This window comes from Salvelinus namaycush, chromosome 25, assembly GCF_016432855.1.
Source record: "Salvelinus namaycush isolate Seneca chromosome 25, SaNama_1.0, whole genome shotgun sequence".
Lineage (NCBI taxonomy): Eukaryota > Metazoa > Chordata > Actinopteri > Salmoniformes > Salmonidae > Salvelinus > Salvelinus namaycush.
The window spans coordinates 39,170,467-39,312,737 of record NC_052331.1 but is presented as its reverse complement, the minus strand read 5'-3'; the positions used below and the strand labels follow the sequence as shown (position 1 = coordinate 39,312,737).

Sequence of the window (142,271 nt, the reverse complement as noted above, 5' to 3'; positions counted from 1 at the left end):
TATGAATTGGTTTGAATGCGGTGTGACTATATGCAGGTTGCTCATAATAAAAATGAAGGGTGTTCTTGTAACGATTTTTGTCCAAATATAATTTGGATAACTCAATTTGCGCAGATGTGAGATGGCATCAATGCAATTCGGCTTTAGGCTATTTCAGTGATATTATAGTAGGGGCGATGCGCCTATAGCCTATGCAATAGCCACATCAACGTTTAGGGTAGGCCTGAGTCAGAGATAAGGGCTTTACTTGTAGATAGTGTAGATTTCTTGTGTCTCAGACAATTATTGTAAAATATATATATATATACATATTCAAAAAATAATTGCACAGCAGACATACATGTCTGATGAAACCATAACTGTGACACATTTTGCAGGTTGTCCAATTCAAAAAATGTAGTTTGTTTCATCCGACTGGTCAGGTATAAGGACCTCTCTGTATTCAAAATGGTTTATTAAACAGTAATTACGCCAAGCAGTTTGACGGACCGGAATTCTGCGCGAGATTATGCCAAAACTACCAAACCAGTCGGACGCAGGCCTACAGTTACACATGAATAGGAAAATCAGACTTCATGGGAACAAAATTCAGTTTTTTTTTGCAACACTCCTTTTTCTGCTACAGCTGTGGAAATATTATCTGCTATACAGGGTCTTGTTGTAATTGTAGGCCAGGAGACAGAAGGGCGTGATTTAGCCTAATCTTAGAAATGCTGAGTCTGCAGACCTATGACTAGACATTTTCTACATTAAAATATGATAAAATGTCATTTGATACAGAATTTTTCAAATGAGAAAGAATGCAAGGTTCCGTTGTTATTTAAAAGCAAAGCTAGTAGCTAAAGATGTGTAAAGAATTGTTTCGGGCCACTGGAAATAGTTGTTTTGATAAGCTTCTATATCCTGAGTGAAAAGGTTATCAAATGTAATTCTTAACCGTCAGTAGGTTACTCTATCGCCTCCATATGTATAAAAAGAGGTTAAATCAGGACTTTGTGGTTGTTCTTTTGTTTGTGTATGTAATATCAGAGCTCAACTCTTCAAGTAAACAACCCTCCTTGGGTGGTCTCATCAGGTAAACTATTCGCTGCCTTTCTCATCGACATTGTGAAAAATAGTTTCTGCACCAATCCTGCCCACTACAAGTATTGTGTGTCACACATTCATTTTGTACACTGTGGACAGTGATTAAAAGGGGGAAGATGTCAGCCCTGGTGTCTCAAAGTATCACACGCACAGGGATTCAGGTGGAATGCAAAAGGGCCATGCCACCACTTCTTGACAATAAGCCTGTCCTGCTTATTTTTTTTTCATAAAGAAATGTACAAATGATACATTTTGTGACATCAATATTTAAAAATGGTTTAAAATAATAATTCAATACATTAATATGAGATGTGTATGTAAAACATTTACATTTGACATTATAGTCATTTAGCAGATGCTCTTATCCAGACCGACTTACAGTTAGTGCATTCATCTTAAGACAGCTAGGTGAGACAACCACAGTCAAATATACAGCATACAAACATTCCATTCCAGCTAAACAATGGATATATAGCGTTTTGCAACAAAAAAACTAACATTTTCATGCACATCTAAAATGAATAATAATAATTAAAACAGTCATATTTTACACATACATGAACGTACCCATTTTTTCTGATGAAAAAACAGAAATGTGAAACATTTGTGGATATAGCGTTTTGGAATCAACTCTTTATATTTAGGCCTAGTATACCTGCTGTTGAGGCCTACAATGTGAATATGTTGTTGTTGGGGTATTTGGTATTTTATTAGGATCCCCATTAGCTGTTGCGAAAGCAGCAGCTAATCTTCCATAGGTACACCTCCAATTGACTCAAATGATGTCAATTAGCCTATCAGAAGCTTCTAAAGCCATGACATAATTTTCTGGAATTTTCGAAGCTGATTAAAGGCAAAGTCAACTTAGTGTATGTAAACTTCTGACCCACTGGAATTGTGATACAGTGAATTATAAGTGAAATAATCTGTCTGTAAACAATTGTTGGAAAAATTACTTGTGTCATGCACAAAGTAGATGTCGTAACCGACTTGCCAAAACTATAGTTTGTTATCAAGAAATGTGTGGAGTGGTTGAAAAACGAGTTTTAATGACTCCAACCTAAGTGTATGTAAACTTCCGACTTCAACTGTAGATATAATGTGGAAAAGAGCAAACATAGCAAGATGAAAAATATATACATTCAGTCCATAAAAAATTATTTTGTGTATGTGTCTTGCGGGGCTACGAACCCATAGGCTTGGTCTCATCCCTTCCAGGCTTTTGGGAGGGAGGGTGGACAATGAGCCTGTCATAGTGGATGTAAGCAATGTCCCCACGCTTTCTGGCAGCTTTCATGGCTGGGATCAGTTCTTTCCTCTGCTGGTGCACAGCTTCAGGATAGTCCTCATTGAGGAAGATATACGTTCCTCTCAAGTTCTTGGCTCTTTCCAGAACAGCTAATCTTCCTGTGGTCCATCTTCAGTTTCTCCGAGATCATTTCCCTCACTTTGTCCTCAGAGTCCGTCCAGGTCTCATGTGGAGATTCTGCAATTCCGTCCACAACCATGTTGTTCCGCCTTGATTGTCCTTCGAGATAATCTGATTTCTCCGTTATTGTTATGTATTCACATACAGAATGGATGTCCTCTCTCAATGACTTACAGATTGCTGCCATCTTGCCGTTCTCCTGTTTCAACTCGTCGAGCTGACCCTGGGAGATCTGCAAACTGTTCTTCATGTCCTGGACCTCTCTGGTCAGGTCGTCCATTCTTTTATTAGTTGACTCAACCCGCATTTGGACAAAACACTTGAAGCTATTTGCTTGTTGTTGTAGCAACTGCTTGTAGAAATATTTCTGTTCATTTAAAAGATCCTTCACCACTGTCCTCAACGGTACTCCCGCTTGCTTTGGTCTTTGGCATGGTAGCAACATAGGTTACACCGTTACTCCTCGCAGTTCCAGAAAGGGCAGGTCGCAGGGAATAAAGCACGTCTCAGGACTTGTCTTGGGAACTCATACTGTACACTCTTAGAAAAAAAGGGTTCCAAAAGGGTTCTTCGGCTTTCCCCATAGGATAACCCTTTTTGGCTCCAGGTAGAACCTTTTTGGTTCCAGGTAGAACTCTTTTGGGTTCCATGTAGAACCCTCTGTGGAAATGGTTCTACCTGGAACCAAAAAGGGTTATTCTATGGGGACAGCTGAAGAACCCTTTTGGTTGCAGGTAGAACCCTTTTGAGTTCCCAAAAGAACCCAAAAGAGTTCTACCGGGACCCAAAAATGTTCTACCTGGAACCAAAAAGGTTCTACCTGGAACCAAAAAGAGTTCTACCTGGAACCAAAAATGTTCTACCTGGAACCAAAAAGGTTTTACCTGGAACCAAAAAGAGTGTAGGTGCATGTCATGTCCTCTAATAGGAAGCTAAGAGGAAGTTACAGTGTATCTTGGCTGTAACAAACCAGTTCACATAATGGGACTGTTATTTACATTCCTCCTCTACAGGGCCTCATAAACATGGATTTAGAGTTTTGAAAGTGTAATGGAATTAGTTCAGGGTAAATCACTGTTGTAGTTGCTGGGTATCTCAGGCCAAGAATGTAAAGCTCCCACAGCAACTGTTAGCAAGCCAAGCTTCATTGTTTCTTTCTTTTTATATGTGTAATCATTAGTTGTTGTGTCACCGGATAATGTCAAACCTGTCGAGCAATATGTAATGCCCTTGTTGAATTGTTAACTCAGGGGCAAAGGTGTTGAAAGAGAACAATTCACCAAACACCTACTCACAATGTGGGATGGTTGCCTTGGTTAAAGAGAATATTCCAAAATAAATATATTTTCCTAAGAAATTGACTTGTGGAAGCTAACCAATTTGGTATTTTTTTGGGGCACAAACACAAACACACACACACACAGGGTCAGTCTAGCAGACTGGAAGGCTGCTCGTACACTACAATGACTGCAATGGAATATATATATATATATTTTTAATGCTCAAGAACAGGAGGGATAATAAAGTTCCTTTATTTCTTTTCCTCACAGGATTTCAGTGAAATGTATCATAAGCGGAATACATATTAGGAACTTCGTTCCTCCTCAGACCTAACCCCTCTGCTAGTCAAGTCTCAACAATGCACCAGTGAAGCGCCACCCTTCCTTCTAAACCTTTCCTAGGAACTTCACCTTAATATGTGAAGTTCCTAGGAAAGGTTGGGGAGGAATGATGGTGCTTGACCAATATGTAGTCCGTACACACCACCTGGGTCCCACCTGCAAAGACACCACCCACAGATCCAGATCCCATAAACACATCAGTTAATGCCAGGCTGGGAACTGTGTGTGTGTGTGTGTGTGAGAGAGAGAGAGAGAGTGTGAGAGTGTGTGAGAGAGAGAGAGAGACATTGAATGTTTCTCACCAGATGGGCACAGAGGATTCTCATGACTCCCTGCCTGACTACCGGTAATCACAGAGCAAATATAGTTTCTTGACTCCCCATTACATGAACGTAAACATCAATTCCCTTTGTTTCTGAGGGAGACCCCACTAATCCTTAATTGGCAACGACTCTTCTGCTCAAATGATGTCTCAGAAGTCCTGATCTTCTTCATGGGAAAACCAATACTATCTGTGTCTGTTTTTGCATGGGTGTAAATTCATCAAGTCTAGACTAGTGATGAAATGTGGTTATCAATTTAGTAAAATTGTCATTCAAGTCCAGGCTCTAATCCAGGAACTACACAGGTTTTGTTCTTCCCATTTGATGGTACATTCTTCTGCAAATGAAATAGAATTGCCAGAGCTTCCAACTGTCAGATTTATGCGTAGGGTGTTTTTAGGCTGGGCCTTTGTTAAATCTTCTCTAAGCAAAACAGTAAATTCTTAATTTGCCTTTGAGGAAGTGAAATGAGTACAGCAACAAACACCTGCACCCTTAATGACATACACAATACATTTTCCATGCACTGTAACCAATGATTACACTAATAGTCATTGGTGGTACATTTTACTTATTTTGAAACCTGAAAACCTCCAGTTGGGCTTGCTGAGTGGCGCAGCGGTCTAAAGCACTTTGTATCAGTGCTAGAGATGAAACTACAGACACCCTGGTTCAAATCCAGGCTGTATCACAACCGGCCGTAATTGGGAGTCCCATAGGGCGGCGCACAATTGGCCCAACGTCGTCCAGGTTTGGCCGGTGTAGGAGGTCATTGTAAATAATAACTGACATTTTGTTTTTTAACTCTTCTTTGTTTTACACGGTAAAGAAGCAGTTATTCAAAGCTCTTTGCCCTCTTCATCTAAAAATGACTCCACCAATGTCCACACCCCCACAACAATACAAAAAAAATCCAAGACATGTAACTACATCAATACATCGCTACTAGAGCTGCGAAACACCTGAAATCTCCAACACAGTTTACCAGCTCTACATTTATCTTAATGGAACACCTCAACCTTCCTGGGGTGAGTTTCCCCAAAAACACATCAAGATCCTCTTCAGCATTAGGATCAATGGACTTAAAATGATCTTCGAGCTAAAGACAATGTTTGTATTTGGGAAACTCAGCCCAGGTGTTCCCAGTATGATTCATACTGGCTGCTGATGTTCTCTCCACTTGGTTAACGTTGGTTAAGTCTGCCATAGGCCTCTCCTGCTGCTCTGGATGTGGTCTTTGGCTCATGTTTCTCCCGGCAGGAAGCACGGGTCCAAAGCTTTGCTGGTGCTGACACAGACAAAGTCCACCACAATCCACCTGGAAGGAGGGCCTAGCCATACAGTCTGGGAGAAGGGCCTAGCCAGACAGTCTGGGAGAAGGGTCTGGCCAGACAGTTCCCCACAGCTGTTTCAGAAACAAGTGGAAAGAGATTCTGTGGTTTGTTTTCCAATAGAACAGTTTGCCGTGTTGGAGAGAAACCACAACCTCACCACATGACCTCTCACTAGGTGTCTTTCCACCACTATTATAACTGGACATGGGTTTTTGGAAGTTTTACTAAACAATTTCATCATTGTACAATGCAAGTTAACACAGGTGCACAGGCATAGCAAAAAACATGAGGTCTCCCCTTGTCATGCTCTGTACAAAACAGTTCGCAGCACATTCTGAATGTATCGTTTTTTATTTAAGGGAGTTTTTCTGGACTTTTGGTGGAAGATGTTATGTTATTGAGCAGGCAGTTTAGCAGCCCATGCAGGGGTCCAACACAGTACTGAGTTGGAGTTTGTGAGACAATGCACTGCACTGTGTACCTTTGTTGACATGCATGTACATTGAATAGTTGCTTTAGATAGGACCCCCTGTAGCTTCAAAATAATCCCCACATAGCGTTCTATAAGACGTGGGGTCTTATAGAACGCTATGTGGGGATTCTTTTGAAGAATCTTCTGTGTTGACATTCTTCTCTTTGGTCTCTCATAAGACTGCCTCACTTTTCTCGTTCTCTCGCGCATGAACGCACAGACTTTTATCCCGCCTTTTTTTTTTTACTGCAAACAGTATCAGCTTAGTCACCCAACAGTAAACTGTCACTTTCCCAGAACAGAAGTCCTTATCACAGTCCCACCCATACGCCTGGGGAAGACTCCTACATACAGTCTGTCTGCAGCAGTAGCATTCACTCGTCACCCTGTGGGATGTTTTGCACAATGGTTCCATTAAGCTAATACAAAACAGCACTGAACTGAGCAAAAATTACAATAAAACTGTTTCTTCACGTAATTACCATAAATATATATTTGTTTTATGTAAATTAGGTATTGGCTTTTCATCAATGAATAAAGTCATTGAGCCAATGTGTGCGTGCCAAATGGCATCCTATTAAGTATATAGTGCACTACTTTTGACCAGAATGGCACCCTATTCCCTATATAGTGCACTACTTACAGGTTGACCTGGTCAAAAGTAGAGCACTAGGGAATAGGGTGCCATTTGAGATATCTCTGTGACTTGGCCCTATAGGCTCCACAACACAAAAGGGGATGTTATACATTAAGAAAGAAACGGCTGCTGATGCACTGTGGTTTGGTGTGAACACAACAGTGAGCGGCGGACAAATGGGAATTTTGAAAAAAAAAACATGAATTCCTTCCTCTTCCTCTTTCCATAAACTAAGCAGGTGAGGAGGGGAAAAAAGAGGAACAAGAAAGACAACCAAACACTAAAGTAGACTAAAGACGATACACATACTAGACATGCATCGATGACTGTGTCGTTTTAAAAGACACACACAAAACGTTGTGTAGAGGAAGTTTTAAAGATGATGCAATCCAAGGCCAGGATTGTGTAGGCGTGTTTTTTTTAAAACCCCAGGGTGGGTTAAACACGGTCAGATGCCGTGTAGAGCACTGATATGTTATCAGCAGCAGAACAGGGTCTTTTTCAAGTCATGGTACATGTTCGTAGGTTACATAAGCCCCGTTAGTGTGAAAGCCCTCATTCATAAATTAGTTTTTTCTCAAACGTTACAGACAACTGTCGTGGGGTTGTCATGTCCAGAGGACATTAAACAAGAAACCATCAATAATATTAATTATTGAATCAGACTGCTGAATCCTAGGAACATTGGACAAATGGGTTTGTTAAAAAGACAACTGAACATATACTGAACTAAAATATAAACACAACATGTAAAGTGTTGGTCCCATGTTTCATGAGCTGAAATAAAAGATCCCAGAAATGTTCCATACGCACAAAAAGCTTATTTCTCTCAAATGTTGTGCACAAATTTGTTGACCAGTTCTCCTTTGCCAAGATAATCAATCCACCTGACAGGTGTGGCAAATCAACAAGCTGATTAAACAGTGTCATCATTACACAGGTGCACCTTATGCTGGGGACAATAAAAGGCCACTCTAAAATGTGCAGTTTTGTCACACAACACAATGCCACAGATGCAATTGCAATTGGCATGCTGACTGCTAGAGAATTGAATGTTCATTTCTCTACCATAAGCTGCCTCAAACGTCATTTTAGAGAATTTGGCAGCACCTCCAACCGTCCTCACAAACACAGATGTATGGCGTCGTGTGGGCGAGAGGTTTGCAGATGTCAAGGCTGTACGGTCAGCTGCCGTGTAGAGCCTGCACCATGAGCGTCCCATGGTGGAGGTGGGGTTAAGCTACGGGCAAGCATAAGCTACGGACAACGAACATCGAAGTAAAAAATAGGTATTAGGTGAACAATAGATAAGTAATAAAAAACAACAGTAAAAAGACAGTGAATAATAACAGCTATATACAGTAGAGAGGCTATAACAGTAGAGAGGCTATATACAGTAGAGAGGCTATAACAGTAGAGAGGCTATATACAGTAGAGAGGCTATAACAGTAGAGAGGCTATATACAGTAGAGAGGCTATAACAGTAGAGAGGCTATATACAGTAGAGGCTATAACAGTAGAGAGGCTATATACAGTAGAGAGGCTATATACAGTAGAGAGGCTATAACAGTAGCGAGGCTATAACAGTAGCGAGGCTATAACAGTAGAGAGGCTATATACAGTAGAGAGGCTATATACAGTAGAGAGGCTATATACAGTAGAGAGACTATATACAGTAGAGAGGCTATAACAGTAGAGAGGCTATAACAGTAGCGAGGCTATAACAGTAGAGAGGCTATATACAGTAGAGAGGCTATAACACTAGCGAGGCTATATACAGTAGAGAGGCTATAACAGTAGAGAGGCTATAACAGTAGAGAGGCTATAACAGTAGAGAGGCTATAACAGTAGAGAGGCTATATACAGTAGAGAGGCTATAACAGTAGAGAGGCTATATACAGTAGAGAGGCTATAACAGTAGAGAGGCTGTATACAGTAGAGAGGCTATATACAGTAGAGAGGCTATAACAGTAGAGAGGCTATAACAGTAGAGAGGCTGTATACAGTAGAGAGACTATAACAGTAGCGAGGCTATAACAGTAGAGAGGCTATAACAGTAGCGAGGCTATAACAGTAGAGAGGCTATATACAGTAGAGAGGCTATATACAGTGGCGAGGCTATCACAGTAGCGAGGCTAAATACAGTAGAGAGGCTATAACAGTAGCGAGGCTATAACAGTAGAGAGGCTATAACAGTAGCGAGGCTATAACAGTAGCGAGGCTATAACAGTAGCGAGGCTATAACAGTAGCGAGGCTATATACAGTAGAGAGGCTATAACAGTAGCGAGGCTATATACAGTAAAGAGGCTATATACAGTGGCGAGGCTATATACAGTGGCGAGGCTATATACAGTAGCGAGGCTATATACAGTAGAGAGGCTATAACAGTAGAGAGGCTATAACAGTAGAGAGGCTATATACAGTAGAGAGGCTATAACAGTAGAGAGGCTATAACAGTAGCGAGGCTATATACAGGAGAGGCTATATACAGTAGAGAGGTTATAACAGTAGCGAGGCTATATACAGTAGAGAGGCTATATACAGTGGCGAGGCTATAACAGTAGCGAGGCTATATACAGGCCCTGGTTAGTCGGGCTAGGTATGGTAAAAGTGACTATGCATATATGACAAACAGAGAGTAGCAGTAGCGTAAAAGAGGGGTTGGCGGGTGGTGGGTGGCGGGACACAATGCAGATAGTCCGGGTAGCCAATGTGCGGGGGCAGCGGTTAGTCGGGCTAATTGTGGTAGTACAGTTGAAGTCGGAAGTTTACATACACCTTAGCCAAATACATTTAAACTCAGTTTTTCACAATTCCTGACATTTAATCCTAGTAAAAATTCCCTGTCTTAGGTCAGTTAGGATCCCCACTTTATTTTAAGAATGTGAAATGTCAGAATAATAGTAGAGAGAATTATTTATTTCAGCTTTTATTTCTTTCATCACATTCCCAGTGGGTCAGAAGTTTACATACACTCAATTAGTGTTTGGTAGAATTGCCTTGAAATTGTTTAACTTGGGTCAAACGTTTTGGGTAGCCTTCCACAAGCTTCCCAAAATAAGTTGGGTGAATTTTGGACCATGTCTCCTGACAGAGCTGGTGTAACTGAGTCAGGTTAGTAGGCCTCCTTGCTCACACACGCTTTTTCAGTTCTGCCCACAAATTCTCTACAGGATTGAGGTCAGGGCTTTGTGATGGCCACTCCAAAACCTTGACTTTGTTGTCCTTAAGCCATTTTGCCACAACTTTGGAAGTTTGCTTGGGGTCTTTATCCATTTGGAAGACCCATTTGCGACCAAGCTTTCACTTCCTGACTGTTGTCTTGGGATGTTGCTTCAATATATCCACATAATGTTCCTCCCTCATGATGCTATCTATTTTGTGAAGTGCACCAGTCCCTCCCGCAGCAAAGCACCCCCACAACATGATGCTGCCACCCCCGTACTTCACGGTTGGGATGGTGTTCTTCGGCTTGCAAGCGTCCCTCTTTTCCTCCAAACATAACGATGGTCATTATGGCCAAACAGTTCTATTTTTGTTTCATCAGACCAGAGGACATTTCTCCAAAAAGTACGATCTTTGTCCCCATGTGCAGTTGCAAACCGTAGTCTGGCTTTTTTTTATGGTGGTTTTGGAGCAGTGACTTCTTCCTTGCTGAGCGGCCTTTCAGGTTATGTCAATATAGGACTCATTTTACTGTGGATACAGATACTTCTGTACCTGTTTCCTCCAGCATCTTCACAAGGCCCTTTTCTGTTGTTCTGGGATTGATTTGCACTTTTCGCACCAAAGTACGTTCATCTCTAGGAGACAGAACGCGTCTCCTTCATGAGCGGTATGATGGCTGCGTGGTCCCATGGTGTTTATACTTAAACTTGCGTACTATTGTTTGTACAGATGAACGTGGTACATTCAGGTGTTTGGAAATTGCTCCCATGGATGAACCAGACTTATGGAGGTCTACAATGTTTTTCTGAGGTCTTGGCTGATTTCTTTTGATTTTCCCATGATGTCAAGCAAAGAGGCACTGAGTTTTAAGGTAGGCCTTGAAATACATCCACAGGTACACCTCCAATTGACTCAAATGATGTAAATTAGCCTATCAGAATCTTCTAAAGCCATGACATCATTTTCTGACATTTTCCAAGCTGTTTAAAGGCACAGTCAACTTAGTGTATGTAAACTTCTGGCCCATTGAAATTGTGATACAGTGAAGTATAAGTGAAATAATCTGTCTGTAAACAATTGTTGGAAAAATTACTTGTGTCATGCACAAAGTAGATGTCCTAACCGACTTGCCAAAACTATAGTTTGTTTACAAGAAATTTGTGGAGTGGTTGAAAAATTAGTTTTAATGATTCCAACTTAAGTGTACGTTAACTTCCAACTTCAACTGTAAATATAGGACAAAACACACATCACAACGAGACAACACTACATAAAGAGAGACCTAAGACAACAACATAAGAAGGCAGCAACACATGACAACACAGCATGGTAGCAACACAACATAACAACAACATGGTAGCAACACAACATGGTAGCAGCACAAAACATGGTACAAACATTATTGGGCACAAACAACAGCACAAAGGGCAAGAAGGTAGAGACAACAATACATCACGCAAAGCAGCCACAACTGTCAGTAAGTGTCCATGATTGAGTCTTTTAATGAAGAGATTGAGATAAAACTGTCCAGTTTGAGTGTTTGTTGCAGCTCGTTCCAGTCGCTAGCTGCAGCGAACTGAAAAGAGGAGCGACCCAGGGATGTGTGTGCTTTGGGGACCTTTAACAGAATGTGACTGGCAGAACGGGTGTTGTATGTGGAGGATGAGGGCTGCAGTAGATATCTCAGATATGGGGGAGTGAGGTCTAAGAGGGTTTTATAAATAAGTATCAACCAGTGTGTCTTGCGACGGGTATACAGAGATGACCAGTTTACAGAGGAGTATAGAGTGCAGTGATGTGTCCTATAAGGAGCATTGGTGGCAAATCTGATGGCCGAATGGTAAAGAACATCTAGCCGCTCGAGAGCACCCTTACCTGCCGATCTATAAATTATGTCTCCGTAATCTAGCATGGGTAGGATGGTCATCCGAATCAGGGTTAGTTTGGCAGCTGAGGAGCGATTACGTAGAGGAAACCAAGTCTAGATTTAACTTTAGCCTGCAGCTTTGATATGTGCTGAGAGAAGGACAGTGCACCGTCTAGCCATACTCCCAAGTACTTGTATGAGGTGACTACCTCAAGCTCTAAACCTTCAGATGTAGTAATAACACCTGTGGGGGGAGGGGCATTCTTCTTACCAAACCACATTACCTTTGTTTTGGAGGTGTTCCGAACAAGGTTAAGGGTAGAGAAAGCTTGTTGGACACTAAGAAAGCTTTGTTGTAGAGCATTTAACACAAAATTCCGGGAGGGGCCAGCTGTGTATAAGACTGTATCATCTGCATATAAATGGATGAGAGAGCTTCCTACTGCCTGAGCTATGTTGTTGATGTAAATTGAGAAGAGCGTGGGGCCTAGGATCGAGCCTTGGGGTACTCCCTTGGTGACAGGCAATGGCTGAGACAGCATATATTCTTACTTTATACACTGCACTCTTTGAGAGAGGTAGTTAGCAAACCAGCCAAAAGACACCAATACTCCTTAGCCGGCCCACAAGAATGGAATGGTCTACAGTATCAAAAGCTTTGGCCAAGTCAATAAAAATAGCAGCACAATATTGCTTAGGATCAAGGGCAATGGTGACATCATTGAGGACTTTTAAGGTTGCAGTGACACATCCATAACCTGAGCGGAAACCAGATTGCATACCAGAGAGAATACTATAAACACCAAGAAAGCCAGTCACTTGACTATTGAGTTTTTCCAACACTTTTGATAAACAGGGCAAAATAGAAATAGGCCTATAACAGTTAGGATCAGCTTGATCTCCCCATTTAAATAAAGGACGAACCGTGGCTGCCTTCCAAGCAATGAGAACCTCCCCAGAAAGGAGAGACATGTTAAAAAGGTTGGGATAGGCTTGGTGATGATAGGGGCAGCAACCTTAACCCTTGTGTAGTCTTAACATTCTGTATACTCCCCTTGTTCTAAGGGTAAAAAATGACCGGCCTTCACTAAACCACTAAAATAAAGCAGCTTAATTGAATTTTAAACCCCAAATCTATTTTGCATGAAGAAACAACCTGTCCTTCATCACAAACTTTGTGAATATCTGGGATTTCCCTCACAATGCAGAAAGACTGCATTTAATCAGTGGACACCACTCGTTTTTATTACAACACACCTGTCATAATTGTTTTCTTTACTAAAGTAGAGGTTTATTATTATTATTATTGCTAAAGGTACTGCATAGGTGTAAACATATTTTTTTTTAGCAAGAGATAGCACTTGTATAGCCTAAGAAAGTAGCAGAAATGTGCAGAAAGTAGTTTTTAATGCATTTTATTGAAGGGAAACAATAACAGTCTTGAACTTTTTTGGCAACATAGTGATATATTCTTACATACTGTACAATGAGGAATTAAACTACAAAATACTAGTCTTCTCCCATTTTTTAACTATTGCCTCCACCCACAAGGTGCATAAACAACAACAATAAATAAGAACAAAATAAGATAATAGATACAAAATAAAAACGTGAAGAACATAAATCAATCAACTCTAATTAGCACATGTAGGACAGTATGCAAGTGTGTGTGCATGGACTTTGCAGATGTATTTCTCACATGTGCAGCACATAGTATTTGTTTTACAGTCTTTCTTTGGGGGGCAGAATTAGCATCTCCTCCTCTTGCCTGCCCCAGCTGCAGCCTCAGGTGGCTCAGGACAAGATTCAGCCCCCTGAACAGCTTTCACAAGCGCTGCAGAGGCTGCTGTGCGAGGGAGGCGCTCCCTTCTTTGAATGTGTGGGGCTACAAGTGCCTTTCCCAGCTGCTCCAGGAACACCCTCCTCTTGTTCTGCTTATCAGGCATCTAGGTAGGGTTGATCTTGTTTCATATCACGAAGGCATCGTATGAGGACACATCAATGATGTTATGGAAGATGACCAGGGGCCAGCGGGCAGTCATCCTCCTGCAGCTTTAAGTTCCAATCACCTTGTCCAGGTTGTCCATGCCTCCTTTGTTGTGGTTGTAGACCAGGATGATGGCTGGCTTCCTGTCCTCACGATCACTAGTCTCAGCCGTTTTGTGCAGTGTGCTCAGAAGAACCACATTCTTGTTCCTCTTTGGGAGGTAAGAAACTAGAGTGGTGGTGGGGGTGAAGGCAAACATTGATGAGAAGGCCTCTCTTCGCCTTGTTGCGAAGAGTGCAGGGGGAGGTCAGGCTTGTTCTTTCTAACTGTGGTGGTGATCTTCCTGTTCAGGAGCTGCTGGCTGAGTTCAAATCAGTAGTACACAATCTCAATTTCTCATTGTGTGTGTGTGTGTCTTTGTGGTTTTTGTGGTGTGTAAATTATTCAATAACTGCTGGGTCAAAAATTACCCTAAGACAACATTTGTACCCTGGTGGTGTACAGCCTTAATGGAAATAGGAACAAAGGCGATGTTTCACTTTTTATAATGTTTATAATGTCACTCTAGGAAAAGTCATCAAATTTCAAGTTGAAAAAATATAATTTAGGGGGTTTTCTCTGCTGTTAAACATAGTGGCGGGTCATCTTTGACCATTAAGACGACACAAGGGTCTTAAACCATCTGACCCAGATGTTTTTATGAGGTCAAGTTTAAGGAGCTCCTTTAGCACCTCGGACTCTGTGACTGCCTGCAGGGAGAAACTTTGTAGCGGGGCAGGGGAAAAAGAGGAAGAAGCATCGGGGATAGTCGCATTAGAAGGGGTGGGAGATGAGGAAATGTTGGACGGGCAAGGAGGCATGGCAGAGTCAAATAGGAATCCTGACATAATGAAGTGGTGATTAAAGATTGTCAGTAACAACCACATCATCAACATTAAGGGACATGGACAGAGGAGGAGAGTTTATTATCCAGGTATTTAACCGTTTCCCAGAACTTCTTGGGGTTAGACCCACAGAGAGAGAACTGCTCCTTAAAGTAACTAACTTTGGCCTTTCGGATAGCCTGAGTGCACTTATTTCTCATTTGCCTGAACGATAGCCAGTCAGTCTGAGTATGTGTGTGCAGAGCCTTTCACCAAATGCAATTAAGGTGGAGTAACTCTGCAAGATCACGGTCAAACCAGGGGCTGAACCTGTTTTTAATTCTCATTTTCTTTATGGGGGCATGTTCGTTAACAATACCACTGAAAATATCAAAAAAGAAGGTCCAAGCTGATTCTATACCATTTTACAGAGGCCAGTTTATGAAGGAAGGCTTGCTCATTAAAGTTTTTAGCAAGCGTCTATGACAAATCAGGACAGGTTGTTTCACTGAGTAGCCATTACGAGCACAGACTGTAAAACAGTGATCACAAAGGTCCTTACAGAAAACACAAGACTGATACCTATCAGGATTATTTGTGAGAATAATTGCTTTAGTACCTGGTCAGGTGGTTTAAGCATGTCCCAGTTTAGGTCAACAAGCAGGACAAATTCAGACTTAGTTTAAGGGGCCAGAAGAGAGTTTAGGGTGGGCAGGGTACAGACTGGTGCTGATGGAGGACGATAGCACCCAGCAACAGTCAACGAAGAGCTATTTGAAAGTTTAATGCTTAAAACCAGCAAATCAAATTGTTTGGGGACAGACTTGGTGGAGACAACCGAGCACTGAAGGTGATCCTTGGTAAAGATTGCCACTACCCCACCTTTGGAGGATCTGTGAAAGAAAGGTTAACATCAGTATTCAAAGCACTCTTCCTTAACCACGTCTCAGTAATGACCAAAACATCTGAATTGGAGCTGTGAACCCACACGTTAACGTGCAGAAAACCCAGGATTTTAACGAGAGCAGAAATCAGTGAAGCAGATATCAGAGCACACGTCAGAATTGGGGCTAGCAACAGTAGATGGGCCATTTTCATCTAGGTCATGGGGAGGGATCAACCAATGAAATATACTCCTAAAGGCCTAAACTCACTGAAGTGCGTGCAATTTATTTTGGAATGCATTGTTTTGAATGATAATGACCCAACTGGAGCCGACGGGTGGGCAGCTAACGTCTGTCCGCTTTGCTGCTGCACTCAAGTAGAAAGTTTCTCTATTTTTGCGTTTTATCTCTGGCGCTGTAGTCACACAAAACACAAAAAAAGTTTGTCCTTATAAAAAAAAAAGAGGGTAAGAGTTGAGGCTTTACCATACATGCTAATTAGATCAATTAACACAACATCACTATCAGCAAATCTGATTGGAGATATGGACTATCCTGCTAGCATACATATGGACTATCCTGCTAGCATACAGTCAAAGCAACAGCCAGAACTATCACCGGAGGTGTATTTGCCGATGTTGAAAGAGAGGGAGGTGAAAATGTACAATTTATTTCAATGTAAGCTGTTGAAAAGTAAAACTTTTTTGAGGGCGTACAAAACTGTATATATTATTCCCCAAATTGCTAAGCAACCATATTTTTTTATTTTATTTTATATATATATATATATATATATATATATATATATATATATATATATATATATATGTATTTATATATATATTTTCTTCTTTTCAACAACAGCTTAATAATGATGGTATTAGTATGCTGATACTACACATAGCTGACAGGGATTCGTTCATTTGAAGTAGCAGTTATTTATCGAATCTTGTTAGCTACCAAATGCACCACCAGCCAAGCTAGAATCGCAACGATGTTCACGCTGTAGAGGTTTTACCCCTCCCATCCTCTCTGCCCGCCCCGCTCCGCCCGCTTCTGGGGAGTTTTGCGCCCGAGGAAACGTTCCATAACTGCAGGTGACAGTAAATTAACAACCTTGGTTTTATACTTGTTCAGACACACACACTACAGGTACAAATTGTCCATTATATTAACCAGATACTGTAGTGGCCACTCTAACAATGAAAAAGAAATGTCTTCAAAAATGGAAGGCAGTCAATGAGGAGGCAAGATCAAGTTGGACCATTCTAGGCAATGAGGGCAATACGCGTGTGAACAACCTAAGCATTACGAAACTTCTATTCGATCAAATAAGCCATACATTGCAAATAAGCCACACCATTTTTGTTAACCAAATTTGACACTTACATTTACCATACAACAATTCCTTGCTTGGTGAGTGACACCGCCTGCTGGAGAATACAGGTATATCTCTCTCTCTCTTCGCCTCTGCTACAGTAGGCAGTACGTAACCTTTCACCAAAATGGAAACAACGGAGCACGTGCGTCACATTTTCAGACAAAATACATCAATTGTAATACTTATACTACTAAAAAATACTTTAAAAAAAAACGTGACAGGCGAAATTATATTAAATTACAGCAACTTTATTGCTAGGTCTCGAAAAGGAATGAGTTTCTATGAGAGCAACATTTACAAACCATCTCACGTCAAAGCTTCCATTCGACGCCGTTGTATTCGCAACTATTCATTTTGCCCCTGTAGCTACTACTTCTTCTTCTTTGGTATTATGGCGGTCCGCAAATAAATGTTCTAGGTGTACTATTCTATAGTGTGAATGTATTACACTTAGTGAAAAAATTGCCCTACCAACTAACCCTGCATCCATTAATACCTCACCACTATACCAACTAACCCTGCACCCATTAAAACCTCACCACTATACCAACTAACCCTGCACCCATTAAAACCTCAGCACTATACCACTACTTTGGCCCTGTCTGATCCTACTCCAGGCCAGCAGCCTGGGAGGACGGGACGCTATCGTTCAAAACACCTTGTAACTCTTCTGCAGTAAAATCTCATACACCCAAAGTACTTCTCTGCAGCTGCCCCCACAACATCTATCCTCTGTGATTTACGTTCCATTCCTGCGGTACAGTTGACAACCATGACCATAAACGCCCCCCCCCCCCAAAAAAAACTTACTGGAGGCACATGTTATTCCTATCACTCTCTATTGGCCTCGGCCTACTCACAGGGATCCTCTTAGGATCCCTCACCCTGGACCCATCTTCCTCTACTACTCTCTTCACTGCCTCAGCATACAACACCTTCTGCACTACTCTGATCCTGGCAACCTGAACTTGCCTTTCTCTCACCGGACACCTCTGATCTCCAGCATCATGTGTACCCCTACAGTTAACACACACACAACTTTTTCCACCAATACAACACATTCTTTGTCTCATGTCCCCCTGCACACTTCTCACATCTCCCTCCTGCACACTGCTTGCCCCTATAGGTGTTTGGCATCTCTGGTATAGAGCAGGATTTGGATGGGTCTGTGCTCTCTGGGATGACCCTAACCTAAACTCTACCTAACCTTTTTATTTAACTAGGCAAGTCAGTTATTTACAATGACAGACTACCCAGGCCAACTGTGCACCGCCCTATGGGACTCCCAATAACGGCCAGTTGTGATACAGCCTGGAATCGAGGCAGGGTCTGTAGTGACACCTCTAGCACTGAGATGCAGTTCCTTAGACCGCTGCGCCACTCGGGAGCACAAAACCTTAACCCTTACCATTTTATAAATGTCTACTTCAATGGGGTGATAGAGTCGTCCCAAGGATCCCGGATAGCACGGAGCAGGTGGATGTATACACAGGAAATAAAGAACCTTTGTAAGAAGTTCGTAAACACTGGTCTGTGTTCATTAAATGGCTACCACCTACTGTACTGTAACAGTAGCGCACACAAGGAAAGGACAGGGCAGACAGGGAATGGATGGATCATGGACAGTCACATTCCCATCTGAAATGTTTAAAACATTGCACCCTCCTGGGCAGAGTTGTGTGGGGAAAAAGGCTAACAGATTGTGGTGAATGACATTTTATTTTTGTGTCAAATTGCCAGTTGGCAACCAATCCCTTACAGGATTAAACTGACAACAAACATTACAATAATTCAGTGATAATACTTCCTGTGTTCTGTGCAGTGCACATCACATAAAGACTGAAGAAGAAATCAATACATAATAGTAAATAAGGTCACAACACATGAGCATTGTTAAACAGAATAACAAAATGGAGGGGTGACAATGTATACTTGTTTCCATTCAAAATGCATACGGTCTACCTATGTTGTGCTTATTTCAATCTCTCTTGTAGACTTACATTTGCAGTTTGTAAAGGATATTGTCAATGGGTTGCTGTACAATGCTGACAGAAAAAGTCAACATTTGACACAAAACAGAAAAAAAAAATATATATATAAATATATACAGTGGGGAGAACAAGTATTTGATACACTGCCGATTTTGCAGGTTTTCCTACTTACAAAGCATGTAGAGGTCTGTAATTTTTTATCATAGGTACACTTCAACTGTGAGAGACAGAATCTAAAACAAAAATCTAGAAAATCACATTGTATGATTTTTAAGTAATTAATTTGCATTTTATTGCATGACATAAGTATTTGATCACCTACCAACCAGTAAGAATTCCGGCTCTCACAGACCTGTTCGTTTTTCTTTAAGAAGCCCTCTTGTTCTCCACTCATTACCTGTAATAACTGCACCTGTATAAAAGACACCTTGCACTGGCTTGAGCCCCCCGCAAGGCAGTGTACCTTGCGTGCGCTGCAGGATTTTAATCCATGACGGCGTAGTGTGTTACTAATGGTTTTCTTTGAGACTGTGGTCCCAGCTCTCTTCAGGTCATTGACCAGGTCCTGCCGTGTAATTCTGGGCTGATCCCTCACCTTCCTCATGATTATTGATGCCCCACGAGGTGAGATCTTGCATGGAGCCCCAGACCGAGCGTGATTGACCGTCATCTTGAACTTCTTCCATTTTCGAATAATTGCGCCAACAGTTGTTGCCTTCTCACCAAGCTGCTTGCCTATTGTCCTGTAGCCCATCCCAGCCTTGTGCAGGTCTACAATTTTATCCCTGATGTCCTTACACAGCTCTCTGGTCTTGGCCATTGTGGAGAGGTTGGAGTCTGTTTGATTGAGTGTGTGGACAGGTGTCTTTTATACAGGTAACGAGTTCAAACAGGTGCAGTTAATACAGGTAATGAGTGGAGAACAGGAGGGCTTCTTAAAGAAAAACGAACAGGTCTGTGAGAGCTGGAATTCTTACTGGTTGGTAGGTGATCAAATACTTATGTCATGCAATAAAATGCAAATTAATTACTTAAAAATCATACAATGTGATTTTTGTTTTAGATTCCGTCTCTCACAGTTGAAGTGTACCTATGATAAAAATTAGAGACCTCTACATGCTTTGTAAGTAGGAAAACCTGCAAAATCGGCAGTGTATCAAATACTTGTTCTCCCCACTATATATATATATATATACATACACACACAAAACTGCTAGATATTACAAATATGCAAAAAGGGAGAGTAGCAAAAGATGGATGCCTATTTGTCTGTTGACTAGAACCTAGAGCCAATTGCAAGCCATTAATGTTATCAACTAAATGTTGTCAATGTTGAGCGAAAAAAGTATGACTGAGTCTGCATCTCAGAAGGCAGTGTGTAAAAGCCAAGAACTAAGAACACGAATCTTGCTGATGTTTCCTCAATGTGTTTTTCCGTTGAAATGTCTTCCCACAAGCCAAACACTTATGAGGCTTCTCTCCTGTGTGCCTCAACATATGTCGTTTTAGATGAGTCTGAGTGAAACAGCGTATTTTACACATTGTGCATGCAAATGGCCGCTCTCCTGTATGACTCTGTTGATGGACTTTCAGGTTACCCTTCAGACTAAAACTTTTGCCACAGTCTGTGCAAATGTACGGCTGTTCTCCTGTGTGTACAAGTGTGTGTTTTTTCAAGTTAGACAGAGATGTAAAATCTTTACCACATGTGTCACATAGATGTCGTCTGTCAATATGAGAACGAACATGATTGCGTAATTTCTTATCTTCAGCAAATATCTTGCCACAAAACCTACAGGTGAACCCCTCTCCTGTGTGACATACCATGTGTGCTTTCATTTTTTTTTCACTCGTGTACTGTCCCTGACAATGGGGGCAGGAGAAGACAGTTTTTTGTTCTGTGGGAGCATTCTCAGGTACGACGAGATTACGATGATTTGGCCCACAACCGCTCTTAATTCCCTGATGTCTCTTCAAATCACTGGCGGTACCAAAGCTCTTTGAACATATGGTGCACATGAAGGGTCCCTGACCCTGTGAATGACGTCTCAGATGCTGCATCATGGTCTTTTTATAAGCAAAACATTTTGAGCACAAAGGGCATGTTCTAGATTTTAGCGAGGCTGGGGGGGAGATGCCAGGTGGCTGCGTCTGAGTGGGGGGAGCATCGGAGGTTGTTGGGTTCTGGGGTGAAGTGCTATGGCTCTGGGGAATATCTGTCCCATTCTCCCTTGGAACCAGAGACTGAGGGATCTCCATCTCATTTCCCGCTGCAGGTAGTTGCTGTTGTCTTTGGTTCATCTCCAGACAAATTTTTGCCTGCGGTTGCGTTGTTTGGGGAGTAATTTTCCTGCACTCATGACATTTTCTTGAATCTGGAATACTCAAACAATTCTTTGAGTGTTTCTGAAGATCTAATTTGCTTGGGAAACTTTCCCCACAATCGTGGCACAAGTAAGACAGTATATTGTGTTGAAATCTTAGGTGCTTTCTCATGGTCTCTGCAGTATCGAAAGTTTCACTGCACAAAAGACATGTTCTGTAGTCATTGTAGAACTGTGCCTGAATGGGCAGAGCATTGGAGGTTGTTGGGTTCTGGGATGTAGTGCTAGAGGGCTGCGGTATCACTGCAGCTGTAAGTGTGTTGGCCTCTGGTTGTGCCTTCCTGGGGAGTTGCTGTTGGTTCACCTCACACTTGTTTGGCTCAGAAAGATCAAAGGACTTATTACACATAGTGCAACAGATCATATTTTTGTTTTTCTTATGCATCTTCAGGAGTTGACCGTGTTTGGATTCCAGGTGCTTTCTCAAATAATTTCTGCATCCAAAGGTCTTATTACACAAAGAGCAACAGAAAAACGTTTTGTGTTTCTTCAGGAGTTGACCATGTTGGGATTTCAGGTGCTTTCTCAAATAATTTCTACTATAGACAGTTTTATGACACACGCGACATGTCCTAGCTTTGGACGACTCTGATAGCTCTGTGCATGCTAGCTCCGTCTGATCCTCCATGGATGTCGTAGACATGTTGTCCTCTTCTGTTTGAGCTGCCTCCTCACACACATTCTGCTGATGTTTCTGTAAGTCATCATGGTGTTCAAAGTCTTGTCCACACTGGGTGAACTTGTAAGGGCTCTGCTCATTGTGAGATCTCATGTGTGCCGTCAAATCCTTTGCTTCGTTGAAAGTCTTTCTACACAAGGAGCATATTTTGACACGCTTGCTTCTTTTAGGCTGCCCTGAGGTAGGGGATGGGTCAGGGGCCAGAGAATACTGAGGTTGACCATCAGAGGGCTCTTCATTGATATTCCTCTCACTCTTTCGTGATATGACCTGTCCTCTTCTCTGTCCTTGGGATCCCACTTTGCCAATCTGAAGCCTCTCTCTCCTCGGTGTTGAAGAGACCTCGAACACAGGTAACAGCATATCAGTAATGTCAAGTCTGTGCAGCAGCACTGTTGGCTGATGGAGCCAACAGGAAGTAGACAAACAAGAAATGTCCTGCACTTCCTGTTGGCTGCTGTGGGCTTTTCCTTGGATTTTCAGCCCACTGTCAGTGTTAAGGTGGTGATAATATGTATCATTTTTAATGTCTTTTGCTAGCTCTTTACCTGGTGTGTTGTGTTTAATGTTTTTTTCTGTAGTTTCATTGTATATATGCCCTACCTCTAAAGAAGCAGACTCCACCTCTTTGTGCACAGGCTCCACCTCTTTGTGCACAGGCTCCACCTCTTTGTGCACAGGCTCCACCTCTTTGTGCACAGGCTCCACCTCTTTATATACAGTTTGGTCTGAATCAATCCCCAGTTCCAACAAAGGGGTCATCTCTGACTCATTGTCAGATGAGACATGGCGCATACATTGCTGCACAGGTTCTGATTGGACCTCTGGGTCAGCTTTGATTGGGATTTGATTGTCGCCAGAAAACAGACCTGAGGAACAGGATGACAAGAAAAGTCTATATATAAAAAATAAACATTAAAGGCTAACATGTTATATCCTCATATGGAGTGGTTGCAGATCTGACTTTTCTAGACCCCTCTTCCCGACGGCTAAAGGTCCAGAAGATTCTGTGCATGTGCGAGATTCTCTAGTCTACGCTGTTTCTCCTCTACTCCTAGAGAACAGGATGCTCTGGTGAATGGTGCTTGTTTAATCAAGTTAAATCAAAGTCTGAATCAAATGTCTGCAAGATCACATAATGATAGTATTCTACATAACTAGAGGTCGACCGATTATGATTTTTGCAACGCCGATACCGATTATTGGAGGACCAAAAAAAGCCGATACAGATTAATCGGCCATTTTTTAAATTTTATTTGTAATAATGACAGTTACAACAATACTGAATGAACACTTATTTTAACTTAATATAATACATCAATAAAATCAATTTAGTCTCAAATAAATAATGAAACATGTTCAATTTGGTTTAAATAATGCAAAAACAAAGTGTTGGAGAAGAAAGTAAAAGTGCAATATGTGCCATGTAAAAAAGCTAACGTTTAAGTTCCTTGCTCAGAACATGAGAACATATGAAAGCTGGTGGTTCCTTTTAACATGAGTCTTCAATATTCCCAGGTAAGAAGTTTTAGGTTGTAGTTATTATAGGAATTATAGGACTATTTCTCTCTTTACCATTTGTATTTCATATACCTTTGACTATTGGATGTTCTTCTAGGCACTTTAGTATTGCCAGTGTAACAGTATAGCTTCCGCCCCTCTCCTCACCCCTACCTGGGCTCGAACCAGGAACACATCGACAACAGCCACCCTTGAAGCATCGTTACCCATCGCTCCACAAAACCCGCGGCCCTTGCAGAGCAAGGGGAACAACTACTAAGGTCTCAGAGCGAGTGACGTCACCGATTGAAATGCTATTAGCGCGCACCCCGCTAACTAGCTAGCCATTTCACATCGGTTACACCAGCCTAATCTCGGGAGTTGATAGGCTTGAAGTGCTGTTTGAATGAATGCTTACGAGCCTGCTGCTTCCTACCACCGCTCAGTCAGACTGCTCTATCAAATCATAGACTTAATTATAACATAATAACACACAGAAATACGAGCCTTTGGTCATTAATATGGTCGAATCCAGAAACTATCATTTCGAAAACAAAACGTTTATTCTTTCAGTGAAATACGGAACCGTATTTTATCTAACGGGTGGCATCCCTAAGTCTAACTAGGCAAGTCAGTTAAGAACACATTATTTTCAATGACAGCCTAGGAACGGTGGGTTAACTGCCTTGTTCAGGGGCAAAACGACAGATTTTTACCTTGTCAGCTCGGGGATTCGTTTTTGCAACCTTCCGGTTACTAGTCCAACGCTCTAACCACCTGCCTTACATTGCACTCCACGAGGAGCCTGCGTGGCAGACTGATTACCCGTTACGCGAGGGCAGCAAGATGCCAAGGTAAGTTGCTAGCTAGCATTAAACTTATCTTATAAAAAACAATCAACCTTAACATAATCACTAGTTAACTACACATGGTTGATGATATGACTAGTTTATCAAGCATGTCCTGCGTTGCATATAATCGATGCGGTGCCTGTTAATTTCTCATTGAATCACAGCCTACTTCGCCAAACGGGTGATGAGTTAACAAGCGCATTCGCGACAAAAGCACTGTCATTGCACCAATGTGTACCTAACCATAAACATCAATGCCTTTCTTTAAAATCAATACACAAGTATATATTTTTAAACCTGCATATTTAGTTAATATTGCCTGCTAACATGAATTTCTTATAACTAGAGAAATTGTGTCAATTCTCTTGCGTTCCGTGCAAGCAGTCAGGGTATCCATTTATTCCTAACAAAGACCGTCATTAATTTGCCAGAATTGTACATAATTCTGACATAACATTGAAGGTTGTACAATGTAACAGCAATATTTAAATAAAGGTATAAAAAAAATATAAAAAATCAGCCACAATCGGTGTCCAAAAATACTGATTACCGATTGTTATGAAAACTCTATACATAACACAACCAAATATAATAGCATAGTATAACGTTAATAAGCATAGTATAATGCTCACTGTAGGCTATCTAATTCAAAACTACACTGTAGGCTACTTAATTCAAAACAACACTGTACAACTCAAGAAGATCTAACTGCATATCTCCATGAACTCTGAGATGACATGGTTGGTATGCAGAGATGCTGCACGGACGTTGCACTGGTAAAACTTTAAGAATTTTCATTCACGTCTGACAGTCAGAAATGTGAAGGGAGGTTTTCTACTAGTAGAGCAGAAGACACAGTAGAAGAAAAAAAGTCAATATTAAAACATTAAAGCCAAACATTAAAATGTTATAGGCTTTCTGATAACATTATTTCCTGTCCAAAGTGAAGGGAGGTTTTCTACTAGTTAGAGCAGAGACTGTGTGTAAAGTAAAGAATCCCCCACAGCGCGCAGAAGCTTCGGGACCTTCAGCTGTCGGGAAGAGGGGTCCAGAAAAAGTTTAAAATCACATAACATTATTTCCTGTCCAAAGTCTATTTCTCCTACCATTGGTGTCTACATGTCCACATGTGTTGTTGTGGTGCTGGAGAAGGGTCTTCAAAGGCTGAGGGTGGGATACACACTCCACACACTCCTCCAAGACAGAGGGATCAGGTAGGAACCAAGATGCAGTCTAATGGGAAGAGAATGGCTTTTAAAAAGACCAATGTATCCCATTTTGTATTATAACATAAAAACACATGGTAGCTTTTAAGAAATGTTTCTTTATGCATATTTTCACTCTGTTATAAGCATCTAGTTATTCACTTAAAGGGCATTTGTCTTTTAAGGACAAATATCTTTGTACAGTGAAATTTAAAAACAACTTTTATGGCAGTATGCTGCTGAATGTCATAAGATGTTAGCATGGTCCCTGATGAAGGTCATAAGATGTTAGCATGGTCCCTGATGAAGGTCATAAGATGTTAGCATGGTCCCTGATGAAGGTAATACGATGTTAGCATGGTCCCTGATGAAGGTCATAAGATGTTAGCATGGTCCCTGATGAAGGTAATAAGATGTTAACATGGTCCCTGATGAAGGTAATACGATGTTAGCATGGTCCCTGATGAAGGTCATAAGATGTTAGCATGGTCCCTGATGAAGGTAATACGATGTTAGCATGGTCCCTGATGAAGGTAATACGATGTTAGCATGGTCCCTGATGAAGGTAATAAGATGTTAGCATGGTCCCTGATGACGGTAATAAGATGTTAGCATGGTCCCTGATGAAGGTAATACGATGTTAGCATGGTCCCTGATGAAGGTAATAAGATGTTAGCATGGTCCCTGATGAAGGTAATAAGATGCTAGCATGGTCCCTGATGACGGTAATAAGATGTTAGCATGGTCCCTGATGAAGGTAATACGATGTTAGCATGGTCCCTGATGAAGGTAATAAGATGTTAGCATGGTCCCTGATGAAGGTAATAAGATGTTAGCATGGTCCCTGATGAAGGTAATAAGATGCTAGCATGGTACCTGTTGAAGGGTTGGTGCTGGAAGCAGCTTCTCCAGCCTGGAGAGGAACTCCCACACCAGAGTCTGCAGTGCTGAGTCATACTTGGGGCCAAATTCCTCTGGAAACACACTCTAAGAAACAAACAAGTAGAGGCTATTCAGTACTTTTTTTCCCTTCAAAATGTTGTGGTATCCAATTGGTCGTTACAGTCTTGTCTCATCGCTGCAACTCCCGTACGGACTCGGGAGAGGCGAAGGTCGTGAGTCGTGCGTCCCCCGAAACAAAACCCAACCAAGCCGCACTGCTTCTTGACACAATGCCCATTTAACCCGGAAACCAGCTACACCAATGTGTGGGAGGAAACACCGTTCGCCTGGCGACCGTGTCAACATGCGCTGCGCCCAGCCCGCCACATGAGTCACTAGCGCGCGATGGGACATGGTCATTCCTGCCGGGCCAAACCCTCCCCTAAACCTGACGACGCTGGGCCAAATTATGCTCTGCCCCATGGGTCTCCCGGGTCGCGTCCGGTTGCAACAGAGCCTGGACTCGAACCCAGTAACTCTAGTGGCAAAGCTAGCACTGCGATGCAAGGCCTTAGACCACTGCGCCACTCGGGAGGCCCAATATTCAGTACTCTTTAAAAATCGAATAATAAGTTTCACTTCCTTATAAAAGCATTCACTCTTGGAGTCATCATCATCAAGGACTCTTGGAAGATTAGAGCGAATGAGGACTAAATGAGATCCTAATCAAATAAAATCATCAGCAGCTCCTTAGTTACAACACTGACCTGAAAGAAGTGTTCCTTCTCAACTGGGTCTTCCAGCAGAGTTTGAATCAGCTTCAGGAAGTTTGATTCTGACGCTTCCACCTCTGGATCAGAAATCTACAGCAAGTATGGATAGCTCAGTCAATAAATTCAACTAAGTAGCAGCGTTACAAGTCTTGATCTGTTACTGGGTAGTACTAACCTCCTTGTCACTATGAGTGATGATACAGGTGTTCATCCTGTTCAGGTGTGGCTGGATGGTCTCAGGGTTGGCTAGGTGATCAGAGCGACACAACTCCAGAACCAGCTGATGAAGTAAAAAAAAAACAGAGCACTGACATCAGGAGTTGAGGAACTCTGGAGGCTCCCTCGTCTCCACCCTTCAGCACCATCTCTCACCTGTGCTCGCAGCCCCATGATGAGTTGGACTCTCTCCCTGTAACTCATCATATCAGGAACTATCTCCAACACAGTGGTGACAAACTCCTCCACCAACCCGTAGTCCATTACGTCTCTCTGCTGAACAACTTGCCATAGAGCTGCAGACACCAGCCGCAGTGGAGGAACTAACAGACGCAGAGATGATAGGGGGAGAGGGAGACCTACAGCAGATACAAATTCAGTTAGTTGGATAACAGAGATGATAGGGGGACCTACTGCAGGCACAAATGCAGATAGCTGGAAAACAGAGATGATAGAGGGACCTACTGCAGGCACAAATGCAGTTAGCTGGATAACAGAGATTACAGGGGAACCTACTGCAGGCACAAATGCAGTTAGCTGGATAACAAAGATGACAGGGGAACCTACTGCAGGCACAAATGCAGTTAACTGGATAACAGAGACCTTCCTATAAGCCTGTTCTTTGATAACCCTTTCTTGGTAGGTATCTTATGAGTAGTCCAAGGAAAAATTCTAAGATCCGATGACAGTATTGGGAATGTATTTTCTGACCCTCCCTTGGTCGTATTCCCGCGGTGCAGAAATCTCAGAGATCAATTGGTAAAACTCTGATTTACCCACAATACCCCTGCACAACGTCTATTTGCGCCTCTTCCAGATGGAACCTACAAGTGTAATGGCTGCGCTCAATGCAATGGCACTTACAAATGTAGATCCTTCAAACACCCCCAAACAGGGAAACAGATCCCAAACAAAGTTGTTATCAAGTGCTCCACTAAGGCAGTTATTTATCTTATAACTTGTCATTGTGGTAAAAATGATGTGGGTAAAACGAAGCGCAAATTAAAAGTACGAATCTCGGAGCATCTTAGCACCATTCTTGTGATTTTGCTAGTCATTGTAAATGTTTGTAGGCTTATGTAGCCAAATTGTATCTATGATGGTATATCCATTTATGTTTTTTAATATGTTCTATTTATATCTGTAAAGCAACCAATGATATCAAGCCACACCCGGCCATGATTAGACACCTGTGTGTCCTTTGACACTATATAAAACTAGTGACCCGCAGTTTTTGCCATTATACCCCGAGGAAGACAGCTTAACGGTCGAAACGTTGGTTATTGGGTTATTAAATGATTGCATCTGAGCTCAATTTCTTTTTCAAGCGTTACATTCCGCTAGCCAGCACCTCGCCTAAACAGCTGTGCGTTTCTTTCGCCTCCAGGTCAAGTATTTCTCTCGGATTTCTACTATATGAACAGATAACTACAGCTGGTTGGTGGAAATGTGACTTAAATGCCTCTAAATATCAGACTCGTGAGATTATGCAAACTGAACTTCAACATTGCTTTACACAACCCTTAAAGAACGTGCAACCAAAATGTAAACAATGGAGCGTATGAATAACGTTTTCAGACAAAATTATACACCAAATGTATGCTAGGTCTCGGACAAGGAATGAGTTTCTATGAGTAAAATTACTAACCGTTTCTCGTCAAAGCTTCCATCCGATGCCGTTTTTGCAACTATATAGCGTTGGGCATCTCTGGCATTGAACAGGGTTTGGATGTAAACACGGGAAATAAAGAACATTTGTCGTAAAAAGGTCGTAAACACTGGTCTCTGTTCATTCATTGGCTGAAACGTCGTAACCAACATTGCACTGCCACCTACTGTACTTTTTATTCATAATTGGGCCCTCCTGGGCAGCGTTTTACCGGAAAAAAAGCTTTACTAAAATATAAATATTTTATTTTTTTATTTTCTCCAACACCACTTCCAGCATCTGGTCTCCCATCCAGGGAACAACCCTGCTTAGCTTCAGAGGAAAGCCAGCAGTGGGATGGTATGCTGCTGGCAACATGAACCATATAGCTTCTTACATCCTTTGCAAGTCATATCTTAACAGGCATAAGCTTTCTGACATATCTAGAGGTAAACCCAGCTCTATGCTTCTCTTATAACAAAATGGAGGGGTGAAAAAATCAATTTGTTTACATTCAAAATGCATATGGGCTACTTATTTTGTGCTTATTTCAATCGTGTAGACTTACATTTGCAGTTTGTAAAGGATATTGACTATGTGTTGCTGTACAATGCTGACAATTTAAAAAAAAAAATTTAACAAGAAAAAACCCAACATTGTCCAGTAGTGGGAAAAATACTAAATTGTCATACTTGAGTAAAAGTGAGTCACCCAGTAAAATACTACTTGAGTAAAAGTCTAAAAGTATGATTTTAAATAAGTATATTTTAGCATTTAAAATCAAGTAAGTTTCCTTATATTAATCAAACCAGATTTACAGAATAAAACACTCAGACATCATTTACAAACAAATCATTTGTGTTTAGTGAGTCCACCAGATCAGAGGCAGTATGGATGACCAGGGATGTTCTCTTGATAAGTGTGTGAATTGGACCATTTTCCTGTCCTCCTAAACCTTAAAAATGTAACAAGTACTTTTGGGTGTCAGGGAAAATGTATGGAGTAAAAAATACATTATTTTCTTCAAGAATGTAGTGAAGTAAAAGTTGTAAAAAATATAAATAGTACAGTACCGAACCAGGGACCCTCTGCACACATCAACAACGGTCGCCCACAAAGCATCGTTACCCATCGCTCCACAAAGGCCGCGGCCCTTGCAGAGCAAGGGGCAACACTACTTCTAGGTTTCAGAGCAAGTGATGTAACTGATTGAAACGCTACTAGCGCGTACCCGCTAACTAGCTAGCCATTTCACATCCGTTACACTCACCCCCCTTTCAACCTCCTCCTTTTCCGCAGCAACCAGTGATCCGGGTCAACAGCATCAATGTAACAGTATAACTTTAGTACGTCCCCTCGCCCCGACACGGGCGCGAACCAGGGACCCTCTGCACACATCAACAACGGTCGCCCACGAAGCATCGTTACCCATCGCTCCACAAAGGCCACGGCCCTTGCAGAGCAAGGGGCAACACTACTTCTAGGTTTCAGAGCAAGTGACGTAACTGATTGAAACGCTACTAGCGCGTACCCGCTAACTAGCTAGCCATTTCACATCCGTTACACCAACAAAGGGTATATAACAAAGTATTGAGATAAACTTTTGTTATTGACCAAATACTTATTTTCCACCATCATTTGCAAATAAATTCATTAAAAATCCTACAATGTGATTTTCTGGATTTTTCCCCCTCATTTCCTCACCTATGATGAAAATTACAGGCCTCTCTCATCTTTTTAAGTGGGAGAACTTGCACAATTGGTGGCTGACAATACTTTTTTGCCCCACTGTATACAGTGGGGAGAACAAGTATTTGATACACTGCCGATTTTGCAGGTTTTCCTACTTACAAAGCATGTAGAGGTCTGTAATTTTTATCATAGGTACACTTCAACTGTGAGAGACGGAATCTAAAACAAAAATCCAGAAAATCACATTGTATGATTTTTAAGTAATTCATTTGCATTTTATTTATCTATATATATATATATATATATAGATCGCCTGGACCAATATACAGTACCAGTCAAAAGTCTAGACACACCTACTCATTCCACGGTTTTTCTTTATTTTTACTACTTTCTACATTGTGGAATAATAGTGAAGACATCAAAACGATGAAATAACACATATGGAATCATGTAGTAACCAAAAAAGTGTCAAACAAATCAAAATATTTTATCATTGAGATTCTTTAAAGTAGCCACACTTTGCCATGACAGCTTGGCACTCTCAACCAGCTTCATGAGGTAGTCACCTGGAATGCATTTCAATTAACAGGTGTGCCTTGTTAAAAGTTAATTTGTGGAATTTCTTTCCATCTTAATGCGTTTGAGCCAATCAGTTGTTTTGTGACAAGGTAGGGGGGTAATACAGAAGATAGCCCTACTTGGTAAAAGACCAAGTCCATATTATGGCAAGAACAGCACAAAAAAGCAAAGAGAAACGACAGACCATCATTACTTAAAGACATGGTCAGTCAATCTAGAAAATTTCAAGAACTTCAAAAGTTTCTTCAAGTACAGTCGCAAAAACCATCAAGCGCTATGATGAAACTGGCTCTAATGAGGACCGCCACAGGAAAGGAAGACCCAGTGTTACCTCTGCTGCAGAGGATACATTCAGTAGAGTTAACTGCACCTCAGATTGCAGCCCAAATAAATGCTTCAGAGTTCAAGTAACAGACATCTCAAAATCAACTGTTCAAAGGAGACTGCGTAAATCAGGCCTTCATGGTCGAATTGCTGCAAAGAAACCACTACTACAGGACACCAATAAGAAGAAGAGACTTGCTTGGGCCAAGAAACACGAGCAATGGACATTAGACCGGTGGAAATCTGTTCTTTGGTCTGAGGAGTCCAAATTTGAGATTTTTGGTTCCAACCGCTGTGTCTTTGTGAGACGCAGAGTAGGTGAACGGATGATCTCCGCATGTGTGGTTCCACTGTGAAGCATGGAGGAGGTGGTGTGATGGTGTGGGAGTGCTTTGCTGTTGACAATGTCTGATTTATTTAGAATTCAAGGCACACTTAACCAGCATGGCTACCACAGCATTCTGCAGCGTTACGCCATCCCATCTGGTTTTCGCTTAGTGGGACTATAATTTGTTTTTCAACAGGACAATGACCTAACACACCTCCAGGCTGTGTAAGGGTTTTAGAGAATTTGGCAGTACGTGCAACCGGCCTCACAACCGCAGACCACGTTACCACGCCAGCCCAGGACCTCCACATCCGGCTTCTTCACCTGCGGGATTGTCTGAGACCAGCCACCCTGACAGCTGATGAAACTGTAGGTTTGAACAACCAAAGAATTTCTGTACAAATGGTCAGAAACGGTCTCAGGGATGCTCATTTCCGTGCTCGTTGTCCTCACCAGGGTCTTGACCTGACTGCAGTTTGGCGTCGTAGCCAACTTCAGTGGGCAAATGCTCATTTTTGATGGCAACTGGCACGCTGGAAAAGTGTGCTCTTCACGGATGAATCCCAGTTTCAACTGTACCGGGCAGATGGCAGACGGCAGACGTGTTTGTGAGCGGGTTGCTGATGTCAACATTGTGAAGAGTGCCCCATGGTCTCGGTGGGGTAATGGCATGGGCAGGCATAAACTACGGACAACGAACAAAAATTGCATTTTTATCAATGGCAGTTTGAATGCACGGAGATACCGTGACGAGATCCTGAGGCCCATTGTCGTGCCATTTATCAGCCACCATCACGTTTCAGCATGATAATGCACAGCCCCATGTCGCAAGGATCTGAACACAATTCCTGGAAGCTGAAAATGTCCCAGTTTTTCCATGGCCTGCATACTCACCAGACATGTTACACATTGAGGATGTTTGGGATGTTCTGGATCTACATGTACGACAGCGTGTTCCAGTTCCCGCCAATATCAAGCAACTTTGCATAGCCATTGAAGAGGAGTGGGACAACATTCAACAGCCTGATCAACTTTATGCGAAGGAGATGTGCCGTGCCGCATGAGGCAAATGGTTTGTCATACCAGATGCTGACTGTCTCTCTGATCCACGCCCCTACCTTTAAGGTATCTGTGACCAACATATTCATATCTGTATTCCCAGTCATGTGAAATCCATAGACTAGGGCCTAATAATGTATTTAAATTTACTGATTTCCTTATGAACTAACTCAGTAAAATCTTTGAAATTGTTGCATGTAGCATTTACATTTTTGTTCAGTGTAGATCTACGAAATAATGGTATTGAAGAGACAATTTTAATTGAACTGTTGAGAAAACCTTCAGTTGATGCAATATTTAATTATGTATTTTGTTTCCTTAGGGAGTTGGGATTAATGGGTAGGGTCTAGGTATTCATTAGTAGGAATCTGATTAATGAATATACCCCTGGTCTAGAGACCTTCCATGTCTCTTGTCCACACTCCAGTCCAGTTGGTGGCGGTAATGTACCTTTACATTTAAAAACCACAGAAGAAGAAATGACAGGGTAAAATAGGAATCGTTGAACAGGACGGGTCAGGTTCAGAACATTGTGACAAAAACTGTCCCAACAAATCACGAGGCAGACATGCCAGTACGTCACGATTTGAAACCAAAGTATGCAGGCAAAACCTATGTAGTGGTTTTAGTGAAGGTAGTTGATGTAAACTAGCCACTTCCAAAATGCACTCATTTAAAATAACCTCTGTGATCTCCATCTTGCTAGCTACTATTTAGTATTTTATTCAAGCGGATAAGGTTCTCTATACCAAGAGTCCATCATTGAAACCAGATCCTAGGCCTTTTCTCATTTGAAAATAGGTTTGACAAAAAGATGGACAGAACTCAGTGCTTCAGATGTCCTGAGTGACATTCCATCATAGGGACACTGACTTGCTTTGCTATGGAAAAAAAACAGCAATATGGGTTTTACATGTTTTTATTGATACCAACATAAAACATAATGACTGAAATGTAAACAGGTGGATTTTGAGAAAAGTTACAAAAAAATGGGCAATGTATAGACAAACAAAATAAGGGAAATACATGTTTTTGTGTACCATACTTTCCTACCTCCTCCCACGATCCCAAATCCTGAACTAGTTGTCACATCCAAATCAACTAAGAGCTGTAATCTGGGGGGCATTTTCTCTTAAGGTGTCAGATGTAATAATTAGCTTTTCCCTCTTTTGACTGACAAATTGCAGTGGATTGGTATGTGCTCCCCATAGCTCTGTTTACACACTTTTTTTACTTTGGGAATAGCTTTTACACCAAGTGTTGTTCACATAAGTGTTTATGCTACTTTTACACCAAGCGTTGTTCACATAAGTGTTTATGCTACTTTTACACCAAGCGTTGTTCACATAAGTGTTTATGCTACTTGCTGCCCATCAACTCAATAGGTGTTCATTCACCTTCTTTTTTGGCCTCTTCATCAGATGGGATCCCTCCAGGAAGCACATGGACAGTGTGTGGTGCTTCTCTCATGTTCATGTTCTTTCTGGAGGGATCACGTGTGAGCATTTACCACAGATGTTGCAAAAAATGCAGTGACTTAGATAAAAAAAACTGATACAAGACGTTTTCCCACACGCAGGCCACACATATGATTACTCCCCTTGTGCGAGTCCTCATATGCTTTGTTAGACTTGACTTTTCATGGTAGCGTTTGCCATATTCACTGCATGCAGTGTTTTTTTTCTCCTTTGCGAGTCCTCATAGGCGCATCCAGGTATCCGTCGCCACATTCATGGCAGCAAAATGGTTTCGACCTTGTGTGAGTTATCATGTGCGCCGTTAAAGACTTTGCTTTACTTTGTAGCACTTGCCACATTCATTGCAGCAATACGATTTCTTTCCTGTGTGAGTCATCATAGGACAGTCCAGGTACTTCTTGGTTTTGAACCATTTGCCACATCCATGGCAGCAGTAGGTCTTCTCTTTAGAGTGAGTTAACTGGTGGAGTTTTAGAACATTAGAATACATGAAAAGGATTTCTCACATATATAGCCTCTCCCCTGTGCGAATCCTCATATGCCCTGTTAAGACTTGGTTTTTCTCTGAACCAATTTGCCACATTCATTGCAGGAACATTTTCCCCCTGTGTGATTCTTCAACTAACTGGTGCCCCTGCACATTGACTCTGTACCGGCACCCCTGCTGTATATATTGTAAAACATTTTTTTTACTGCTGCTCTTTAATTACTTGTTACTTTTATCTCTTATTCTTTTCCGTATTTTTTTAGAAACTGCATTGTTGGTTAGGGGCTCGTAAGTAAGCATTTCACTGTACCTGTTGTATTCGGTGCATGTGACTAATACAATTTGATTTGATTGACCAATAGGTTACGCACTTTGAAGGATTTGCCACGGTTTTTCCACCTGTGTGAATTCTCAGATGACTTTTGAAAATCGCTGACCTTGAAATAGCATTTACTGTACACAGGACATTTGTGTGATTTCTCCTCTGTGTGATACTTCGTATGAACGACCAGCAATCTCATACATCTGAAGGATTTGCCACATTCTTTACACTGATATGGTTTCTCTTTGTGTGCATTCTCTGATGCTTATCCAAACAGCTAATGCTAATAATAGTATTCACTGCACACAGGACACTTGTGTTTTTTTCCCCTTGTGTGAATCTTTGTACGAAAGGCCAGGTGTCTCTCAACAATAAAGGATTTGTCACATTCTTTGCACTGGAATGGTTTCTCCCCAGTGTGTTCTCTCTCTATATGCATTTTTTTTTTTTACAGAGCTTGGAACTGAGAAGCATTTATTGCACACGGGACAACTGAAGTATTTCTCCCCTGTGTGACTCCTCATATGCCTGTCTAGTTTGTAATTACAGTCAAAGGGCTTTGCAACGATATGCTTTCTCCCTTGTGTTAATTCTCTGTCTTATTAGAAGGCTTGATTGTTTAAAGCTTTTACTGCACATGGAACACCTGAATAATTTCTCCTCTCTGAAATTTCTCGTGTTTTTTTCCCTATATATATATTTTAAATGTATTGCTCTAATAAAGCCCATACTGCACACACGACACATGGGAAGTTTCTTCCCTGTGTGAGTCATCAATGGTGCTTTGAGCTCACTGGTTGTCTTAGCTTTTGTGCAGATATAAGAACTTTGTCATTTCTTTCCCAGTGTCTTTAATCCTAATAATAGTCCTTCACACTCCTCCCCATCAAGAGTTACACTGATTTCACTCTTTACTGCAGAACAGTCTGGATTTTTGAAGCGGAGAATCACTGGTCAGTCCTGTATATGTACACACACACACTACCGTTCAGACGTTTGGGGTCACTTAGAAATGTCCTTGTTTTTGAAAGAAAAGCACATTTTCTGTCCATTAAAATAACATCAAATTGATCAGAAATACAGTGTAGACATTGTTAATGTTGTAAATGTCTATTGTAGCTGGAAACGGCTGATTTCACATGGAATATCTACATAGGCGTACAGAGGCCCATTATCAGCAACCATCACCCCTGTGTTCCAATGGCATGTTGTGTTAGCTAATCCAAGTTTATAATTTTAGAAAACCCTTTTGCAATTATGTTAGCCAAGAAACTGAAGATCTCGTACAACGCTGTGTACTACTCCCTTCACAGAACAGAGCAAACTGGCTCTAACCAGACTAGAAAGAGTGGGAGGCCCTGGTGCACAACTGAGCAAGAGGACAAGTACATTAGTGTCTAGTTTGAGAAACAGACACCTCAAGTCCTCAACTGGCAGCTTCATTAAATAGTACCCGCAAAACACCAGTCTCAATGTCAACAGTGAAGAGGCGACTCCGGGATGCTGGCCTTCTAGGCAGAGTTGCAAAGAAAAAGCCATATCTCAGACTGGCCGGGCAGCCAGCTCTAGGAAGAGTCTTGGTGGATCCAAACTTCTTCCATTTAAGACTGATGGAGGCCACTGTGTTCTTGGGGACCTTCAATGCTGCAGATATGGAGTGGTACCCTTCCCCAGATCTGTGCCTCGACACAATCCTGTATCGGAGCTCTACGGACAATTCCTTCGACCTCATGGCTTGGTTTTTGCTCTGACATGCACTGTCAACTGTGGAAACTTGTAAAGACAGGGGTGTGCCTTTCCAAATAATGTCCAATCAATTGATTTTACCACAGGTAGACTCCAATCAAGTTGTAGAAAACATCTCAAGGATGATCAATGGAAACAGGATGCACCTGAGCTCAATTTCAAAGTATCATAGCAAAGGGGTTGAATACTTACGTAGGTAAGGTTTTTCCATTTATTAATTTATTTTTTAATACATTTAGAAAATCCTGTTTTCACTTTGTCATTATTGGGTATTGTGTGTAGATTATACGATTTTTTAAAACATTTGATTTAATCCATTTTATAACAAGGCTGTAATGTAACAAAATGTGGAAAAATTCAAGGGGTCTGAATACTTTCCAAAGGCACTGTATATAAAACGCAGGGGGGGGGGGGGGGGGGGGGGGGAAATCAGGTTTTTGACTGCACTGGGCCTTTAATGTCTAAACCCAGACTGTCTACTACTAATACTAGGTTAATAGTGCTGCATTTACGCAGACAGCTCAATACCTGATGTTTTCCACTAATTGGTCCTCTTTTTCAAAGCTGATCTGATTGGTCAAAAGACCAATTAGTGAAAAAAATTATCACAATTGGGCTGCCTGTCTAAACGTAGCCTAAGACACTTCACACAGCCTACTACATGAATGTGTTTTGAAGTAGTCGGTATGGGTCAGGGGAGAACGACTGCCCAGTCATTGAAGCCATGGAAGTTCAAGGCCGACCTCGGTACTGCAGGCATTGTCAGCAGAAAACAGGATCCCCATTATAGTGAATGGAAAAATATTTGTGTAAATAAAATGTTTTGAAGACAATTATGGTACCAATAATTGCTTCTAATACACCAGATGTATGTCCTTGAACCGATTATTTTAACATCGCACAGAAGAAGTTATAAGAATAATTGAGTTGCTAACGGCAGCACTGAGACCGCAACGTCATTTCCTGGAGTAGCTCAAACAGGGTCATGTCTAGTTGGGATTTTTTTTCTTTCTCGCATTTTAGCTAACCCTAACCCTTTTTCTAACCTTAACCTAATTCTCCTAACCTGCTACATTAAATTATCCTAACCTGCTGCGTAACTTCACCTAAACCTGCTATGTAAAGTCAATTTTGACAAAAGCTGTATCCCTTCTAGACAAAAACCCTCAAACTGCACATGTTATGTCTCCAGGAGACGCCATCTCCTTTAGAACCAACTTCTCTGGTTTTAAAACGGCCTGTGGCATCGATGTGAGTCAAACATTAATTATAGTGTCAAAACTGCATTGCCATTTTGACACTATTTTTAGCTTTATCTGGGTCAAGTCTGAATCACTGTCCACATTAACTCAAAAAAAGTTATTTACCAAGTCAGACATAGTGTAGTGGCAAGAGGAATTTAGTCAATAAATGATTTGCTATCCTTTTTCTGTGCCACCAAACATTTGCAAATAGTCTACTGGTAATGTTACCAGGTCAACGTTCAGTTGAAAAAAAAGGTTATTAAACATTGCAGATAGAAATACCATGAATACAGCCAACGTTGATCCAGAGAGGCATGTTTGTTCTGCATAGCATATACCTGAACGTTCCAAAACGCACCCCAGGTTGTTACCTATAGCTAGCTAATGATGTAACATGACTGAACAAGGTGTAGCCTAAACAAATGGTTAACGATCCGGTCGCAAAGTAGCCTAGTTTTACAGCGGCGTGCGATATGCTTTTTGAATGTAAAATGCGGTCCACCAATGCAAGATAGAAATGAATCAAATGTAGCACTGGTATTATGGGTGAAGTATTTTAAACGGTAGCCTTAAAGGGCTAGAATCAAGCCGTTATCTAAGGAGAAGAGGGAGACTTGGCTATGTTGGCTACAGAACCTGTATATGAAATGTAGTGGGAAAAGTGGAAGGGTTGATTGCCTACTTTTCTATAGCCTACTCAAGGGAGAGAAAAACATAGCTAGACTGTTTTACTATTACACTTAATGCTGTTTTTAATTTCTTAAAGCAGCTTGTGTTTCTTAACCAGGCAAGGGTAGCTACTAGAAAGCTGGTGGGGACTGGTTAGTTTAGGTGAAGCAAGAGAGTCGGCGGTGCGATGTGTTATAAATCGGAGGCAGAGCTGGAGCCAGTCTGTCCACACTCATATTTCGGTCGAAAGAACAGACGACTCTTGGTCGAACAATACTTTATTTTAGTCGGACAGCCCTGCAGAATATAGAAATGGTCATATTGCTAGCTAGCCAATATATGTTAAACTGTTAGCGTCAGCGCTAGCATAACAGGCTAGCTAGCTTTATTCCTAACCTTGCTTATCGTGGCATTGGCTACTACCTAGCAGGGTAACCAAATGTAACAGTATAACTTTAGACCGTCCCCTCGCCCCGACACGGGCGCGAACCAGGGACCCTCTGCACACATCAACAACGGTCGCCCACGAAGCATCGTTACCCATCGCTGACTGTTGTTGATGTGTGCAGAGGGTCCCTGGTTCACGCGAGGGGACGGACTAAAGTTAAACTGTTACATTGATGCTGTTGACCCGGATCACTGGTTGCTGCGGAAAAGGAGGAGGTTGAAAGGGGGGTGAGTGTAACGGATGTGAAATGGCTAGCTAGTTAGCGGGTACGCGCTAATAGCGTTTCAATCGGGTACGTCACTTGCTCTGTCTGAGACCTTGAAGTAGTGGTTCCCCTTGCTCTGCAAGGGCCGCGGCTTCAAGGTCTCAGAGCAAGTGACGTCACTGATTGAAAGGCTATTAGCGCGCACCACCGCTAACTAGCTAGCCATTTCACATCCGTTACACAAACACACCAAACGACAGGTTTGATAGGATAAGGATATAGCTAGTTTACTAAATGGTTACCGTTGTCGTTAGCATAAAAGCTAGCTAGCTTAACATGCCAATGGTATTTCCTCCTAGCTAGCAGGCTAACCACACACACTAGACAACGCGTTTGATACGATGTAGGGTGTTCAATAAAAACGCATCTTTTGACCAATGGGTAAAATTGTGTAGATAATCCTCTAATAAGACCAAATGGTCCAAACCTCATGTCGCTATTATAATCTGTAAAAATAAAAGTTATTGGAGTTTTTACCCTTGTAGGATTGCCAGAATTGGGGTGACTAAATCAATGGAGGCCAGATAATTTTGGGGGGGGTCAAAAATCATGAAAACTGCATCGGACCAGGCAATGTTTTTCCACTCCTCAGTTGTCGGTGATGGTGTGCTCACTGGAGCTGCTTCTTCTTGTTTTTAGCTGATAGGAGTGGAACCCGGTGTGGTCGTCTGCTGCAATAGCCCATTCTTGACAAGTTGTGCGTTCCGAGATGCCTTTCTGCACACCACTGTTGTAAACCCTAGACACTGTCGTGCGTGAAGAGGCCAGCCGTTTCTGAGATACTGGCACCGACGATCATACCACGCTCAAAGTTGCTTAGGTCAGTCACTTTACCCATTCTAACATTCAATTGACCAGTAACTGAATGCCTCAAAACCTGTCTGCCTCCTTTATATAGCAAGCCACGGGTCTCACTGTCTGTAGGAACTAACCATTTTCTTGAACGAGGTGGTGAAACGTCAGCTAATAAACTGGCCACTCAGTGTAATTTCCCTATGGTGGACAGAACGTATTACTACACAGACTGTTTTCACCACAACATTAATACTTACATCACCAATCTGAGGTAAAGTTTCTCATCACGATCTCACAAAATCAATTGCTTGAAACAGATCAATATCTTTGGTTTAGTACCAATGTTTTTGTCATACGTCCCAAACCATAGCGGGACTTCGTTCAGAATGCAGCTGTAATTTTCAGACCAAGGTTTGCGAGAATTTTTTTTTATAAAATCGGGAGCTCCTCTCACAAATCTCTGGCCTCACATGAATTCATGGATTTGAGGGTTAAACTATCATTCAAATGAAAGCCAACCCCTGTCGCCATTTAGAAACCGATGTGAGGTGGTGATTTGTTGAAGTTGTGTTTCCTTTTCCGTATTGGCATTTCATTTTGTATATATATATATATATATATATATATATAATGAACACAACAAATACAAAAACAGAAATATACAAGCAAGAGTACATAAACCTAACAGAAAGGGGTATTACATATCGAGATACATTTTAAATTTGTCAAAAAGTGTTATGGTGCGTATTGGTTTTTTGTTTTTACATTTACTGATAATTTCAAAATAATATTTAAATTCTATCTTAAATAATGCAACGAGGGGTTTGTTCTCTGTCACACTTCATTTTATGGATAAAGAATCTTCCATGAAAAATAAACAAATTAACAATGAAAGTTAAATCAGGGTCCATATCATTTGGATCACAATAAAATATAATATCAGAATCTCTCAGATGAACATTAATAATCGTTTCTTTAAAAAATGTAATATTCTAACTCACTCCAAAATATTCTGACATAAGAACAGTCCTAAAATAAATGGTCAAGAGTTTCTGGGTCACAAACACAAAATACACATTTGTTATCAATAGCTATTTTAAATCTGTGCATAATAAAGGTATTATTATTATTATTGGCCATCTACCGAAATAATTTTCTCACAGAGATATACGTTGATAAATGGCTACGACAGGTTGTCATCTATCAACAGATATATGTAGTATACCCAAGTTCATTGCGGTTTGTCTGTTAGAAGGGCGCCAAGGCTTCACGGAGTACTGCATTAGTCTTTCAGTATTGCGTTGCAGAGGCAGTGTGTTCGGTGTTCTAGGTGGTCAAATTGCATGCGAAGACTTGACAGAAATAGTAGCAAAATGGGAATGTTGAACTTTATTTTATTACTTTTATTTTTTTACACTCCCCCCCCCAAAAAAAGTATACATAAGAACAATTTACAGACTCACTCATACACCAACTACATCTCATCTTCCCAGACCAGCATGCTCACAGCCCATCCCTAGTGCCTGCATTATTGTTTGCCACTTGGCCTTAAATTGTACCAATTTGTTTTTCTCAGTCACCCCATGCTATTTCAATATTTCAATAATAAATCATTAGATTTTTTCCATTGTGTCAATGATGGCGGATTGATTCACTTCTAAGTTTCTAGTATACCTTTTTTTCGTGATGGGAAGAGAATCGTCCAGCCCATTGGGTATCTCACTACACCCCCATATACCATGTCGTGAAATATGCAGACAGCCGGATTAAAAGTAAATTTACATTGTAATACTTGACAGACAACTTTCGAGTTTCACCCACAATTTCCAGACTTTGTAGCATTCCCAGAAAAGCATGGATTAATTGCATTCATATATTTTAACTGCATGCTTCTTGTACTTAATTTAATATTTTTATTATTATGTTATTTACAATGGTACTTATTTTATTACTATGACACCATTGCACTGTGTGAGAAGTCTGCAAGGCCTTGACAATACAATTAGATTTGGCTGGGATTTGATTTTTAGTCATTAGTGGATACACGTGACCAGGACTGCCCTCGTTATCTGATATTTTGCACACACAATATTTGACAGTACTTTTCCAAATGAACATGGCATCCAATGCAATGCAATATATATATAAATATATATAAATAATTTGCGATAGGGAGTAGGCAGGCAGCTGGCTTGATGCTGAAACGGCGTCTTGCCACCGACTAGCGGCAGTAGCGTCGCTGATCCGGAGAACGGCGGGCCATGGGCTGCGTGAGGAAAACCGCACGTGAACACGAGCTATGTACTATGACACCGTTGCACTGTGTGAGACGTTTATTTTCTAACGGAGATTTACATTTGATGCACCTGTAATGTACAGCAGCAGTCATTACTGCAGCAGCGAAAAACCGGACACTGTCATTCCCAGATAGTCCCTCGCGCGAGACAAATGCCGCGTTCAAAACAACTGGAAACCTAGAAGAAGGGGGGGGGAAGAAATAGGAGGTCAAATAATGACGTCAGTGATCTTCAGATCGGAGCTCCTGAAATGTCCCGAGTTCACAAGTTGGATGACCGTTCAAACCGATTTTTCCCAGTCGTAGCTCGTTCGCCCCCTCGAGTTCGCAGTTGTTTTGAACGCACTGAAGTCGGAGATGATCCAAATCAGTTCCCAGTTGTTTTGAACGCGGCAAAAGGCTCGTGGGTAGCTGGTGCTTCCGAGGGTAGCTACAAGATAGCTTAGAACGAATTGGTTGTGTAACTTATAATGTATTTTTTTTTGTTCGGTACAAACCTGCTCCAAACTTCAGAAGAAATACCCGTAGACGTTCGTTCTCCATTTTTTAACTGGAGATCTCTTCCTGGTAACGTTACTCTGCTATCGTCTTTTCCACTGCCCTGAACATCTCACCAGCCACTGTTGTTTAATCGTTTTTGATGCTCCTCTGCAACCTTCTTTCCCACTGTCCCAAATAACTCAACAGCTACTGCTGTTAATTGCTCGGTAATAAACACATTCAACAGCTGTACTTTAGACATTTTGGAAAAAGTACACTTCAGATGCTCATCAACAAATCAACTGAAGGTAGTCGTATTGACCGCGGGCGCAGATAATCACTTCCGGCACAAGGTTTTTGTATTGCCCTTCAAAATAGAAAATAAAGACATTGATGTATTCAATACATATGCGAAAATATTATAATTAATAATATTGTTGTTATGTACAACTTCCCTTTTATGTTGAACGTTTTTTGATTACAGGGAGTGACGTGTTTTGGTCTTCCACCAAAACTTCCGACGGGAATTGTAATGTATTTTAAAATGGCGTTACCCGCTGTCACTCGTGCATTCTTTTCTAATAGGAATCAAATAAAGCAATTTATGTCAGAGGGCTCCCGCAACCTGTCTTTAGATAGTCGAGTTCATGCGAGGACACAATCATTGAAATGTCTGAAAAGGACGACTTCTCAATCGAATGCTATCCATGCTACTGTGCACAGAAGGTCACCGCTATACCGCAGCTGCGAAAGCAATGGCGATGAAAATAGTCGTGCTACTAGAAACTGGACTTATGCAATGGGTAGTGTAATTGGTAAGTAAGTTATTGTCATGTTAGATGTGTTTTAAAATACTCTTCCCTAGTGTGTGTCATTGTCAGTACATGAAACTTACAAGAGACTATCATCGATAATCTTTTACATTGATGTGCATATGATTTGCATCATTGAGAGTCCTTCAACATGTCATTAAAAGAACGTGGTCAACGTTCACAACCGGTCATAGGAGTCATTGAGTGACCTAAATGTTTTGTGATATACACCCCCCTCCTCCTCCTCCTCCTCCTCCCTCCTCCTCGTTCATAGCGTTCTCTCTCTTCAGCAAAGCTGAGGAGGACACCAGAACTGATGCCCAGAAGAAAGAAGATGAGATTATTTTACTTTTGAAGAGAGCCAAGGTAACTAATTGTCATTGATGCAGGCAACTCCTCAATCCAGTTTCTACCTAGAATCTTAATCTAAACGAGAAGTACAGTACCATGCAACTGTATTTGCCAAGAGATGATTTGCAATCTTCTGAATCTCAAGTGTCATCAACGTAACAGCATTTTAATTGTATCAATTCAGACCCAAATGTTTGTCATATCTGTCCTAGACATTTATGTTTTGATGAAGTGTCATCAATTTTACATGTTATGTCTGAGTAACATTGGTGTGTGTTGTGTTCAAGCTCGGTATGATGCGGGGGCAGTTGCATGGAGCCAATGGATTCCTCCACCAGGCCATCAAGCTGGCCCACCAGACTAACAATACACAAGCTATCATCTACACCTACAGCTTGGTAAAAGCCTTGCCTATTTAACAGGATGTTTTTAACTTGTTCAAATGTGCTTCAAACCCAGTGTTTATTAGCCTGCACAGTGAACTTGTGGGAACACATGTGGTTGACTAGACTTATTTGACACGTGATTAGTCTTTGCTTCTGCTGTGCATTACAGAGTGAATTTAAGAATCGCAGCCTCTTGCAATAGTGATATTGCACACACATTGATTCATGTTGTGATAACGATAGTTTTGAGGTATCACTCAATACACTTTGATGGAGTAATGTGCTTTTCTCAGGAATTTCTGTAAGCATTTTTGAATGTAATGCCATGGCATTAATGCCACAGTTGCCACAGAAACTCAGCAGCACATCATTATTGTTGTTTTATTGTCCCCGGTCTCTACAGATGGCGAACCTTGCCTATGTCCAAGGTCAGCTGGATAATGTGAGTAATAGCAGAGGTCGCCATCTCTTTCTCCTCTCTTCAGTGAACCCCCACCTGCTGTCCCACTTTTGGAATCGTGCTTATCAAAGTTAAAATCTGCAAGGAGGACTGCCACTATTGACGTTTCCTAATGTATGTGTTCTTCAAAGGAGGGCACAAATTGAGAAGAGCCAATAGGGGAAGTTTTGGCATTTTTTAAAATCCTGTTTTTGTTGATGTCTGTAAGCTGGAGGTGAAGATGATGTCATACTGCGGAGTCTACCTTTGAAACCATTCAGTTGTACTAAGCTCATGAGGCATTCTTAAGTATTTTCTTCAAGAATTCGTGGTACATCATTCATTGAAATGACAATTGAGCAGAGGTTAATGTGATATTGTACTTTTCTTTTTAAATGCTTGTGTTTTGAGCTGTTTTGCTGACTTCCAGTGACCCCTGTGCTCTTCTCCCCCAGGCAGAGAAACTGTTCAAAGTGGCCATGAGTTTCATGTTGTCCGGAGGAACACCACAGGTGAGGGTTGGTCGTGTGTCTCTAAGTAAGAGGTTAAGTGTGGTAAATGTATAAAAATGTATGCATGCATTACTGTTAGTCACTTTGGATAAAAACGTCTGCTACATGGCATATAATTTTATTAATAGCAGAGGAATAGAATTGTTGTGACATCTGGACAGTAGAGTCGCTGGGTACTGAAGCAGCTTTTTGATTTTGAAATGAAGAGGACAATCTATCTATTGTCCATTTGAGGAAAGAAGGACTGTCTGGAATAGTTTTAGGCTCAGCTCCGTCAATTCAGAAACCATTGGCAGTGCATTGTGGTCCAGACACTCAATGCTATATTGCTACTTCAGTCTTTTTCTCTCTCCCTCGGGTTCAAAGGATGACAATGGTGTCATTGAGATGTCCTTGAAGCTCGCTACCATATATGCCGGCCAGGAGAAGTAAGTGAACTTCAAAAGTGGATGTCTTCATATGGGTTTAAATGGACGTTGGAACAATTGAATCAGCTTCAAGGTTTAAGCCAACCAAATTAGTTCTAGTGGTCCTTACCTCTTAAATAATGGACATCGTTTAAATTAGGAGGCACCTTTTTGATGCATACTTTTAATAGATACAAATAAGTCTCTGATAGGAGCCAGCCAGCTTAGTTGATGAAGAGTGTGCCTATACACCATTAGAAGGCCTCTCTACTCAAAGGTTTTCAGTTGAGAATGTTTGTTTTCTTCTGCGGTTGGTTGTAGTCCTGTATTATAGGACTACAGTTTCATGAACCACCCCCCAGGTTCTACATACCACGGTGCACCATTTACCAACTGTAACCTGTTTGTTTCTCCTCAGGAATGACTTGGCAAAGATGGGTTTCCAGTTTTGCACTGAATCCCTTGAAGCCAAGTTGGAGAAATTCAAGGAACTTCCTGCTGAGGAGCAATCGGGTATCTAACGACCAAACCTTCAAATCGTTTTTGCTGTAATAGCGTAAGATTGTTTGTGTGACTGGAGGATGTCATCATTGTTGTCATCCAGAGTCACATTTATTTATTTTCCAAGCTGTGTCACACTACTTTACATACAGAGTCTGCTTCGTTTTTTTCTAATTCATTTTCTGCCTTTGAAAATAATATCACGATACTGGTATCGTCACAGCCCTAATCAGGATCCTCGTCTATCTCCTGTCCAACACTGCTCCTGTGTGTGTATGGCACAATGCTGTCTGCTAAAAATGCATATCACTTGACTCAAACTTGCCTGTAGCTCACATCATTATCACAAATCTAGGCTTACATTTTAGTCAAAACCCGCAAAGCAACTCACACATTTTTAATGCCAAAACATACTCTTCCGCCACTGTTTTTCCCGCAAAGCTCTTTTACCCTGTCCGTGTGATGTACGGAGAACCCCGTGGGCTGTGTAGCCTGATCTAGCACCTCCCCTGATAACCAAGTCTGTGAGACAGATTATGTTAGTGTCTTGTATATCTGGTAGGAAATCTGAGCTCACAAAGTTTATTGTCCAGGGACTGTACAGTATCAGGTTATATACTAGAAAGGGGAGGGTGGTTTAATTAGACTACAACTCCAGCTCGCCTTCCCCTCCTCTGGCGGCATCTTTTTGGAAAAAGGGCTCTCGTAAGCAATGGAACTGCTTTGGGTAGTCTAGACGGAGTATCCTGCTCCGGTAAGACTCATTTGTCTTGAGTAATCTAGATCTAATGTCCAGAAGTGCTTGTCGGTGATGGGGAATAATACTAGAAACTCTGATCAAATAGTTTAAAAAAAAAAGACACTTCAAATAATCAAGAATGCTCAATTGGCAGGGAGCTAGCAACAGGGCGACCATCGTCGGCGCCATCTTGTTTTAAAAGCCAGTCCATTGTACTGTTCAGTAAACAGCAGACTGTCAGTTCATTGTAAAGTTCAGGCCTAGCCTCCTCTTTAGCTGTATTGGGCCTTATGGTGTCTTCTCTCTAGTACAGAGTGTGTGTGTGTGCGCTGTCCTTGTGCTCCTTTCTTTGTAAATGTTGTCCAATTACAATATTTAAACCCTCATAATGTCATCTGTAATCCGGGGCGTGACAGAACAGCACAACAAACACTGCTCCCTGTGAACTGAATGTCTCAAGCAGACTGATGCAGCTTTTCCTCTAGGACATTTCATTCCCTTTTTTTACTTTTCATTCTTAATCCTTCCAAATCAAGTCCCCGCCAATGACAGGCATTACCATTGCACGATGCAGCCACAACCATGCTGGAAATGGTGTGGCCTGGCTGGTGTAGTGGTGCTGTCTCAGGCACACATTATGTACCGTGACGGTATAGGCTAGAATCCGGCCTAATACCTTGTGACGTAGAGAGAGGATATCTTTCCCCTTGGTCACCCTCTCGCACGATCTGGTCAATAAAATCAGAACATTTAAATAAAGAGGGCGATGTTATCTTCTGAAAAGTTGTGTAACCTTGCTTTTAGTATGGTGTGCATTCAACTTGTGACCTTTTGATATTGAGCTTGCTCGCTGACAGCATCCATCCTCGTGTTTCTCCCTCTCTTCAGAAGAGTTGAGGAAGGAGACCCGGCTCCTACTGGGCCTGACCCTGGACTCCCACGCCCGCTACATGGTCGCTATACACCGCCTGAGCCAGGCGGTGGTGGACTACAAGCAAGCCTTGCTGATCTGTCAGGAAGAGCAGGGACAGACTCACCCACAGGTACCAGTTGGCCAGGAAGAGCAGGGAGAGACCCGCCCACAGATGCCAGGAAGAGCAGGGAGAGACCTGCCCACAGATGCCAGGAAGAGCAGGGAGAGACCCGCCCACAGGTACCAGGAAGAGCAGGGAGAGACCTGCCCACAGGTACCAGGAAGAGCAGGGAGAGACCCACCCACAGGTACCAGGAAGAGCAGGGAGAGACCCACCCACAGGTACCAGGAAGAGCAGGGAGAGACCCACCCACAGGTACCAGGAAGAGCAGGGAGATACCTGCCCACAGAAGACTGATGTAGTCTAAATGCTTTGCAGTTATGCATCTTGATGTTTTGTAACCTAGAAGTTAATCTGTTCTTACTTCTATATTATCTGGAAATTGTTTTCTGCTGTCCTGACTACAGTCCTTGGTGCTGATGAGTGACCTGGCCACCATCCTGGACATGCAGGGTCGCCACGACGAGGCTCTGCCCCTGGTGAAGCAGGCTGTGGAGCTGAGCAGAGAAAACGGCCACCCTGACCAACATGTGCTGCTGGGAAACATGGCAGGCATCCTACTGCACAATGGTAAGGAGGGATGAAAATGAGGACAACCTCTAAGAGGGCCTTGGTTTCCTCCAACACAAGCCAGTTTTCAGTGTCACAACATGAACTTTTATTGTGGATTTGCTAAATTACAAAATTAATGTAACTCAGTTGGAAGAGCATGGCTCTTGCAACGTCAGGATAGTGGGTTTGATTCCCGGAACCACCCATAAGTTAAAAAATATAAAATAAAATGGTTGCATGCATACAGTGATGTCGTGGTAAAAAACAATAATGGATGCGTTACGGTGAAAAAAGTAACGTTCCCTATAGGCTTACTTTCAATATGCCTTTCCACAGAAGGTGGGTAAACTGTTGAAAGAAAAAACAAGTGGGTAAACCTGTGTTTAAGTTTCTGGATAAAAGTGTCTGCTAAATGGCATCTCTATGCATGTGCATAATATCCCCCTGGCACAGATTTTAATTTTAAATTTGTTTATTTAACCAGGTAGGCCAGTTGAGAACAAGTTCTCATTTACAACTGCGACCTGGCCAAGATAAAGCAAAGCAGTTTGACACATACAACAACACAGAGTTACACATGGAATAAACAAACAGCCAATAATACAGTAGGAAAAAAATCTATATACAGCATGTGCAAATGAGGTCGGATAAGAGAGGTAAGGCAATAAATAGGACATGGTGGCGAAGTAATTACAATATAGCAATTAAACACTGGAGTGATAGATGTGCAGAGGATGAATGTGCAAGTAGAGATTCTAGGGCGAAAAGGAGCAAGATAAATAAATACAGTATGGGGATGAGGTAGATTGGATGGGCTATTTACAGATGGGCTATGTACAGGTGCAGTGATCTGTGAGCTGCTCTGACAGCTGGTGCTTTAAGCTAGTGAGGGAGGTAAGAGTCTCCAGCTTCAGAGATTTTTGCAGTTTGTTCCAGTCATTGGCAGCAGAGAACTGGAAGGAGAGGCAGCCAAAGGAAGAATTGGCTTTGGGGGTGACCAGTGAGATATACCTGCTGGAGCGTGTGCTACAGGTGGGTGCTGCTATGGTGACCAGTGAGCTGAGATAAGGCGGGGCTTTACCTAGCAGAGACTTGTAGATGACCTGGAGCCAGTGGGTTTGGCGACGAGTATGAAGCGAGGGCCAGCCAACGAGAGCATACAGGTCGCAGTGGTGGGTAGTATATGGTGCTTTGACAAAACGGATGGCACTGTGATAGACTGCATCCAATTTGTCGAGTAGCGTGTTGGAGGCTATTTTGTAAATGACATCGTCGAAGATCGGTAGGATGGTCAGTTTTACGAGGGTATGTTTGGCAGCATGAGTGAAGGATGCTTTGTTGCCAAATAGGAAGCTGATTCTAGATTTAATTTTGGATGGGAGATGTTTAATGTGAGTCTGGAAGGAGAGTTTACAGTCTAGCCAGACACCTAGAATATGTGGACAACTACAAATACCTAAGTCAGAACCGTCTAGAGTAATGCTGGACGGGCGGGCAGGTGCGGGCAGCGATCGGTTGAAGAGCATGCATTTAGTTTTACTTGCATTTAAGAGCAGTTGGAGGCCACGGAAGGAGTGTTGTACGGCATTGAAGCTCATCTGGAGGTGAGTTAAGTGTCCAAAGAAGGGCCAGAGGTATACAGAATGGTGTTGTCTGCGTAGAGGTGGATCAGAGAATCACCAGCAGCGAGAGCGACATCAATGATGTATACAGAGAAGAGAGTCGGCCCGAGAATTGAACCCTGTGGCACCCCCATAGAGACTGCCAGAGGTCCGGACAACAGGCCCTCCGATTTAACATACTGAACTCTATCGGAGAAGTAGTTGGTGAACCAAGCGAGGAAATCATTAGAGAAACCAAGGCTGTTGAGTCTGCCAATAAGAATGTTGTGATTGACAGAGTCGAAAGCCTTAGCCAGGTCGACGAATACGTCAGTTTGAGTAGGTGCAGCTGCATGAGTAACTGTACAGATATTAACATTAATGAATAACATTTAGTTCAAGGGGGTACAGTGAAGACTTTTACGACTGTTGATCATCTCTGTAGTGTTCACTAGGGCGTGCAACAGAAAATGCTTCAAAGCGTTTTTGCAACAGAAAACAACCATGTGTGTCTTATCGGAAAAGGCCAATCCCAGGTAGTCCCACCTGTTTTTCTTCTGTTTCGTGCCAAATGAACACAATCCTTGTCTCCTTCTAGATCTTTTTGAGGAGTCTGTGAAGCTGTACAAGGAGTCCCTGGCTCTGGCCCAGTCTGCAGGAGACGAAGAAGCACTGGAGCAGATACAGGAGGGACTGAAAGAGGTGGCCAACAGGAGGAAAGCACAGAAGGCAGAAGAAGCAGCCAAGAATAAGACCGACTGACCGGTTGGATCAACTAAACTAATCTTATTAACACAACTCCAAGCAATCTCTCTGAACTCGTCTGACCACTCGGGTCCCTTCAGCACAGTGTTATTACAAGTTATGGAGTACAGGGCATTTAGCTCAGAAAGAGAAGAAGAAACACACAATAACATCGCAACGGATGTCTTGGAACGGTTTCTTACAATGGGCAATTAACAATTTCATCTGTGAAACCCCAATGATGTTTTGTTTGTATTGTGGGAAATGTCACTCCTTCAATGTGGTGTCTGTTTGTTGTCAGATTGGCTTAAGATGTAAGGGGAACACCTCAAGGCTTAATTAAGTCCATTGCCAGAATTCAATCAAAAGGTGTGTTGTCGACAGGCGTAATTGCACTTGATTTTTAAATGATGACTTTATATTTACGTTTGTGCTGGCATCTTCAGAGTTGGTCATGAATGCGATCTCTCCACGAACGTCGAAGGGGGAAATGCACCCGGTTACAAAGGCACATTGTCGACAGAGCGATTGATGACAATGTGTCTTGTTTGAATTCCATCCTGAATGATGGCGCCTTAGTCTGATGACTTGCCATTGCTGTCTGAATCACTATAAATGACACTGTAAGATATGTAAATGTTGTATATACAAAATGTTTTATGGGCTAGAATGTGATATAGGACTTAACTGGCAGCTTCAAGAGTGAAAGGCCTAATCAATAACCTTTGTGTGAACAGAGATGTATCATAATAAATACTGTCTTTGAGATGGTGTATATATATATTACATACAGTGCATTTGGAAAGAATTCAGACCCCTTGACTTTTTCACCATTTTGATACGTTACAGCCTTATTCTAAAATGGATTAAATTGTTTTCCCCCTCATCAATCAACACACAATACTGCATAATGACAAAGCAAAAACTGTTTTTTTTTAGAAATGTTAGCAAATGTATTAAATTTCACATTTACATAAGTATTCAGACCCTTTACTCAGTACTTTATTGAAGCATCTTTGGCAGTGATTACAGCCTTGAGTCTTCTTGGGTATGATGCTACAAAGCTTGGCACACATGTATTTGGGGAGTTTCTTACATTCTTCTCTGCAGATTCTCTGAAGCTCTGTCAGGTTGGATGGTGCACCGCTATTTTCATGTTTCTCCAGAGATGTTTGATCGGTTTCAAGTCCAGGCTCTGGCTAAGCCACTCAAAGACTTGTCCCCAAGCCACTCCTGTGTTGTCTTGGCTGTATGCTTTGGGTCGTTGTCCCGTTGGAAGGTGAAACTTCGCCCCAGTCTGAGGTCCTGAGCGCTCTGGAGCAGGTTTTCATCAAGGATCTCTGTACATTGCTCCGTTAATCTTTCCCTCGCCTGACTAGTGCTCAGAGTATCTGCGAGAGGCTGGACTGAGGGCTTATAGGCCTGTTGTAAGGCAGGTCCTCACCAGACATCACCGGCAACAACGTTGCCTATAGGCACAAACCCACCGTTGCTGGACCAGACAGGACTGGCAAAAGTGCTCTTCACTGACGAGTCGCGGTTTTGTCTCACCAGGGGTGATGGTCGGATTTGCGTTTATCATCGAAGGAATGAGCGTTACACCGAGGCCTGTACTCTGAAGCGGGATCGATTTGGAGGTGGAGGGTCCGTTGTGGTCTGAGGCGGTGTGTCACAGCATCATCGGACTGAGCTTGTTGTCATTGCAGGCCATCTCAACGCTGTGCGTTACAGGGAAGACATCCTCCTCCCTCATGTGGTACCCTTCCTGCAGGCTCATCCTGACATGACCCTCCAGCATGACAATGCCACCAGCCATACTGCTCGTTCTGTGCGTGACTTCCTGCAAGACGGGAATGTCAGTGTTCTGCCATGACCAGCAAAGAGCCCGGATCTCAATCCCATTGAGCACGTCTGGGTCCTGTTGGATCGGAGGGTGAGGGCTATGGCCATTCCCCCCAGAAATGTCAGAGAACTTGGTGGTAGAGTGGGGTAACATCACACAGCAAGAACTGGCAAATCTGGTGCAGTCCATGAGGAGATGCACTACAGTACTTAATGCAGCTGGTGGCCACACCAGATACTGACTTACTTTTGATTTTGACCCCCTTGTTCAGGGACACATTATTCCATTTCTGTTAGTCACATGTCTGTGGAACTTGTTCAGTTGTTGAATCTTATGTTCATACAAATATTTACACGTTAAGTTTGCTGAAAATAAACTCAGTTGACAGTGAGAGGACGTTTCTTTTTTTGCTGAGTTTAGTTTAAGTAAATGGCTTAATCTGTGAGATGACTTGCATGAGTCAGGGCTCCCGAGTGGTGGGGCGGTCTAAGGCACTGCATTTTAGTGCAAGAGGCGTCACTACAGTCCCTGGTTTGAATCCAGGCTGTATCACATCCGGCCGTGACACTGGCACCCAATTGGCCGGGGTAGGCCGTCATTGTAAATAAGAATGTCATTAACTGACTTGCCTAGTTAAAAAGGCTTAATTTAAAACATTTACAAAGTGAATCTGACTGCTATCAGATAAGTGTACATACAGTGTAGTGAGTCTTAACTTTAATACATTTATTTAGTAATATTACAGTTGATATAGATTATAAACTGATTTTTAATGAATTTAAGGCAAAGAACCTTGGCTGTGGGTCGGGACTTTTTCCTATTTCGAAAACGAAGGCCACATTTGACACGTTGATCCACCAGACCTTCCGAGCATTGGGCGGAATGGTCTTTTGAACGGGATTAGGCTTCATGGTGTGTTCGATGTGTGAGAAATGGCAGGCCCACGTGTGTAATAACAGAAGCCACAGCTCAACTCTAGGGCCCAGATTTTCAGTTAACACAAGAAAAAGAAAAAAACAAATGCAAGAATCCGTGTCATTATTGCCTCATCTATTCTCATTAATACTTTTATTGTACAATATTTTACATGAGTTGTACAAACAGAACAAGGCAGAAGCAACTCAATACAAGGAGAGCTGTAATTTAGCTAAACAGACAAAGGAGGAGGATATGTTTTTTTTCTCTTCAGTTTAGTTATTTTTCAATTATCGATACAGCCTCACCCCTCCAAATTTTACCAAGAAAATTATCATTGTCTACAATATGGAATGTAGACTTTAAATCCATCGGTGTGTTGAAATGAGTCGAGAACCTTATTTGAACGACTTCAAAAAGCCCCGTTTACACCTGCCATTAACACGTGTCCTTCGTCCTGATCTTGTCTGTTTACACTTATCAGATCACAATGCATTTTTTTTTTTTTTTTTTTTAAATCGTCTACACTTGTCCCCCCCCAAAAATTGGGCAGAATCAGAATGTGGATAAGAGCAGGAAAAAGGCTGCATGTTAGCACCAGGTATAAACAGGGTTAGAGTGACTTGATTGCAGCATGCTCAAGTACAATTCAACTCAGACATCCACTCCTGTATACAATGTGGACAGGACATGCTTGACCCCCCACAAACAAGGTCAACGGAGGTACAGTACCGACCAATTATGGCAACGGAGTAACAAAGATTACTTTGATCAAATTAGTTTGTTAACAATCATCATACAACATGCCAGCACATTGGTTTTGATAAACTGGACGGCTATATAATTATAATCAAGTAGATATTACAACGTAAGCAGTATCTGATAATATTTAAAGCGGAACAGAACCCACAATGGTTTACAAATCCATGGCATGAAGTGTACTAAATGAATGCTGGCTTACAAAATGGAAATTGAGGCTCATGCATGTTCCATACAGCCCAGTAAAGGAGCTCAATGGCAACTAAAATTGCATTAAAAAGTTGGTTTGTGTAACACTAATTCAGGGTTTCCCCCAAACTCGGTCCTCGGCACACCATGGGGTGGTGCGCTTAGTTTTTTAGCCCCTAGCATTACACAGCTGATTCAACTAATCATCAAGCTTTGATTATTTGAGTCAGCTGTGTAGTGTCGGGGGCAAAAACCAAAACGTGCACCCCTTGGGGTCCCGAGGACAAAGTTTGGGGAAACACTGCACTAGTGTATAGTGAGGCACTTAGACTTGATTGCAGCTAAAATTGATTAATAGCATGTCATGCATGTGTAATGAACCATACAGTCAACAAGCTAAAATCTGAGGTAAATAATTAGCAACTAAACTTCCATAGTGTAGCCTAACAAACCAAGTTTTAGCAAATGCAAAATCACCAAAAATGAATATTCCAATGTGGATACATATAACATTCGTTCATCCAGACTAAAAACACACAGCAACATGGGAAAGGCATATTGCATTTTCTCAACAGTGAATTGAATTCAGAAGCTCTTGTAGGCCTATGACTTTCCACTGAAAGACATTAAAAGGACAGAGCAAAATCTTAAGATCGGACGAATGATGATCATATCAATGAGGCAGAAAAATGTATGAATTCAAATTGTGAGGTAAGTCTTCCTCGCAGCTTGATAGGGGATAGGATTTTCATTCTTAGAAAGAGAAACACAGCATACGGTGTTAGAGATTGCTGGAAAATTATTCTATTGTCTCCAGTTTAAAACTTGAGTTACTTTCACAGGTTCAATATGTCTGACATTTAGTATGGAAGATCTGTCGTTAACCCAGACTTTCCCTGCAATTGAGCAAAGGTGTTAGGTCGGACACAAACACGTAAAAGGCAGAAGTAGTGTTTGATTTATGGCATCAACCCAGTGGACATTTTGCTCATGGTCTCTTTACGACATTTTCTGGTTGTTAACTAGTTTTCTGGTTGAGAAGACGTCCTATAACCAGATTACAACCAACGGGTCTCTTTTACAACCAGGTAAAGCAAGAGAAACCGAGAAAAAATGTTTTCATGACATGGTAAAGACGTCATGGGAAAGACTGCATCTGACCAAATCACAACCAAAATATACTATGTTACAACCAGATTAACACATGATTTAGTTTGCTAAAAAGACGTTAACAAAAACAACCACCCTTGTTCCATGTTCTGTCTGCAGGGAACAGACACGGTCTCCTCAGAAACGGTGATGGTCATAGAGTGTGACCTATGAAAGACTAACACTTGCGGTGAAGTGGCCATGATTGGAAAGTAACAAAGCAATACAACATGCATGCTAATTTTGTGCATCTTGTTTGTAGCCGTATAACATTGAACACATACCGGGTCACATACGCAGCGTAGCCTCGGTAACGTTTGAGAAATAATCATCGAGATTGAATTACGCGCTTCACATTTTTAGTGTCATGTGCTTCAATGCTGTTTCAATAATCTGCTTTCTCACAAAATAAAAATTACAACACGCATAAAGGGGATGGCCACACGGAGACTAGGGTTGAATGGCGGGATCCCGGTTACTGAGATTCACGACCCAAATCCACACCCTTTTCCCGGAAACCGGAAAATTATTTATATTAACAGCATGGCGTGAATGGAACTGTTAAATTATACGCAATGTCTAAAATATGGCTTCTCTATGGCCTCTGCATGATGAATCAACGCCCAGGGTAGGGACAGACAGCCCATCAGTATGGACCGCAGTTCAATGTATGTCACCATGGGGGAAAAACAAAATATATATATAGTGATGGTAGGCCTACATGCTGCAGTAATATAAAGACCGAATGTGCGTCTAATTTACCCATCTCCATCTGGCTTTAGGGATCACATTTTTTTAATTGTAAAGATACATTTTTTTATTGCAGCTGCAGTTTTAGAAACAACCTATCACTCGAATAGCTTTGCTTTAAAATCTGTGCATGTGCGAGCCCTCACAGTCCTTCTCGCTCTAACTCCATTCAAATTGCATCCAAAAATAGATAATCATGTTTTAGATTGATATATAGCCCTATATATAGATGTCCTGGCCTACCTCTTTCAGGTAATAGATTCAATGCAGTATTAGACTTATATTTAGCTAATTAATGACGGGTTATGCATAATTAGGTTCTAATTTATAGCCGCTGTCTCTTGCGCAATACGCACACACCTGTGCTCCGCTGGACTCTTTAAACAACGGTCCTTAGCTGTTGGAGTCCCATGCAGGAGAAGCTAGATTAGAATAGCTTGTTGGACATTTTTTTTAAGCATTTCTTATACCGATAGACTATTTGAAGAGGGACTGAAGCTCTTATTTGCTGAATGGTAAATACAGCAGCCAGTAGAACTAATTTGAAAGAAGAGCGAACGCGCGATGTCGGTAGGCTATAGAGAGTTATTTATTCAGACCCATGACCATTCTATCTTTGTTTAGAGAAGTGAAAGCCTTCTGCATCTAATTCTAGTCATATATTGTTCAAGGATGTCATTTAGAATTATGAGAATAAAGGACAACGAAACGTATTTCATTTAACAGTTGAGAGGAAGGAAGGAAGCAAAAATAATATGCTAATAACATTAGGGGAAATATTATTTAAAGGTATATATGCGTCAGTCTACTAAATTATACAAATAGGCCCCATTATACTTCAAAATTTAAATCTATTTCGCTAACCTATAACCTATACGCATGTGCTGCACCGGAATCACGTGTTCTCTCCTCGCTCTAATCACAGAGAAAAGTGATTTATTTGTAAAATACCAGGAAAATATTCAACCCTAACAGAGACGCATGAACACGGATAAAATTGTATATGACCTACACCATTGTCCGTTCTTGTCTATCACAAGTTTAACTCATCCCTACTTTTTTTCGGACGAGTTGCATATGTAGAGGACGAACATATTGTGCCGTTTTAATTGGACAATCATTCATCAAGCAGAGGATGACCTCCCCATTGAAAAACCATTGTCTCAATCCGGAAATCTTGGGACACAAAATCTCAATGTGTCTGTACCCTCACCTTGCATGATAGTGAGAGTTTTATATTAGTTTTCTTTATGGGGTCATTGCCAAGGCTGTGCTGCGTGAGTAAAATGGAGCCCAGTAGGTTATTATGGACAAAAAGGCCTCAATGCAGCAGTAAATGTTGAAGACCTTTATGTTCCTCGTATTGCTTACTTTGTCCACTGTCTCTTGCTATAATTCTAAACAAGGCCATTGACATCATCTGTGCGGAGAGACGGAGGCATTGAAGTGGCCAAATATAGTAGCTCTCCTAGCATAGTCTTATCTGGCTTGAGTTGGTTGGCACTTCTGTTTAGTAGAAAGAGAGATCGCTTCTCACTTCTGTTTTGACACAGCGTTTCTTGATGCTTACATTTGCCACACAGACTTGGCTCTCTTCCCTTACAAGCCTCACAAAAAAAATATTTAAAAAATCTGGCACTTCCTAGTCCTGGAATGTTCACTCTAAGTTCCCCCACTAATCCCCCCCCCCCCCCCCCCCACCACCACCACCCTCCCTCTGTCCCTTTCTTTAAATTCTCTTTCTTTCCCTCCCTTGTTGTAGTTTTCCCAGGGTCCAGATCCCCCTTGGGGCAGCAGCATGCGTCGGTACATCGTCACTATGCCAGGGAAGACTCCTCCAATGGCGGCCCGGCCCAATGCTTACACAGGGCGTCTTCCAGAAAGCCCGCCAGCTTGTCACAGTCCTCCTGAAGAAAACGAGAGACCAGAAATATGGGGTTATATTAGGGACGATATTTAGTTGCACTTTATTTTAAGGTACAATGACCAGGTATTTAAAACCTATCTATAACATGTTTGATTCTTTGGGATTCATTCAAATAAGTCCCACTAGGCACCATTTGGTATCAGGTAGTTATACAATTGTGTCAAATTCTTCAAAGTAAGTACCAGAAAAAAGAAGGGGAAAAAAATACTTAAGATATCAATACAAAAAAAAAACAATACTTCTGTAGAAATATTACAGATTCAAGGCTGGCCTGGGTTGAGTTTATTTAATCAGTGTGTTCCGCTCCTCTTACCTCACTGATGAAGGCGAAGTGAACCAGCTCACTAGCCAGGTCTTTGGAGCTGTCAGCTAAATTGGAAAACACAAAACAGCCACCAAAAACCTTAACATATAAAGATCCTCAACCAGTCCTACAGTTAAAGGGGCCTCTATTACTCCCCATAGGTGATTTGCTAGCAGTTATTGAAGTTTGTAATGGCTGTTTAGATAAAAACCAAACTACCGATTCCAGGTTCTCCTGGCCCATAGACTACTTTCAGGTTGAGGAAACATCTAACCTCAAATAAAATCCTTGAACTTCCCCTTTAAAAACTGCATGCGATCTACTGAATAACCCAATAGATGGTGCTGTATATCTGCATTTGTAACAGCCCCTCTGGCATGTGGTTCAAAAAGGGTACACACAGTAACGTTACAATAACTTTGTTTGAACGTCGGATTGACTCACTCGGCAGAACGTCACAGTTTAGCTGCCGTTGGAGCTTGTCGTCCATCTTCAGGAGGAGAGAGAGCTGCAGCCAGATAGAGAATTCAATTAAAATGTATTTTACCACTCCTTGTATATTGTTCATCTAATTGGTTTTATTCGCTATTATAAAAAAAGGAGAGGTGCAAGTGTGCGCACTGGGTCAGATTTGAACCAATCCCAACTCTCGTGCATACTGTACGTAAGTGCCGGGGGCTTTTATTATTTATTTCACCTTTATTTAACCAGGTAGGCCAGTTGAGAACAAGTTCTCATTTACAACTGCGACCTGGCCAAGATAAAGTAAAAGCAGTTCGACACATACAACAGAGTTACACATGGAATAAACAAGCATACAGTCAATAACACAATAGAAGAAGTCTATATACAGTGTGTGCAAATGAAGTAAGATTAGGGAGGTAAGGCAATAAATAGGCCATGGTGGCGAAGTAATTACAATATACCAATTAAACACTGGAGTGATAGATGTGCAGAGGATGAATGTGCAAGTAGAGATTCAAGGGTGCAAAGGAGCAAGATAAATAAATACAGTATGGGGATGAGGTAGTTGGATGGGCTATTTACAGATGGGCTATGTACAGGTGCAGTGATCTGTGAGCTGCTCTGACAGTTGGTGCTTAAAGCTAGTGAGGGAGATATGAGGCTTCAGTGATTTTTGCAGTTCGTTCCAGTCATTGGCAGCAGAGAACTGGAAGGAGATGCGGCCAAAGGTGGAATTGGCTGCGGCACTAACCACACAAACCATGGGCGAGATGTTTTATTGTGCAATTATTTGTCGATAGTTATAAAAGCTCAGACACTTTTTACATTCAGCAACAATTCTTTGTTCCTTTTAAAAAAGTGTAAGTTGTAGATGAAAATAAACAAAAAAAACTCACATGACTTCTGGTGCCTTCCTCAGTGAACTCCAAGTTACAATGCATTTGGACAACCTGTACAGTTTCAAGCATGACACAGAGAGAGAAAAAAATCTGCTAAACTGATTTCCAACACCCGTTTCATGACCATAGGGCACCACCTTGAAATTGAAAGCAGACAAGAAGGTTCATTTTAGTGCCTAAGTGTCTTGCTTAAGGGCACAGCGGCAGAAGATGGTACCGTCTGGTATCTAAAACCAGCAGCCTTCCGGTTGCCAGTTAAAGAGACCTTATATTTGATAATTGTTTACCCCAACATTTTGGTTGGGTGTTGCCTGTATGGTTCATATACAGTACATATGCTATTAAATACTTGTTTTGACTGGCCCGGGATTTGAACCAGCAACCTTCTGACTACTGGTCTGCATGCAACCCCCTCGTATAAAAAAAGTTACCTTTCTGGTCTCCATCTCCTGGGGCTCTGGGCTGGGAGTCTTCACTGTCTCCATGCGCTCCTGGAAGATGGACAAGGTCCGGGGCATGGTGAGACCCCGCTGGAAGTTCATCAAGGGATAGATCCCATTCCTAGTGAGTACACACAGAAAGAGCCAATCCAATCAATTGAAAAACAGACTAAGTGAGTTAAATCATGTGATGTACAGTCTTTACTTTAAATACTGACTAAATACCACAGTCAGTATGAAAAGGGGGAAGGGACAATAGTACCTTGGAAAATCTTAGACTTAATTGAGTTGAGTAAATAGAGTTTTTTGTTTTACATTAACATTTTAGTCATTTATCAGACACTCTTATCCAGAGCAACTTACAGTTAGTGCGTTCATCTTAAGACAGCTAGGTGAGACAACCACATGTAAGTACATTTTTCCTCTAAACAGCGATCGGCAAAGTCAGAGCTACTAAGGGGGAAAAGGTCAAGTGATAGTTATAAACATGATGTGTCGGCCATCATGGCGGCCTTCATAAAACCGGACGGTTCTAACATCAACTGGAAAGTCAAACAAATTTAGGATTAAAAAAAGAGGTTTACTATGTAGATCATATTTAATTTTTATATTTTTATTTAACCAGGCGAGTCAGTTAACAGATTCTTATTTACAATAACGGCTGGCAAGTGGCGTGGAATAAGTGCAGCAATAAATAAAATATAGTGGCCAACTCTAATAAAAACACAAAAAATGTGTGTATAAGCATCCAATTACAAAGCAGACAAGAGATGGATAGAGGACACAATTGAATGCCAGTTGTGGGCGCAAGTTGCCAAGATCCGATCTGGATCCAAATCGTAGGTAATTTGATTTGTTTATACCAGATATAGGAGCTGCAGATGCATACCCATAACATTTGATGATGAGCAGACCAACAGATATTAGACAAAATTATCTTACCGTAATCAACCAAGGTTTCGGTACACAGTTTTTCCCCCCTTTAAATTGCATCCCTCCTTCCTGATCAAGGTTAATATCCTTAGACCGCAGGAGCGGTAGAGATACTCTTAATGATCGGCTATGAAAAGCCAACTGACATTTACTCCTGAGGTGCTGACTTGCTGCACCCTCGACAACTACTGTGATTATTATTATTTGACCATGCTGGTCATTTATAAACATTTGAACATCTTGGCCATGTTCTGTTATAATCTCCACCCGGCACAGCCAGAAGAGGACTGGCCACCCCTCATAGCCTGGTTCCTCTCTAGGTTTCTTCCTAGGTTTTGGCCTTTCTAGGGAGTTTTTCCTAGCCACTGTGCTTCTACACCTGCATTGCTTGCTGTTCGGGGTTTTAGGCTGGGTTTCTGTACAGCACTTCGAGATATCAGCTGATGTAAGAAGGGCTATATAAATACATTTGATTTGATAATTTAGAATGTATGTATGTATGTATGTATGTATATACAGTTGAAGTCAGAAGTTTACATACACCTTAACCAAATACATTTAAACTCAGTTTCACAATTCCTGACATTTAATCCTAGTAAAAAGTCCCTGTCTTAGGTCAGTTAGGATCACCAATTTATTTTAAGAATGTGAAAAGTCAGAAGAATAGTAGAGAGAATGATTTATTTCAGCTTTTATTTCTTTCATCACATTCCCAGTGGGTTAGAAGTTTACATACACTCAATTAGTATTTGGTAGCATTGCCTTTAAATTGTTTAACTTGGGTCAAACGTTTCAGGTAGCCTTCCACAAGCTTCCCACAATAAGTTGTGTGAATTTTGGCCCATTCCTCCTGACAGAGCTGGGGTAACAGTCAGGTTTGTAGGCCTCCTTGCTTGCACACGCTTTTTAACTTCTGCCCACAAATTTTCTATGGGATTGAGGTCAGGGCTTTGTGATGGCCACTCCAATACCATGACTTTGTTGTCCTTAAGCCATTTTGCCACAACTTTGGAAGTATGCTTGGGGTCATTGTCCATTTGGAAGATCCATTTGTGACCAAGCTTTAACTTCCTGACTGATGTCTTAAGATGTTGCTTCAATATATCCACATAATTTTCCCTCCTCGTGATGCCATCTATCTTGTGAAGTGCACCAGTCCCTCCGGCAGCAAAGCACCCTCACAACATGATGCTGCCACCCCCGTGCTTCACGGTTGGGATGGTGTTCTTCAGCTTGCAAGCCTCCCCCTTTTTCCTCCAAACATAACGATGGTCATTATGGCCAAACACTTACATTTTTGTTTCATCAGACCAGAGGACATTTCTCAAAAAAGTACGATCTTTATCCCCATGTGCAGTTGCAAACTGTAGTCTGGCTTTTTTATGGTGGTTCGGGAGCAGTAGCTTCCTCCTAACCTTTCTGGTTATGTCGATATAGGACTCGTTTTACTGTGGATATAGATACTTTTGTACCCGTTTCCTTCAGCATGTTCACAGGGTCCTTTGCTGTTGTTCTGGGATTGATTAACACTTTTCGCACCAAAGTACGTTCATCTCTAGGAGACAGAACGCGTCTCCTTCCTGAGCGGTATGACGGCTGCGTGGTCCCATGGTGTTTATACTTGCGTACTATTGTTTGTACAGATGAACGTGGTACCTTCAGGCGTTTGGAAATTGCTCCCAAGGATGAAGACTTGGAGATCTTTCTGAGGTCTTGGCTGATTTCTTTAGATTTTTCCATGATGTCAAGCAAAGAGGCACTGAGTTTGAAGGTAGGCCTTGAAATACATCCACAGGTACACCTCCAATTGACTCAAATTACGTCAATAAAGCCATGACATCAGTTTCTGGAATTTTCCAAGATGTTTAAAGGCACAGTCAACTTAGTGTATGTAAACTGACCCACTGGAATTGTGATACAGTGAAGTATAAGTGAAATAATCTGTCTGTAAACAATTGTTGGAAAAATTACTTGTGTCATGCACAAAGTAGATGTCCTAACCGATTTGCCAAAACTATAGTTTGTTAACAGTAAATTTGTGTTGTGGTTGAAAAACAAGTTTTAAGGACTCCAATCTAAGTGTATGTAAACTTCTGACTTCAACTGTATACAGTACCAGTCAAAGGTTTGGACACCTACTCATTCCAGGGTTTTTCTTTATTTTTACTATTTTCTACATTGTAGAATAATAGTGAAGACATCAACACTATGAAATAACACATATGGAATCATGTAGTAACCAAAAAAAGTGTTAAACAAATCTAAATATATTTATATTTGAGATTCTTCAAAGTAGCCACCATTTGCCTTGATGACAGCTTTGCACACTCTTGGCAGTAAAAATAAAGAAAAACCCTTGAATGAGTAGGTGTCCAAACTTTTGACTGGTACTTTATGTAATGTAATCTCCGGCTGGAGCAGCCTTCTACTTTTAATTATAAAATAAATTAAATCCAATGACCTTTGCCCAAATCTGTCCTCCAACGCCCACACTTACTTTACATCCTCCAGAAATTTGTCCAGTTCTAGCGGCGAAACATTCGAGTACCTTTAGGAAACGATGAGAAATGGGACAGCATGAGTAATAACATCAACAAATCACCTCAATCAAACAGACCTTGGGGTCTCTCCCTGGGGACAGGTTTTTCTCCGTCCTTACTTGATCTCCACCCCGGGCCGGTCCCCATGCTTGATCTCAGCCATCACACCATTGGGGTCGAAAGTCCTGGTCTTCTCTTCAAGGCAGTTATCATGAAGCTGATCTGTTAAAAGAGGGAGTGCATTTAAGACTACCGTTATGTGATTAATATGGAGATTTTATTTATTTTTATTGGATTGACCTCTAGAAGAGAAAACTTCAACTTTAACGTGACAGTGTCAAAGGGATATTGGACTCCTAACCTGAAAAATAAAAATATGGGATTGTATTCACAGTGGACTAAGTAACAAAATCCTAAAATATTGTTTTTGACAAAAATATCCAGATTCGCAATGTATTTGTGAACCGTTTCAGAAAGCTGGGTGTACGATAGACGTCACTACTTCACAGGAGAGGCATTTGAGAAGAAAAAAAAATATTAAAACATTTTTTAGCAAAGTGCCTTTTTGAGCATGTCAATTTATGTGCCGTAATAACAAACTCATATGTAATCTGTAAATATAAATAAAATGTGAAATCACAAAGCTGTTTAGACAAAATCTTGCCTAGCCATCATGAATGGATGAGATAATGAGTGGGCTGGGACATTCACAAGAGGGTCCATTCTGTCACGCAAGTCTTCTCTGTCAAATGGCACTTCCTGCTCTCTGCTACCGCAGATATTTGAACGATCCATAGGATTTAATCATATTTTCATCATGGACAACATGCAAAGTGTAGCTACAGCTTTCAATACCAGTTTTGTCCTGAATACTGCTGCTGGTATCGACACAGCTTTGTCTTCTGTGGCTAAATCACTCTGGACTGGTTGAAGCTGAGTGGGAAGGATTATTTTGAAAGTGTTTGTCTGCTGTGAATCATCATAATCCATACACCGGTAAGAGTCTACAGTTAAAATTCCAAGATAGCTACATGAACATGCGTTATTCTCTCAACTATATCAAAAAGTCATTTTTCATAGCTAGCTATTGTTACACATATGTAACAGTATAACTTTAAACCGTCCCCTCGCCCCGACACGGGCGCGAACCAGGGACCCTCTGCACACATCAACAACTGACACCCACGAAGCGTCGTTACCCATCGCTCCACAAAAGCCGCGGCCCTTGCAGAGCAAGGGGCAACACTACTAATAGGTTTCAGAGCAAGTGACGTAACTGATTGAAACGCTACTAGCGCGTACCCGCTAACTAGCTAGCCATTTCACATCCGTTACACATATATAGCTATCATGGCGCCATCAGGGGTGGAGATGGAGAGTGACCGCATTGCAGCCGTGTGTAATTGGCCGACTCCCATCTCGGTAAAGGAGGTGCAGCAATTCTTAGGGTTTGCCAACTACTACCGGAGGTTTATCAAGACAGTCGTGAAGAGGGCACGACAAAACCTATTCCCCCATCAGGAGACTGAAAAGATTTGGCATGAGTCCTCAGATCCTCAAAATGTTTTACTTGCTCGGCCTCCGACCGCAAGGCACTAGTAGTGCGTACGGCCCAGTACGTCAACGGGGCCAAGCTTCCTGCCATCCAGGACCTCTATACCAGGCGGTGTCAGAGGAAGGCCCTAAAAATTGCCATGGACTCCAGCCACCCTAGTCATAGACTGTTCTCTCTGCTACCGCATGGCAAGCGGTACTGGAGCGCCAAGTCTAGGTCCAAGAGGCTTCTAAACAGCTTCTACCCCCAAGCCATAAGACTCCTGAACATCTAATCAAATGGTTACCCAGACTATTTGCATTGCCCACCCCCTCTTTTACACCGCTGCTACTCTATGTTATTATCTATGCATAGTCACTTTAACTCTACCTACATGTACATATTACCTCAATTACCTCGACTAACCAGTGCCACCGCACATCGACTCTGTACCGGTACCCCCTGTATATAGTCTCACTATTGTTATTTTACTATTACATTTACATTTAAGTCATTTAGCAGACACTCTCATCCAGAGCGACTTACAAATTGGTGCATTCACCTTATGATATCCAGTGGAACAACCACTTTAGAATAGTGCATCTAAATCTTTTAAGGGGGGGGGGGGGGGGGGTTAGAAGGATTACTTTATCCTATCCTAGGTATTCCTTAAAGAGGTGGGGTTTCAGGTGTCTCCGGAAGGTGGTGATTGACTCCGCTGACCTGGCGTCGTGAGGGAGTTTGTTCCACCATTGGGGTGCCAGAGCAGCGAACAGTTTTGACTGGGCTGAGCGGGAACTGTACTTCCTCAGAGGTAGGGAGGCGAGCAGGCCAGAGGTGGATGAACGCAGTGCCCTTGTTTGGGTGTAGGGCCTGATCAGAGCCTGAAGGTACGGAGGTGCCGTTCCCCTCACAGCTCCGTAGGCAAGCACCATGGTCTTGTAGCGGATGCGAGCTTCAAATGGAAGCCAGTGGAGAGAGCGGAGGAGCGGGGTGACGTGAGAGAACTTGGGAAGGTTGAACACCAGACGGGCTGCGGCGTTCTGGATGAGTTGTAGGGGTTTAATGGCACAGGCAGGGTGCCTTTGGGGTGCCTTTGCTCTTTAATTATTTGTTCCTTTTATTTTTTATTCATATTTTTTAAACTGCATTGTTGGTTAGTGGCGTGTAAGTAAGCATTTCACTGTAAGGTGAAATACCTGTTGTATTCGGCGCATGTGACTAATAACATTTTATTTGCTAGACAGTTGCATACAGGTACCGTTATAGCTTGCGTCGTCCCTCAACGAGAGACATTGTTTACAGATGGCTCGTTGCAGGACGAAGCAACGTTATAGCCAGCTAGCTGAGCTGGCCTGTTGTATGCTGATGTTAATATTGATTGCTGATGTGCGAAGCCATGCATGACTTGTTCATCTTTTTCATGTTTGCCAGTTTGTCATGTTTAACTAGCTAACTACTGAAATTAGCCACTGTGGTGCGACTGCTAATCAAACCGCATTTTAAGTGATAGGGAGTGGGACACACATGCTAAATTGGCTAGCTAGCTATAGGGAGCAAAATAGTACAAATTAACACGGTCGCCAGGTGCAAAGTGTTTCCTCCGACACATTGGTGCGGCTGGCTTCCAGGTTAAGTGGGCATTGTGTCAAGAAGCAGTGCGCCTTGGTTGGGTTTCGGAGGGTGCACAGCTCTTGACCTTCGCCTCGAGGCCGTATGGGAGTTGCAGCGATGAGACAAGACTGCCAATTGGAAGTTGGATACCACGAAATTGGGGAGAAAAAGGGCAATTGTTTTTTAACAAAAATTATGAATAAAATGTAAATCTTTTTTTTTTTTTTTTTTACATTGAACTAAGAGGTTTGTCATTTTTCATAGGAAAATACTGTACCAAAGACTTTATTGAAAACTCCCTACTGTTGACCAACCACCGACGAAGTGGCATAGATGTCAGCTCAAAACTTCAGTTTGCGGGAAAAAAATTCTGCCTGAACAGCTGAAAAAACCCTCACCGAAGTCCAAAACATCACAAAATGTTGTCATAATACAGTTGAAGTCAGAAGTTAACATACACCTAAGCCAAATACATTTAAACTCAGTTTCACAATTCCTGACATTTAATCCTATTAAAAATTCCCTGTCTTAGGTCAGTTAGGATCACCACTTTATTTTAAGAATGTGAAATGTCAGAATAATAGTAGAGAGAATGATTTATTTCAGATTTTATTTAATTAATCACATTCCCAGTGGGTCAGAAGTTTACATACACTCAATTAGTATTTTGTAGCATTGCCTTTAAATTGTTTAACTTGGGTCAAGCGTTTCAGGTAGCCTTCCACAATAAGTTGGGTGAATTTTGGCCCATTCCTCCTGACAGAGCTGGTGTAACTCAGTCATGTTTGTAGGCCTCCTTGCTCGCACATGCTTTTTCAGTTCTGCCCACACATTTTCTCCAGGATTTAGGTCAGGGCTTTGTGATGGCCACTCCAATACCTTGACTTTGTTGTCCTTAAGCTATTTTGCCACAACTTTGGAAGTATGCTTGGGGTCATTGTCCATTTGTAAAACCCATTTGCGACCAAGCCTTAACTTCCTGACTGATGTCTTGAGATGTTGCTTCAATATATCCACTGAATTTTCTTTCCTCATGATTCCATCTATTTTGTGATGTGCACCAGTCCCTCCTGTAGCAAAGCACCCCCACAACATGATGCTGCCACTCCAGTGCTTCACGGTTGGGATGGTGTTCTTCGGCTTTCAAGCATCCCCCTTTTTCCTCCAAACATAACGATGGTCATTATGGCCAAACAGTTCTATTTTTGTTTCATCAGACCAGAGGACATTTCTCCAAAAAGTACGATCTTTGTCCCAATGTGCAGTTGCAAACTGTAGTCTGGCTTTTTTTATGGTGGTTTTGGAGCAGTGGCTTCTTCCTTGCTGAGCGGCCTTTCAGGTTATGTCGATATAGGACTCTACTGTGGATATAGATACTTCTGTACCAGTTTCCTCCAGCATCTTCACAAGGTCATTTTCTGTTGTTCTGGGATTGATTAACACTTTTCGCACCAAAGTACGTTCATCTCTAGGAGTTAGAACGCGTCTCCTTCATGAGTGGTATGATGGCTGCGTGGTCCCATGGTGTTTATACTTGCGTACTATTGTTTTTACAGATGAACGTGGTACCTTCAGGCGTTCGGAAATTGCTCCCAAGGATGAACCAGACTTGTGGAGGTCTACCATTTTTTTTCTGAGGTCTTGGCACTGATTTTTAAGGTAGGCCTTGAAATACATCCACAGGTACACCTCCAATTGACTCAAATGATGTCAATTAGCCTATCAGAAGCTTCTAAAGCCATGACATCATTTTCTGGAATTTTCCAAGCTGTTTAAAGGCACAGTCAACCTAGTGTATGTAAACTTCTGACCCACTGGAATTGTGATACAGTGAAGTATAAGTGAAATAATCTGTCAGTAAACAATTGTTGGAAAAATGACTTGTGTCATGCACAAAGTAGATGTCCTAACCCGACTTGCCAAGACTATAGTTTGTTAACAAGAAATGTGTGGAGTGGTTGAAAAACGAGTTTTAAATTACTCCAACCTAAGTGTATGTAAACTTCTGACTTCAACTGTATATACACAAACTCTACCTAACTGTTTCAGCTGGGAAGCATGCGGACGCCTTAAGGGGTTTAAAGGGTGTGAGCGATGCTAAATGGGCGTAAATAAAGAGTGGCACTCTAGCTGTTCAATGTGAAAGGTTCTCTTTATTATACAATAGGCAATTTCATAGTGTTAATGATTTGGGGCATAAAATCATCGAAGCTCTGCAGATTTAGTTGTGAGGATACAGAATCAATAGATCATTTATTTTGGTATTGCCCTCAGGTAGCCTGTTTCTGGTCTCAGGTTCAGAAATGGCTGAAAATGCATCGCATTGATCTAAAATTGACCTTCGAAATAGTACAGTTAGGAGATCTGGAGATCTGGAGATCTGAAGAGGGTGGCCAGCAGAGATAGATGGGATGGGCTGAGGGAAGCTGAGGGTTGGGATGTGGAATTGGAGACAAGTGGGCGTGGAGAGATAGAATGATGGTCAAAGATAAAAGTAAAAAAATAAAATCATAATAAAAAGTACATTTGAATGACACTAAGTGGCAGTGTTTTTACTACTAATTTTTACTACTAATGCCTGAGGCTGATGCCGTGCAGATGTTTGTACACATGCATATACACACACTCTCATTCAATTAAACACATACAAGAACACACACACACACACATGTAATAGGGCCAGACATGCACACAAACATATACAGTTGGCATTGCTGTTATGATTTTAGTTGTCCTTGATGTCCTTGGTTTTAAATGTATTTATTTTTTTGCATTGTTGTTTGCGGTTTTCTTCTGTCTTTTCCTTTTTTCTCTTTAGTTCATTCTCTTGGTTGTTGGTGCATTGGGGGGGGTTCTTGAGGGTGGGGAATGGAATTCATTGTATTTTTTATTACATTTTTTCTTCCGGGGGGTGGGGGGGGGGGGGGTGGGGGACGGGTCTCGAATGGTTGAGGGACAGCTATTGGGAAACTGTGGGGGGGGGGGATCTTGGAGGGTTTGGGTTCACGTTTTTTGGCCTGGTGGGAGATCTGTCAGCGTGCCCTTGCGCAGGGCATTGACCCTGGATGCTTCTGTGTGTCGCTCTGAATGGGAGTCTGCTGGATGACTGGTATGATGTAGTTATTGAGCGGCTTCACTGCAAGTATATTGTATGTTTCGAATATTCAATAAAATAAAAAATAAAACAAACATTAAAAAAATATTTTTAAATGTCATAGTGTTAATGATTTGCCTAACTTGGTGAGATAATGTTCAGAGAATCCATTTTGGCAATTTGGTTAAAGAATACATTTTGTGAAAATATTATCAATTTTTAAAGCAACATTACTCCCCCATGTTTCTTCCAACTACAGTGTATGATATGCCATTTTGAAGCGCTGAGTCTGTACTTTTATCCAACGTAAAAAAAAAAAATTCTAATTCAAATTTTGGAACATAAGACTTAAAAGAGATGTTCACATTTGCATTAAACTTTCAGTTTGGGGGCAAACGGCAAAAAGGGGATGTTTTCTGACCAATTGTGTCAGGAATCTAAATGTACCTCTGATGTGACAGTTACTCACACTGATAGTCGATATAGCAGTGGGCAGACAGTTACTCACACTGATAGTTGATAAAGCAGTGGGCAGACAGTTACTCACACTGATAGTCGATAAAGCAGTGGGCAGACAGTTACTCACACTGATAGTCGATAAAGCAGTGGGCAGACAGTTACTCACACTGATAGTTGATAAAGCAGTGGGCAGACAGTTACTCACACTGATAGTTGATAAAGCAGTGGGCAGACAGTTACTCACACTGATAGTCGATAAAGTAGTGGGCAGACAGTTACTCACACTGATAGTCGATAAAGCAGTGGGCAGACAGTTACTCACACTGATAGTTGATAAAGCAGTGGGCAGACAGTTACTCACACTGATAGTCGATAAAGCAGTGGGCAGACAGTTACTCACACTGATAGTTGATAAAGCAGTGGGCAGACAGTTACTCACACTGATAGTTGATAAAGCAGTGGGCAGCCAGCAGCTTAAGAGAGTGCACCTCAAACAGAACCCTGTGAAACAGCAGGTCATGTGCCGTGGGTCTCTTTTTGGCGTCCATGCGTACACACGACTGGGTGAACTCCTGTAACAGACGAGGGAAAGGGAGGTGCATAGAGAGTTACTACTACCATGGGTGGAATTGTGTGGATTTTTAAATATACAGTGCATTCTGAAAGTATTCAGACCCCTTCACGTTTTCTACGTTACAGCCATATTCTAAAATTGATTGAATAAATGTTTTCCCCTCATCAATCTACACACAATACCCCATAATGGCAAAGCAAAAACAGGTGTTACATTTCTTTTTCTAATTTATAAAAACTTAAATCCCTTATTTACATAAGTATTCAAACCCTTTGCTCGGAGACTCGAAATTGAGCTCAGGTACATCCTGTTTCTATTGATCATCCTTGAGATGTTTCTAAAACTTGATTGGAGTCCACCTGTTGTAAACTCAATTGATTGGACATGATTTGGAAAGGCACACACCTGACAGTGAATGTCAGCGCAAAAACCAAGCCATGAGGTCGAAGCAGTTGTCTGTCGAGCTCCGAGACAGGATTGTGTCGAGGCACAGATCTGGGGGAAGCGTACCAAAACATTTCTGCAGCATTGAAGATCCAAGAACACAGTGGCCTCCATCATTCTTAAATGGAAGACGTTTAGAACCACCAAGACTCTTCCCAGAGCTGGGCGCCCAGCCAAACTGAGCAATCAGGGCAGAAAGGCCTTGGTCAGGGAGGTGACCAAGAACCCGATGGTCACTCTGACAAAGCTGCAGAGTTCCTCTGTGGAGATGGGAGAATCTTCCAGAAGGACAACCATCTCTGCAGCACTCCACCAAATCAGGCCTTAATGGTAGAGTGGCCAGATGGAAGCCACTCCTCAGTAAAAGGCACATCACAGCCAGCTTGGAGTTTGCCAAAAGGCACCTAAATACTCGCAGACCATGATAAACAAGATTCTCTGGTCTGATGAAACCAAGATATACTCTTTGGCCTGAATGCCAAGTGTCATGTCTGGAGGAAACCTGGCACCATCCCAACGGTGAAGCATGGTGGTGGCAGCGTCATGCTTTTTCAGTGGCAGGGACTGGGAGACTAGTCAGGAACGAGGGAAAGATGAACGGAGCAAAGTACAGAGAAATCCTTGATGAAAGTGGAGGATCACCTTCCAACAGGACAACGACCCTAAGCACAGCCAAGACAACGCAGGAGTGGCTTCAGGACAAGTCTCTGAATGTCCTTGAGTGGCCCAGCCAGAGTCCGGACTTGAATCCAATCTAACATCTCTGGAGAGACCTGAAAATAGCTGTGCAGCGACGCTCCCCATCCAACCTGACAGAGCTTGGGAGGATCTGCAGAGAAGAATGGGAGAAACTCCAAATACATGTGTGCCAAGCTTGTAGCGTCATACCCAAGAAGACTCGAGGCTGTAATCGCTGCCAAAGGTGCTTCAACAAAGTCCTGAGTAAAGGGTCTGAATACTTATGTAAATGTGATATTTCTTATTTTTTATAAATTAGAAAAAATGTCAAAAAATCTGTTTTTGCTTGGTCATTATGGGGTATTGTGTGTAGATTGACGGGGAAAACCCCCCAATTTAAATACATTTTAGAATAAGGCTTTCTGAATGCACTATACTGTGTGTATATATATATATATATATATATATATATATATATATATTTTTTTTTTTTAATGCATTTCCAAGCTTTATTGATTAAGGATAGATATGTAGATGGGGAGAGAACAGGAAAACAAAGTGAGTGGTGGAACACGGATCGAACCGATGCCTTCATATGTGGTCCAGGGACGGTAACACTACTACTAGACTAGATCATGGTGCGATTTAGTGTTGATGGGTTCTGACTTCTAAACTTGAAAATATTAAATATCCTTATTCATGTCACTGTTAGACATCAGGGATCCTAAGGGAAGGAAAATGGCCACAGTCTGGTACAAGTCAACAGGACAGCTGTGAGTTAGGTAGTAGTAAGGAATTTGGGCAGAAATCAGGTCAGATGAAGTGAGGAAGAACAGATATCACTAAAGTTCTGTCTAGCAACAGAGGTGTATTGGCTGTTCAGATGTGTAAGGAGGAGACTCGGCATAGGAGAAAGGATTAAATACCAGTACTTGTGTGAATATATGTCTTTGTCTGTTCAGCTGTCTGACCCTTTGGGTGAATAAACTTTGTTTGAGCTTTAATAAAATCGTCCGTGAGTTTTTTACAGAGGAACTGGGTAATTAGAAGGAACTGGGTAATTAGAAGGAACCATAGCCTCTGGTGATTGAAAAAAGATGGCGTGTAACGTAACATATAGCATTACGGCTGCTGACATTTTTCCTACAATGTGCTTTATATAAACGGCCTGTCATCTTTCCCCGAGTTACTACAAACACTTGGAAGGAAGAAATGTGTCATGGGAATTAGAGAGAACCGTGGCTTCAGTGACTGACGAAGATGACACACCGACAGTTTGACTCAATGTATTATAGTATTGTAGCAGCTGCCAACTTTCCTTCACACATTTACCACTACAGTACAATGAATCCCTAGGAGTTGTATAATTGGAGATTCTAATATTCCATAATTATTGGTTATTAGTCCCAATTTTTGTAGAATGAACACCCAGAGGTTAAAGTCATTGCACACCACTGCATTACGGCAGTGTGTCTTCTTAATTTACTTTTGAGATAATGCTGGCATCCTGGCGGTAGCAACCATTTTACTGAAGCCAAAGATGAAGAAGCTATGTTGTGGGCGTTCAACTGCTGAAATAAGTGAGCGCTGCAAGGTGAAGGGAATATACCAGCTAAGGTAGCACTATCCCAGCAGGTCAAATTTGGCACATGGCACCTTAAATGACGTTTTCTGGTTGAGATGACACATTACCTGGTTCTAACAGTTGGTTAAGACATCGTTTTTCATGACAAGACGTCATGTGAAAGATGTCCTTATTGATGAACCGTATAATGACATCGGTTGTATACGTTTTGTTAGCGCCTTTTTAGACGTGTTGTTAAATGTATTTTTAACAACCAGAAAAATCCATTAACAAAAAAACTCTTATACAAGCAGTATACAACAGTGGAGGCTTCTGAGGAGAGGGCGGCTCATAATAATGGCCGGAATGGAGTGAATGGAATGGAATCAAACACATTGTTGTTTTCATGTGTTTGATTCCATTATATTCACTCCATTCCAGCAATTATACTCCATTTCAGCCTTTATTATGAGCCGTCCTCCCCTCAGCAGCCTCTACTGGTATACAACCAGTATATGGTCCCATGTGGCTCAGTAGGTAGAGCATGGCGCTTGTGTAAATATGACTCAAATGTAAATATGAAGTCATAAAATAACTAATATGAAAGCAACCAGGTTTTGCCCTGTGGGAAATGACTAACTTTAGGCACGCCATCATTGCATGCCCACTAGTCTTGTGCGACTTGCCTTTATGAGCGGATCATCTAAAGACTGGGCAGCGTTGGTTATAGCCTCTTTGGATACCACAGTGTCCCCGTTGGCCTGGATCTCCAATACTGCCATCTAAAGTTGGGGAGGACAAAACAAAATGTGCTGGGTCGTGTTAATTAGGACAACACAACGGTAAAACAGAAAGCTAAAATGAGCGGGTCTTATTATAATGACCAAGACTAGATTGTCTCTCCCTCTTTCAGTCTGCTTTTTTCCCGTTTGGTACCGAATGAACACGACCCTTATTTTGCATTTGTGATTAATATTATGCATCAGTAGGCAAAAAAAAGGAAACATTTTTAGTCGGAAAATGAGAATGGCTTATCAGACGAGTTCAGGTAAAACATCAGAATGTTTTTTCCTTTTTCGTGTCTATTGAACGTAACATAAATATGGGTTTCAATTAACATCTGTGACATACACTATATATACACACACACAAAATGAGGTGGACACCCCTCAAATTAGTGGATTCAGCTATTTCAGCCACAACCGTTGCTGACAGGTGTACAAAATCGAGCACACAGCCATGCAATCTCCATGGACAAACATTGGCAGTAGAATGGCCTTACGGAAGAGCTCAGTGACTTTCAACGTGGCACCGCCATAGGATGTCACCTTTCCAACAAGTCAGTTTGTCAAATTTCTGCCCTGCTAGAGCTGCCCCGGTCAACTGTAAGTCAAATCAAATCAAATGTTTTGTCACATGCGCCGAATACAACAGATGTAGACCTTACAGTGAAAGGCTTACTTACAAGCCCTTAACCAACAATGCAGTTAAGAAAATATTTACTAAATAAATAAAAATGATTAAAATAACAATAAGGCTATCTACAGGGGATACCGGTACTGAGTCAATGTGCGGGGGTACAGGTTAGTTGAGGTAATTTCTACATGTAGGGAGGGGTAAAGTGACTATGTATAGATAAAACAGAGAGTAGCAGCAATGTAAAAACAAAGTGGGGGTCAAAGTAAATAGTTTGGGCAGCCATTTTATTAATTGTTCAGTCTTATGGCTTGGGGGTAGAAGCTGTTGAGGAGCCTTTTGGTCCTAGACTTGGTGCTCCGGTACTGCTTGCCATGCGGTAGCAGAGAAAACAGTCTATGACTTGGGTGACTGGAGTCTGACAATTTTATGGGCTTTCCTTTGAGCTTCCCTCTGACACGCCTACTATATAGGTCCTGGATTGCAGGAAGCTTGGCCCTAGTGATGTATTGGGCCGTATGCACTACCCTCTGTAGCGCCTTACGGGCAGATGCTGAGCAGTTGCCATACCAGGCTGTGATGCAACCGGTCAGGATGCTCTCGATGGTACAGCTGTATAACTTTGAGGATCTGTGGAAACATGTCAACTATTTTCAGTCTCCTGAGGGGGAAAAGGTGTTGTGCCCTCTTCACAACTTCGTTGTGTTTGGACCATGATAGTTTGTTGGTGATGTGGACACCAAGGAACTTTGAAACGCTCAACCCACTCCACAACAGCCCTGTTGATGTGAATGGGGGTGTGTTCGGTCCTCCTTTTCCTGTAGTCCGTGATCATTTCCTTTGTCTTGCTCACATTGAGGGAGAGGTTGTTGTCCTGGCACCACACTGCCAGGTCTCTAACCTCCTCCCTATAGGCTGTCTCAACATTGTCGGTGATCAGGCCTACCACCGTTGTGTCGCCAGCAAACTTGATGGCGTTGGAGTCGTGCGTGACCACACAGTTGTGGGTGAACAGGGAGTACAGGAGGGGACTCAGGACGCACCCCTGAGTGGCCCCCATGTTGAGGATCAGCATTGCAGATGTGTTGTTGCCTACCTTTACCACCTGGGGGCAGCCCATCAGGAAGTCCAGGATCCAGTTGCAGAGAGAGGTGTTTAGTCCCAGTGTCCTGAGCTTAATGATTAACTTTGTGGGCACTATGGTGTTGAACGCTGAGCTGTAGTCAATGAAAAGCATTCTTACATAGGTGTTCCTTTTGTCCAGGTGGAAAAGGGCAGTGTGAAGTGCAATTGAGATTGCTTCATCTGTGGATCTGTTGGGGCGGTATGTGAATTGGAGTGGGTCTACGGTTTCTGGGATGATGGTGTTAATATGAGCCATTCAAAGCACTTCATGGCTACAGACGTGAGTGCTACAGAGCGTTAGTCATTTAGGCAGGTTACCTTCGCTTTCTTGGACACAGGGACTACGGTGGTCTGCTTGAAACATAGGTATTACAGACTCAGTCAGGGAGAGGTTGAAAATGTCAGTGAAGACACTTGCCAGTTGATCCCCCCATGCACTGAATACACGTCCTGGTAATCCGCCTGAATGTTGACCTGTTTAAAGGTCTTACATCGGCTACGGAGAGCGTGATCACACAGTTCTCCGGAACAGCTGGTGCTCTCTAGCATGTTTCAGTGTTGCTTGCCTCGAAGCGAGCATAAAAAAGGCCTTTAGCCCATCTGGTAGGCTCGCATCACTGGCATCTCGCAGCTGGGTTTCCCTTTGTAGTCCGTAATCGTTTGCAAGCCCTGCCCCGTCGATGAGCGTCAGAGCCGGTATAATGGGATCCAATCTTAGTCCTCTATTGACGCTTTGCCTGTTTGATGGTTCGTCTGAGGGCATAGTGGGACTTCTTATAAGCGTCCTGATTAGTGTCCCAATCCTTGAAAGCGGTAGCGCTAGCTTTTAGCTTCGTGTGGATGTTGCCTGTAATCCATGGCTTCTGGTTGGGATATGTACGCACGGTCACTGAGGGGACGACGTCGTCGATACACTTATTGAAGCCGGTGACTGAGGTGGTATACTCCTCAATGCCATTGGATGAATCTCAGAACATATTCCAGTCTGTGCAAGCAAGACAGTCCTGTAGCGTACCATCCGCATCATCTGACCACTTCCGTATTGAGCGAGTCACTGGTACTTCCTGCTTTAGTTTTTGTTCGTATGCCTGAATCAGGAGGATAGAATTATGGTCAGATTTTCCAAATGGAGGGCGAGGGAGAGCTTTGTTGGTGTCTGTGTGTGGAGTAAAAGTGGTCTAGAGTTTTTTTTCCTCTGGTTGCACATGTGACATGCTGGTAGAAATGAGGTAAAACAGATTTAAGTTTGCCTGCATTAAAGTTCCATGCCACTAGGAGCACCACTTCTGGATGAGCATTTTCTTTTTTGCTTATGGCCTTATACAGCTGCTTGAGTGCGGTCTTAGTGCCAGCGTCAGTTTGTGGTGGTAAATAGACGGCTACAAAAAACATTACAATTTCTATCGGCGGTGTTAATCTTTCTCAGGACGCAGCGCGGCATGTTTCTCAGGACGCAGCCCGGCATGTTTCTCAGGACGCAGCGCGGCATGTTTCTCAGGACGCAGCGCGGCATGTTTCTCAGGACGCATGACTCGACCTTCGCCTCTCCCGAGCCGTTGGGGAGTTTGCAGAGATGAGACAAGACCGTAATCACAAAATTGGGGAGAAAAAAAATATTTTAAAAAGAAAGTTTGTCGAGATCGGTGTGGAAGAACTTGACTGGCCTGCACAGAGCCCTGACCTCAACCCCATTGAACACCTTTGGGATGAATTGGAACTCCGACTGCGAGCCAGGCCTAAATCGCCCAACACCACCAATTCTCGTGGCTGAATGGAAGCAAGTCCCCGCAGCAATGTTCCAACATCTAGTGGAAAGCCTTCCCAGAAGAGTGGAAGCTGTTATAGCAGCAAAAGGGGGATGGGGGGGACCAACTCCATATTAATGCCCGCGATTTTGGAATGAGATGGTCGACGACGAGCAGGTGTCCACATACACTACATGACCAAAAGTATCTAAAGGGTATTGGGTTGTTTATTATTGGAACACTGCAAGAGAAAGTGTTTGTGTCGGCGTAGAGTGAAGTTCACCCTAGACGCTGATCCTAAATCTGTACCTAGGGGGAAACTTCACCCCGGATTGTTTTGTCTTACCTCCAGGGTACATATGCCAAAGGCGAAGATGTCAATAGAGCAAACATCCTCAGCCACTAAAACAGAATAGTGTAGGAGAGAGACAGAGACACAGAGAGAGCACGAGACAGAGCGTGTGAGACAGAGACAAGGGGAGAAGGAAAGAGAAAAGGTTATTTATTTAGAGACCCTTTGTCTGAATTACACAATTTGAAGACAGCTCAATGTACACTACACAAAAACAATTTACAAAACAAAGCATATAAAATATGACAAATCAAATCAAGCTTTATTTATATAGCACATTTCAGACATGGAATCCAACGCAATGCCCTTCACAGGAAATATAAACGTAAATATTTACTACACAAGCATAGACGATAAAAAACTAAAATAATAAAAACTGAACGACTAAAAAGCACCCTAAGGAAAAGCAAAGCTAAAGAGATGTGTTTTAAGATCTCTTTTAAATATGTCCACAGTTTCAGCCCCCCTCAGGTTCTCTGGCAGGCTATTCCAGAGAGCAGGGGGCATAGTAACTAAAGGCTGCCTCTCCATGCCTTTTGGTCCTAGGCTTTGGGATAGTTAAAAGGCCAGTGACAGAGGACCGGAGGGACCTAGTGGGAACATAATTTAAAAGCATGTCTGACATGTGCTGGGGTGCACAATGGTGGATTGATTTAAAATCCAATAGAAGAATCTTAAAATGTATTCTAAAACTCACAGGCAGTCAGTGCAGAGACCTTAAAACCGGTGTAATGTGTGCTCTCCGTCTGGTCTTGGTCAGTACCCGTGCTGCAGCATTCTGTATGTTTTGCAGTTGACCAATGGCTTTCTTGGGTAGACCAGACAGGAGAGCATTACAGTAGTAGTCAAGCCTGCTTGTAATAAAAGCATGGATGAGTCTCTGTCAGCCTGAGAGAAACAGATGCACATTGGCAATGTTCCTCAGGTGGTAAAAAGCTGTCACATTCCTAAATTGTGATTCGAAATTTAGCTCAGAATGTAAAATAACACCTAGGTTTTTTTACCTGGATTTCTATCTTTCTTCCCCGTGAATTATAATGTGCGGCTAGATTCTTCCTCTGTGCTTTGGCTCCAACAATAAGTAACTCGGTCTTGTCTTAATTTAGCTGGAGGAAGTTGTGAGCCACCCAATTATTTACATCACCAATACAGTCTAATAATTTATCCATGGAGCTAAAATCCTCTGGTGACACAGAACTGTAAAGTTGTGTTACATGTGCGTAGCAGTGAAAATCAATGTTGTGCTTTCTGATAACGCTGCCAAGGGTTAACATATATAAACTGAACAGCACCGGACTCAGTACCCGGAAATAGAACCTTGTGGAATGTATTTTCTCTGAGTTATGTTCACCAAGGGTGACAAAACCCCCCAGTTCTAAACCAATTTAGAACTGGACTGGAGAGGCCAACCCACGTCTCCAAAGTCTGCCCAGAAGGACATCATGGTCAACAGTGTCGAATGCAGCACTTAAATCTAAGAGTACAAGGACAGAGAGCTGTTTGGTGTCTGATGGCTCTAAGATAGTTAAAGTGGTCAATTAAGGCCGTCTCTGTGCTGTGGTGGGCATGAAAACCAGATGGGAATTGTAAAATAAAAATAAAATAATAAAATAAAAAAAAGTTGACACTGCCGTTTGAACACCAATTTCTCCAGAAGTTTGCTTAATAATGGAAGGTTGGAGATTGGCTGAAAATTGCTAAGAGCGTTAGAATCTATACTGAACAAAAATAAAAACGCAACATGTACGTTTTATATCCAGGCTATATCACAACCGGCCGTGATTGGGAGTCCCATAGGGCGGCGCACAATTGGCCCAGTGTTGTCCCGGGTTTGACCGGTGTAGGCCGTCAAAGTAAATACGATTTTTTTCTTAACTGACTTGCCTAGTTAAATAAAGGTTAAATAAAAAAAATTAAGTGTTGGTCCCATGTTTCATGAGCTGAAATAAAAGATCCCAGAAATGTTCCTTACACTCAAAAAGCTTATTTCTCAAAATAATTGTGCACGTTAATTTCCATCCCTGTTATAGTGAGCATTTATCCTTTGCCAACATAATCCATACACCTGACAGGTGTGGCATTTCAAGAAGCTGATTAAACAGCATGATCGTTACACAGGTGAACCTTGTGCTGGGGAAAATAAAAGGACCTCACAACACCACAGATGTCGCAAGTTGAGGGAGCATGCAATTGGCATGTTGACTGCAGGAATGTCCACCAGAGTTATGGCCAGAGAATTGAATGTTAATTTCTCTACCATAAGCTGCCTCCAATGTTGTTTTAGAGAATTTGGCAGTTTGGCAGGACTTACAATCGCAGACCACGTGTAACGACACTAACCTGGGACCTTCACATCCCGCTTCTTAACCTGTGAGATCGACTGAGACCAGTCACCCAGACAGCTGATGAAACTGAGGAGTATATCTGTCTGTAATAAAGCCCTTTTGTGGGGGAAAAACTCATTCTGATTTGCTGGTTCTGGCTCCCAAGTGGGTGGGCCTATGCCCTCCCAGGCCCACCCATGGCTGTGCCCCGTTTGAAATCCATAGATTAGGGCCTAATGAATTTGTTTCAATTGACCGATTTCCTTATATGAACTGTAACTCAGTAAAATCGTTGAAATTGTTGAATGTTGGGCTAATATTTTGGTTCAGTACAGATTACTTTTCTTCAGAACGGTTTTTAACATAGGCACTCTCCCCACTGCACTAAAAACTGCTATGAACAGGTAGTGGTTAACAATAGCTTGCATTTCTTCAGATATACTATTAAAAACGGTTTTGAAGGTGTTGGGGGATAGGATCGAGAAGGCTTAAGTTGTGATATCACTTTCCTGAGCATGTCTGTGTCAACCAGGGGAAATAAATCCATAGTTGCCTTTTCATCAGGTCTTGCTTTACTGATAACCAACATTAGGCTGGGTATCTTCTCTCTGAAATATGCTGCAAACTCACATTTAGATGTGGAGGAAAGGTCACATAGGTTTGCAGGGGTAGGATTTATCAGGCCATCAATGGTGGAGAAGAGCACTCTCAAATTACTCTGATTAATGTTAGAACAATGAGCCCATCTGGCATTCATAATTGCCTTGTTATACATGTCAAGTTGCTCTCTCAGAATATCATAATGGACCTGCAACTTTCTCCACTTTCGCTCTGCCTTTCTGCAATTTCTCTTTCATTTATTAGTTTCCTCACTCCAAGGGGCTCTCTGATTGGATGTGGCCTTTTTCAACTTTATTGGAGCTATGGCATCAATGGTTGCCCTTAATTTGCTATTAAAAAGTTAACTAAATTATCATAAGAGGAAGCAGAATATTGTTCATACACACGAGCCAAAGAGCTACATCAAATGCATGAGGAGTAGATGGAGTTAGTAGATAGTAGATGGAGATAGTAGATGGAGTTAGTAGATGGAGTTAAAGGGAGAGTAAGAAAGATGGGAGATGCAGACACTTACAGCCGTATTCAGGAGCAAAATAGTGCTGGTTCGTTTCATCATCCCGATGATGCTGCACATTTCCGTAGATCGCCTCTGGGAAAACTAGGAATGGGACAAACAAACCAGAGTAAAAAAGAAAATAAGTCTCCATCTCGTTCACACTCTCGAAAACAGATTATATTCACAACTGCTCTTCAACAGTTTAATAGGTTATCTAAAAGACAGAGTTTTTTTTTTTACCAAGTGAAGGGTAGTCTTGAGAACATAAACCACAACAGAACTTAGTTCCTAAATTAGTAGTGGATTGTAGACTAGAGGGGGGGGGGGGGGGAAACAACAGTGACAAATAGGATTCTTACCATTGACAAACAGCCTATGCCACACTGTAAACAAAACAGAAAGACACAGAGAATTCAAACAAATGATCATGCCCCAAGAGAAAAACTGAGGAAAAGTTCTGTATTTATTCAATTACATAGAGTACCAGTCAAAAGTTTGGACACACCTACTCATTCAAGGGTTTTTCTTAAAGTTTTACTATTTTCTACAACGTAGAATAATAGCAAAGACATCAAAACTATTAAATAATCTAGTAACCAAAAAAAAAAAAAAAAGTGTTAAACAAGTCAAATTATTTTTTTATGAGATTCTTCAAAGTAACCAGCCACCCTTGATGACAGCTTTGCACACTCTTGGCATTCTCTAAACCAGCTTCATGAGGTAGTCACCTGGAATGCATTTCAATTAGTTAGTTTGTGGAATATCTTTCCTTCTTAATGCATTTGAGCCAATCAGTTGTGTTGTGACATGGTAGTGGTGGTATACAAAAGATAGCCCAATTTGGTAAAAAAACAAGTCCATATTATGGCAAGAACAGCTCAAATAAGCAGAGAAACGGCAGTCCATCAATACTTTACTTAAGAACTCCTCTTGCCGCTCAGATCCCTTTAGCGGGATCATTTTCGTCTACATCCGGTGAATTGCAGAGCGCCAAATTCAAATTAAATTACTAAAAATATTACATTTTTCATGAAATCACAAGTGCAATACACCAAAACACAGCTTAACTTGTTATTAATCCAGCCGGTGTGTCAGATTTCAAAAAGGCTTTACGGTGAAAGCAAACCATGCGATTATGTGAGGACAGCTCTCAGCAAAGTAGATTTGTCACAAAAGTCAGAAAAGCAATAAAATGAATCACTTACCTTTGATGATCTTCGTATGTTTGCACTCACGAGACTCCCAGTTACACAATAAATGTTCGTTTTTTTCCGCTAAAGATTCTCTTTATATCCAAAAACCGACGGGCAGACAAAAATTCCAAATAGTATCCGTAAAGTTCGTAGAAACATGTCAAACGTTTTTTATAATCAATCCTCAGGTTGTTTTTACAATAAATAATCGATAATATTTCAACCGGACGGTAGCCTTTTCAATAGAAGAGAGAAAGAAAAGGTCTCGCTCCCGGCGTGCGCGCATGCACAAATCTGAGGACATCTGGCTATCCACTGACGCGATGTGATCATTCTCACTCATTTTTCAGAATAAAAGCCTGAAACCATGTCTAAAGACTGTTCACACCTTGTGGAAGCCATGGGGAAAGGAATCTGGTTGATATCCCTTTAAATGGAGGATAGGCTTGCAATGGAAAAGAGTAGTTTCAGAAAAACAGCACTTCCTGGATGGATTTTCCTCAGGTTTTCGCCTGCCATATCAGTTCTGTTATACTCACAGACAATATTTTGACCGTTTTGGAAACTTTCGAGTGTTTTCTATCCTAATCTGCCAATTATATGCATATTCTAACTTCTGGGCCTGAGAAATAGGCAGTTTACTTTGGGCACGTTTTTCATCCAAACATCAAAATACTGCCCCCTAGCCTGAACTTTGAAAGTTTCTTCAAGTGCAGTCGCAAAAATCAACAAGCACCCTGATGAAACTGGCATCTCATGAGGACTGACCACAGGAAAGGAAGACCCAGAGTTACCTCTGCTGCAGAGGATAAGATCATTAAAGTTGCCAGCTTCAGAAATTGCAGCCCAAATAAATGCTTCAGAGTTCAAGTAACAGACACATTACAACATCAACTGTTTAGAGGAGACTGGTCAAATTGCTGCAAAGAAACCACTACCAAAAGGACACCAATAAGAAGAGACTTGTTTGGGCCAAGAAACATGAGCAATGGACAGACTGGTGGAAATCTGTCCTTTGGTCTGATGAGCCAAAGGGTGGCTACTTTGAAGAATCGAAAATATATTTTGATTTGTTGAACACTTTTTTTGGATACTACATGATTTCATATGTGTTATTTCATAGTTTTGATGTCTTCACTATTATTCTACAATGTAGAAAATAGTAAAAAGAAAAAGAAAAACCCTTGAATGAGTTGGTATCCACACTTTTGACTGGTACTGTAATCCCCATTCAACTTAATAGAATGTGATATCACTGTAGGTCTGTTAGAGGGGTACATTAGGAACAGCCTAAACAGGTGATTAGATAAACACCTACGTTGTAATTCTCCAATATTTTCCCTGCAAGTGTTCACTTGTACACTATTACTTTTCCCTGCAAGTGTTCACTTGTACACTATTACTTTTCCCTGCAAGTGTTCACTTGTACACTATTAAAAGCACATTTCCTGTGCTTTTAAATCCAACTAGCGTCAGGGAAAACGGTGGAGTACTGGGACTCTTTCCCCCCCCCCCCCCCCCCCCCCTCCTTGCCCTGTAGACCACATACCCGAGCCGATCTTGATGAGTCCGTTGTGCTGGATAAAGATGGTGTCACACGTCAAGTTGCCATGGACTATGGGCGGGTGGCAGGAATGCAGATAACTGCGGATATAAATTCACATTCATATTTTTTTTTTAAACGAACCTTTTTGCGTGCGTGTGATTTCTGTCCTGTGTTAAAATCAAACGTCAGTAATATATTATGTCTTGTCATGTGCTGTGTATAATCTACTTCATAAATCTTCTACAGGAGAAGCAGTTTCACATCGTTCAGCTTGATGTTGAAGTTGCTCATTTATAGTAGTTAAATATAATACAATTTAAGAGACACATGTAAACATGGCAGCCAGATTCTCCCCTAAACCTGCTGGGATACTGCTTTGTGGAGCTGCCATCTTCTTTTTTCCTCTTGTGACCATGTGGTGTAAAGTACCTAAGTAAAAATACTTTAAAGTACTTAAGAAGTTTCAGGTATCTGTACTTTACTTTTTTTATATTTTTGACTACTTTTACTTTACTACATTCCTGAGGAAAATAATGTACTTTTTACTCCATACAATTTCCCTTTGAATGCTTAGCTGGACAGGAAAATGGTCTAATTCACACACTTAAAGAGAAAATCCCTGGTCATCCCTACTTCATCTGATCTGGTGGACTCACTAAACAAATATTTTGTTTGAAAATGATGTATGAGTGTTGGAGTGTGCCCCTGGCTAACAGTAAAAAAAAAAAAAAGTCAAAACAAGAAAATCGTCCCATCTGGTTTGCTTAATAAGGAATTTGAAATTATTTACACTTTTACTTTTGATACTTAGGTATATTTAAAACCAAACACTTTTGAGTCATTTTCTATTAAGGTGTCTTTACTTTTACTCAAGTATGACAAATGGGTACTTTTTCCACCACTGTCCTTTAGATAGATCACTGAATAAATAGAGTTCACACAAAATATACACAAAATATATAAATAGAGTTCACACAAAACCAATGTTCTATCACCGTCATCAGAATTGTAGTTGAACTTTTGGTTGAAAACTCAAAAAAAAGAAGAAGAAAAAAAAAAAAAAAAGAGGTCAACATAATTTTAACTAGATTTGAACCACAATTTGACTACAAGATTTCAAGAGTTGGTTTATTTCAAGTAAAGTTCACATTTGTTGAAAATCAACCAAAAAAGGGACCGATTTTGTGTTTCACATTTGCCCAGTGGGGGGGAAAAAAGGACATCATTTGGGTGAGTTTTGAGTGACAGGTTGAATGGTGGGTTCTTACCTCAGAGCTGACAGAATCTGAGTGCACCATCGCTTCCATGCCTAGCAAGCAGAGAAACACAGTTTTACTGAATGACTTAAATAGATACAAAAACAGTGGCCTCGTTCCAGGCCGTCTACGTTGCAGTCATGCAACAAAATCTCACACCGTCTGGATAAGTGTTTAACCTACTGGTGCAATCTGATGCCCTGCTGCAGAGCATTTGAATCAGTTAGTATGTGCAGCGCGACTGCTTTGCGGGTGGTCTGGAATGCGTCCAGAGACAAATACAGGATAAGTGACTATGAGAAACGTTCTAAATCCTATATGTTGTGGTAGTTTTAAAGCCAAACACTAGATGGCGCTATTCCCAGTTGAGGTTTGATGAGGGAGGAGGAAGACGAGTGGGAATGGACCATAGAAATGATAGATCTGACAACATGGGTAACGCCATTCAGGCTACCCATAGGAATTATGGGTAACGCCATTCAGGCTACCCATAGGAATTACCCACCCACTTGACTACTTTAAAATGGTGGAAGCCCTCAGCCTTTTGGTCATTAGAGGCCTGTATCATTCTCTATGGAATGGACTCACCTTGACATTCATGGTCTTGTGGTTTTTCTTTGTTTTCTTTAAGAACTGCTTGAGACTGCCTGATGACATGTACTCTGTGATGAAGATCACCTGAGTTCGGAGATAAACATGGAGATATAATGAGTGGAGGGGGGGGGGGGGGGCATCAGTGTTCTTGGAAAACCTTGTTTATCCAAAAAGTGTAAAATTATATATCCATATACTATAGTCATTGAAATTCACAAGCCGTTTTGAATTGACTTTTGTTTTTAAAGGAGGGGAATTACTTCTCCAGGACGCTGACGGTTTGTTCCTGTGTACAGTATGTACTGGTTACCTGTGAGTGTGTGTGTGTGTGTGTGTGTGTGTGTGTGTGTGTGTGTGTGTGTGTGTGTGTGTGTGTGTGTGTGTGTGTGTGTGTGTGTGTGTGAGAGAGAGACCAAGGTCATGCGTGCTCATGTCCCTCACCCTCGCCCGACTCTCCCTGGTGTCCAGCCAGTACTTATGGAACTTGACAATGTTGGGGTGATCTACATGCATCAGGCTCTCAAACATCTCCCTCATTCGATCCTGCAAGACAAACAACCATGAAGACCCACACTTCTGAAATGTTTTATTACCTTTATTTAACTAGGCGAGTCAGTTAAATAACAAATTCTTATTTACAATGACGGCCTTGGAACAGTGGGTTAACTGCCTTGTTCAGAACGACAGACTTTGACCTTGTCAGCTCGGGGATTTGATCTCACAACCTTTCGGTTACTGGCCCAACGCTCTAACCACTAGGCTACCTGCCCGCCCACCCCATGACCTCTCAAAGCCGGTTATCCATATAACTCTGACAGACACACACACGACAAAAAATATATACCGTTCTAGTCCTGCCGGGTCCAATTATTATTATTTTTTATACCAGAGTGTGCCTTTAAAAGTGGGGGAAAATCAGGACAGGATTATCAAAATGATACCTCGTGAGATTTGAAGACCTTCTTATCGGAGAACTGCACTTCGTTCCACACCACCTCCACCCCCTCCTCTGTGTCCATGGCCAGTGAGGCAGTCTCGATGCCCGGAACATTCCCCTGACTCACCTACAAAAACAGAGGAAAGCGTAGGTCCAAAGTATTAGTCAGCCCTCTTCGAAACTGTTAAAATGCTTCCCTCTGTGGCCTGGCTGCTCTAGGGGTAAAGCCAGTCTCCAGCACAAGTCTACAGTGTCGGCATAGGTTAGAATCTGGCCTACTGTCATATGACACATCTCCATCTTTCCCCATTGTCATCCTCCATCTCCATCTGTTCAACAAAAGTCCAAAATATAAATTTATAATGCTTCCCTCCTTCTTCCCCTTCTTGAGGCAATCACTGAAACAAAACAATTGAATAGGTGAAAGCAAGACTACCACCTCTTAGTTTTTACCAATCCAGACATGTCAGATCAGTGATTACTTCAAAGAAAATGAGGAATTGTACAAAGTATTCAAAATGAACCCTGGTTTCTCGCTGCATGTTATAGTGGTTCATTTTAGAGGTACAGAAGCAAAGCTTGCACCGACCATTTAAAAACGAACAAACATTGTTTACAACTTCCAATATGTTCTAGAATAGAATATACACTGAGTGTACAAAACATTAGGAACACCTTAGGAACACACCTCATCTACACTGATTGAAGTGGATTTAACTAGTGACATCAATAAGTAATCATTGACTGACCAGCTGTAATGAAAGCTCTGTCATGGAAAGAGCAGGTGTTCCTAACGTTTTGTACACAGTGTATGACTCAAGTATCCCCAAAATATTTCTGGTGGTTGAGCAACAACCGTCTACCTGACAGGGAGTTGCAAAGGACAGTATAAGAACATAAGTTAGGGAAAAAAACAAATTTACATTAGTTATATTTGCATAAATTAGTCTAAATTGAATAAGTCAATGCTCTTCTGACTCACGCTGTAAGTAAGGGATCAAAAGGAAATGATCCCGTTCCAAACAGACTGCACGCTATCCTGCCTGGAGAGCAAAACGGGGTCACACAAGGAAGATGGTCGCTAGGGAAAGTCTACACACCCCTTGCATTGTCTTAACATTTTCTGTCTTAAAATGTAATCTAAACAAGGGACTAAATTAGCATGTTCTAATGATCTACAACAACCTACTCCACATTTACAAAGTGAAAGATATAACATTTTCCAAATTACAATCATTCAACAAAAAAAAACACAAAAAAAGTGCTGGTCCCGTGTTTCATGAGCTGAAATAAAAGATCCCAGAAATGTTCCATATGCACAAATGGCTTATTTCTCAAAAATGTTGTGTACAAAAGTGAGCATTTCTCCTTTACCAAGATAATCCATCCACCTGACAGGTGTTGCATATCAAGAAGCTGATCATCATTAGAAATAAATTGTTATTGGTCACATACACATGTTTAGCAGATGTTATTGCGGGTGAAGCGAAATGCTTGTGTTACTAGCTCCAACAGTGCAGTAATATCTAACAATACACACAAATCTAAAGTAAAGGAATTAAGAATATATAAATAGTTGGATGAGCAATGAATAGAATACAGTATATACATGAGATGAGTAATGCAAAATGTGGTTTAATAATAAATAAAAAAAATGTAAACATTAAAGTGGCCAGTGATTTCAAGTCTATGTATATAGGGCAGCAGCCTCTAAGATGCTAGTGATGGCAATTTAACAGTCTGATGGCCTTGAGATAGAAGCTGTTTTTCAGTCTCTCGGTCCCAGCTTTGATGCACCTGTACTGACCTCGCCTTCTGGATGATAGCGGGGTGAACAGGCAGTGGCTCGGGTGGTTGTTGTCCTTGGTATTTTTGGCCTTCCTGTGACATCGTGTGCTGTAGGGGTCCTGGAGGGCAGGTAGTTTGCCCCCGGTGATGCGTTGGGAAAGACCGCACCACCCTTGGAGAGCCCTGTGATTGCAGGCGGTGTAGTTGGCGTACCAGCCGGTGATACATCCCGACAGGATGCTCTCAATTGTGAAGAGTTGAAGAGGTGCTGTTGCGCCTACACCACATGGTCTGTGTGTGTGTGGACCATTTCAGTTTGTCAGTGATGTGTACCGAGGAACTTGAAGCTTTCCACCTTGTCCACTGCGGTCCCGTCGATGTGGATAGGGGGGGGTGCTCCCTCTGCTGTTTCCTGAAGTCCACGATCAGCTCCTTTGTTTTGTTGATGTTGAGTGAGGTTATTTTCCTGGCACCACACTCCCAGGGCCCTCACCTCCTCCCTGTAGGCTGTCTCGTCATTGTTGGTAATCAGGCCTACTACTGTTGTGTCGTCTGCAAACTTGATGCTTTAGTTGGAGGCGTGCGTGGCCACGCAGTCATGGGTAAACAGGGAGTACAGGAGGAGGCTGAGCATGCACCCTTGTGGGTCCCCTATGTTGAGGATCAGCGGAGTGGAGGTGATGTTTCCTACCTTCCCCACCTTGGGGTGGCCCTTCAGGAACTCCAGGACCCAGTTGCACGGGGCGGGGTTCAGACCCAGGGTTCCGAGCTTAACGATGAGCTTGGAGGGTACTATGGTGTTGAATCCTGAGCTATAGTCAATGAACAGCATTCTTATAGGTTTTCCTCTTGCCCAGATGTGATAGGGCAGTACGATTGCATTGTCTGTAGATCTATTGGAGTGGTAAGCAAGTTGAAGTGGGTCTAGGGTGTCAGGTAAGGTAGAGGTGATATGATCCTTGACTAGTCTCTCAAAGCACTTCGTGATGACAGAAGTGAGTGCTACGGGGCGATAGTCATTTAGTTCAGCTACCTTTGCTTTCTTGGGTACAGGAACAGTGGTGGACATCTTGAAGCATGTGGGGACAGCAGACTGGGATAGGGAGAGATTGAATGTGTCCGTAAACACTCCAGCCAGCTGGTCTGCGCATTCTCTGAGGACGCGGCTTCCCCAGCGAGGGTTAACGCGATTAAACGTCTTACATCGGCCACGGAGGAGAGCCCACCGTCCTTGGTAGCTGGCCGCGTCAGTGGCACTTATACTCAAAGCGGGCGAAAAAGGTGTTTAGCTTATCCGGAAACAAGACGTCGCTATCCGCGACGTGGCTGGTTTTCCCTTTGTAGTCCGTGATTGTCTGTAGACCCTGCCACATACGTGTCTGAGTCGTTGGATTGCGACTCCACTTTGTCTCTGTACTGACGTTTTGCCTGTTTGATTGCTTACGGAGGGAATAACTACACTGTTTGTATTCGGCCATATTTCCAGTCACCTTGCCATGTTTAAATGCGGTGGTTTATGCTTTCAGTTTTGCGCGAATGCTGTCATCTATCCACGGTTTCTGGTTTGGGTAGGTTTTAAAGTCAGTGGGTACAACATCTTTTATACATTTCCTGATAAACTCAGTCACCGCATCTGTGTACTCATCAATGTTATTCTCAGAGGCTTACCCGGAACATATCGCAGTCCGCATGATCAAAACAATCTTGAAGCATGGATTCTGATTGGTCAGACCAGCGTTTGAATAGTCCGTAGCACGGGTACTTCCTGTATGAGTTTCTGCCTATAGGAAGGGAGGAGCAAAATGGAGTCGTGATAAGACTTACCGAAGGGAGGGCCTTGTAGGCATTTCAAAAAGTTGAGTAGCTGTTGTCCAATGTTCTCAGAGCGAGTACTACAGTCAATGTGTTGAGGAAACCGCTACTGAAGTACTATCATTTTAGCTTTGTTAAAATCCCCTTCTACAATAAATGTGGCCTCAGGATATGTGGTTTCCAGTTCAGTGTACTCTTTGAGGGCCGAAGTGGTATCGGCTTGATGGGGAATATACACGGCTGTGACTATAACCGAAGAGAATTCTCTTGGAAGGTAATACGGTCGGCATTTGATTGTGAGGTATTTTAGGTCGGGTGAACAAAAGAACTTGAGTTTCTGTATGTTATCACAATCACACCATGAGTAGTTAATCATGACATACACCACAGCCCTTCTACCCGTAGAGATCTTTATTCCCATCTGCGTGATGAACTGAGAACCCAACTGGTTGTACTGTCTCAGACAGTATATCTCAAGAGCCATGTTTCCGTGAAACAGAGTACATTACAATCCCTGATGTCTCTCTGGAAGGAGATCCTCACCCTGAGCTCGTCAACTTTATTATCCAAAGACTGAACATTAGCGAGTAAAATACTCGGAAGCGGTGGGTGATGTGCGCGCCTCCTGAGTCGGACTAGAAGTCCACTCCGAATACCTCTTCTCCACCGGCTGTGTTTTAGATCAGCCTCTGGAATCAATTGCCCTGGGGGGTACGAACAAAGGATCCAATTCAGGAAAGTCGTATTCCTGGTCATACTGCTGGTGAGTTACCGCCGCTCTGATATCCAAGAGTTCTTTCCAGCTGTATGTAATAACACCCAAAATAATTATGGGCTAATAATGTAAGAAATAACACAGAAAAAAAATACTGGGAAGCAGCAACATGTGAAGACGCGAACAATTTACTATTAATACTTGACCAACACCTCCCCTACCGTGTTACTGTTGTAACATTTAATATGGAATCGAACCCAATTGACTAATCTGGCTTTTTTCCCTTTTTTTGTCTTTTCAATCGTAAAATGTCGAGACAATAACGGCCAAGACGTGGTAATGACAGCTATCATTAAATCTGAACAGACTGTGCTGGTTAAGGTGGAGTCACTATCCACTGACCTATCTGCACAAATAGCTATTCTCGCCACCGAGGTCAACATAAAGATCGACTCCGTTAACGAAGACTTGGCGAGACATGACACCCGTCTGAATAGCCTTCCAACAGGGGGAAGGCCAGCATAGGGGTCCAAGGTTTTCTGGCTATTTTGTTGTTGTTGTTTTTTGTTTTTTTTCTTTATATTTTATTACTCTGATCTTTCAGCACACTGGCCATGAGATCGTACTAACATTCATTTCTGATTACTATGACTATGCCTAATTCACATACTCTAGGCTCCACATGCTTTAGCAGCTGGAACGTAAAAGGGATTAACCAGGTGGTCAAGCATAGCCGATTGTATGCTCATATTAAGTCCTTAAGTCCGTTCATTGTTTTTCTCCAAGAGACCAATCTCCGGTCTAGCGACCATGATAAACTAAAGAGAGGATGGTTAGACCAAATATTTCACTCCAACTTTGGTGCTAAGGCCAGAGGGGCAGCCATCCTTATCAGAAAAGGCACCCCATTTGTCTCCTTCAAAGTAATTTCAGATACTAATGGAAGATATATTATAGTGATGGGTAAATGGTTTAGCACACAGGTTATTCTAGGCTAACCTCTATGGTCCTACTTGGGATGACGCTCAATTTCTCTGACCTCATCACAACACTTTCCGACCTTAACGCTCATCATTTGACATTGGGTGGAGATTTCAAATTGTGTATTGCATCCAAGTCTAGACAGATCCAGACCGAAGCCCAACAATGTAATTTCTAAAATCAGGCGCAGTAATCAACTCATTTCCAGAATCCTATAATTTGTCTGATTCATGGAGGAGAAGCAATCCCACTGCTGAACAATACTCCCTTTTTTTCCCTCCAGTCCACCGCTCATACTCTAGGATTGACTTTTTCCTGCTGGACAATAGAATTCTTCCTTTTGTAACTAATAGCCAATATCACAGCATCGTTATCTCAGACCATAGCCCTGTCCAGCCAGATATCCTCTTTCTGGACAGTACTGTGTCACAATGCGCATGGCGACTTGACCCACTACTACTATCCTGTAGTGCCTTTAAAAAAAATACATATCAACTCACATTGATGTCTTTTTACAGATCAACTGCACCCCTGACGTGTCTCACTCTACTGTGTGGGAGTCGTTAAAAGCATATCTAAAGGGGACAAATTATTTCATACATGACAAACAGCGCACCAAACACTTATCGGAGCTATCGCAACTCATTCTAGATGTGTACAACAGATATGCCTGTTCTCTGACTCCTGAACTCTACAAAGAGAGACTGCTACACCAATCTGGAATTTGACAATCTTTCCAAACCAACGGAGCAGCTTCTGTTTAAGTCGAGGTAAAAATTCTATGAACATCTCACCAGCTTCGACAATCCGCTGCTGAGCAGCACCATACCTGAAATCTGTGTTGCAGCTGACTTCAACTTCTACTAATCCCAAAGAAATCAATCAATTTAAGCAATTCTACTCTGTTCTTTACTCGTCAGAGACTCTTCCTGACACATCTCGTATGCATGCATTTCTAGACATCCCCGGTCTCAATTCATATGAACAAACCAACATGGATGCCTCAATGAGTGAAGATGAAGCTACTGTGGAAATCCAGTCCATGCAGAGTGGTAAAGCTCCTGGGTCTGATGGCTTCCCTATCGAATTTTATAAAGCATTCTCCTCTAAATTATCCCTTATCCTCAGCTCAATGTACAATGAAATCCTTTCTAGTCAGAAACTGCCTCAGACCCTTACCCAGGCGACTATTTTGGTTTTGCTTAAAAAAGGACAAGAATCCCCTAGACTGTGACTCATACCAACCTATAAGCCTTTTGTGCTGCGATTATAAAATTCTCACTAAGGTCCTCTCGTGCCGTTTAGAGACAGTGATGCCTAATATAATTAACTCTGACCAAATCGGATTTCTCTCAGGTAGGTAATCTTTCTATAATATGTGCCGTCTATTTAATGTTCTTTATTCTGCCCACTCAACTCTACAGCCAGAGGACGTCATATCTCTTGATGCCGAAAAGGCTTTCGACCGGGTTGAGTGAGAATATCTATTTACAGTCCTAGAGAGATGATTTGGGTTTGGCCCGTCATTCCTTTCCTGGATTAAGATTTTGTACTCGTCCCCAGTGGGTTCTGTTCACGCCAACAATGTTACCTCCAGCTACTTCGTTGTCCACAGGGGGGGGCCAGGCAGGGTTGCTGTTTATCCCCTTTCCTATTTGATATGGCTATTGAGCCTCTTGCTATCGCCCTGCGGGCGGAGAAGAGGATTAAGGGAATATTAAGGGGCAACCTAACATAATTATATGCAGACAATCTTATTTTATACATCTCTAACCCTATGGAGTCTATACCCCTATCTCTTGGACATGCCAAAAGGTTTTGGGACATTCTCTGGTTATAAGTTAAACCTAACAAAAAGTGTGCTCCTCCCCACTAATCAGTTAGCAGAAGGAATTGGGTATGCCCCATTTAAGGTGGAGCATCAGGTCTTTACTTATTTGGGGATAAAGGTCACACGCTCATTTAAGGCTCTGTTTAAACAACTACAAAACACTCCTGTAGCGCACGAAGCAGAATTTCATAAGGTGGTCGTCTCTTCCCATTTCATTAGCAGGTCGCATTAATTCTGTTAAGATGACTACTGCCTAGGTTTTTGTACTTATTCCAAATTATTCCCATTTTTCAGCCAAAGTCGATGTTCAAACAACTGGACAGCTATATTTACAACTTCATTTGGAATAAGTCAAATCCACAAACGAGAAAGGTATATCTAGAGAGACCTAAGCCTGCAGCCGGGCTGGGCCTTCCCAATTTTTTTACACTACTACAGGTCAGCAAATATATCTATAATGTGTTTATTGGGTTTCTACATTTGAAAACAAATGTTACAGTCAAGCCTTCCAACTTCTCCGGTCTCGCTCCTGTGCTCCCCAATGCCCATGAACCTTGGCACCCATGTTTTGAACCCCATTGTTAATAGAGGTCGACCGATTTCAAATTTTCATAACATTCGGTAATCGGCATTTTTGGATGCCGATTATGGCCGATTACATTGCATTCCACGAGGAGACTGCGTGGCAGGCTGACCACCTGTTACGCGAGTGCAGCAAGGAGCCAAGGTAAATTGCTAGCTAGTATTAAACTTATCTTGTAAAAAAAACAATAATCACTTGTCCTGCGTTGCATTTAATCAATGAGGTGCCTGTTAATTTATCATCGAATCACAGCCTACTTCGCCAAACGGGTGACGATTTAACAAAAGCGCATTCGCGAAAAAACAATCAACAACCATAAACATCTGTAACGTCCTGACCAGAGTTCGTATGTGTTTTGCTTGTTTAGTGTTGGTCAGGACGTGAGCTGGGTGGAAATTCTATGTTGTGTGTCTAGTTTGTCTGTTTCTGTGTCCAGCCTAATATGGTTTTCAATCAGAGACAGCTGTCAATCGTTGTCCCTGATTGAGAATCATATATAGGTGGCTTGTTTTGTGTTGGGGATTGTGGGTGGTTGTTTCCTGTCTCTGTGTTTATGTTCTGCACCAGATAGGACTGTCTCGGTTTTCACGTTTGTTATTTTGTAGTTTGTATAGTGTTCAAGTTATTGTCATTCTTGATTAAACATGTTGAACACTAACTGCGCTGCATTTTGGTCCTCTCCTTCATCCCAGGAAGAAAGCCGTTACAACATCAATGCTTTTCTTAAAATCAACACACAGAAGTATTTTTTTTTTTTAAATCTGCATATTTAGTTAAGAAATTCTTGTTTGCAGGCAATATTAACTAGGGAAATTGTGTCACTTCTCTTGCGTTCATTGCACGCAGAGTCAGGGTATATGCAACAGTTTGGGCCGCCTGGCTCGTTGCGAACTAATTTGCCAGAATTTTACATAATTATGACATACAATTGAAGGTTGTGTAATGTAACAGCAATATTTAGACTTAGGGTTGCCACCCGTTCGATAAAATACGGAACGGTTCCGTATTTCACTGAAAGAATAAATGTTTTGTTTTCGAAATGATCGTTTCCGGATTTGACCATATTAATGACCTAAGGCTCGTATTTCTGTGTGTTATTATATTATAATTAAGTCTATGATTTGATATTTGATAGAGGAGACTGACTGAGCGGTGGTAGGCAGCAGCAGGCTTATAAGCATTCATTCAAACTTTACTGCATTTGCCAGCAGCTCTTCGCAATGCTTGAAGCACAGCCCTGTTTATGACTACAAGCCTATCACCTCCCGAGATTAGGTCAAAGGCATATGAAATACAAATGGTATAGAGAGAAATAGTCAACGTGTCAATTCCTATCATAACTACAACTTAAAAACTTCTTAACTGGGAATATTGAACCACCAGCTTTCATATGTTCTGCACAAGGAACTTAAAAACGCTAGCTTTTTTACATGGCACATGCACTTTTACTTTCTTCTCCAACACTTTTTGCATTATTTAAACCAAATTGAGCATGTGTCATTATTTGAGACTAATAGATTTTATTTATGTATTATATTAAGTTAAAATAAGTGTTCATTCAGTATTGTTATAATTGTCATTATTACAAATATATATAAAATCGTCCGATTAAATCAGTATCGGCTTTTTTGGTCCTCCAATAAATCAGTATCGGCGTTGAAAAATCATTTAAAATAAATAAATAAAGTCAACCTCTAGTTAGGAACTCCCTTAAAATCTGGTCCCAATTCCGAAATCACTTTAGCCTTAAACAAGCAAGCGGCTTCTCTCCATTAATAACATCTAATCATCTCTTCCCAGGGTCACAAATTGACACGGCATTCCAGTTCTGGCATAGGAATGGTCTGATGTTTCTTTGTGACCCATTTGTTGATAACACATTAGTCTCATTCGATACTCTGAGGGTTGAACATAATATTCCCAATACCCACTTTTTTTTAGATACCCGCAGCTTTGCCAAAAAATATTTCCCTTCATTTCCACTTGAGCCTACTAAGTGTCCAGTCCAGAGGTGCTTAGATCTTAACCCTTATCTGAAGGGTAAAATCTCCATATACGACATAATACTCCACATTAATCCGCCTTCCTTTGCAAATACAAAATATGTATGTGAGCAAGACATAGGTGGCGAACTACCCGATGATATGGCAACAAAGTGTTGAGCGTATCCACACGTCACTTTGCATAAGGCATGGACTTATGTCTCAATTACTCAATGACAGATTGGCAAAAATATACCCAAATGTTGATCCCAAGTGTTTGAGAAGCCACCAGAGTCCAGAGACTGTGGGACACATGTTTTGGTCATGCCAATCTTTGAGTGGCCTCTGGGACCCCCATTTTCGAGGCTCTCTTCACATATGCGTAATACAACTGTTAGCACCAACCCGGTCACTGCCATTTTTGGGGTACTTCCCCCTAGACCAGAAGGCACACATGCATCAGGCAAATGTGACAGCATTTGCCTCGCCGCCTTGTCCTCTTTCACTGGAAGTCTGCAAAGCCACCCTCCTTTATGCAGTGGGTTAAGGAGGTGATGTCATCTAGGCCTCTGGAGAAGGTTAGGTACACTGTATGGGTCCCGACAAAAGTTAGACTTAACCTGGTCGACCTTCATACAATACGTGGAGAGCCTGTCTTTTACTTAGTGTAACTTGCATAGTTTGGTAAGCAGTCATATCTGTTCTAGTGGTCATTTGTGCTGATAAGAATTTATTGAACTTCTTTTTATTTTCCATTGTTTGTTTCTATTACTGTTTGTTTCTTTCCTATTTAACTTACTTTTATAGATGCCTTGTTGGGTGGGTGGTTTGACGGGAGGAAGGGAGTACGAGGGGTTAGGGGTTGTACTGTTTCTGTTGTTATATCTGAAAAATCTATGAATAAAGTTTAAAGGCCACTCTAAAAAGTGCAGTTGTCACCCAACACAATGCCACAGATGTCTCAAGTTGAGGGAGCGTGCAATTGGCTGACTACAGGAATGTCCACCAGAGCTGTTGCCTGAGAATTGAATGTTAATTTCTCTACCATAAGCAGCCTCCAACGTAGTTTTAGAGAATTTGGCAGTACATCCAACCAGCCTCAAGTGACGACCACGTGTATGGCGTCGTGTGGGCGAGCGGTTTGCAGATGTCAACGTTGTGAACAGAGTTCCCCATGGTGGCTGTGGCATTCTGGTATGGGCAGGCATAAGCTACAGACAACAAACACAATTGCATTTTAAAAATCAATGGCAATTTGAATGCAGTGAGATACCGTGATGAGAGCCTGACGCCCATTGTGAGGCATCATGTTATGGGTATGCTCGTCATCAGCAGGGACTGGGGAGTTTGTCGTGATTAAAATAAATATGAAAAAGAGCAAAGCCCTGGTAAAAAAGTTAAAGAAAACAAATCTGTCTTTTCAAAACCTAACTCTGGAATAGCTTTATTTTTCAGCGAGACAATTACACAAATTTTCATGGTTAAGACACACCAGAACGGCTTTCCAAGAGGTGTTGAGTGTTGCTGAGTGGTCAAGTCTGAGTCCTGACTTAAAATTTGCTTGAATATCAGAGACATGGTTTGAATAAAATGATGTCCATCAATGAAGTGTACTGATCTTGAGCAATTGAGAAAAACGATGGCCATATTTTGCCCTAAGGGGTGTGAAGACTTACGCAGTCAAGAAATCTTTTATTTTTATTAAATGGGAGGGGTTGTGTAGTTCTGTAGAAAAACAAAAACAAATTTGATCCTTTTTCTAGATTATATTCAAAGACAGCAACATGTGAATAATGTGTAAGGGGTGTGTAGATTTTCACTAGGCACTGTACACACTAGAACTATCCTATTTATTGGAGACGGTAAAATGTGAGAAAGGCCCATTGTTTTGAATAGCCTAATTACATTTCAGGCCATACAAGGTCACCTTTAAAAATCACTTAAAAAGCAGCCACCCCACCACTGCTTTGGGAAACAGTTGAGGGATGGGGTTGGACTAACCGCTCAAATTCATAGACAGAGTTCCATGACATGCTTATTATTTTGAGTTCTGATACCACAGTTTTAACTAATAAGGCATTTATTGTCACGTCCGTTGCTGGAAGAAGACCAAGGTGCAGCGTGGTAAGCGTACATTTTCCTTTTTATTTCAAAATGGTCGCCAACAAAACAACACACGAAAAACAACCGTGAAGCTTACAGGGCATTAGTGCCACAAACAAAGTTAACTACCCACCCTGAAAGGAGGGAAAAAGGGCTACCTAAGTATGGTTCCCAATCAGAGACAACGACAACGAACGAGACAGCTGTCCCTGATTGAGAACCATACCTGGCCAAAACATAGAAATAAAGAAACATAGAAAACAAAACATAGAATGCCCACCCTAAATCACACCCTGACCAAACCAAATAGACATAACATTTTAAAATGCTAAAATGCTATGACATTTATAAGTTAAAGTTTCACATTTTCTTTACGTGTCTTACAGTGAAATGCCTTTCTTGCAAACTCGAAAACCCCAAAATGCAGTAATCAATAACAATGTAATACTAAAAATAACAACAACAAAAAGATAGAACAAAAACACACAAGTTATATAAAAGAAGACAACTAAGCGTGTTATATACAGGGTCAGTCAGTTCCAGTACCATATTTACAATGTGAAAGGATACTGTAGTCATCAATAATCATGGCTAGAATCAGTACAAAAATGGATGAGCCAATCACAGATAAAGGACAGCGGCACCTCCGCTTCACAGATAAACCCCCATCCCATATTGAGGACACATAAGCAGTCTTCAGACTGTAAATACAGGTCCTCTTCATTAACATTGTACCATAAATAAAAACATGGAAAAATTACAGCATAAAAAAAACAGAAACCTTTAAAAAGTTGGGTTCATACCATCAAAAAGGAGTGGGCCACCAATAAAAAAAAACGACAACAATGGGGAGAATGCATTGCATGACAATTTCACAAGCAAATAGCACTTGATAACACAGTTTGACTGTCATTCGCATGAAGAACGGCATGTGGATTTCCTCGTACAAGTTGCAGTTCATGTCACAGCTCAAAAATATGGGACTCGGAAACTATCTGCAGTTAAGACGGGATAGTCTAGAAATGTTTGTTTTTTTAAACGCTGGTGTACATGTACTCCTTTTAAGTGGTCACTGTCAAATAAAACAATAGTATACAGAATTGTAGCCAATCCAGCACAATAGTTAGATGTTCTCTCATTCATGAATTAGTACAGTGGCTTGTAGTCATGTCTGGCAAATGCGATGTAAACAGTTTGTTGGACCACTGCAGTCTTCAGTACGCATAACAGCAGGTTCTGATTACCATGCTTCCCCTAAAGGTTGCAGGATGTATAATCTCTCACTCACACACCATTCCAAAAAATATGCACCCTATTCACTATATAGTGCACTACTTTCCACTAGAGCCCTATGGGCCCTGATCAAAAGTAGTGCACTATGAAAGGGAATAGGGTGCCATTTGGGATTCATACATTATCACTCAGTGGGAGGGCTGTTGTTGAGAAGAAACCTTTACTGGGAGGTTTTTCACCAGCGAGCCCGTTAAAAAAGTTACTTATTCAAGGCCTGAGTCATCCACTTTATCAAAATGTAATAGGCTGTGGTTTAGACTGGAGTTGTACGAGTGTCTTATTTGTGACGTGCATTGTGCAAAATCTGCCTCAGACTCCTTGGCGTCTCAGTAGGCCAAATGGTGAAATATTGGTTTTCCAGCCCTCCACATACCCCACTGTGATCGACTGGAAATCGAACCAGTGTTGTCTGCAGGCCTCCAGATGGTATTAGCCCTCTGAGGTAAAGCCGAGAGCACAGAACTCAAGTTTGGAATAAGCCCTAAAGTTTTTTTATTTCACCTTTATTTAACCAGGTAGGCTAGTTGAGAACAAGTTCTCATTTACAACTGTGACCTGGCCAAGATAAAGCAAAGCAGTTCGACGCATAACAAATCGTGTAACTCTGTTGTATCAACAAAACAAAAAAGCTATTGGTTATCAAAAGTACACCAACTAAAATAGACAATATTATAGCTACATATTTGAGGCAGAAGTATACATTAGGGGGCCACTGGTTATTGCATGCAATTCTAATAAGATTCATGCGGTTTCTCTCTTTACCACACAGAGGTTGGTAGGCACAACAAAGCAGGAGTTGAAACCAAAATTATTTTCCAATCGTTTTGTTCTGAACAGAACCATTATTTTCCCCCAGTTCCACTGTTCTGATAAGCAAAGTAAAGTTCTGAACCGGTTCAAACACAAGTGTTTATATAAACTCAGCAAAAAATAAAAAAATAAAAAAAGTTCCACTGTCAACTGCGCTTATTTTCAGCAAGTTTAACATGTGTAAATATTTGTATGAATATAAGATGCAACAACTGAGACAAACTGAACAAGTTACGCAGACATGTGACCAACAGAAATTGAAGAATGTTTCCCTGAACAAAGGGGGGGGGGGGGTAAAAATCAAAAGTAACAGTCAGTATCTGGTGTGGCCACCAGCTGCATCTCCTTCTCATGGACTGCACCAGATTTGCCAGTTCTTACTGGGAGATGTTACTCCACTCTTCCACCAAGGCACCAAGGCACCTGCATGTTCCAGGACATTTCTGGAGGGAATGGCCCTAGCCCTCACCCGCCGATCCAACAGGTCCCAGACGTGCTCAATGGGATTGAGATTCGGTCTCGTCGCTGGCCATGGCAGAACACTGACATTCCTGTCTTGCAAGAAATGACGCACAGAACGAGCAGTATGGCTGGTGGCATTGTCATGCTGGAGGGTCATGTACGGATGAGCCTGCAGGAAGGGTACCATATGAGGGAGGAGGATGTCTTCCCTGTAACGCTCAGCGTTGAGATTGTCTGCAATGACAACAAGCTCAGTAGGATGATGCTGTGACACACCGCCCCAAACCGCGACTCGTCAGTGAAGAGCATTTTTTGCCAGTCCTGTCTGGTCCAGCGACGGTGGGTGTGTGCCCATAGGCGACGTTGTTGCCGGTGATGTCTAGTGAGGACCTGCCTTACAACAGGTCTACAAGCTCTCAGTCCAGCCTCTCTCAGCCTAAGCACTGATGGAGGGATTGTGCATTCCTGGTGTAACTCGGGCAGTTGTTGCTGCCATCCTGTACCTGTCCCGCAGGTGTGATGTTCGGATATACCGATCCTGTGCAGGTGTTGTTACACGTGGTCTGCCACTCCGAGGATGATCAGCTGTCCATCCTGTCTCTCTGTAGCACTGTCTTCGGCGTCTCACAGTACGGACATTGCAATTTATTGCCCTGGCCACATCTGCAGTCCTCATGCCTCCTTGCAGCATGCCTAAGGCACGTTCACGCAGATGAGCAGGGACCCTGGGCATCTTTCTTTTGGTGTTTTTCAGAGTCAGTAGAAAGGCCTCTTTAGTGTCCTAAGTTTTCATAACTGTGACCTTAATTGCCTACCGTCTAAGCTGTTAGTGTCTTGACGACCGTTCCACAGGTGCATGTTCATTAATTGTTTATGGTTCATTGAACAAGCATGGGAAACAGTGTTTAAACCCTTTACAAATGAAGATCTGCGAAGTTATTTGGATTTTTACAAATTATCTTTGAAAGACAGGGTCCTGAAAAAGGGACGTTTCTTTTTTGCTGAATTTAGTTCCTTTTTTAAACCTTCGAAATATATACACACTTTTTACATTTAGTGCAACATTAAATTACTTCACCAATCAATCAGTGTGACTAGATCAGCTTGCTGGAGCAGGTCATCTATAGTTGTTTACATGCACTGGACAGACAAATGTAGGGCACGAGATACGACTGAAATTTGAGGGTGGGGAGAGAGCAAGAGAGGGTGGAGGAGGAGGCTTGGCTTGAAGTGCTGGGCATCTTATGACATGCATTATCTGAATTAGGCCCACAGTATTATACCTACGGAGGAGCGGCTTCTATGGAGGAACTTTGAATGTCTTTGAACTTCAGAGAGTTGGCTTGACTAACGTTGGACCAGAGCTAGCTAGCTAACAAGTGTGTATGTGCAGAGCAGCACCAGAATAAAAGCCAATCTTTAACTAGCGTTGGAAAAGTTAATCCATTATTCTCTCTTACTAATTTTGATTCTGAGAAACCCCCAATATTGCATTATTTTACACGACCCATTTACAAAATGTAATTCCTTTGTTGCAGTGTTACATTGATCCACTTTGGCTGAAAAGCTTATAGAATGTTAAAGTGCCCTTCAAAAAGTGGTTATTTCTTGCCCACTTTTTTGGCCATAACCTTCATACTGGTTGAATCAGGCAGTAACATCAAGCTCACAAAGCATGCAAGTTCCTGTACAACATGATGTGACCCGCATGTCAACAAATAGCAATTTGCTACAGTAAGTCACTGGCTAATTATCTCAGGCAGGCTATCACAGTCACCACAATTCCTAGTGGTTCCCTTTGCCAAGGAATGCATTGTGCCAGAGAACTCAAGCAGTAAATTAAAACTGTTCAGCTCACTTTAACAGGATTTGGGTCAATTCCATTTCAAGTCTGTTAAAGTCATTTGTTAATGAAACATTTGTTAACCAGGGAACACGTCATAACGCGGTCACTCTACCTGAGAGTTCAAGCGGCCCACCGGCCAGCCCCCCTCCTTTTGACACGTTATCAGACTGTCTGCAAGCATAAAGGCTTACTGCGGTGTAAAAATAAAACTACACTGAACAAAAACAAAACATGCAACAAAGAAGGATTTTACAGAGTTACAGTTCATATAAGGAAAATCTGTCAATAGAAATAAGTGGTAATTATTGGAGGCCGGTTGGACGACCCAATTCTCTGAAACATTATTGGAGGCTGCTTATGGTAGAGAAATTAACTATAGCAACAGCGCTGGTGACCTGACCGTGTGGCGCAAGGACAACAACCTCTCCCTCAACGTGATCAAGACAAAGGAGATGATTGTGGACTACAGGAAAAGGAGGACCGAGCACGCCCCCATTCTCATCGAAAGGGCTGTAGTGGAGCAGGTTGAGAGCTTCAAGTTGCACGTCACCAACAAACTAACATGGTCCAAGCACAAGTTGTGAAGAGGGCACAACAAAACCTATTCCCCCATCAGGAGAATGAAAATAATTGGCATGGGTCCTTAGATCCTCAAAAGGTTTTACAGCTGCACCATCGAGAGCATCCTGACGGGTTGCATCACTGCCTAGTATGGCAACTGCTCGGCCTCCGACCGCAAGGCACTACAGAGGGTCGTGTGTACAGCCTACAGCCCAGTACATCACCGGGGTCAAGCTTCCTGCCATCCAGGTCCTCTATACCAGGCGGTGTCAGAGGAAGACCCTAAAAATTGTCAAAGACTCCAGCCACCCAAGTCATAGACTGTTCTCTCCGCTACTGCACAGCAAGCGGTACCAGCGCGCCAAGTCTAGGTCAAAGAGACTTCTAAAACAGCTTCTACCCCCAAGCCTGAAGACTCCTGAACATCTAATCAAATGGCTACCCAGACTATTTGCACCCCCCCACACTGCTACTACTCTGTTATTACCTATGCATAGCCACTTTAATAACCCTACCTGCATGTACATAATTACCTCAACACCTTGTTATTTACTGCTGCTCTAATTATTTGGTGGATATTTTCTTAAAACTGCATTGTTGGTTAAGGGCTTGTAAGTTGTATTCGGCACGTGACAAATAAAGTTTGATTTGGTGGACATTACTGCAGTCAGCATGCCAACTACATGCTCCCTCAAAACTTGAGACATCTGTGGCATTGTGTTGTGACAAAACTGCACATTTTAGAGTGGCCTTTTATTGTCCCCAGCACAATGTGCAAGTTCATTAAAAACAAGTTCTTATTTACAATAATGGCCTACAAAAAGGCCTTCTGCGGAGACGGGGGATAAATCTTAGCAAAAGAGAAATGCTCACTAACAAAGATGTAAACAAATGTGCACAACATTTTAGGGAAATAAAGCCATTTGTGCATATGGAAAATTTCTGGGATCTTTTATTTCCACTTTACATGTCGTGTTTATATTTTTGTTCAGTATAATGACAAGTCACGTGAACGTTACAGTGGAAGCCACAATGTCATTCAAATTAATACAGGAATCCCTTGGTCATCTTGAGGGCTGTTTGCCTCGATATGGATACATTTTCAAACATTGTCCTCCACACTCTTCCGTCCCCTGATAGGCATTTACTCTCATTGTTGGCGTTGATTAGATTCATTTATTATAATTTTGTGTCTTTGGGGTCATGTCTTGAGGCAGCATCTGCGGAGGCTGTAGAGTAACTCAAACCTCAGACACATTTAACACATTGGGACGGTATGAAGACAGTGGCCTAGTTCCTGCAACATTGTAAAAATCTCATTTCCCTTCAATAAGCCTTGAGATGAAAAAGAGGAGATACTCCCTGCCTCAACATCTGACTCCAGCTCATACGCTTCTCTTGATCCTGAAGCGCTCAGCTCATATGTAGAGTACTGAGTTACTGTTGGCGTGTACAAAAACCCAACCTAGTGTTTTGGTGGTTTACAGATCTCTCTTGTACCCAATATTTTCAAAGAAAGGATCATATAAAACATTTAATAATTGTGTACAGGCTACCAAAAAACATCAAGGGTTACAAAAATATATATATAAAAAAAATAACTGTTCTACGCAAAGGCATTTCCGATAGCAACCATATAATATCATGTATTATTCCAGTGGTGTAATATAGTAATATTGTCCACCTTAAAAAAGGATTTCTGTATTCTCCATCATTGGAATAGCAGCTCTTGCAGCAGGACTCTTCAAAATGTCTCTTTTGACGATGTCCTTGAGAAGGCAGTGATTATTAAGTGCCATTCCGTCTAACTCAAAATATTACGGTAATTCTTGGCAAGTCACGGTGCACTGTTTTGTAGACACAATGACATATCTCACAGGACCCATCACTATTGACTGTAAAGAATGTATTCGGCGTGTGGTTCCGGTGTGGTAGAAAAGATAATATTTACGTTCAACCTCAAAGATGGGCCACATTATTGATTGACCCGCCCGACCTTGGTGTCACGGCAGTTATCTGGAAAGCAACTGTACAGTACACTTATAGCTCACTATAAACCAGCCACAAACTGATGTGTTTGACACTTTTTTGGTTACTACATGATTCCATAGGTGTTATTTCATAGTTTTGATGTCTTCACTATTATTCTACAATGTAGAACATTTGTAAAAATAAAAGAAAAACCCTGGAATGAGTAGGTGTGTCCAAACTTTTGACTGGTACTTTACACACCAAGCCATGAACATGAGTGACTGACAGGTTTTCAGTGTAAATTCCCATGGGTGCAAAGTAACACCACACACTCATGGTATACGTTTACAAGTAGTGGCTAGAGCGTATTCCGCCGACAAAGACCAGAGTTTAGAAACACAAGTAAAAACACCCACGTCCGTTGCCTTTCCTAGAAACCTGGGGAGAAGAAAAACACAACAGGAACAAGGCCATCCATGTTGCAACACAGATGTCTTTCTGGATGTGCTTTTCGCTGGCAGTGAGCCGAGAGGGTGACAAAGGACAGAAACCCACGCCGGGCTTGCTTTTCTTTCCTAAAGGGAACTATTCAGGTAAAAATAAGCTGGTTGTCCTCAAAAGATTGCAGGTTCCAGAAAAACATAATAGAAATGTTATCTTGTTGATGTGGTTCCTGATACGATCTGATAATCTACACACACACACCATCTCAGGAACTCCTCAGGATATGCTCGTGACTAGAGTCATATCGTCCAGAGGCGAAGCAGAGTCATGGAAATGTGCCTAATTGTCCGGGTGAAGAGCTCTCCCATATTAGGCCTCTCAAATTGCCCGCAAACTGCCATGAAGATCATGGGTGTGAGGCAGTAGCCTTCTTTACTGTTGAACAGACCATTTTCAGAGATTATTTCAGACCTCTCCCATGTAATTATCTCTGAGTATCAGCTCGTCCCCTCGGGCAGACCCTATAGGGTCGCTACGTGTAAGCTGAACAGGTATAAGCATCCTGCACTGCCATGTCCATCAAATACCTAAAAAGCAAAAAAAATACCCGAGCTGTGTTACTGAGCAGTTGTGTAATATGTATGTGGTTGTACGACGTGTACAATATCTATGACATGGGTAACGTGCAATGGATTTAAAAAATATATATTTTACGTTGAGTGTGTAATGTACAGTGTCTAGTTTATATACAGCAGTACTGTGTGTCCAAGACAGTTTTCGCCTCGGGACATTAAAGTTCTTCCTACCACTTAATGGAGGGTTCAGCCAATCTATATATATATATATATATATATATCTATGTTTGGGTGAAATTAATGTTACGTTGAGTTGTCTATATTAGGTCAGTTGTGACATCATCTACGATAATCCGTTAATTAAATTTTGACACACTCCTGTTATATTGTAAATACAGTCATACTTACATTTTTAGTCATTTAGCAGATGCTCTTATTTATGCTGAGCGATTTACAGGAGAAATTAGAAATAAGTGCCATTGTCAAGGGCACAGATAGGTGGGAGAGAAAAAAAAAAGCTATACTATTGTGTACATATCAGACCTCTTCTATTACTGGTTTTGTTATTTGACTTATTGTTTTTGACTATTGTACTGCAATGTTGAGGGAACTAGCACACAAGCATTTCACTGCACCTTTTATACCTGCTGTAAAACTGCGTACACAACATTTAAAATGGTGTTATTATTTGATTAGATTAGCTAGCGTCGTGTCCTGAATTCCGATTAGTTAACATTTCCCTGATATTAGGATTATCGTGGGATGCTGCATCGACTGGCCTACATAGGACAACTCAAGGTACGGCTAAAAAAAAATTGGATTAACTAACTCCGGTGTCAAACATCTAATAAAATTACCTGATGTTACTTTGTGATGACACAGATTTATCATAATCTTGGGCTATGGGTTGAATACCATGTTTTTTTTTTGCTGTGACGTTTAAGCCATCAATTGAACCCTTGCAACAAAGAACCATACATGTATCTGTTAGGGACAATTTGAGTGATATGACATTTGTAGAGATATATATGAGTATACTCATCCAGTTATATCTATAAAACTAGAAAATGTCATATCATCACATTTTCTAAACACAGATTTAGGTTCTTAGTTGTTTCAATTGCCAACCTTACTAACTACTACGGGTATAATTCATGCTTGTTTTAACACTGGCAAACAAGCAGGCCAGGAAAAAAAATGTTGGTAGCTTTATGACACTCTTCAGTTCGTGAAAAATGATTTTACTAAAATTACATTTGGAGATAGAAGAGAAAGATCAATGTAGAGTCCTGTCCTTGCCTATGAAGTTAAAATAAGCCTGAAGACAAAGATGAAGTGGATTTGGTATTGTTATACAGGCTGGTTAATGTATGGCTGTATACACTGTATAAAGCCATACACAAACCTCATTAGGCTGCTATAGATATTTTTGGCAATACTGCCCAATTTTGGGATGTTGACTGTAGTACAGTAAAAAAAAAAAAGGGAAAAAAAGGCCCAATTCAAGGAGGCTGCAAAGCGTCCGACTTCAAGATATTGTTGCGTAGCCAGACTATAACAGCAGTTCGACTGGTCATTCATCAAAAAGGTCCCCAATCAAATCCATTACCGGGAGGAGAATGTCAACAAGTGGCTCCTTGAGTCATTACCTCTTCTTAAAGCCAATGCCATTGCAGTGGAGTAGAACCTCAACGAATCTAACCTCAAGAGTTACAGAATGCCGGATCAACCCAACAGGTAATATTGAACAGGTACATTCAAAATGGAGAAAAAAAAATTACTTCTGGAGGCTACAGACAAACCATAAACGTTTCTCACATGTGTGCAAAATCACATCAGATACAGTAAATGGGCTAAATGGTTAGAATACCCATGTAAATACCAGCTAGGACATTCAAGAGGACGTCTGGAAATGCCTTCAAAACCAGCCGCTAGGGGAAACAGAGAGTGCCATAACCATCAAGTAGACTTGGGTGTTGCGGTCGGGGTTGGACAGGCGTAATCCCATGACTCTGGATCAGAAGGTTGCGTGTTTAATCCCAGTCGTGTACACATTTTCTCTCTATCCCAAACCTTAACCGTTTGGAATGAGTGCCTAAACTTAACCCTTAACTTTGAAATTAGACGTTTGGAGAAATTGAATAACACAGGAGCAGCAGTAGCAACAAAAACACTTTGAAATGTCTAATTCTGCATTAAGACAGCTTGTTGGTAAATACACAATTCTTAAAATTTTCAATAAAATGTTTGATGCGGTTTTGAAGTGAATTTACCTAACCTTTCAGGTGATCCAAATGACTTCATTCATGACATGTTCATCTCTCTTAAAAAAGGTCCCATTGTATTTCCCAAAATAGTGATGTTCTGTTCGCAAAAAAAAGTTTAACTTAAGTTTTACCCAAATAAATGAAAATGCTCCCCATAAATGTGTATCCCCTATACGGTAGAACCTACAGATGATAGGATGTTGCTTACAGTACTGCATTTATTCCAGCCTTCCTCAAAATCAATAAGCCTAGAGTCCACTACAATGATTATAGCACGATGGCTTTCATGATGGAAAGTTGAAGGTTATCTCCAGACATAACTCATGCTTTTGTCACAGCTATGACTCGGGCAAATGGGGCTCGCTCTGCCGATCGACCGCCAAAAGGGAAGATTAGACTAAGGGAGCGAGTGTGTGCCAGTTTAAGAGTCTGGCTCAGTCTCTATGTCACTTAAATTTCAGTCCACACTTTAAACTGAGTCCACATTTGAGAGGATTAAGCAAAAAAAATAAAAAATGTCTCCGTTGCAAAAACTTGTGTACACTAACCATTTGAAAAGTTATGAATTTACTCTGAACATCCGCGTCAAATGTGAACAGAGAGATGGCCAGCCAATGTCCTGGAAAATGATCACAGCGGGATTTGCGAAAAGTTTTATCTACTCATTTAATTCACCCCGGCCCAGCCAGACATCCCTCCATCCGTTCCGAGATCAGATCCACCAGCTAAATGGTAGTCTTGTGACACTGCGTGTTTTGCCGTCATTCTACCAACAAGGATTTCTATTGTGCCAATGTGGTGCTTTCTGTTGACTCACATGCTAGTGATGACAGCATCTGCCTGAATTATTGAACGCATTTGGAAACATTAGCAACAGTTACATTTTCTATGCATCAGCTGTGTGCCAAATGTAATTATATAAATCCATATATCATCCAATGTACAAACTCTGGATGACAGATCTAAAAAAAAAACTAGAAATGTGTATATAGGCTGCCTGTTCTGTATGAGACTGTCTTAGAGACAGTTACAGCTATACATTGGCAGAGGAATGTGGGGTTTCCTGTTATGTCGTGTCAGTCAGTACCTTCCAGAGTCACAGTATACAACACTCAATCATTAATTTAATTGCAGGGTACCCTATAGGACATTGACCGGTTGTCTAAACTGTAAGCTTTGTAGATAGCTATAAAAAAAAAGTAAAAAAATAACTAATTGCCATGGTAATTTGCCAACCCCTCTATAGCGCAAAGTCTCTGGAAACAGTATGTCAAAATATGTGGAAAAGAGACTAGGCAAACATAATTGCAGTGATTTATTATAATAAATAACATAATTGCAGTCTTTTCTTGTGTTGGATTTGTCTTTCAAATCTGACCAATGCTGAACCCTTGTCAAAGTTGACAAAAGGACGGCTGATGCCCCCCAAGGGCTAGGTAGGTATACTGCCAAGGCATAGGTAGGTATACTGCCAAGGGCTAGGTAGGTATACTGCCAAGGGCTAGGTAGGTATACTGCCAAGGGCTAGGTAGGTATACTGGCAAGGGCTAGGGTGGTGTACTGCCAAGGGCTAGGTAGGTATACTGCCAAGGCATAGGGTTAGGGTGGTGTACTGCCAAGGGCTAGGTAGGTATACTGCCAAGGCATAGGGTTAGGGTGGTGTACTGCCAAGGGCTAGGTAGGTATACTGCCAAGGCATAGGGTTAGGGTGGTGTACTGCCAAGGGTTAGGTAAGTATACTTAAAAAAAAATAGTTTGTGAAGTTTACAATAGAAATAGACATTGATTATTAGGCCTTTTCTATGTAAAGTCTTAATCATACTGGGTCCTAGCAGGAGAACTCCAACCTGCACTGTAAAAGGTATACCGACATAGAGAACAGACATTTTACGAAATACAAACTGGGGTTTCATGCCTGGACGAAAGATGGAAACACACTGCCCATGAAAGCAAAAGAGAAGAGGCTAATGTTGGTAATCTGTTGTTTCCACCAGGACACATTCATTGCAGTTTCCTCATACTCACCGTCTCCTAGAAACCACAAGCCTCCTCATAAAAATCTAACAGGCATTCCTCAGAGCGACGGCACTAAACATATTGAGTGGAAAAACTCTGCAAACAAACCTGGCTTTCAGTCTCTTTGTACGAATGGCTTGTTCTAACACGACACACCCTGCCTTAAAGCCCCTTGACACACACATACAAGTACACAGGGGAAACAGTGTCATCAGTACGTCTTCACACAGACTTTATGGCAGGAGAACGGACTAGTATGGTATCATAGGTGCCGAGTTAGGGGGTGACTGGGTCAGACAACCCCCATTATCAGACACATGTTTAAACATGATAAGTTTGTATACTTAAAAAAAAACATGTATCTAGAGAATGCAATGGGCGAACACAAACTCAGAAGCCTTGTATAGATTGCATTGTGTAAAAAGTTACCCACCACTTGGTGATTTGATTGACTGGACACTCATTGGCCCATATTGGTATGACCATGACTTTGTTCAATTGTCAGAGCACCGAGTAAGCCTACAGGACCACTGCTGAATGTTAAAAAAAAGATGTGAGAAAACATTGAAGGGAGGAACGAAAACCTGCAGCTCATCAGCTCTCTCTAAAGTTGTACCATTTATTTGCAACGGAGGCCTATACTATGGCTACGCCCCCGTCGCCCAATGTCGATGACTGCGCGACGCCTATATGTGGTATGCTAGGCCCCTCATAGTACTTCAATCATAGTTAATGGATTTCACAGCGAAGTGTCTGTCTACGTACATAACACACTTCATCACCCAGTCACAGGCACCTCATTTGCCAAACCCCAGTCTCACACCTAACCCCTATGCTGTCATTGTCTGTCAGGGGGAAAGTTATCTAGTCAGTTGCACAACTGAACGCATTCAACCGAAAATGGGTCTGCCGCCTCTGAATCAGAGAGGTGCGGGGATGGGTGCTGCCTTAAAACTCGACGTCCATGTCATCGACGACCGGGGAGCAGGTGTTGTTGGGGGGGGGGGGGGGGGGGGGGGGGGGGGGTTAACTGCCCTGCCCAAGGGCAGAACAGCAGATTTTTCCACCTTGCCAGCTCAGGGGTTCAAACCAGCGACCTTACAGGCCCAACGCGCTTAACCACTAGGCTACCTGCCACCCCCATCTACACAGCCAGGCCTAAATGATTCCCAGTCACTGCAGAACAGCACTGCTACATTAACCGTACAAGAAGAGACGCTCATGATGCTAACATCTCTGAAGCGAAAAAAGAAAAAAAGAAGTGCAATCTGTAATATTTACTGCTGTTCGATTGTCACTTCAACACCCAATAGCCTAATTTAAAACTATCGAGCCGGTCGAGAACGTGCTACTCTCAAAGGAGGATGTCTCCCATTTTGACGTGGAAATGTTTTTTTTCCACACAATTGTTGTTGTCCATATCTTGCCAATGTATATACTTTGTAGACATGTTGTGTGTTCTGCTATTTTCCCATGGAATCCTGTTACGTCCGTTGTTGGAATGAGACCAAGGTGCAGCGTTGTAAGCGTACATCTTTCTTTATTAGATGAACACCCAAAAAAATAAAAAATAAAAATATATAAACGAAAGCAATGTTCTGCAGGCTACACAGTACCTAAACAAACTCAAGATCCCACAAACTAAGGTGGGAAAAAAGGCTGCCTAAGTATGATCCCCAATCAGAGACAACAATAGACAGCTGCCTCTGGTTGGGAACCATACCCGGCCAACAAAGAAATAGACAAACTAGAAGGACCACCCAAATCACACCCTGACCTAACCAAATAGAGAAATAAAAAGGCTCTCTAAGGTCAGGGCGTAACAAATCCTACTTGGATGTTTCGATGCATCACAACAAATTCCAGTGGATAAGGGGCAACTTAAGATTGCATTCTTCAATAGTCAATGTAATAAATGCCTCCTGAGTTTAGTAAAAGCGTCGTACCCCATCAGAGCCCAAACGAAGCATGTTTTGCTCCATCTTTGTAAAACAAATTAAATATATATAAAATAAAATTAAACACTGTATAGCCTCAAAACAAGGTTAAAACTATCTCATGGATGGTCAGTCTTTGCATCCATAGCTTTGTCAATTAATTTGAGATGTTACATTTCTTCAGCCCCATCTTTTAGCTATTTACCAAAACAGAGGCGGGGTACAGATTTCCCCTTTAAAGACATTGTGTGTTTGAGGTACACATGTTCTCCATAGATCAACAGATCTTCAAAAGGCCCGAAGAAGCATTTTACCTATCAATTTGATATAATAATCCTATATTCTGTGCATCCCAAACAATGTCTTAAGAAGGGAGATCTTACTAAAATTAGTTGGACTGTTTGTAAGGCGTTCTAGACATATATTCATAATAAAATGTCATATTTTGTATTTGTCAATGGCTATACGTTTCTCTAAGTTTCTTGAAAACAGCCAAAAGAAAAATCATATTTGTTAGAATGTTAAGATTTTTTTTGTTTTAAACTAGCTACAACATTTCAGGCATTACAACATACACATATTTAGCAGAACGGACATGTTTCGCTGTCATGTAAGGGCAGTGGTACAGAACAATGTATAGAGCTGACATAATAATTTCATCTGCAACATTGTAGCCACCTGAACGTGACCCTTATTGCGCAACTGAAGAGTTCGGCATTCATTGGCGAACTAAAAACAAGCTGTACATTGCGCATGTGTCATCCACGAATTGAACAACTATCTGAGAAATACAGTACCTGCTCCTTTCTCTTCTGCCAGCGACCGCAAGGGCTTTCTTCCAAGATTTCACTCTCATCCTCGCTCTCTTCCTCTTTCCCCCGACACCCCGAAATATTCTCCTCGGACATGGTCATTTCAATCCAGTCAATCCCCCCCCCCCCCCCCCCTTTTTTTTAAAGGAACGCGCGTTTATAAACTCAATTCCTATGTTTAGCCTACCAAGAATAATCCGATTTACATAGGTTGCAAGTAGTAGAAACTGTTACGAATTCAACGGTTTAACCTGCAGTCCGTGTCGTCCTTTCAAACCATATCCAACAATCAAATGACTTGTCAAAACAAGCGCATTCCCCAAGAAGGAGCCAATAGGGGATCTTCCAGGAGGTGCTGCAACACGCACAGCCACCGCTGGTCTGTGCTTGACGTAAAAGCGGGTGGTATGCCACACTATACAGTCATTCCATAGTGGCCTCTGCGGCTTTTTGTAAAACAAAAAAAAAAGAAGATAAATGGGAAGATCTCAATCGTTCCTTCTCGTGTCCTCTCCCCTCGTATCCTTCTCAAAACCCATTGGATGACAAAGTCAGAGGTCCCGCCGCTCTGACTTTCTCCTCCAATGGATTTTGAGAAGGATACGAGGAGAGAGGACGCGAGGAGTGTACAATTGAAATGGTACCATTATTTCCTTTCCGTCGGACTAGTTTCTGTGATCTTTGGCCACTTCCTGAGTTTTTTCTAATGTAAATACTACCGTAAAAGCTGAAACGAAAACGCACGCCGATTGTGGGAGGACGTCTTTTTTTCTTTTTTTTTACCCACCTCCTACCTAGCATATCTACCTCTTATGCAGTTCCCTCTTTTTGATTTTATATTGTATTTCATAGCCTACGTATGTTTAATAGGCTATTGTACTGATTAGCAATTTCCTTTGGGTTGTACAGGAGAGATTACATTCCATAATGTGTTGCAAAAAATAAAATATTTAACCTTTATTTAACTAGGCAAGTCAGTTAAGAACTTGCCTAGTTCATTGAGACAGCCCATGACAAAGGCCTAGGATGACCGCCCGGCTCAGGAAGTACGAGGTGAAGACCCTCCTGTCTCTAACCAGGTTCTTTGGCTTCAGCGCAGAGACCTTCTCCCTGGCCGAATGCGTATTTTGTCAATCCCCCTGGTTCTTTAGGATCCCAAAACCATAAACACAGGCCGGGGGCAGACAGTCACAGATGAACCGCTTTAATCTTATTTTTCTTTTCTCTTGAACCGGTTACAGGTAAATAACAACAAATCCCCAAAAAAACAGGGTTGTTCTGGAATTGCGTGACATTTGCGTCCCTTGCTATTGTAACCACGAAAAACATGTTAAAATTAAATAGTTATTGAACTGTTTATCAATGATAAAACATAATGCAAGTCATTTATAATGGAAAACTTTGTTTAAAGCACTTAGGGTAAGCAAATTGGCTTACTTAGCAATGCGTAGAGTTGAAGTGTTATATTTTTGGGATTTAGACATATCTAATTTGTTTGAATGCTAGAAAGTGAACAAAAAATATTTAATCTATTGTATAAATCAATAAAAACAAAGGCTAATTAAATACCTTTTTTTTTTACTAATATGTGTGTCCCTCAGTTTTGTCATTGGTGTTACCGCCTTGAAAATCACTCATTGATGATATACAAGGACCTTGAGGATTCTCTCCAGCGGCAAACAGCCATAGGGTCCTCACATTTATGACTTACTAAAAGGGTGTGATTGGCTAATAATATTCCTTAATATAGGTGTGTCTAAATCCAGTGTCACTTGGTGTTACTCTATTTAAATGAAGGGAAATAACATTGTAAACAAAATGATTAATCATATCACTTTAGTAAATTAAGGAATGATGTCCTTAGATTTGAGCATTTGTGGCCTCCATTTTTAGAAAATCCTAATTTACCCACCAAAAAATGTCTCATTGTTGGTTTTTTTAACCATCAGTGGTGTTACTTCTCCTCGCATTTTAGAATACAAAATATTTCGAAGTCAAGTATGTGCACAAAAATAAATCATGCAGTCGCTGTTTTCAAAGTGTTTGTCTTTTTATTTCATAGCTGGTAGCTAACGCTAATCACATAAAGAACTATTAATCCTATCATGACAAGCAGCAACACTGTCTGGATGGGAAGCTGAGCGCACATTTTTAGAAGCGCTGCACACAGGCATACAAGTTGGTCTAATTTTCTGAACGTCTACTAAAGTGAGACTTTGTCCTTGTGTTTCTTGACTATTTCCTTTGTTTTGTTCACAAGCTAGGTGGTTTTTCAATGTTTGAGGCTTCTAGTCAGAAATATCAAAATATATTTATAAATCAAATCAAAGTTTATTGGTCACGTGCGCCGAATACAACAGGTGTAGTAGACCTTACAGTGAAATACTTACTTACAGGCTCTAACCAATAGTGCAAAAAAGGTATTAGGTGAACAATAGGTAGGTAAAGAAATAAAACAACAGTAAAAAGACAGGCTACATACAGACACCGGTTAGTCAGGCTGATTGAGGTAGCATGTACATATGTTAAAGTGACTATGCATATAGTATAACTAATCCAAGATAATTAATCTGTGTTGTTACATAGTTGTCTTTGCTGTCCTTGTATCCAAGATAATTGTGTAGTTTAGAGAAATTTTGAGAAATTGTCGAGGTTACCTAGCCAGTTAGAGGTTACCTAGCCAGCTACACTTTCAAACAAAGTCAACAACGCAGCCACTGCTAGCCAGCCTACTTCACCAGCCAGCAGTACTATATCATTTTAGTCAATAAGATTATATATATATATTTTTTTTTATTATTATTTTATTTTATTTTATTTTTTGCAACGTAAGCTTAACTTTCTGAACATTCGAGACGTGTAGTCCACTTGTCATTCTAATCTCCTTTGCATTAGCGTAGCCTCTTCTGTAGCCTGTCAACTATGTGTCTGTCTATCCCTCTTCTCTCCTCTCTGCACAGACCATACAAACGCTTCACACCGCGTGGCCGCCGCTACTCTAACCTGGTGGTCCCAGCGCGCACGACCCACGTGGAGTTCCAGGTCTCCGGCAGCCTCTGGAACTGCCGATCTGCGGCCAACAAGGCAGAGTTCATCTCAGCCTATGCGTCCCTCCAGTCCCTCGACTTCTTGGCACTGACGGAAACATGGATTACCACTGATAACACTGCTACTCCTACTGCTCTCTCCTCGTCTGCCCACGTGTTCTCGCACACCCCGAGAGCTTCTGGTCAGCGGGGTGGTGGCACTGGGATCCTCATCTCTCCCCTGACCCATCTGTCTATCGCCTCCTTTGAATTCCATGCTGTCACAGTTACCAGCCCTTTCAAGCTTAACATCCTTATCATTTATCGCCCTCCAGGTTCCCTTGGAGAGTTCATCAATGAGCTTGACGCCCTGATAAGTTCCCTTCCTGAGGATGGCTCACCTCTCACAGTTCTGGGTGACTTTAACCTCCCCACGTCTACCTTTGACTCATTCCTCTCTGCCTCCTTCTTTCCACTCCTCTCCTCTTTTGACCTCACCCTCTCACCTTCCCCCCCTACTCACAAGGCAGGCAATACGCTTGACCTCATCTTTACTAGATGCTGTTCTTCCACTAATCTCATTGCAACTCCCCTCCAAGTCTCCGACCACTACCTTGTATCCTTTTCCCTCTCGCTCTCATCCAACACTTCCCACACTGCCCCTACTCGGATGGTATCGCGCCGTCCCAACCTTCGCTCTCTCTCCCCCGCTACTCTCTCCTCTTCCATCCTATCATCTCTTCCCTCTGCTCAAACCTTCTCCAACCTATCTCCTGATTCTGCCTCCTCAACCCTCCTCTCCTCCCTTTCTGCATCCTTTGACTCTCTATGTCCCCTATCCTCCAGGCCGGCTTGGTCCTCCCCTCCTGCTCCGTGGCTCGACGACTCACTGCGAGCTCACAGATCAGGGCTCCGGGCAGCCGAGCGGAAATGGAGGAAAACTCGCCTCCCTGCGGACCTGGCATCCTTTCACTCCCTCCTCTCTACATTCTCCTCTTCTGTCTCTGCTGCTAAAGCCACTTTCTACCACTCTAAATTCCAAGCATCTGCCTCTAACCCTAGGAAGCTCTTTGCCACCTTCTCCTCCCTCCTGAATCCTCCTCCCCCTCCTCCCCCCTCCTCCCTCTCTGCGGATGACTTCGTCAACCATTTTGAAAAGAAGGTCGACGACATCCGATCCTCGTTTGCTAAGTCAAACGACATCGCTGGTTCTGCTCACACTGCCCTACCCTGTGCTTTGACCTCTTTCTCCCCTCTCTCTCCAGATGAAATCTCGCGTCTTGTGACGGCCGGCCGCCCAACAACCTGCCCGCTTGACCCTATCCCCTCCTCTCTTCTCCAGACCATTTCCGGAGACCTTCTCCCTTACCTCACCTCGCTCATCAACTCATCCTTGACCGCTGGCTACGTCCCTTCCGTCTTCAAGAGAGCGAGAGTTGCACCCCTTCTGAAAAAACCTACACTCGATCCCTCCGATGTCAACAACTACAGACCAGTATCCCTTCTTTCTTTTCTCTCCAAAACTCTTGAACGGGCCATCCTTGGCCAGCTCTCCTGCTATCTCTCTCAGAATGACCTTCTTGATCCAAATCAGTCCGGTTTCAAGACTAGTCATTCAACTGAGACTGCTCTTCTCTGTGTCACGGAGGCGCTCCGCACTGCTAAAGCTAACTCTCTCTCCTCTGCTCTCATCCTTCTAGACCTATCGGCTGCCTTTGATACTGTGAACCATCAGATCCTCCTCTCCACCCTCTCCGAGCTGGGCATCTCCGGCGCGGCCCACGCTTGGATTGCGTCCTACCTGACAGGTCGCTCCTACCAGGTGGCGTGGCGAGAATCTGTCTCCGCACCACGCGCTCTCACCACTGGTGTCCCCCAGGGCTCTGTTCTAGGCCCTCTCCTATTCTCGCTATACACCAAGTCACTTGGCTCTGTCATATCCTCACATGGTCTCTCCTATCATTGCTATGCAGACGACACGCAATTAATCTTCTCCTTTCCCCCCTCTGATAACCAGGTGGCGAATCGCATCTCTGCATGTCTGGCAGACATATCAGTGTGGATGACGGATCACCACCTCAAGCTGAACCTCGGCAAGACGGAGCTGCTCTTCCTCCCGGGGAAGGACTGCCCGTTCCATGATCTCGCCATCACGGTTGACAACTCCATTGTGTCCTCCTCCCAGAGTGCTAAGAACCTTGGCGTGATCCTGGACAACACCCTGTCGTTCTCAACTCACATCAAGGCGGTGACCCGTTCCTGTAGGTTCATGCTCTACAACATTCGCAGAGTACGACCCTGCCTCACACAGGAAGCGGCGCAGGTCCTAATCCAGGCACTTGTCATCTCCCGTCTGGATTACTGCAACTCGCTGTTGGCTGGGCTCCCTGCCTGTGCTATTACAACTCATCCAGAACGCCGCAGCCCGTCTGGTGTTCAACCTTCCCAAGTTCTCTCACGTCACCCCGCTCCTCCGCTCTCTCCACTGGCTTCCAGTTGAAGCTCGCATCCGCTACAAGACCATGGTGCTTGCCTACGGAGCTGTGAGGGGAACGGCACCTCCGTACCTTCAGGCTCTGATCAGGCCCTACACCCAAACAAGGGCACTGCGTTCATCCACCTCTGGCCTGCTCGCCTCAGCCCAGTCAAAACTGTTCGCTGCTCTGGCACCCCAATGGTGGAACAAACTCCCTCACGACGCCAGGTCAGCGGAGTCAATCACCACCTTCCGGAGACACCTGAAACCCCACCTCTTTAAGGAATACCTAGGATAGGATAAAGTAATCCTTCTACCCCCCCCTCCCCCTTAAAAGAGTTAGATGCACTATTGTAAAGTGGTTGTTCCACTGGATATCATAAGGTGAATGCACCAATTTGTAAGTCGCTCTGGATAAGAGCGTCTGCTAAATGACTTAAATGTAAATGTAAATGTTGTTTACAGTGGGAGGAAATGAAGCATAGTGGGCAAAGCCAAGAACAAGCTAGCAAGATCCTATTAGCACGTTGTTGCATGTATTTGCATATTTCCGTTAGGGAACGCCTCCTCTGTGAAGTACACGTGTGCAAAACTCAATTCGACCTTGCACTCCTTCTAAATAATGCATTTTTTTTTACTTTCGCAAAGTGTCAAGTCTATACAACTTTGTGCACAGAAAATGTAGGAGTTTACCACCCCCAGTCTCAGGGATTGTTAACTCTGGAAATTCCATTGGCCTGTACTGAGTTAGGTAAATCAGCTTTTCTTACAGCTTATTTGTGGAACAGTCTTCAAAATGTTCTTACTTTTTTATGTTTTGTTGCCTCTAGGGAAATGATGAAACCTGATTGTGGACCTTATTACTGATGAATGTGTTTGTTTTTTATGACCGCGTTTTTCTTTCTGCTTTTATGTATATTTTGATGTGTGTATTTACTGTAATTTCTGTCATTCAGGAATCATCTGTAAAAGAGACCTTCGTCTCAGTATTACTCCCTGATAAAATCAAAATTAAATAAAATAAATTTTCCTAAACCTGCTACGACAAAAGCTTCTAGCCATGACCCATATTTTCTCTAATCTGTGATATTTTGGTTAAAAGACTCAAGTCATTTTTTTCTGGAAAAAACATATTGGCTGGTAAAATATCTTACTGTGGCCACAGTGGGTGGTGGACAAAGAAGTTAGTTTCAAGCCCTGCTACTCCTACTGGGGGTGATAATAACTAATGTTAGCATAATGGTAAAAATTATATATAGTTATTTAACCTTTATTTATCCAGGCAAGTCAGTTAAGAACAAATTATTTTTTACAATGATGGCCTACCAAAAGGCCTCCCATGCGGGAAAGGGATGAAAAAGAAGAAGATATATATAGAACAAAACACACATCACGACAAGAGAGACACCACATAAAGAGAGACCTAAGACAACACCATAGCATGGCAGGGCTACCATATTCGTTTATTTAGAATGGGAAGATGTACCCAAATACATTAAGATAAAAACAAATATAGGAAAATAAAGTTTTTTTTTTTTTTTTTTTAAGTAAATTTTTTCCCAAAATGCCATGCCCAAATCCCACTGTAATTCAAGAATGATCCAACACAGAGACATTGACAGGCCCGCTCAAACCAAATGTACGCTACAGCCCATGGTTGTAGTAATGGACCGTTCGTCGTCTCTGCGGTGGCATCACGGGGTTACGACCAGGTAGTCATTGCTTTGGCGGTGTCGTCTCGGCAGGCCATGTCTGAAAAAGGAAAGTGGTAAAAATACTTTAAAGTAGGATATCTGTACTTTACTATTTATATTTTTGACAAGTTTTACTCCACTACATTCCTAAAGAAAATATACTACATGACCAAAGGTATGTGGACACCGGCTCGTCGAACATCTCATTCCAAAATCATGGGCATTAATATGGAGTTGGTCCCCCCTTTGCTGCTATAACAGCCTCCACTCTTATGGGAAGGCTTCTCACTAGATGTTGGAACATTGCTGCAGGGACTTGCTTCTATTCAGCCATAAGAGCATTAGTAAAGTCAGGCACTGATGTTGGGCGATTAAGCCTGGCTTGCAGTCGGTGTTCCAATTCATCCCAAAGGTGTTCAATGGAGTTGAGGTCAGGGCTCTGTGCAGGCCAGTCAAGTTCTTCCACACCAATTATCTCGTCAAACCATTTCTGTTATGGGACAAGTTTTGCGCACGGGGGCCTTGTCATGCTGAAACAGGAAAGGGCCTTCCCCAAACTGTTGCCACAAAGTTGGAAGCGCAGAATAGTCTAGAATGTCATTGTATGCTGTAGTATTAAGATTTCCCTTCACTTGAACTAAGGGGCCTAGCACGAACCATGGAAAACAGTCCAAGACCATTAATCCTCCTCCACCAAACTTTACAGTTGGCAATATGCATTCAGGCAGGTAGCATTCTCCTGGCATCCGCCAAACCCAGATTCGTCCATCGGACTGCCAGATGGTTCAAAGAATTGGACCCTTTTTTCAATTTTCGCCTAAAAATGACATACCCAAATCTAACTGCCTGTAGCTCAGGACCTGAAGCAAGGATATGCATATTCTTGATACCATTTGAAAGGAAACACTTTGATGTTTGTGGAAATGTGAAATTATTGTAGGAGAATATAACACATTAGATCTGGTAAAACATAATACAAATACAAATACAGGCGTTTTTTTTTTTTTGTATCATCTTTGAAATGTAAGAGAAAGGCCATAATGTGCTGTATCAAGACTGCCCAAATGTGCCTAGTTGGTTTATGAACACATTATAAAGTTCATAATTGTGCACTCTCCTCAAACAAAAGCATGGTATTCTTTCACTATAATAGCTACTGTAAATTGGACAGTGCAGTTAGATTAACAATAATTTAAGCTTTCTGCCCATATCAGATGTCTATGTCCTGGTATTTTTTTTTTTTTTTTTTTTTTACTTACTTTGTTACCTCATGCTAATCATATTGGGGCAGAAATTTGACAAACTGACTTGTTGGAAAATAGGGCATCCTATGATGGTGCAACGTTGAAAGTCACTGAGCTCTTCAGTAAGGCCATTCTAATGCCAATATTTGTCTATGTAGATTGCATGGCTGTGTGCTCGATTCTATGCACCTGTCAGCAACGGGTGTGGCTGAAATAGCCGAATACACTCATTTGAAGTGGTGTCCAAATATATATATATATATATATATATATATATAAAGGTATATATATATATATATATATATATATATATATATATATATATATATATATATAGTGTATGTACTTTTTACTCTTATACATTTTCCCTGACACCAAAAAGTACTCGTTACATTTCATTTGCTTGGGCAGGACGGAATTATGGCTCAATTCATGCAATTATCAATTGTCATCACTACTGCCACTGAAAACTGTGTTTGTAAATTATGTCTAAGTGTTGGAGTGCCGTCTGGTTTGCTTAATATAAGGAATTTGATGTATAGCATTTATTTTGAAACTTTTACTCAAGTATGACAACTGGGTCCTTTTTTCCCACCATTGTACTTAAGTATATTTAAAACCAGATACTCAATTAGTATTTTACTGGGTGACTTTTACTTGAGTCATTTTCTGTTAAGGTATTTTTTATAATTTTTTATTTCACCTTTATTTAACCAGGTAGGCCAGTTGAGAACAAGTTCTCATTTACAACTGCGTCCTGGCCAAGATAAAGCAAAGCAGTGCGACAAAAACAACAACACAGAGTTACACATGGGATAAACAAATGTACAGTCAATAACACAATAGAAAATCTGTATACAGTGTGTGCAAATTAAGTAAGGAGGTAAGGCAATAAATAGGCCATAGTGGCGAAGTAATTACAATTTAGCAATTAACACTGGAGTGATAGATGTGCAGATGAGGATGTGCAAGTATAAATACTGGTTTAAATACTGGTGTGCAAAAGAGCAGAAAAAAAACAATTGTATCTTCACTTTTACTTAAGTATGACAAATGAGTACTGGAAATGGAGAAAAAAGCTTAATCAGTAACGTAATCAAAGGAAACCCATAGTATACACTCAAACAGATCAGATGGACATCAATCTCCCCTTTTAGGCAGACTAGAGAGCGGAGGATCACCGTTGTCATTCAGCGAGCAGGTTCATTCCGTTCGTGTCAGACACTATATTTATAAACTGAACGAAAAATATAAACACACATTTTTTTTTGGGGGGGGGGGGGGGGGGTGTTAATTCTTACTTTATGGTAAAATTTCCTATAACAGACATGATCTTCTGGAAATGGGGGATGTTTTGGATCACCTCTGGGAATAACATTTACGACTACACTGACTTTGTCACTGGGCTCATCAGGAAGTAAATAGAGGATAGGATGTTGTTTCTACAGTGACGATTAGAACATACCCAAACACCAAAAATGTTTTGATAAGATGGCAGCAGTCTCGCAAAACTGAAAGCGTGAACCACTCCATTTAACCACAGTAAGGTGACTGGGAACATGGATGAGTACAAACAGACCAGCTATGACCTCTGTAAGTTAATCAAAAGAGGCAAAAAGACAGGGACAAAGTGGAGTCGCAATTCAATGGCATAGACACAAGGTACTCCCAGACAAGCTAAACACCTTCTACACCCGCTTCTAAGAAATCAACACAGAGCCGCCGCCGTGAACCCTTCTGCTCACGAGGCCTGCGGGCTCCCGATCTCTTCAGCCGAGGACAGTAGGACTTTCAACGTGTGTTAACCCTCGCAAGGCTACTGGCCCGGACGGCATCCGAAGCTGTGTCTTCAGAGTATGCGCAGACCAGCTGGCTGGAGTGTTTACTGACATATTCAACCTCTCCCTCTCTGTTGTCCCCACCTGCTTAAAGATGTCCACCATTGTTCCTGTAACTGAACTAAATGCCTATCGCTCTGTAGCACTCCGCTCTGTCATCATGAAGTGTTTTGAGAGTCTAGTCAAGGGCCATATAACCTCCACCTTACCCGACATCCACTACAATTTACATACCGCCTCAACAGACCACAAACAACACAGTCTCCGTAGCACTGTACACTACCCTATCCCACCTCGACAAGAGGAATACCTACAGTGAGCTCCAAAAGTATTGGGGCAGTGATACATTTTTTAAATCCTCTGTATACCACCCCTACCTTGTCACAACACAACTGATTGGCTAAAACGCATTAAGAAATTCCACAAATTAACTTTTAACAACGCACACCTGTTAATTGAAATGCATTCCAGGTGACTACCTCATGAAGCTGGTTGAGAGAATGTCAAGAGTGTGCAAAGCTGTCTTCAAGACAAAGGGTAGCTACTTTGAAAAATCTAAAATATATTTAGATTTGTTTAACACTTTTTTGGTTACTACATGATCCATATGTGTTATTTCATAGTTTTGATGTCTTCACTAATATCCAACAATATATAAAATAGTACAAATAAAGAAAAACCCTGGAATGAGTAGATGTGTCCAAACTTTTGACTGGTACTGTACAGTATGTTACACCGTGGCTGCCATGGCATTTCTCTTTAAAAAAAATAGGTGGGGCAGAGAGGGGTGTGTGTTGAGAAAGCACTGCAGCATGCAGCTGAGTCACGTGAGTGAGAGGACAGAGCAGAACCAACACATGTAGTGACATATTTTTTTTTTTACCACAGATATAACAGACGTTTCACCTGACGTATAAATGTGAAGCATCCGCGTGGCGTTTTTCCTCACTACCAAATATGGGAGAAGAAGGATTTTGGCCGACATTCAACATATGTTCTCATCGATTAAACATTTTTTATCTCAATACAGTTTTCTGTTCCCAAAACTAGAATCTGTTATGAACAGAAGTAGACTAAGTTTTGTAGACTTTACCCTTTCCAAAATGTTCTTCTTATTTTTTGTAATTGCGTTGTTTAGAAGATGCGCAAAGGCGAATTGAGTTATTGCAAACGCACACTTCAGAGTAGTCGTTCCCTAACGGAAATATGCAGATGATGCTAGAATACGCTAATGCTTGGCTCTGCCCACGTCCTTGGTTGTTCTGCCCACTATGACAAATTTATACCCAGTTATAAAGATCTTTGTTTTTACCAGTTGAAGGTAAGCTATCTAGATTGTCATAATGGCGACAAATTTCCCCCCCAACCCCTTTTCTATAAAACATGAACACGCTAAGAACTGATGCGCATAAATAAATAACTGCAGCAAAACACTGGAAAAAAAGAGCGCATAGTAGATAGAGCGCATTAGATACATTAACTCGGAGGAGTTTAAAATCGATTCTAATCTAATGTCGACTTTGCTTATGGAAAACGGTATCAAGCTACTGTAAGTGTTTTTTTATACGCATGTTCAGTTCTTGGGTCTTGGGCTGCACGAGTGGAATTTTGATATGGAAGTTATGGAACTCCCTAGAGTGTTTCTGTTATGGGGAAAATGACTCGATGAAACTGACATTAAATGTAGAGAATGAAACATTTGCATCTGTTGGCCAGTAAGTAGCCTATTCATTTCCATACCATTGTAGGTTACTGTAGGCTACTATTTGATACAATAAATAGGTTGACACGACTATTTCACTGGAGTCATTGCAAATCACTTGTGTAGCCTACCTGGAGCTGGCAAACGGATTTAATAAATAGCCTAGAACTTCAATGTATTGCTGGAGCCGTGTGTTATTTAAGCAATAAGGTCCGAGGAGGTGTGGTATATGGCCAATATACCATGGTTAAGGGCTGTTCTTAAGCGCGACGCAACACAGAGTGCCTGGACACAGCCCTTAGCCGTGGTATATTGGCAATATACCACAAACCCCCAAGGTGCCTTATTGCTATTATAAACTGGTTACCAACTTAATTAGAGCAGTAATAATGATGGTCTGATATACCATGGCTGTCAGCCAATTAGAATTCAGGGCTTGAACCACCCAGGTTATAATATGCAATTATTAATGGCCATGTTTAGTTAATTAAATTGGAAATGATCAAAGCTCTATTGCAGTTGCTGATCAGTTGTTAGAACGCATTAGATTGACAGTAACAGTAGTCAGATTAGGCTACAGGTAAAATACATTATATAAACAATAAACACTGGCTGTTGTTGACAAGTATATAGACAGTACATATTGTAAACATTTAATTCTGTGTCTGGTGTGTTAATTTGAACTAAGCAAGCTGCTAAATTGTTCGGTACACATGTTGCCTAGGCTACTGTAGACTATCTGAAATGAGATGTAGGCCCATCAAGGGCTATAGGCTACCTGCATCTACAGTTGAAGTCGGAAGTTTACATACACCTTAGCCAAATACATTTAAACTCAGTTTTTCCACAATTCCTGACATTTAATCAGAGTAAAAATTCCCTGTCTTAGGTCAGTTATACCACTTTATTTTAAGAATGTGAAAATGTCAGAATAATAGTAGAGAGAATTATTTATTTCAGCTTTTATTTCTTTCATTACATTCCCAGTGGGTCAGAAGTTTACATACACTCAATTCGTATTTGGTAGCATTGCCTTTACATTGTTTAACTTGGGTCAAACGTTTCAGGTAGCCTTCCACAAGCTTCCCACAATAAGTTAGGTGAATTTTGGCACATTCCTCCTGACAGAGCTGGTGTAACTGATTCAGGTTTTGTAGGCCTCCTTACTCGCACATGCTTTTTCAGTTCTGCCCACACATTTTCTACAGGATTGAGGTCAGGGCTTTGTGATGGCCACTCCAATACCTTGACTTTGTTGTCCTTAAGCCATTTTGCCACAACTTTGGAAGTATGCTTGGGGTCATTGTCCATTTGGAAGATCCATTTGCGACCAAGCTTTAACTTCCTGACTGATGTCTTGAGATGTTGCCTCAATATATCCACATCATTTTCCTCCCTCATGTGTTATCTATTTTGTGAAGTGCACCAGTCCCTCCTGCAGCAAAGCACCCCCAAAACATGATGCTGCCACCCCCGTGCTTCACGAATGGGATGGTGTTCTTCGGCTTGCAAGCCTCCCCCTTTTTCCTCCAAACATAACGATGGTCTGTAACGGCAGCCTTCCCTCTCTTCACGAGAAGAGAGAGTGTAGCAGGGATCGGACCAACACGCAGCGTAGCCAGTGCTCAACATGTTTAATACGAACGAAAACGTGAACACTTACAAAACTACAAAATAACAAATGTGGCAAAACCGATACAGTCCTTTCTGGTGCAGACAAAACACAAAGACAGGAAACAACCACCCACAAATCCCCAACACAAAACAAGCCACCTATATATGATTCTCAATCAGGGACAACGATTGACAGCTGCCTCTTGATTGAGAACCATATTAGGCCGAACACAGAAACAGACAAACTAGACACACAACATAGAATGCCCACCCAGCTCACGTCCTGACCAACACTAAAACAAGCAAAACACATAAGAACTATGGTCAGGACGTGACATGGTCATTATGGCCAAAAAGTACGATCTTTGTCCCCATGTGCAGTTGCAAACCGTAGTCTGGCTTTTTTATTGTGATAAGGTGCGTCTAGGTGATAGGTGTAGGAGTCAGGCGCAGGAGAGCAGGGATGTCTGAGAAGCGTGTTTTAATAAGACAGTCCACCAACACTGGAATGGCACAATCGAAAAGGACGACGCCCTCGTAACAGAGAACCCGTGCAAACGCACGGAGGAACAAACACAGTTCCGACACTCATACACTTACGTAACCGTGAAAACAAATAACGGTAAATCCAACCGAGCACATCACAACGAAAGACTAATCCCGCACAAACCTAGGCAGGCAACAGGGTACATATATATACACACAGAAATAAACGCAAATGAAAACCAGGTGTGAAAATAACCAAAGACAAAACAAACAGAAAAGGAAAAAGGGATCGGTAGACCGGCGACGCCGACCGCCGCCCGAACAGGGAGAGGAGCCACCTTCGGTAGAAGTCGTGACATTTATTCTGGTTTTGGAACAGTGGCTTCTTCCTTGCTGAGCGGCCTTTCAGGTTATGTCGATATAGGACTCATTTTACTGTGGATATAGAAACTTTTGTTTCCTCCAGCATCTTCACAAGGTCCTTTGCTGTTGTTCTGGGATTGATTTGCACTTTTTGCACCAAAGTACGTTCATCTCTAGGAGACAGAACGTGTCTCCTTCCTGAGCGGTATGACGGCTGCGTGGTACCATGGTGTTTATATTTGCCTACTATTGTTTGTACAGATGAACGTGGTACGAACCAGACTTGTGGAGGTCTACAATTTTTTTTCTGAGGTCTTGGCTGATGTCTTTTGATGTTCCCATGATGTCAAGCAAAGAGGCACTGAGTTTGAAGGTAGGCCTTGAAATACATCCACAGGTACACCTCCAATTGACTCAAATTATGTCAATTAGCCTATCAGAAGCTTCTAAAGCCATGACATAATTTTATGGAATTTTCCATAACAGTCAACTTAGTGTATCTAAAGTTCTGACCCACTGGAATTGTGAATTATAAGTGAAATAATCTGTCTGTAAACAATTGTTGGAAAAATTACTTGTGTCATGCACAATGTAATTGTCCTACCCGACTTGCCAAAACTATAGTTTGTTAACAAGAAATGTGTGGAGTGGTTGAAAAACAAGTTTTAATGACTCCAACCTAAGTGTATGTAAACTTCCGACTTCAACTGTATCTTTCTAAGCAAACCATGTCAAAATTGAATTACAATCATAAACCCAGATTTTAGTCTGTAGTTTATGCCTATTGAAATGCCAAGTTAATCTTGTAAATGGGCCATTTATAACTGTTTATAGTGTAATGACCTGGCTAGATCATAAAGGAACAATTGTACAGACAGAGGATTGAGTTTACGAATTCACGGTTTATTAACCCAACTCCACGCAGGCTACTGTTTGGGCGTAGTCCACGCCAAATACATTTAGGATGCCCATACAAAACAACCGTGACCCTCTCTTGTGAAGACCAGACGTAAGAGAGAGAACAATGGCTAAACATGCCCTTAAACTTGCGATGGCGACCCCCGCTCCACCAACCACCAGAACATTCCAGGCATTCCCGTGGTTGACAGATAGCAGGTTGACTGGCATGTCGGATCCCGCGAACACTGGGTACAGGTAAGTACAACAAAACCAACGAACAGCATAACACATAACACACAGCTGTCTGTGCGGGTCTGGCACATTATAAGGGCACAATTGCTAGAAATAACCCAACATTCTTTTTTTTGAAGTTGGACAAAGTGTTTCTTGCTCAGAGATTTCGAGATCCTCTGTCCCACTTTCATCACTTAAACTCTCCTGTCGGTTTTATTTATAGGTTATGCTCACGCACAAAAGGGATTTATTTATAATTATAAACCGGGTTTGAGCCCTGAATTGGCTGAAAGCCGTGGACTGTCAGATTGTATCCCAGGGTTATGACAAAACATTTATTTTTAGTGTTCTAATTACGTTGGTAACCAGTTTATAATAGGAATAAGTCACCCCAGGAGGTTTGCCTAATATGGCCAATAAACCACAGCTGTATCCAGGCAGTCCGCATTACGCCATGCTTAAGAACAGCCCTTAGCTGTGGTATGTATATTGGCCATATACCATGCCCCCCTTGTGCCTTATTGCTTAATCATAGCAGTCAAAACAAGTTAAATCGACATCCATTGATGGAAAGTTTATCTGGCGAGTTTGATAAGGGCAAATGACCTTTTCTCTTGCGACATATTGAACATTTGTTACGTCATGTCATAGTTCGCAATGATTATAATTTTTTATGAAAACCTAATTTTACTTCTAACGTCTTTACGAGTTACGTCGATATTCCTTCTTAATTAGCTCGATAGCGTAATGGAAAAAGGGTTTATTGTATAAATGTGGCAACTCCTCTCTTGCTGTGGGGGGAACAAAAATGTGAGCTGGTTTTCAGGCTTTTTGTCAGGTTGAGTGGTCATTGGACTATAATTTACTTGTTAGACCTGGCAACCCTGCTATCGGAACCCTGTGATGACAATTTCTCCATTCTTAAAACCATGGACTGACATGTGCATGTGGTGTCAGTGTGGTATTGGTTTTGATATTTACAGTGCATTCAAAGTATTCAGACCCCTTGACTTTTTCCACATTTACATTTACTTACACTACCGTTCAAAAGTTTGGGGTCACTTATAAATGTCCTTGTTTTTGAAAGAAGAGCAAATGTTTTGTCCATTAAATTAACATCAAATTGATCAGAAATACAGTGTAGACATTGTTAATGTTGTAAATGACTATTGTAGCTGGAATATCTACATAGGTGTACAGAGGCCCATTATCAGCAATCATCACTCCTGTGTTCCAATGGCACATTGTGTTAGCTAATCTTTGTTGATCATTTTAAAAGGCTAATTGATCATTATAAAACCCTTTTGTAATTATGTTAGCACAGCTGAAAACTATTGTTCTGATTAAAGAAGCAATAAACTGGCCTAATTTAGACTAGTTGAGTATCTGGAGCATCAGCATTTGTGGGTTCGATTACAGGCTCAAAATGGCCAGAAACAAAGAACTTTCTTCTGAAACTCGTCAGTCTATTCTTGTTCTGAGAAATGAAGGCTATTCCATGCGAGAAATTGCCAAGAAACTGAAGATCTCGTACAACGCTGTGTACTACTCCCTTCACATTACAGCGCAAACTGGCTCTAGCCAGAATAGAAAGAATGGGAGGCACCGGTGCACAACTGACCAAGAGGACAAGTGTAATAAAGTGTCTAGTTTGAGAAACAGACACCTCACAAGTCCTCAACTGGCAGCTTCATTAAATAGTACCCGCAAAACACCAGTCTCAATGTCAACAGTGAAGAGGCGACTCCGGGATGCTGGCCTTCTAGCATAAACAGAAACAAAACTAATGTATAAAGGCATGCTCCATATATCTCTAACCTCTCCTTAAACCCCAAAGGCAAGGGACCTATTAAGGTATTATTATTATTAAGGATACGTTTTCTGATATCCTTGATATGCCCTTAAATTGAAAAATAAAAGGGCACTGACCAATATTTTAAATTAAGGTATGTTTAATGGGTCCCTTTTTGCCTTTTAAAATTAAGGGACATTTAAGAGGCCAATTGTTTAATTTAAGGCTGATTTAATTCACATTCAGGGGTCTTGGCAGTCCTGTTTCGTTGTGAGTCATTGGGGTATGTTGTGGTGGACTGTCATTACAATTGCGTCACAGGAACCTGGCAAAATTACGTTTGTAGTGTAGCTAGCCACTGAATGGCTCTCAATTCACTACCAGCATGCAGTTAAAGATAGAACCACTTTTGGAGATAATGTCACGTTCTGACCATAGTTCTTTTGTATTTTCTTTGTTTTAGTGTGGTCAGGGCGTGAGTTGGGTGGGTAATCTATGTTTTCTATTTCTGTGTTGGTTTTCTGTGTTTGGCCTGATATGGTTCTCAATCAGAGGCAGCTGTCAGTCGTTGTCCCTGATTGGGAACCATATTTAGGTAGCCTGTTTTCTGTTGGGTTTTGTGGGTGGTTGTTTTCAGTCTTTGTGTGTCTGCACCAGATAGAACTGTTTCGGTTTTCACTTTGTTGTTTTTGTATTTTGAGTTGTTCACTTCCATTAAATAAGATGAATAATTACCACGCTGCGCATTGGTCCTCTGATCCTTCAAACTTCTCCTCCTCAGACGAGGAGGAAGACGACAGCCGTTACAGATAACTAGTGCTCTCAAACTGATGTCGACAGCAGATTGGTGAAAATAAGTTACATGAACTGAATAACATAGGATGGTATCATAGGATCCGTCAACAGACTGGGATGCATTGTGCCTAACAACATCAAAATAGCCTTTCCAGACTCTGAAGTGGGAGGAGACATACTTGCGAACACTAGAAAAAGTTTTAGTTAAATTTTTGGGATCTCCTGTCTCCAAATGCGCATCAGCCAATTACAATCGTCGACAAAGTTGCACGTGACAGAATGCTACATTGTAGCTTGTCTCATCAGATAACCTGGCACGTTAGCTGACAGTGAATATTTCCTGTAACAAATTCCGCATCAACCTATCAAAAATCTTAGACTTTATATCCACCAACCAATGGCGATTTTCTTTTTAATAGGTCCATTTGACCACCAGAGGGATATTTTAAACCTCCGAATTCAAGGTTTACTTTCGTTCCACTAGGTGGATAATGCTTCCTTGACTAGACTACAAGCTACTAATGTTAGACAAAATTCAAAAGGCACATTTTCACATATATGACAAGCCCTCTTTTTGTAGTGCTATGATCGTACAGTTATATGCGGTAATATTGTGATCATTTGACTGCAATCGCAGACTCTCAAAATCCTGGAGGAACTGATGGAAGACTAATGTAATAAGTTATGAGCATAACAAGTTTTTCAAAAGTAGGCGTGAATTAATACAAATTTTTTTTTGCTAAACTAGAAATGTATAACGCGAGTCCCTTTTAACGTGAGTCGCGCTTTGAGAAAACAGTGTTATTGGTGTGATAGCCATGGAAGCATCAACAGAATCAGTTAGTTGTTATACTATTAACTGAACTAGTAACTAGCAACCAGGCAGAGAAGAACAAACACAATGAATCAATACAATACAATGCTCCGTGCTCATTGGTTATTATTATTATTATAACTTATTGGCCCTCGTAGTTCCATCAGGAAACTCCTCCTCTTGAGTTTTAAACACTTCCTGTTTCCTGACACTATATCCTCTATATTCTCCAGCAGCTCTGTGACCTGATAACCATCAACCCCCTGTTCTCATTGATGAAGACATGACACCTGTTTCCAACATTTCTAAACTAAGCCGCTGGAGGGCCCTTCCATTCTTTCTCGACGTGTTGCTCAATGGTTGTGTCTCCCGGACAAGTCCCCATAGGTGAACAGCACTATAGCGTGACTCGCCTGTGTTGCAATACTGCTCTTCCTAACTCCTCACTGTAGGAAGCATCCAGCCGTATGACCAGGAGGAGAGTGTGGGGTCCTGGAGGACAGAGGAACACTGCACACAATCTCCTGTTTAACCAGCTCAGCAATGTCCTCCTCTACAGTGTTATTCACCCGGCACCCTGAAGTGTCGATCAGTGAACTCCTTGTTTCGTTTCTTTCTTACTTAGTAGTATTTGTATTAGGGATCCCCATTAGTCCAAACATATTAAAGCACTTACATTACATATAAAACAAAAATATAACAGTACATCATTTAACATTATTACACCACTACATATCTACAACACAACATGTTCAATACCACCATACAACAATATCACAATGAATGCATGTGTCTGTACCTTTGTGTGTGTCTCTTCAGTCCCTGTTGTTCCATAAAGTGTATTTTTACCAGTAATTTAAAAAAATCTGATTCTACTGCTTGCATCAGTTACCTGATGTGGAATAGAGTTCCATGTTGTCATGGCTTCCTTGTCTCAGCCTCCAGTATTTATGCTGCAGTAGTTTATGTGTCGGAGGGCTAGGGTCAGTCTGTTATATCTGGAGTACTTCTCCTGTCTTATCCGGTGTCCTGTGTGAATTTAAGTATGCTCTCTCTAATTCTTTCTTTCTCTCTCTCGGAGGACCTGAGCCCTAGGACCATGCCTCAGGACTACCTAGCATGATGACTCCTTGCTGTCCCCAGTCCACCTGGCCGTGCTGCTGCTCCAGTTTCAACTGTTCTGCCTGCGGCTATGGAACCCTGACCTGTTCACCAGACGTGCTCTCTAGAGCACGTCCAGTTTCAACTCTCTAGAGACAGCAGGAGCGGTAGAGATACTCTGAATGATAGGCTATGAAAAGCCAACTGACATTTACTCCTGAGATGCTGACCTGTTGCACCCTCAACAACTACTGTGATTATTATTATACTTTGACCATGCTGGTCATTTATGAACATTTTGAACATCTTGGCCATGTTCTGTTCGTTTTTCCTAGCCACCGTGCTTCTACACCTGCATTGCTTGCTGTTTGGGGTTTTAGGCTGGGTTTCTGTACAGCACTTTGAGATATCAGCTGATGTAAGAAGGGCTATATAAATAAATTTGATTTGTAGTCATAGTAGTTCTTCCTAACTCAAACTATTGTCTACCCAGGATGGTGTTTCCTTCTTTTCCCAGACCATATATGTCCCAGCAGCACAATCCTCAGAGTCATCGCTGGCAGAGAGAGAAGGTTTATCCATTTCTAAATCGGAATCTATGCATCAACATTGTTTTGAGCACGTGGACTGAGGAATGTTCTGGCGCCAATGCGGGCACCCTCACGCTTACAAGGAGTGTGTTCTCATACTCCGTGATGAAGTAATTTAAGCATGTTAACTCTGGCAAAGCTGTGGCATCCTAAACTGCATGTTCAGACCAGCTGAATAAGTGAGAAAGTTAGACACACAAATATCATACCCCCCCCCCCAAAAAAAATGCTAAGCTCGAGTTACTGTAATGGTGAGAGGTTAGCACGTCTTGGGGGTATGATATTTGTGCTTCTGTAACTTTCTCACTCATCATTATTCATGATTCATTCAGGATTATCCGTAATCAGGGTAGCATCCACATTAATGTCGAAGTGTTTAGAAACAATATTTTATCCTTATTTTTAATAAAAGTGACTCCAAAATGACAATATATTATTTACTATTCATTTGTATTGGGCACAAAATAATCTGAAACGCAAGCAAAACTAACAGCAAATGCATCCAACAAATGTGTAGAGTCACAAGCTTGATGTAGTCATTGCTTGCTATGAATGTGGACATCAAATACAGTATATGGATTTGTTGTGCTCTTCTGTATGTGCCATCTTTTGTGTTTTTCAGGCAAGCCTGGGGAAAGGACTGGGGGAAAAATGCACTTAAAGACTCAAGGCAGAGGCATCAGAAAGAGGCCCAAGAAGACTTGGACGAAAGATCAGAGGCCAGTGAGGGTTTTTCAGAACTCACTCAATCCGGTAAATTGGTGACGGTCCACTTTGAGCTGCTTACCTGACACTGACGGGGGTTACAATTGTCTCCACTCCCCTCCTCTTTGACCCTAACTATTTGATGTGTAAAGGTCAAAGCAATGTAGTGAAAACTAAGCCACTGCAAAGCTTAAACTTATTCACACCCTTCAGATCTGCAAATATTTATAGTTGAGTTCTGGAGTAGGGAAATTAGCTGTTAAAAGTTCTACTTGGCGACAAGACGTTGCATGCACAAAGTAAAAATATTGGGTACATTTCCGCCACAACTAAGATTGTTGAAGTGCAAGGATAAACGTTTCTGCTGTTTTGGTCCCGCATCTCCCACATTGTAGCAGCTGTGAAAATGCGCAGAAAATCCCGTGTGTAAAAAAAAGTCTGTCCTGCTCCCCTCCTCTCTACCTAAATTTCCCTCACAGTCCCATCAGTTTCCCTTGAGTCCTGTTTGTTTGGCTGTTTAGCCTACTTGAGTTATCCCTCACCCATTCCAAACTAATCAGAGCGCTTGGAAAGGCACATCTGGACACTGTGTGTCATAGCGTTATCGTTGTCCGAAGAAAGAACACAAATTTTTCTGAGGACTGTTATTATTGTTATTAATGGGGAGGCAGGTAGCCTAGTGGTTAGAGCGTTGGACCGATAACCGAAAGGTTGCAAGATCGAATCCCCAAGCTGACAAGGTAAAAATCTGTTGTTCTGCCCCTGAACAAGGCAGATAATCCACTGTTCCTAGGCCGTCATTGAAAATAAGAATTTGTTCTTAACTGACTTGCCTAGTTAAATAAAAGGTCAAATTAAATAATTGTGGACAGTAACAAGAATAACTGAAAGGGGTGCATCCATCGAAATGTAAGTTGCAGGGGGGGGTTTATTGGATTTCTTTTTACATGTTGTGTAATAATGGATAATTACCACAGATTACTTAGTAACTTTGATACGTTTGCAGCCATATGTTGTATTGTACAGCTATTACTATTCTTTAATGTTGGAGTTGCCAATACTGCTTGGCATATTCTGCCCTCCCAAGCAAAAAGGCAGTAACTGCTCATTTGGTCGAAAATGAGTTAATGTCCTTTTTGTTACAATAAATGCATGCTTAATCATGTGGACAAGTATCCTGCCTCTAATGTATTGTGTTCTGGAGAAAATGTGGGTCATGTTAGCAGTAACTGCATAAAGTTACTGTGAAACCGAGGTAAATGGCAGTAACTGAACTTACTGCGTTTTAGCTTGGTTTCAACCTGCCCTTTGTCACGATCGTTATGAGACGAATGAGTGGACCAAGGCGCAGCGTAGAAAAAAGACATCTTCTTTTAATGAAGAAAAAAACAAACACTTATTAAATGAACAAAACAAACGTGAAGCTAAAACGAACTAAGTGCACACATGCAACATAGAACATAGACAATTACCCACAATCACCTAAAGCCTATGGCTGCCTTAAATATGGCTCCCAATCAGAGACAACAATAAACAGCTGTCTCTGATTGAGAACCAAACCAGGCAACCATAGACTTTCCTAAACACAACCCCATACACTATACACAACCCCCTAAACAATACACACACCCTAAACTAGACAAAACACACTAACATCCCCCATGTCACACCCTGACCTAACTAAACTAATAAAGAAAATCAATATAACAGGCCAGGGTGTGACAGTACCCCCCCCCCCCAAAGGTGCGGACTCCGGCCGCAAAACCTGACACAGAAGTGGAGGGTCCGGGTGGGCCTTCCTATGGCGGCGGCTCGGGTGCGGGACGTGGACCCCCCTCCACCATAGTCACTACCCGCTTTGGTGGCGCCTCTGGAACGGCGAGTCTCGGACTGAATACCATCCCAGAGGGCGCCACTGGACGGAGGGGCAGCTCCGGACTGAGGGGCAGCTCCGGACTGAGGGGCGGATCCTGGCTGGCTGGCTCTGGCGGATCCTGGCTGGCTGGCTCTGGCGGATCCTGGCTGGCGGGCGGCTCTGGCGGATCCTGGCTGGCGGGCGGCTCTGGCGGATCCTGGCTGGCGGGCGGCTCTGGCGGATCCTGTCTGGCGGAAGGCTCTGGCTGCTCCTGTCTGGCGGAAGGCTCTGGCTGCTCCTGTCTGGCGGAAGGCTCTGGCTGCTCCTGTCTGGCGGACGGCTCTAGCGGCTCCTGTCTGGCGGACGGCTCTAGCGGCTCCTGTCTGGCGGACGGCTCTAGCGGCTCCTGTCTGGCAGATGGCTCTGAAGGCTCATGACAGACGGGCGGCTTTGAAGGCTCAGTACAGACGGGCGGCTTTGAAGGCTCAGTACCGACGGGCAGTTCATGCGGCGCTTGGCAGACGGACAGTTCAGACGGCGTTGGGCAGACGGGCAGTTCAGGCGCCGTTGGGCAGACGGGCAGTTCAGACGGCGTTGGGCAGACGGGCAGTTCAGGCGCCGCTGGGCAGACGGGCAGTTCAGGCGCCGCTGGGCAGACGGCAGACTCTGGCCGGCTGAGACGCACTGTAGGCCTGGTGCGTGGTGCCGGAACTGGAGGTACCGGGCTAAGGACACGCACCTTCAGGCTAGTGCGGGGAGCAGCAACAGGACGCACAGGACTCTGGAGACGCACAGGAGGATTGGTGCGTGGTGCCGGCACTGGTGGTAATGGGCTGGAGACACGCACCACAGGGCTAGTGTGTGGAGGAGGAACAGGGCTCTGGAGACGCACAGGAAGCCTGGTGCGTGGTGTAAGCACTGGTGGTACTGGGCTGGGGCCACGCACCACAGGGCTAGTGCGTGGAGAAGGAACATGACACACCGGGTTGTGAAGGTGTACTAGAGACCTGGTGTGTATAGCCGGCATCAAATCTTCCGGAACTTTAACACAAGTTTCAGGCTGAGTACGAGGAACTGACACAGGTGGCATCGGACAGCTAACACGCTCCTCAGGGAGAATGCCATGCATACTCTGCCAAACCAACAGCTCTCTCTCTTCACTCTCCTCCAATTTCGTCAACAACTCCTCGAATGTCTCATAATCTCCCCTTCGTTCACTCTCCTCCAATCTGTCCAATAACTCCTCGACAATCTCAGACTCACCCCTCAACTTCGCCGACTGCTCCAAGTGCCCCCCCCCAAGAATTTTTTTGGCCTGTTTCTCGGGCTTCCTACCGTGTCGCCGTGCTGCCTCCATCTCTGCCTTGGGGCGGTGATATTCCCCTGGCTGTGCCCAGGGTCCTCTCCCGTCTAGGATTTCCTCCCACGTCCAGGAGTCTTGACATCGCTGCCGCTGCTTTTTACCACGCTGCTTGGTCCTGGTTTGGTGGGTAATTCTGTCTATGTTGAACGTTAGTAGCTTGTGTGTGCACTTTCGTTTATAGCTTCACGGTCGTTTATTGTTTTGTTAGTTTTGTAAGAGTGTTTCGTGTTACGTCTTCGTCTAATAAAAGGAAGATGTATGTCTCTCACGCTGCGCCTTGGTCCGCTTATTATGACGATCGTGACACCCTTGGCTGCAGTTACAGTTTTACCTTGGTTTCATATCATTTTATTCTGATAGTGATGTAATCGAACCTGTATGACACTGACTGACAGCTACACACACATACATTGCTAATCTAGGGATACAACATCATGGCACAGCATTCCCGGGGGAAAATGATGGTTGAACTTGCTCTGAAACGCCAACATCCAGACACTAGCTAGCTAAGTAGATCTGAGATCAAAATTAGCTAGCTATCAAGCTAAGCTAGCTATATTAGCTAGCGAGCATAGACTATAACAATGCTACCTGCTCTCATAAGAAGAGATCTGCAATTGATACTAACTTCAATCTATTAGCCATATAATTAATTATATTCTGAAATTTCATCTGATGGTTTCTTTGAATCAGTACACCATACACACTATTTCTAGCCAGTGACAGCGACCTAGCTAAAACTGACGCGCACCTACCGAAACGTCAAAACCTACCTAGCTAGCATTAGCATGAAGCAATAGATTTGTGCTACATACTCCCATAAGAGACAATCAGCAGTTTATACTAGGCTCAATCTATTATACCTAGAAATAATATAATCCCTATAGTTGTATTCTGACATTCCATGGGTCATTTGAATCCGTAACGTTACACCACACACACGATGTCTAGCCAGCTGACGGTCAGTTGGACCTGCACCCCATACTGAATTGTCAAAAGCCACGCACACTTGTTTTGACATGCCAAACGTGTGCTCAATGTGTCGGCTTCAGTGCCATCATTACATGAATGCAGAAAAGACAGTTTTGCATGACTTCCACCAATCCCTGTGGTCTAGATGAGTAGTATCTATGCGGATCAAAGTTGCCATGTGAGGGTGTATTAGGACAGCACAACCACGTCAATACTAGGTTTTATTCCTGTCGATGTGCATCCATGCAATTTTTTTGTATTTTTAAATAAAGATGAAAATTTAAAGAACCTTTTTGGGAGCAGGTAGATAGATGAACTGAGTTGACAGTGAAAATGATTAAGATCATGTTTTCACAAGATAAAATCAACATTGATTATATCCTATATTATAAAATAACTGAAAAGGATTATGATCATATGTTTGCATACCAGAAAATGTCAGTATTAATTATTATCATCCATGACAGAATAGAATCATTAGGATGCATGTCCTTGACTATTTGCTCTATTAATTTCAGTTGAGTTTGAGGGCCACATTCCAACAAAGATTCCTGATCTACCCCCTTTAACTGAAGTCACAGTGTCAACACTATTTGAAGAAATAGAAAACCAGTGGGTGGTCTCTGACTCCTTAGACATCAGTCTATCAGATGAGAAATCAATTGCGAAATGATGATGATGATGAAGATTATCATCCAGCTTCAGAGTTGAATGTTCCAGCACAAGTGGCAGCTGAGCCCGTGGACACAACTCCAGACAACTTATCAAACAAGAAATCCAAGATTCCACCAATGGGTAGGCCATGTGGTTCCAGATGCAATGTACTCAGAATATTTCAGAGGGTAGGCAAAAAGAAATATGGGGAAAGTATTGGGAGAAGAAGTATAAGGAGAAGAGGACATGGATCTTCCACATGGTGGCACAGCAATCTAAGAAAAATATCACTGTTGGCGCTGACAGTCGACGCAGCAGGTCGTTTCTGTACCATCTTCCAAACCAGAGTGGTTCTGCACAACAGGTGTGCAAAGTGTTTTTTCTGACAACATTGGGCTACCACCCCAAAAACGACAGGCTGATTGTCACGATGATGGGCAAGTCAATCACCACCAAACTGATTCCACCAAGAGGGGAAAGAAAGCTTCAGTGAGCAAATTGAACATGAATCCAATCCTGCAACACATTGAGTCAGCCACTATAGACGAGAGCATGCCCCACATCGCCTCTACCTCCCTACGGACTGTAACGTTCTTCGTCGGGCGAAAGAGAGGAGGACCAAGATGCAGCGTAGTGAGTATTCATTTTAATAAGAATACTTAAACAAAGAACGAAAACAATAAACCGACAAACGAACGAAGACGAAACAGTCCCGTATGGCGACATACACAACAACACAGGAAACAGGAACAATCACCCACAACCCACAATGACAAAACAGGCTACCTAAATATGGCTCCAATCAGAGACAACGACTGACACCTGTCTCTGATTGAGAACCATATCAGGCCAAACACATAGAAATAGACAAACTAGACATACAACATAGAATGCCCACTCATATCACACCCTGACCAAACAAAATATACAAAGCAAACTATGGTCAGGGCGTGACAGTGACGTCAATATTCGGTTCATGCATAGTGACTACAAGGAGAAGAACAAAGATGCCAACTGCGGTTACGAAACCTATCGCAAGGCAGTAAAGGGAAGGAACATCAGCGTTGTGAAGCTTGGAGAGAAGGAGTGAGAGCTCTGTTTGGTGCAGGGTC

The 142,271-nt window shown here is 42.0% G+C and overlaps 3 protein-coding genes across 9 annotated transcripts; 1 reads left to right on the top strand and 2 right to left on the bottom strand.

Annotated features, from left to right (window-relative positions):
* Positions 1–20,223: 20,223 nt before the first annotated feature.
* On the bottom strand, positions 20,224–29,266 carry LOC120020717 (zinc finger protein 26-like). 3 transcript variants are annotated; one of them, XM_038964442.1, is made up of 8 exons: positions 29,184–29,266; positions 27,692–27,894; positions 27,495–27,599; positions 27,314–27,409; positions 26,541–26,651; positions 25,566–25,692; positions 22,712–22,977; positions 20,224–22,450 (listed from the first exon to the last, which is right to left on the bottom strand). In XM_038964442.1, exons 1-8 carry the CDS (start codon positions 29,203–29,205, stop codon positions 20,438–20,440), a joined length of 2,943 nt encoding a protein of 980 aa, XP_038820370.1. In that variant the 5' UTR covers positions 29,206–29,266; the 3' UTR covers positions 20,224–20,437. The 3 variants fall into 3 exon arrangements, with proteins under 3 accessions (XP_038820370.1, XP_038820369.1, XP_038820372.1); XM_038964441.1 differs by having other exon boundaries at positions 20,224–22,977; XM_038964444.1 differs by lacking the exons at positions 20,224–22,450; positions 22,712–22,977 and having other exon boundaries at positions 24,984–25,692.
* A 13,845-nt stretch (positions 29,267–43,111) lies between these two features.
* Positions 43,112–52,343, top strand: LOC120020715 (tetratricopeptide repeat protein 19, mitochondrial-like). Of its 4 annotated transcripts, none has more exons than XM_038964438.1 (10): positions 43,120–44,210; positions 44,482–44,573; positions 44,846–44,956; positions 45,348–45,386; positions 45,839–45,895; positions 46,262–46,323; positions 46,721–46,815; positions 48,431–48,585; positions 48,984–49,146; positions 51,328–52,343. In XM_038964438.1, the coding sequence occupies exons 1-10, from the start codon at positions 43,928–43,930 to the stop codon at positions 51,489–51,491; spliced, it is 1,221 nt and encodes a 406-aa protein (XP_038820366.1). In that variant the 5' UTR covers positions 43,120–43,927; the 3' UTR covers positions 51,492–52,343. The 4 variants fall into 4 exon arrangements, with proteins under 4 accessions (XP_038820367.1, XP_038820366.1, XP_038820365.1 ...); XM_038964437.1 differs by having other exon boundaries at positions 48,431–48,831; XM_038964440.1 differs by having other exon boundaries at positions 43,121–44,210; positions 44,498–44,573; positions 48,431–48,831.
* Positions 52,344–58,796: 6,453 nt separating this feature from the next.
* On the bottom strand, positions 58,797–115,059 carry LOC120020714 (nuclear receptor-binding protein 2-like). Of its 2 annotated transcripts, XM_038964435.1 has the most exons (18): positions 114,927–115,059; positions 88,157–88,279; positions 87,657–87,758; positions 87,210–87,299; positions 86,634–86,674; positions 85,369–85,463; positions 82,986–83,009; positions 82,645–82,728; positions 79,180–79,235; positions 75,234–75,329; positions 71,727–71,859; positions 64,706–64,808; positions 64,544–64,594; positions 61,105–61,234; positions 60,671–60,724; positions 59,754–59,817; positions 59,319–59,374; positions 58,797–58,985 (listed from the first exon to the last, which is right to left on the bottom strand). In XM_038964435.1, the coding sequence occupies exons 1-18, from the start codon at positions 115,041–115,043 to the stop codon at positions 58,896–58,898; spliced, it is 1,509 nt and encodes a 502-aa protein (XP_038820363.1). In that variant the 5' UTR covers positions 115,044–115,059; the 3' UTR covers positions 58,797–58,895. The 2 variants fall into 2 exon arrangements, with proteins under 2 accessions (XP_038820363.1, XP_038820364.1); XM_038964436.1 differs by lacking the exon at positions 82,986–83,009.
* Between the last annotated feature and the right edge of the window lie 27,212 nt (positions 115,060–142,271).

Bases quoted from the DNA above. Each gene is read 5' to 3' on its own strand.
- LOC120020715 (XM_038964437.1), top strand. From the start codon at position 43,928: ATGTATTTTAAAATGGCGTTACCCGCTGTCACTCGTGCATTCTTTTCT. The intron at 44,211-44,481 runs GTAAGTAAGTTA...CCTCGTTCATAG, and splicing joins TGCAATGGGTAGTGTAATTG to CGTTCTCTCTCTTCAGCAAA. The intron at 46,324-46,720 runs GTAAGTGAACTT...GTTTCTCCTCAG, and splicing joins ATATATGCCGGCCAGGAGAA to GAATGACTTGGCAAAGATGG.
- LOC120020714 (XM_038964435.1), bottom strand. From the start codon at position 115,043: ATGACCATGTCCGAGGAGAATATTTCGGGGTGTCGGGGGAAAGAGGAA. The intron at 87,759-88,156 runs GTATCATTTTGA...TTTGTCTTGCAG, and splicing joins AGGTCTTCAAATCTCACGAG to GATCGAATGAGGGAGATGTT. The intron at 79,236-82,644 runs GTAAGTGTCTGC...ATTCTGTTTTAG, and splicing joins TTTTGCTCCTGAATACGGCT to TGGCTGAGGATGTTTGCTCT.
- LOC120020717 (XM_038964441.1), bottom strand. From the start codon at position 29,205: ATGGAAGCTTTGACGAGAAACG. The intron at 27,410-27,494 runs GTTAGTACTACC...TACTTGCTGTAG, and splicing joins TCACTCATAGTGACAAGGAG to ATTTCTGATCCAGAGGTGGA. The intron at 22,978-25,565 runs GTAGGAGAAATA...CCTGTTCCTCAG, and splicing joins TGGACATGTAGACACCAATG to GTCTGTTTTCTGGCGACAAT.